Genomic DNA, 144,179 nt, shown 5'->3' with positions numbered 1-144,179 from the left:
TGCACTTGTTGCCAAAGACTCTAATCTTCTTTACCGCTATTCTCAGACATGACTGTATGCTGGTGCTGTATGAATTAGAAACGGAAGCTTACAAATATTCACCATCTAACAAGGCAAAAGCGAAGTGATGTCTCGTCCACGTATCGACTTTGTTATTACAGAGATTTTCAAATGGCAAAGGCCTAGTTCATTGACTTTTTGACTGTTGACGTAGTCGGACTTCACCAATATTAACACTTGACAGCAATCATTAGATCTCAGGAGTGAATTTGGTGGTCATATAGCTCAAAAGTGTGGAAAATTATTGAAAGAACACCATGCAGAATACTATGTCGACAGTGTTTATCAGGTGAGATACCAACATAGAACAAGTTCCAGTGGGTTTCAGGAGGTTACTTTTCCAGCCAGGGCTATAGTCTAGCTGGTAAAATTGGGTCTTTGAGGGCATCTGGCGGCTACCCCCCCCCCCCCACTTCTTAAAACGTCTGGCAACGGCCATGCATATATCCTGTACGTGTAAATAACAAGTTCCAGTGGGTTTCATTAGGTTACTTTTTCAGCTAGGCTAGCCTAGCTGGAAAAATTTGGGTCTTTAAGGGCGTCTGGCGGCTACCCCCCACCACTTAAAACGTCTGGCAATGGTCATTCATTTATCCTGTAAGTTAGTGTAACGAACAAGTTCCAGTGGGTTTCATGAGGTTAATTTTTCAGCTAGGCTAGCCTAGCTGGAAAAATTTGGGTCTTTAAGAGCGTCTGGCGGCTACCCCCCACCACTTAAAACGTCTGGCAATGGTCATTCATTTATCCTGTAAGTGTAACGAACAAGTTCCGGTGGTTTTCATGAGGTTACTTTTTCAGCTAGGCTAGCCTAGCTGGAGTTGGGCCTTTAAGAGCGTCTGGCGGCTACCCCCCACCACTTAAAACGTCTGGCAATGGTCATTCATTTATCCTGTAAGTGTAACGAATAAGTTCCAATTGTTTTCATGGGGTTACTTTTCCAGCTAGGCTAGCCTAATTTTGAGGGGTCCTTTTTTTGGCCCTCCTGGCCACACCCACCACCGATGACCAGCCAGACGTGCATTTCCATACTTAGGGGCATATGTACTAAATTGCTATATACATACAAATTGGTAACCTTTTCAGCTAGGCTGACCCCCGCTGGCTCCCGGACTAGTAGGCCTATCCCCGTCTCACGCGAGGGAGATTTTGTATTTTCAGAATTGAAATTCAGCTATCTTTGGGTGAAATAACCATATTTAGACAGTTTTCTATCAAAAAAGTAAGAAAATTTCCACATCTTGGGAGTTACGAGGAGGAGCAAAATGATATGTTTGTCGCCAATACTTTTTATGGGGGAACCATCCCCCCATCCCCATTGACGCCTCTGCATAAAGAGGGAATTTTTGTAAGTGAAAGATCTGCTGGACACTCTTTGATACAATATTATTATAGGAAATGCGTCAATCTCAAAAGTGTACAAAGTCTGTCGAAAGGGACCCAGTAGTGGAGCGTTTGTATATGTTTATGATTGCAATTCAACGATCTGGTGCATAGCTCTGGCGGTATTTGGACAATTTTCCATAAAGAAAGTTCGAGATTTGTCCTCATCTCGGGAATTGGGTACAAATGATTTGTCTGCCCCCAACATTTCCGTAGGGACGGGGCTAATGCCCCCCCCCCCCATAGAGTCGACGCCCCCGATCATCCCTGCATGTGTATGCCCATATTATTAGACCTTCATAGAATGAAACAAAATTAGCAATGACAACAAAATGGTATGGTGATCATAATCTGCAAAAAAGAAAAGATATCACCAGACGCAATCCTGTAATGACCACAATTCATATCGATGGTGCTTTCTAAACACTTAGCTTGATTCATGAAATTAGTATAATTGATAAGTATTGTAAACAAAGTGTAAAATTGGCAATTAATAGCAAGAATTAAACTAGTTTACCTGACGTAATGTTATAACTTTATTTTGGTTCTAAAGCCATTATACTGCACATTTTTTTTTTCATTTTTTTTTTTGGGGGGGGGGGGGTCCAAACACATTCAAGAACTATAATCTCTTCATCTCAAGTCATTGCATGATTTAGTGCCCAAGAGTGGAGATTCGCCATAAATGTATGGGCCCATACAAAATCTCAGAATGCGCGCTATAATTATACGCGCTGTTACGATGATTCTGTACAAAATGCTGAAACGCAAGGGCCTTTACATAATACATTCTTTTGTACGATCGCCATGATTTAGCCATTCAAATTGTCTCTCAATAGTAATTTTTGTTATTAATATTTTTACTTTTTGATTAACAAATTTGCAAAAATCCAGTTAAAGTGTGCAAAGCTAATCGTTCAATTTCACTTTTAAGAATGCAAAAGCTCTTTCGTGTGAGAGGGTGACACCCCTTCCCACACCATCCCCCTTTGGTCCACCTCCATAATAGACTTTATAGCACACACTGAAGACGCACAAGTTGAAAACGCAAATCAAGAGGTGACAGATACACTGTAACACGATTTAGCCATTCACACCGTCCCTGCAAAACGAATTTTAATTTTCAGCTTTTCTCGCCTGAAAAATGTTGGCACTATCCATCTATCAAAAGAGGGGGCTACCATTAAACCTTGACGTGCAACCCCCCCCCCCCCCCCCAATCGGGACGCAGTAATCAAAAGTACGTTTTCTTGACCTATTCATCTCCTCTGGAAAATCCTGGCTACCACGGGAAACTCAAAGAAGCCGCATTGACTCTATATTACAAGGCCGGCGGCCCCACACTTTTTGTGCACCATATATACAAAGGAATACATAAGGTGTCATCACTTTGGACCCCCACACCTTTTTGTAACCCAGAAGTACGTAAGTGGCACAAAAATAGAAATATAGAGAGATCGTGAAGTATGGCGGCGGTAAGGGTATGCTTTTTCTGAAAAACTTTTTTTGTTTTTGTTTTTTGCTTGCCAGCTGAAGAAACCCGGAAGTGGACGGGGGAGAGATGAGCTGAGGACCTCATTTTTTTTTTTTGCTTGTTAGCTCCTGAAACCCGGAAGTGGGCCCCCACACTTTTGAAAACGCTGCGCCGGCCCTGCATTAGAATTTTTCGATAGTTGGAAACTTACCTTTTTCGAGACCCTGCTTCTGGATTGTTCCGGAAAGATGTTAAAGATATAGTACCCCTATCCAAAATATAAAAATGTTTCCGAGGAAAATAAGAAAATCATCCTATTTCAACAAATTTTCGGGATTTTTTTTCGAATTGGGCCCCTAGAAATATAGGGGCATATATACCCATATCGCACCTTCCCGAAAACTCGGGGATTATTTGGGTATGGGTATATTTCCAAAAAGTTGGGATCCAATATTAGTGTGTGACATGAGGGTAAAAAATTTGTAACCTCAGAGATCACTCGAAGATCCGACTGATCCCTGAGGTCACTCCAAAATGAATGAAAATAAACATTTTCACTCAAAGTCACTCAAATTTCACTCTGAATTCACTCTTTTTCTGTTATTCACTCCATCAAGAGTGAACATTTTAACTCTTTTTTGTTTTTTGTTTTTTAAAGAGAGAGTGGGAATACTACTTTGGGATATGAGTTTGGTCGGTACATTTTTTTTTCATCTTCTTCTTTTGAAGTGAGAGCTTGGCCAAGTACTAGTGTTTTGCTTTGTGATTATGTAAGCATGATCAGGTCATGTGATCATTCTATCATTAAGATAGCCTATGTCATACGTGACACAAAAAGACGCCAGTATGGCAGTGGACATCAACAAATGAATACAATTTTACACTAACTTGCTAACTTGGAAATCATGTTCATTCCATGCTGGCAGTAACCTTCCAAATATACATTCACACGTAACACAAAATAATCATGTTCAGTTTAAGAAAAAAACACCTTGACAGATGTAATGTAATGTTTTGAAGAGGTTGAAAATTGCTCACATATTATAGTATACACTGGATCCCAACTCTATGGAAATACACACGGATGCTGAGTTGGGGGGGGGGGGGGTGACGGTATACCCTGCCTTGGCCCTGACACGCCCCTGATCTTTAGAAATTGACACTACACTGCATTCTATTGATCATTATTGATTCTAAATATTTTCAGAGCTTGAAATGTTTTGACCTTGGCTGATGGTTGAGAACCTTCTGGGCATTTTCATGTATCATTGATATCTTTTAGCACCCAAGTTTCACACAAAATAGCTCTTTGAAACAAATTATAATAATATGATCTATATCGTGACGGTCGTATCAAAATGATTTCGGTCAGATCCATGCACCCATTATGCCTCTGTCATGTCTGTGCGGAGTACTGTATAGTCAGGGCAAATCCTGGAATTCTACAAAGGGGATGCGCCCCTTTTAATATAAATTGAAGGGTGCCCCCTCCCAATTTTCTTTTTATTTCTTTTGTTGCAACAAAAAATAAAGGGTTACGCCCCCGCTGCGCTCCCCATGGATCCTGAGTATTGGTGGAGATGAGAATTGGGCTTTTAACTTTTTGCGAGATACCAGGAAAACACTTTTGAAATATTACAGAGCATACCATTTTAAAGAGGAATTCAAAGTTTTGTTGAAAATCGGGTTTGGAATGACTGAAACATCCAAAAACAAGGTAAAACAAAGTGGTATCGCAATAAAAGATGAGTCCCACACTGTCTTAATTAGAATCGCTCTTTTTTGGATATCTCAGCCATTTCAAAACCAATTTTCATCAAATAAAAGTTGAATTTCTCATGGAATTACATGCTCTTTCATATTTCATAAGAGGTTTCTCATTCTTTCATCAAAAAATTAATGTTAGAAACCTGAAATTAGGTCTCAACCAAAACTATAATGACCCGATCGCTCGATCGGTGAAGGACAAGGCAGGCGCTAGGCGTGCTCTTGCGCCATCTAGTGCCGCTAATGGATGAACCGTACTGCTCCGTGTCGATGCATCACAGAAAAGGATGCACTTTTGGTACAGCACATCAACACACGTACACATTATACATGCACTCCAGCTGTACAGTTCCGTATTGCCTATTGGCATTTACCACCAGCTGATCGGAGACGATGTGGCATGCATGCTGCACGCCATTTGCCATCTTTTAGGCGAGGACGTTTTTGTCTGCCATTTGCAACACATTTCCTTAAGCTTTTCATCGTTTGACGTAAGTGCTTCATCAGATCGACCTGGCTTCTGCACATCTAAAGAGTACGGCCAACAAGAAGGCACCGAGAAGGTAGTTCTCCGTCGAAGAAGTAGAAGGCGAGGCAGTCTGACTACAACACTTCGAAGTTCGAGTCCGAGAGCTAACCAAAACTACTTTTGTAGCTTCTAAGTTCTACTCGGAGCTCCCCAAGCTAGGTAGCAGCTGACTAGCTGACGACCAGGTTATATTCATCAAAAAGTGTGTAGGTCTAGGCCTACTACTAGTAAGTACTATGGAGGACGAAGAAGAGATAAATTTAGAAGATACTTATGACATCACGCACGAATTAGACATTTCCACGACGTCTCCGTTTGATGAAAGGCAAAATCATGGCGCGCTTGATCTGGGCTCTGATGGCTTGAAATCAGAAACTGATGAGGAGTCTCTCCAGCAAGATTCTTCAGACGTATCCTCTGAACAGCAGCGGGTGGGAGAACGCACATTTTTCCAGCATATCGGACTAGGGGTAGTCTTCATCCAGTGTTGTAAGTACTACTAGAACTTTCTACAGTAGGCCTAGAATCTATACCGGTACAAATAATGAATGTTTATGAATGCAATGCCAATGGACAGAATATTTCATGAGGTGAAAGATTAAATGATCCACTCAACGAGGCGCAGCTGACCCGAGTTGAATAGATCAAACATGTCATCTGATCTTAAACCAAATGAAATATTCTGTCCATTGCACAAATGAAAAACATTCATTATTTGTTTTATTTAATGCCTAAAATAAATGTCATTTGATGTTTTATGGATTTAAAACGAGAGAATCTGACTGAGATCGTGAAAGTGCTGAGCTTACTGAGCGCCTTACGGTTACGCTAGCGCGCTTTCGCATATAATACACACTGCAAACGCAATCGTTTTGCATGCGTAGTGTGCTGGGCTCTCAGCGAGTGTGCAATGGAGCGAATCATCCAAAATTGCATGGTAGATTAAATGGAGCCACACGTAGTGAAATGGGCCGAATGATCAATTGGTCAAACAACCAATCATTAATCAAGTGACAATGGATCTCTTCAGGCATTTATACAAAATAATGAATGTTTATGAGTGCAATGGACAGAATATTTTATGAGGTACGAAACTAAAAGATGAAATGATCCATTAAAAGAGTTGCAGCCGAGTTGAATGGGTCAAACATTTCATCTTTAGGCCCAACTGCCAACTGAATAAAATATTCTGTCCATTGCATGAATGAGAAACATTTATTATTTGTTTTACAGTATAGATGCCTAAAATAGATCCTTGCCATTTGATGTTGCAGTAATTTAGAAACGAGAGAATCTTAGACCGCGAGGGTGCTCACTGAGCGCTTTACGCTAGCGCGCTTTCGCATACACACACTCCAAACGCAATCGTTTTACACGCGCAGTGTACCGGGCTCTCAGCGAGCGTGCAATGGAGCAAATTGTAGTAATAAAAAATTGCACGGTAGATGGAACCACAATTGCATGGATGATGACATCATAGTGAAATGGGCCGAATGACCAATGTCGAAACAACCAATCAAATGACAATGGATCTCTTCAGGCGTTATATGATAGTGTATGGAAGCCTGAACAACTAAGCCTACATTAAACAATGTATTTATTCAAAGGGTCAAAGGCATGGTATATAATTACTCAATTGTATGTACAGTTGAACCTCTCGTATCCGGACAAGTCGGGACCGGGGCTCATCCGGATAAGGGATTTGGCCGGATACGGGAGACTCTATGCTTTATACATGTACATAATACACATGTACTGATGTAGCCCATTGTAGTACCACATGTAGTAATGTGTATACTGCAACCTTTTCATTGTTACATTTGGGGATGTTTCGGGATGTTGAAATGTCTGAAGGTAAGCAATTTGGAAGGAAATTTGATGCAATGTATGTTAATCATATTGGAAGTAATATGTAATTCATGTGTGTTTGGGTAGGAGTTCTCAAGGAGTTGGGAATCCCCCTTTCTTCCCGTAATTATTAAAAAAAAAATCACGGCGAGATTGCGTCCGGATAATAGAGAGATCCGGATAAAGGGAGGCCGGATAATAGAGGTTCAACTGTATTAAAATTTTTGGTTGAGGTAAAGGATTCAGCATAAAACTTTTTGTGAGATACTTCCGAGAAACCATTTTATGAAATTTTAAAGAGCATGCCATTCTAAAGGGGAATTCAAACTTTTTGATGAAACTTAATGTTAGTTTTGAAATGGCCAAGGTATCCAAAACAAAGTCGGGTCTGCAAAATACAAAACAAAGTGATCTTAGTTAGGTTAGGTGGGTAGGCCAAACCTACCACCTTGCTCTGTTTGGGATCAGCCATTGTAAGACCACTTCATCAAATATACAAGTATTTTAAAACTTTGAATTCCTTTTAGAATTTCGTTCCTATAGAATGTAGAACCTACTATAGCTCTTTCATATTTCATTACAGGTGGTGGGACACATCACCACATTTCATTGATTTGAAGCACTTGCAGGTCGCCTATCTATCCCAGTAGTACAAAAAGCCCTGTGTTCAGTCTGAAGAGTTCTGCGAAGGTCGCTTTCCACAAGTTTGATCCCAATTGCCAAAAACGAAAACTGCTACAAACTTGTGCTGTAGTTATGGGTAAACTTGGCCTAGTCTAACTAGTGGGTAAATTCGGCCGCTTGTAATGAGGGCCCTAAGTGCCCGTGGGCATAACGGGCAGTAAGTAAAGTAAGTAAAGTAATGAGGGCGTTAGGGGCCAAGGGTGCTAAACTTTGTACCTTTTCGCCTGGAATATTTGTATCTGAGTGAGAATTAAGGCCAGTAGAAAAGGAATTTTCATCGTTTTGACACTTTTACACAGCATGTAGAATTGTGTCGATCGCAGCTAGTTTGCTGTTATACGATAAATGCGTTGTTCTAGCCCGACTAGACGCCATGCGAAGCATGGCATCAGACAAGCTCCGATCCATACACCAATCTTATGAGACCCCTCGAAACACAGCTCTACAAAACTACAAAACTACAAAACTGTTGAAAATGTCTGCATTCTTGTTTCAAATTTCATGAATTACAATGTACTCACGTGAATCAAAATGCTGGGACTATAAGCATGGTGTGTACAATGTATGTAGTTTGTGTATCGTTCTTGAGGATGACCAATGACATCAGTTAGCTTGATGGGTCTGGAGGTGGCTGATGAGGCCAATCTGGGCAAGGGAGCCTCTCCCACATGTAGGGCAGAGGTGGGTAGGGGCTAAACTGTTGGTTTTGGCTGCTCTAGCTTTTCGCATCAGGCATTTGTGCTCTGCTTGCTTGACACGCTGCTCCTCTGCTCTGCAGGCCCCTACAGCAATAGCGTGGCGCCAGGAAGGGCGATCTGCAGCCAGGACTCGGTGTCGATGGAGAAGTCTTTTAAGGACTTTTTACACAATTTTGCAAATTTTTGCTTAGTCCCCCCCCCCCCCCCCCCCCTGCCCCACTGTTGGTACTGGACTTTCCTTAGCCTACTTTCTGTTTACACTTGTTTTTGCCAAAGTGGGCTAGCCCCACTGATAATCCCGTACTATCTGGCCCTGCAAAAATGCAGGGTTAGCACCGCAATTGCGGTGCTAACCCCGCAATTGCAGTGCCAAGCAAGCGAGTGTAAACAGAATAAAAAAATAATCCGGGGCTAAGAGACAGAGACGAAGTTTGACCCCCCACTGACTAATCAGAAACGAGGTAATCAAGTGCTGCCGGTGCGTGCATGTACCTGTACAGTGTACAGCATAATCATGAATATTCATGTGGTTTGGAAAGTACGGGACTAATATACAAGTATAAAAAGGTCAGTTTTCTCCTTAGCCCAGTAGAAGAGCTTAGTATGGGATTTATTGGTGAGTTTTAAAAGCTGAAAAAATTGGTACAGGACTAACAATAGTCCTGGGTCAGAGAAAGTAAGAAGTTAAGAAACACAAGTGTAAAAAGGGCTTTAAATAGAGCTTCAGGTGGTCTTTGAAGCGCTTCTTTTGTCCTCCCACCTTGCGCTTCCCATCAGTGAGTTCTTCATCCTAAAGAAGAACTTTTTTGGGATGCAGTTGTCAGACATGCGGGAGATGTGGCCTGCTCATCTCACCTGGGCCTTGCGGATGTTGGTAATGATGGTAGGGATGCCTGCCCGCTTCAGTACCTCTGTGTCCAGAACTTCATCCTCCCAGCGGATGCGAAGGAGGTTGCGGAGACATCGCATATTAATGAATATGGAAGTGGTTGATTCGCCTCTCATGTCTCCTGTACAAAGTCCAAGTTTCGCAGCCATTGAGGAGTGTGGTCAGGACAACTGCGCAGTAGACTTTCAGCTTTGTTGAAAGGCTGACCCTCTCGTCCCACAAACATTTTTCCTGAGTCTCCTGAAAGCACTGCTGGCTTTAGAGATCCTGTTGTTGAGCTCAGCATCAATTATGGCACAACTGGAGAGGGTGCTGCCCAGATAGGTGAAGGTCTTTGCTGCCTGGAGAGTCTGTCCATTCACCTGAATTTTTGGTTTGTGGTACTGGGGCTGGTGCTGATGGTAAGGCCAAAGTTGTCACAGGCAGAGGAAAATCTGTCCATCTGCAGCTGCATCTCGTGCTTACCACTGGCATTGAGTGCGCAGTCATCGGTAAACAAGAAGTCTCTTATGACGGTCTCCTTCACCTTCGTGATGGCCTTCAAGCGCCTAAGATTAAAGAGCTTTCCATCTGACCTGTACCTAATGTTGATGCCAAGTTTGCAGTCTTAGAAGGCATCTGAGAGCATTGCAGAGAACATCATGCTGAATAGTGTCTGGGCCAGGACACAACCCTGCTTGACTCCATTTGTCACTGGAAAGGCCTTGGAGGGCTCACCATTGTCTAGAACTTTGGCAGTCATCCCATCGTGAAATTGGAGGACATTTGTGATGAACTTGGGTGGGCAGCCAAACTTTCCCATAATTTTCCAGAGTCCCTCACGACTAACTGTGTTGAAGGCCTTAGTCAGATCAACAAAGGTTGTGTATACAACGTAGGTCACGATACTGCTCAATGCACTTCTGAAGCTGGCGGGCAGCAAATACTGTAAACGTGGAAATTTTCGCGGTACATTAATTTTCGCGGATTTCGCGCTACGCTCGGCTAGCGCGAATTCAAAAACGCGCGAATATATCTTCACAATTTTCTACGCACATTTTGAACGGGATGAATTGTGTGCGCTTCATCGATGATACTGCTACGTAGTACAATGTTCATGTCAGTGGTCCCTCGACCTGCACGGAAGCCGCATTGACTTTCAGGGAGATGACCCTGCTCCAGATGTTCCAGTAAGCGATTGAGGAGGACTCGGGCCAGGATCTTGCCTGCTATAGACAGGAGGGAGATGGCTCGATTGTTGTCACAGGCCTGGCGATTTTCTTTCCGTTTGTAGATGTGGACAACTGTAGCATCTCTGAACTCTTGTGGTAATTGTTCTTTGTTCCACATGGATTGGTACAGCTCGGTGAGCTTAATGAGGGTGATTGGGCCTCTCTTTTTGTACACTTCTCCAGGGATGGAATCAGAGCCTGGGGCTTTCCCACTAGACAGCTGCGTGATGGCTGTGTCGACTTCCTTCTCTGAAGGGGGGCACATCAAGCTTGTGATTTAAGGGCACATTAGGGGAGGTGATCGATGGCTTCGTTGTTGATCTGGGCTGGTCGATTTAATACGCTGTTGAAGTGTTCAGCCCATCTTTCTAGGATCAGCTTCTTCTCTGTCAGCAGCGTAGAACCATCAGCACTGAAGTGGGGATGATCCAGATGGTTTTGGTCCATAGACTGCTTTCAGGGCATCATAGAAGTTCTTCATGTCGTGCCTGTTGGCAAAGCTTTGGATCTCATCGGCCTTGGCACTAAGCCAGGAGTCTTTCATGTGGCGTAGTTTTGCTTGGACCTTGCTGCGGGCATTGGTGAATGAAGCCTTCTTTGCCATGCTGGAGGGATCATTCTGATGTACACGTAGAAGGTTGTGTTTTGTATCTAAGAGCTCCTGAATTTCTGTCGTTTTCATCAAACCAGTCTTGATGGTTCCTAGTGGCTGGGCCAAGGCATTCAAGGGCGACAGAGTGAGCAGCATCCCTAAAGGTTGCCCACTGATCCTCGATGCTAGACTGGTTTAAAGGTCTGCTAGTAGGTGGTTATGCATGTGTTCTAGGAAGTCTTGCAGCTTCTTGAGGTCTGTGAGTTTGTTGACATTCAGTTTCTTTTTTACTTTCTGGCCCTGTGGCCTTCTCTTGGGCTGGATTAGGAGGTTCATCTTTGAGATGATCAGGCGGTGATCTGTCCATCAGTCAGCACCACACATGGCCTTAGTCACTCTCACGTCCTGCCTGTCCCTTGCCCTGACGATCACATAGTCAATAAGATGCCAATGCTTCGAGCGAGGGTGCATCCATGAAGTCTTGTTCCTAGATTACTAGGTCATGAGAGGAGCAGAATCTGAGGAGGAGGTGCCCGTTGCTGTTACAGTTTCCATGCTGCCATGTTTTCCTAGTACATTGTGCCAGGCATGATGGTCGGCCCCTAGTCGAGCATTGAAATCACCAAGGATGATGAGCTTCTCAGACTTTGTAGAAGCGATGATAGAATCAAATTCCTCATAAAATTTGTCCTTGACCTCATCAGGGTTTGGGCACTAATGATGGTTGCACTTGTCTTGTTTCCAAGTGGGAGATGCATTGACATCAGACGGTCATTGAGTCCCACAGGGATGCTTGCTAGTTTCTGCACCTGGAGGGATTTGACAGCAAATCCAACACCAGCCTCTCTTCACTGCTACGCCCACTCCAGAAGAATGTGTAGCCACCACTGGTTTCAGTTAGCTGACCTTTTTCTGCTAACCGTGTTTCGCTAAGAGCAGCTATGTCAACATTGTAGCGAGCCAGTTCTCTGGCAACCAGTGCAGTGCGTCTCTCTGGCCTGTTTGCTTTTGTGTCATCAAGTAGAGTTCTCACATTCCATGATGCTAGGGTGAGCGCTTTGTTTTCTTTTTTCTTGTGTTTTGACCGCTAAGGGGGGATCCCTTCCAGCCGCGGTATGCTGGCCAGGGTGAGATGAGGCAGGCTATGTTTAGGGCACCTTTTCTAGCCCCGTCCTCTTGTTGAGGAGGCGAGCAGAGCGATCCTGAAGAGGGCTGCTCTGTCGCTCAGAAGGCTGCCGAACTCCACTGCTGCCTTGGTCCAGTGAAGAGCGACCACATGTCCTAAACTGCCTGTGTGTAGGTTTACGACTACAGCTCCCAGTGTATCCGCATCTGCTGCTTCACTGCTCCCCTATCGCCACAGGACTTGAAGGTTGCCAAGTTGGCGATGTCATGACTTGCGCTGAACTTTGATTAAAATGAAGGAGACTTGCGCAGGATCAGCCTCACTCTCTCGTCCTGAGACGCGGGGTCTAGTGGCAAGACGAAGTCGAGACGGTTGGAGGCGAGACAGGATGCAGGAGCTGCCGGAAGGTAACAAGTATGCCAGCCAACTGCCTAAGGGGCCCCACTCCATTGATTTCCCATTGAGCACTAGACAGTCACCAAGAATCAGCCCGCCATGCCCTTCAGTTGTTCTGTTCTCCAGCAGTTTGAGGGATCTTCACCCCAGCCGGAACATGACTCACAAGAACTCTAACTTTAGGACAGCTGGACATGACCCAGATGACCACCCAGCACTCGTGGGAGGGGCACAGGTATGGCGCTGGATGCCATCGCAGTATTCAAGGACAAGGTTCTTGCCTGTCGTATAAGGTATTAGTCCGTATTTAGCCTTCATGCAATGTAAACTGAGCAAAAATTGCATTTATAAACCAGAAAGCTGACCATCAGAGCACGATTCTAAATACAACTCAATACTAATACCCCAGCTTTGAATGATGCAAATGTGCACAAAGATGATGCATGTGTATGTTGCAATTTAGCCAAATTCGAAGCTGGAACCACGACAGTGCTCCGTGCGCACATGCTACTTTAGTGTCTTGCCTGCACGATCGGCGACAGCGCCACCTTTTCCTTTTCCCCGATGTTTTTGCAGTGCTGCGACAACATTTCGAATCACTGCCTTTTCCTGAATGTATACGATATTTAAATATGCGTTTTCGGTTAGTTGTGAATTCTTTATGTCAATATTGATCACAAACAAAATACAGCTAAATCAAATTTATGACTATATAGTCTGAGTAACAAATATGGTGTAATAAATTCAAACTCGCGTTGTCGCTACGGAATAAAGTGATTTGCATGGATCCATTATTTAGGTACACGTTGACGTATGTATAGCCCTGTTGCGACACTTGTGTACAGCGACAGGGCTGTGTATAGTTAGGGTTGTTCGTGTGTGTATGTGTGTGTGTTTGCTGTGCATGTGCTTTTGTGTGAGGGTGTATGGTGTGTGTGTGTGTGTGTGTGTGTGTGTGTGAGAATATGAAAGAAGATCTGAAAAATGTGGTTATAAGACAAGGGTGAAAGAATATAAAGCCTATAAGGCTAGGCAAAGGGGGAAAAGGTAATGGAAGAATATAAAAAACCTAGAAAAAATGGAACAAAAGGTTTACAAAAGAGAGAGTACACCAAAAGATAATGGAAGGAAAGAAAAAAAGAGAAACTTGCATGATAAAGGAAAGCAAAGAGGAAATGAAAAGAGGAAAGCATGTGAAGAGAAAATATAGATTGAAGGCAGAAAAGCACCAGGTAGAATAATAGAATGAGAGATGAATCAAAAGTGGATGAAAGCAAAGATGAAGAGGAAGGAAAGAAGAATTCTATGGTTGAAAAGGAGATAAAGAAAATGATTTGTTAGAAAGACACATAAAAAGATATTGGAGAGGATAGAAAGGAAAGACCCTTGTAGTTGGGAGGAAAAACAACCCGTGGAGGAAACATAGAACAATTCAGGGCCGGCGGAGCGTTTTCAAAAGTGGGGGGGGGGGGGGGGGGGGGGGGAGCCACTTCCGGGTTTGATGAGCTAACAAGCAATTAAAAAAAAAAAAGGTCCTCAGCTCCACTTCCGGGTTTCTTTAGCTGCCAAGCAAAAAAAAAAAGGGTCTTCACTGGAAAAACATAACCTTACCATGATCACACTTCAAGATCTCTATCTATTTCCTTTAAGTGTCCCTCCCTCCCTCCCTCCCCCCCCCCCCCCCCCCACGTTCCGCTGGCCATGCAATTAGGGAGAAAGTACAGTTAAATGGATTTAAATGGAAGTTAAGCAAAAGGAAAACCATAAAGAAATAATTGATAGGAAAGGGAAATTAAGCCGTAGCTTCTACCCGAAAATGAAAGAAGAAAAGACAACAACAAATTTTTGCTTTTCAACGACGCCATAGAAAGAGCCGCTGTGTGGCTACATTCAGACCAAATGTTAGACCCTAAGTGTATGCGCTGAACATATTCGTACTGTGCTTGTGTACAGAACAGCATTTCAAGCGATCAAGATTTTCCAACAATTTTTCTGACACTTGTAGATTATACTAAAAGCATTAAAAGTTAACTTCTATTCGACCAGTGTAGGAAGGAATACATTGACTTTATAAGTAAAAGGGCTCAGTATTAGCAGATCACCCAAACAAAAAGGAACTTATTGTCCAAGCACTTTTATTTTAATTCTGCTGCTCATAAGTTAGCATCAACGTGATAATGAAATGGGTCTTTATTGTCCCCGCCGAACGAGTTCGAGCAGGGGACTATGAAACGGGCTCCGTACGTGTGTGTGTCCGTGTGTCCGTCCGTCCGTCTGTCCGTCCGTGTGTCCGTGTGTCCGTGTGTCCGTGTGTGCGTCCGTGTGTGATCAAAATCTTCAATTTGCTACTTCTCTGTCATTTATGAGCCAATTTTGATTCTGTTTGCTTTATATGATAGCACTACATGGGAGCTTTGAAACTTCTACACAGAATTTCAGTCGTGACCTTTGACCTTGACCTTTGACCTATATTGTACATTTTGCTACAAAATGCTACTCCTTCGCCATTTCTAACCCGATTTCGATTCCGTTTGCTTTATGTGATGGCACTAGGTGAGGGCTTCAAAACTTCTACACAGAATTTTGACCTTTGACTTCTTTGACCTTTGACCTTGATTTTTTGACCTATATTGTACATTTTGCTACAAAATGCTACTCCTTCGCCATTTCTAACCCGATTTCGATTCCGTTTGCTTTATGTGATGGCACTAGGTGAGGGCTTCAAAACTTCTACACAGAATTTTGACCTTTGACTTCTTTGACCTTTGACCTTGATTTTTTACCTATATTGTACATTTTGCTACGAAATGCTACTCCTTCGCCATTTTTAACCCGATTTCGATTCCATTTGCTTTATATGATGGCACTAGTTGAGGGCTTCAAAACTTCTACACAGAATTTTGACCTTTGACTTCTTTGACCTTTGACCTTGATTTTTGACCTATATTGTACATTGGCTACAAAATGCTACTCCTTCGCCATTTCTAACCCAATTTCGATTCCATTTGCTTTATGTGATGGCACTAGGTGAGGGCTTCAAAACTTCTACACAGAATTTTGACCTTTGACTTCTTTGACCTTTGACCTTGATTTTTTACCTATATTGCACATTTTGTTACAAAATGCTACTTCCGGCGGGGACATATGTTACGCACCGCGTAATTTCTACTTTTCCTTGTTTGTTATGAAGAAAGCTTGGTTTAATTTAAAGTGGAGTTAAATGAGAGAGTAATTTGTTTGTTGCAGTTTAGGGCAAGTCCAAGATAATGTCCCCTCAGATGCTCAAAATTCATCTTGATTTAATCAAAAAGTTATTGATATCATGTTGTAGCCAAAGAGTTAAATTATATATTTCCAGCAAAGAAAATATTTAATTATGCAAATTTATGCAAGAAATATGGCCTTAATTTGCATAGATTAACAACAAACCTTACGTATGGGACAAATTAAAAATATTCATCTAAAATCAGTTGAATTTGTCCTTGACCTAGTTCCTTTATGGACATGACCCCTGTATGAGCTAGTATAATTTCCAATTGGTAAGACAAGGTCAGCACATTAATTATGCAAATTATGCTCTTTCCCAGAACGAAGTGTCCCATACGTAAGGATTTGAGTATGTTTTTTTCAGTTTTTTCTAAAGATTTGTAACATTGACCAATCATACTTTAGGAAGTTCTAATTTATTCATTTTAACTCCAGATTAGCAAAACTAAATGTGCAAATTTAATTAGTCCTTCATCTTATAACTAATTAAAGTTAGCTTACGTATGGGACAAATGCCTTACGTATGGGACATTACATGCAAAGTGAATGGGGAAAACCTCCTTTTGACATGGATGCTATATGTCCTTACATTTGTTTGGTTAATGGTTATCTTTCCACCTACTCTGAAGGATATGTATATAGTATCTACCTCTCCTACTTAGTTGACCTCAGGGAGAGTGTAAGAACAGCATTATTGAGTCATTCTATGATTAAAGGAAAATAAAGAATATTCATTTATACATTTGTATTTTCTTATTTTCATTACAGGCTGTGCAGCTGGTCTTCAATTAACATTCCTCCTTTTAACATTTTGATATTGGACATTTTCTTAATTCAGTTATCATTTTCAACTTTACCTCTCTACAAAATGACTTTGTCCTAGAGAATGGGATTCTCTGAGTGTCATTTTAGGTGCAGTACACTGTTCAGCATGTACTACAGGCTGTACAGCCTAAAAAGGGAAATCAAAACAATTGTGCTTGTGGCACTCATCAATGACAACAGGTCTTACTGAAAAGAAAAATCACTTGAGGTGACAGCAGGTAACTTTGTCTTAACTTGAGTTGATAGCAAAGGAAAAACCCTACAAGAATACTTTTTATTTTGATATGATGTTTAATATATTTCAACTGCACACCCTCAGAATATGTCATGACTTATCAAGGTCATGAACATGATTTCTGGAAATCCTGTAAAATGAAGACTATAGTTCACATTTGCCATGAACCACAATATCAATACTGGTTCTGTGATTGGAGTGCTAAGAACACAAATTACACAAACAAATAAGGAATTCAATTTTCTTTTCTATATTGTGTTTGAAGAGACAGATGTGCTCTGAGACACCTTCATCAACTCATACTTACTTTGTACCCCACATCTACACAATTATCAACAAGCATTGCAATCTGGTAGTGTATGATCAGATTAGGTTATTAGAATTTATCAAAATTGTAAGTTTCAGATCAGTGAGTTACTTAAGTGTTTCAAATCTAGAATTACATTTTCTCTTAAGATTTAAATGTCCAAATGATAATCTTTCCTGTATCACTACACAAGCATGTATGTACAAAGTGTAAACACAAATTTTGTCGTGTTTGGTTTCATAGACCTGAAGCCAAGCAATTTAAAAAAAAAAAGCCAGCATTGGCACATACATTCTTCTATCTCTTTGTTCTACCACGGCTTTTAAAATCTAAAAGTTTCATTAAAATTTGATTGATTTTGCAGAAGCTAAAATTCACATGGCAAAACATGATTACAGAGCAAAATTAATTACTCTTGTTTTTGTTGTGTTTTGTGCTGCATTTCAAACAATTCCAAAGCTCTATAAAAACTTAGACAACTTGCAAGGTAAGCCTAGAACTACTGAAAGTACCCACTTCAAAACTGTATTTGCAAATTACACTGTACATGACATTTTATTTTACAGTTGAAATTATCAAGACTACAAATTAGTCATGGTACATGTGCATGTATGCTACGTCAAGGTCGCAAGCTAGAATTCGCAAATTTTTTTTTTTCATTTGATAAAAAATACTGACCAGAGTATTACATAATATTGGCTAGAAATAGAGTGTCAGTATACTGTATCTGTATGTGTAGACATCATGAGGACAGTGTTAATGCATGACGGAATCCAAACTAAGACATTTATTTGTAAATTGGTAATTACTTTTATTTGTCTTATTTTAGCTTTTGTTAGGTATCTGAACCGGGAAAGTACCCACTTAGAAGTCTATTTCATTTGTTACATGTTGTAGTACGATTTGTGGAACTGAATATGACACTATGGGGAAATTTAAAGTCATTCCCATGAATACACTTGTGCACTAAAGACAAATGTCCCATACGTAAGTTGAGCCATGTCCCATACGTAAGGTGTACTTTCGTTAATTAAACCAACTTCATGAAAATATGCGCCATTCTTTTGCAGTGAAACTTTGCTGAAAGATACTTCAGTATTGTACCTTTCTTCACTTCTAAACAGAACTTGATCAGTAAAGTATTTTTAGAGAATTTTCAATTCAAACTTTATTTTGAAAAATCCAGTTTTTCTCTGGTCCCATACGTAAGTTGCCATATTTTTCTTAATAGAATAATTAACCCAAGGTAAAATGACATCAAACTTAAACACAATAGTCTTTTCAAGGCTACCAGTCCTCCTGATGATAAACAGTAAAATCCAAGTGCTCCTTCATTACTTTTCAGAGGTTTGAAATCTCTGAATGTCCCATACGTAAGGTGCGCGATATCTTGGACTTGCCCTTTATAAAATACCTGCCTTCAGGGTTTTACACATTTAAAAAAAAATGTTTATTGTGAATAAAAGCTTGATGTTTGAAATTTACAGTACATCTGCGAACTTCTCCAATTTAAACATCAGCATCTAGAATGCTGCTGGATTAAGGCTTATTTGATTTGTCCAACACTGAAATGAAAGAGTGTACATGTGTACATGTGTGCATGCTAGACAGGTGACTGCAAGAGTCTGTTCAGGGACATGTGCCACCTCCCTGGTCTGTTGGACAACTCTGTATGTTGAGCTTTTGACAACTTACAGTTAGTTTCAACTGTTTATTTTTAAGGCCCAGGAACACTTCAAACCTCTTGATGTCTTGCAGAGAATGCATAACTTGGGAATGTAATGGCAGGAGAACATAGATTTCGGCAGTCATAGGGAAAGTCGTTAAGTTTTTTTCTTTTATTGTATGTAAAATAAAAAGACTTGCCAGTTCGCACTTATTACTTTGCACATGAGGAGAAAAAGGGTCATTGTACCAACAGGCATGTTGGTTTTTTAATATACTGGGATTTTATTTAAGCATCTGTGATGTAATGATTATTCATGTACATGTAGTCCAATAAATGCTGCTTGCCAGCACATCCACCTAACAGCAAAAGTGGTGTTTGGCAATATCAATAGAATGAGATTGTTAATAGAATACATTCAATGCAAAAATATGAAAAGGACACTTTCCCAAGTGTAAGGATCATTTTTGTCATTTGGTCTATTCAAGTTTATTCTATGTACAGGATTGTTGAATCCATTTAAATTGTTATGAAGCTTATCAACGCATTACATTGTATGTCACTCTGAAAACGAGTGAAGTGCCCCTAATGGACTGAGAAAATAGGAAAGGTCATTCATACCATCGTCTTCTTGAGCTAACTCTGAAGTGGCTTATTTGATTGCTTTCATTGAAGAGATGTAAAAAATTTAATGGATATCATCTGAAATGTGAAAAATAAGATACACTACATATTCTGAGACTGCATTAAAAAAACCAAACCAAAACAAAACAAAACAAAACCCAACGTTGTCGTATGTATGCTCTAATTTAAGCATTTTTGAGACTTCAAATTATTATGATGCATAGATATGTAAGAATGTGCACTCAGGTGGCATACATGTAATATATGTACACTGAATTATATCTTTCAGTGTTCTTGTACAAATTGTATTTCCCTAAGCCTGTCAATGGCTGACATGGCTTGGAAAATTGTGTATCCTCTGTAATTCAGTTGTTGCAATGGGAAAGAGTTGGTGCTAGAATTATGCAGAGCACTATAAAAAGTGTTATTTTCACCCCGGTCCCCACTGGCTGTGTCTTCAATCGCGAGAGTCGCGGGGCAGTGTGGTGTTGCTGTCCACCTGAAGTCATATTATAATTATGCAGAACACTAAGGCTGACTCTGATCTAATAACAGCGACAGAGTGCGATTGTTGTGGGTGTTTTCGCGGTAGATGGGCACAGTACGGTGCAGCATTGAGGGTTCTAACTGCCCCCCCCCCCCCCTTTATCCTGAGGAATTATTGATCGGTGCTTTACGCCTCACAGTTGCAGCTGAACACGGTTGAATTGGGCTGGAAGAGTGAGAAGTCGTGTCTAGGCATCCAGGTAGCCAACCTACTGGCAGACAGTGTGACCCATAAAAAAGTGGACCCTACATGTATGATACATGAAACAAGTGGTGGGAAGGGGGGGTCCCTTGAAATAAGACAGCTATTAAGCACAGCCTCAAAGGTGTTGACCTGTCTTCTGCTTTATCTTTTATGATTCAATATCACATGAGACAGTTTATGTGTTGATTTAAAAGCTCTTTGTCTATAAATGTTGAAAACATTCAGGAGAGAGAGAGAGAGAGAGAGAGAGAAATCAGCTAGTGTGTTGTTAGAATGTCCAGTGTATGTTATTAAACTGAATGTAAACACATGATATTCTCATGTCTAAGAGCAATCGTGTACACGTCTTTAATTTATACAGTGCAGCGTACATTTATGTGGTAGAAGGGTGTGAAAAGATGGCACACTGAAATTAATGGAAGTGGTAATAATGTTACCATGCCATAGTGCATTATGGTGGGTATGTTTGTGGCTTTCTTTCATGGAAGAGAGTCTCTCATCTACAAATGTACTGTAAAAGTGGAATTTTCGCACATTTCAGGAGACACATTTTTGCCCCCAAATTCAAACACATGAATTGTTTACTTGTTATTACTTCAGATGTGTTAGTTTTGTGAAATCAAACTGTGTGAAATTCATATTGCCAGGCCAAGCACCTACATGATGAATGAAAATGTCAACTTTTACAGTATCTATTTTGCTCTATGAGGTTAGAATAAAAGAATGTGAATGTTATACATCTATGGAAGATGTGAAAATATTTTGATTGCACCTGATACAAGTGAACCTGTTTTCTTCAAAACTTTGTCTAGCACTCTCACTACTATTCATGTATTACACTTACCCTGGAGGAGGTGGAGACAAAATGCGACCCGCTACAACAAAAGGATCCTATCCAAGTCGCTGACGGCTGAGCCGAGAAAATCGAGTTTGAAGTCATATCATCAAAATTAGTCAAAACAACCAAATTTCTGTTTTTGGCATAATTTTGTAGTCTAATGTTTTTTCTATCATCTGCCGAAATCTGAAAGCTAAATGATCAGAGGAAAGGCAAGAAATCAATGTTTCACTGGGCCAGGATTTTCCGACTTTCAATATATGTTTGATATAACAGAAATGTGTCCGAAGATTTGGAATTAGCGCCGCAGCTAGACTCCGCCCCTAGCAATGAGAGAGTGATCTTATTGGTCAATGCGTGGCATCCTGATTACTGATTGGTGGTGCGTAGACCATTGCCGCTAAGCTTGAATGAACATCGCAGAGGTCGCTATTGTGAGCATACCTTCTATTGTCAAGCGTTGAAAACTGTCTCGCTCCCCTTGATCATGATAGCATCGGAAGGAAAACTTTGAAGCCGTTTTTCTCGAAACTATAATTTCCTCAACCACTTGACATGCACTAATATAATCATCGATATCTCTGCAACCGAGTACTTTTATGAGTTGTGCTATATATGAAATTAATGTAAAAGAGTAGGGGAATAATGTCATGTCATTTTCAGAAAATTGTCCTCCCCCGACTTTAGGATCCTTTTGTTGCACCCTATAGCGGGTCACAAATGCTTAAAGAGACATTCGAGACAATTTTCATAATTTCACATTATGTTGTACATAAATTGACAACACCATGTTATAGATTTGTGGAATTTATTGTGGTACTTGAGCAGAGAAACAATACTTTGAAAAACCTGAAACAAATTACACAGAACAATGATGATGACATAGGAGGTTTACATAATTTCAGAAATGTAGCAGTGTAATTCCATTAATACAATACCGCTTGTCTTGATTCTTTTGCTGCCCACCGGAGTACATTTGAAAGCCACAAATAGCACCATGCACAGTTAGCGAAATACATTTGGTATGTGCGTCAAATTGTACGCTCAGCTTTAATGGTTGACTTCAGTTGAGATTCATCGGTTGTGTGTGTACATATATGTAAACACAGAGATCAGTGATAAAACTTAAATACACAATTTGTTATGGGGATTCTCGAAAATATCAAAGCTAGGCCAGCCTTACCATGTCATGGTATGCCCACATTACAGGGTTTAAATACACAAGTTTTGTAGCTACATAGCGGTGATTGTTGTACGGATGGGGATATGGGATTACATGGGCAGCAAGCCTCGTTGACCTTGTATGTTTTATCCAGGACACTTAGAGAACACTTTTCAATCCAGCAAGTACTGATCCTTTTACTATTCATAGCCTTGTGTGTGGGTCTTCATGTTGATCTCTGAAAATACTTAGACAAATCTAATGGCAGATATTATGAATGTCCCTCAAAGAACTCATTTGTGTCATTTTCTTTCAGATTTTGTGACCATTGCCTGCATTCTTGGTACAGGTATTCTAGGTAAGTGTCATAGAAAACTTGTCTATCATAGAGGTAGTGGGAATTAATATTTGGCTTCAAGAACTTGTTTAATTTTAAGCTTGTTGCAGAATAGTTATTGAGATTGGATTACCTTGACTTTGAATGCAAGTGTTTATTGTATATCTCGGTATTGCCAGTACCTTGGTTCTTCGGGTAGAGCAGCAGTTTTGTTGCATTATGGGATAGCTTAGGGGACAAACTTGCCCTGGCTTTGGCTGCACATATGCGCTCAGGCCACGTTCCAACTTTATCAAGGGGTATTTTTGGTTACATCTCGTTATTCCGAAGGTTTGTTATTCCGAAGGCTCTTTAGTCCGAAGATTCGTTATTCTGAAGGTTCATTGTTCCGAATTTCATTTTCGGATTAACGAATCTTCAGAAAAACTAACCTTCGGAATAACTCCACAAATGTTCGGATTAAAGAACCCTTTTTCATTTTCGGATTAACGAACCTCTAGGTATAGGGAATTTGTGTGTTTCGGATTAACGACCCTTCGGAATAACGAACCTTCGGAATAGCGAACCTTCGGAATAACGAGCAGCACCCATATTTTTTGTTGAAGATTTTTTCGCTTTCCATCATGTGACCAGCACATTGAAGCCTTGGAGTACCGGTAGTTAACCATGACTCAAGTGACCACAAATCAGTACAATTTTTAAATGTTAAACTTTTTTAGTTGAATTCTAAGTGAAGAAAAAAGCAGTCCCTCAGTAAAAGAAAAGCAGCCAGAAATTGCATTGAGCTTAGCTCACACTTGGCCCTTACACCCACAACTGTTATGGTGCCTCTCCCCCCCCCCCCTTCTTTGGAACAACCTCCCTACTCATATTCAGTCCTCAGCTTCCATGGACAGTTTCAAAAAGAAACTTCAAACCTATTTATTTCTAGAACAGAACTGATGATTATGTATAGTTGATTATTTGTATGTTTGTTTGTTTGTTTGTTTGTTTTTGATAATTGTAAAGTACTTTGAAACATGTTAGTATTAAGTGTATATAAATATTTCATATTATTATCATTATTATTATTTTTATCATTATCATTATTATTATTATTATCATTATCATTATCATTATTATTATTATTATTATCATTATTATTATTATTATTATTATTATTATTATTATTATTATTATTATTATTATTATTATTATTATTATTATTATTATTATTATTGGATTGCATGGGAACTAAGATGCGAGCAAAACAACAGGAAGTGACAACGGCACAAAGGAATCACACAGTGCATCCGTGACATGGCTTTTAGCATACGTGCAGAAGTTTTCTACGTATTGGTGATACCAAGAATTCTCTGCAGCAGGGGGCTGCATTGATAACAAAAATCAACACATTGTGTATGTAATCCCAATTGTATGAAGCTAATCTTGATAGGTGTGTCTGTTTGCATTGTGTATGTATGTGAGGACTGAACAGACTTGGAGCAATTCAGAAAGTTGGAAAATGTTCAAACCATTTCCTGAAAATACTTATATTCCTCTGCTACAGATACAACACTGTTGCGACTGATCAATCTTTCCTGTTTTATCATTTCCTAGAAGAGTAAAGAATGAAAATTTTGTAGATTTGTAGATTTTTTATTGACTCTTTTGACCCCTCCCCCTTGGGTTATGAGGGTTCAAATATGACATACAAAATTAAGGATATACTGGGTAACAAACTTGTGAATGCAACATGCTTAGATAATGAATACCAGTTAAACATGACTTATGAGTACAGTCTATTTACAGAAACATTGTAGGTGTACAGATGTTTTCTTTCGATAAAAAATGTGAGATATGTAGGTGAAATTAAGATTCGAATGTAGTGATGCAAAATATCTGGGTAACACAGTATTTCATGGTAATAAGAAAAACACAGGAGACCACTTGCAGAAGAGATATTCAGGCTCAATGTTTGATGAATTTGTAGTCTTCATAAAGGCCTTTTTAGGGTGGCATCAGAGTTTTGAGTGGCTCTGGTGTGCCAGTTTAAGAAATATAAATACTTGGCTATTTGGTGTGCATTTTATGGAATGAAAAAGAATCATGAAGAAGAAGAGGTAAAGGGCTTTCCCCCTAATTTTTATTGCTGAAAGTGGTCAAATTAGTAGTCCTTTCAAGATATGAGATTTGAGTGCTTTGGGTTGTAGCAGCTTGTCAAATGTAGAAACACACACAAGTCATAGGTAATTTGTTTGACTTTCATGTCACAAAAGAAGAGAATAAAGGGGAGGCACAGAGAGAGAGAGAGAGAGAGAGAGAGAGGAATCATTTTTGATACAAAATCTGTCCATCATCAAGGATGGTTGAACTGGTTGACCTAACTGACAAAATCCTTCCAAATTTAAGGAAATTAAAATGGTCAATTACAGATGCCATTTAGATTCAACAAATCATGATAGAATGTGGATTCAGTGTCCCCTTCAAGTAAACAGTCATTTCTCATCACCATGGTGTGTGCAATAAATATTTGTGCTCTGGAGGGCATTGATCTGTTTTATTTCGATAACATCGCGTGTGGCAGAACCTTCTCGCTGCCTGGGAAGGCGAAAAGAATCTTATGCTTTGCGGATTTAGAGCATTCGCTGTCCACGGTTGCAGCTGCGTGAACAGCCACTTCCTGTTCACCACTGAAAGCCAGATATTCAGGGAATTCTGAGTAATTTGCATAGATGTAATCTGACCTGTCCATCTCACTGTCTCCTCACTCTGTTTGTCCTCCCTGGTGTGATAATATATTTCAAAGCCTGTGTTGACATTGCCAGTGCTGTCTGGTATCGTACTTGCTTTGCTGCTATCTTACTTTCTTCATGAGACATAAAGATAGATGTAAGTGACCAATCATGAGAAAACCAAGACAAACAGATAATGTTCATTATGTACTTTACTATCAAAATAAGCATTGTGTGAGATTGTGTTCATTGTATGATATCTATCTCTCTTTTTTGATCATGACATAAAAATCAGTGTGGGTTAATACCTTGAGATTTAGTGAGCTATGAAGGAACTATGCTTCTTTAATGATCTTGTCATGCATCAGAACTGCAGGTGACTGACCTGTTGGATTTCAGGACATTTCCATTCTAGTACCAAGGCAGTGTTACCAAGTGTGAAAAAACCTAAACAAACATGAAAATCTAATTGGGAGTGTTGATGTCTGCATTCAAAGACCAGATAAGAATTCTGGATACATGTGGAAATATGAGTTTCAGGAAGATTACATTGTGTTGACCCAACCCCCCCCCAAAAAAAAAAAACAAAAACAAACAAACAAACAAACAAACAAAAAAAAAACCCCTACAATCAGTTTCATTTGGTCTCATGCTTTTTTTTCTTCTCTCTTCTCTATTGTATAATGTTGTTCCTTCCTTCTCTCTCCTTATTCATTCACCTCTTTCTTTGCGAATGTTGCTCCACTGTCTCTTCTCATTTTTCATCTGTCTTTCTCTGTGTCTCTCCTTTGTCCATCCCTCTCCCTTTTTCTTTCTGTGGATCTGTCACTGTCTGTCTGTCTGTCTGTCTGTTTCACTCTTTATCCATCTCTTGCAATCTCTCTTTTAATTTCCTTTGCCATCCAAACAGGCCTGCCGGTCACTCTGGCCCATTCCGGCTTCACACCATTTGTGGTCTCCTTTCTCATTGGCTTTGTGGTTCAGGTAAAGAGCGTTTCCTTCATATCCAAAGGGATAGTATAGTTTTGGTTGAGATGGGATTTCAGGTTTGCATCCTTTTTTTTTGTGAGATAATGAGAACCCTCTTATGAAATAGGAAAGAGCATGTAATTCTAAGTGGAATTCAAAGTCTATGGTATCAGCTGTTATTTCGCGAGGGTTTAATTTTCGCAAATTTCGTGAATCACAGTTGGATCAGGAATTTAACAACATGCGAAAATGTTGCCATGAGCTAGAGGAATAGTACATTTACTATAGTGTTGGTATTCATTTGTGAAAACAACATCTCACAAAAATGTCTGTGACCTCCTCATTCACGAAAATATCTGTCCACAAAAATAACAGCTTATACAAATACAATATTTGATGAAAATTGGTTTTGAAATAACCGAGATATATCAAAAACAAGGTATCCTTGTAAAAGGTGGGACCCACCTTTTATTTGCATTGCTTTGCTTTACTTAGTAGATATTTCAGCCATTACAAAAGCGATTTTCATCAAATAACTTCGAATCCCTCTTAGAATTGTACGCTCTGTAACATTTCATAAGTGGTTTCTTAGTATCTCACAAAAAGTAAGAGAAGCTCAATCCACATCTCCACCAATACTCTACCATCCCTTTAACTTCCTCTCCTGGGCAAGCTTTACTCAGATATTATGCATTTGTAATTTATTGTCCGCTGTGGGGGAAGCCTTCCGTGGATGTGTTTCTGTGGGAACAACTAATCATGCCCGGTATTAGTTTACATAATGTGGTCTTTAAGTGAGATTGCTTGTCATGAAACAGCTGCAGTAGATCGAAAACGCTGTTTGTTACTTGCAAATATTAGGGTGGGAGATGGGTGGTGGGGGGGGGGGGGAGGAAAAGAAACAAAAGTCGATGCATTTTATGTGCAGGAATCCATTTCACTTTCTAAGAAAAAAAAAAATTCCAGTGGAGGTTTCATTTTGCAGTCCATCCTCAGTTTTGCAGTAATGTCTGGACTGGCACCCATCTGGATAAAAGATATGGCTGGATAAGTGACTGAAAGCTGAAGCACAACTCTTTTAAGCATATTGTGTTTGTGATAAAGGCATTGTTGATTTACTCTTTACTATGACCATGTACAACTCTGTACAGGGTAATTGCATGTTTTGTAACTGAGATAACATGTAAATGATTTCCAATACAAGTGGGAAGACACGTACCTCTTGGTTTGTATTTTTTTTTTCTAGCTACAGTGTTTCCCAGTGAAAGTGCAAAGACATGTGTCAATCCATATCTGAATAAGAGAGATCTGTAAAAATAATTGCAGGATAAACAAGGTCGGACTGTATGTTATTTAAATGTTTTCAATTTTTTTAAACATTTTTTTTTTGAGTTTGAGCAAAAAAGAAAAGAAAAGAAAATGTATCTGGTCATATCTTTTTCTTAGTTATTTTTTTTAAAGCAGATTTTGCAAATTCTGAAATACTTTCCTTCATTATTAAGGTATTGCCAAAATTCCTGCAGAATATATTTGAAGTTTATGAAATGTGTCACTGTAAGAAATTTGTTTTTTTTTTTCATGTTTCCAGGCACTTCTTATCTACTTCTTTGTTGATGTGCTCCAGCGGGTCCATGCCTACAACATAGAGAAGCACAAGGTATTTATACATTTACATCAGTTGATCAATCTACTTATTGTCATCATAGAAGATAGAGAAGCACTACGAGTATCATGATGATACTTGTAAATGAAATAACTTATTTGAGCTTAACATATGATGAATGCAATGGTCAGACGTCTTTTTTATGCCTCCACAACGAAGTGGTGCCGGAGGCATTATGTTTTCAGGTTGTCTGTCCGTCCGTCCGTAATGAATTTTGTGGACAGCGTAGCTAAAAAGCCTTTTGAGGTATCCTAATGAAACTTAAGATGTATGTGTATTAGGGGGTGAAGTTGTGCCTATCAACTTTTGGGTGCACATGCTCAAAGTCAAAGGTCAAAAGGTCAAGGTCAAATACATACATTTCACTATTTCCACCATATCTATGCAATGCCTGAAGATATTTTCTTGAAACTTAGTGTATACATGTATTACCCAATTAAGATTCTCTGGTGAAAGTTTGGGGTCATTAGGTCAAAGGTCAAAAGGTCAAGTAAAAATATCAAAACTTCACTTTTTTCTCCATACCTTGGAAATTGTTCAAGGTATCTTCATGGAACATATATATACATGTACTGACTGGCAGTGATTATCTAGACAATTTAGGGTTCATGGGGTCAAAGGTCAGGGGTCAAAGGTCAAGGGCAACACTTCAAAATTTTACTATTTCCCTCATGTTTATGCAATGCTAGCAGGATTATTTTTTTAACACTTGGTGTATGCATGTATAACCTAATAGAGATTCTCTGAAAAGTTTTTTCTTTTTTCTTTTTGCCTCAAAGGTCAAAAGGTCAAAGATCAAGTGAAAAGTGCTGAACTGACTTTTTCCTCCATATCTCAGAAGTGGCTCAAGTTATCTTGAAACGTACATATTTATGCATGTTCTGCCTGACAGTGATTATCTTATGAATTTTAGGGTCACTGGCCAGATGAAAATGGTAACAATTTGCTATTCAATACAGAAATTGCACTTTTTCTCCATACCTTGAAAATTACTCAATGCATACTATAAACATATGAATGGGTCAAAGTCAAGTTAAAGTCCTTGAATCCCCAAATACATGCTCTCCTATTCATCCAATTAACCTAGGTCAAGGAATGTGAACATTCAACACATTTGTGACAAACTTGTCATTTTAATATTTTGCCAATATTGTGAAAATGTAATCACACATTGTCCACATGTACTATCTAGACCTGTTAGGAGAATCCTGCATTATGGCGGAGGCATACCAGTCGCCATAGTGACATTTCTAGTTTTTTAAAAATCTGTCATGAGTGCAATTTTGGGGTCATGGTCTGCTGGCAAAAATGGCTATGACAATAAATGAATGAGTTATAGTAGCAGTTACTTGAAACGGTGATGCCACATTTGCTCCCGCAACGACTGCTCCGGCCTTATTTTCTCCAAAAGACTTAGGGTCAGGCTTAGGTTTATGATTGAGTGTGAGGTTTAGTTTGATGTGAAGATTAGGATTAAGGATAGGGTGATGCTTTTGGATAGGTAGGTATGTTTGACTTAGCGTGCAGGTATGGCACGCAGGTATTTCATGGGAGCAATTGTTGCAGGAGCAGATGTCATGGAACCACTTTCAACAAGGGCTTATCTTTCAATATATTCTCTTGACTCATGATAGTATATAATAAGTTTATATCAGAGTCTGTCTTTTCATGCATTATGGCTCATGTGTTTGTTTTAATTGCTTTCATGTTAGTCAAATTGTGTGTGTGTGTGTTTGGGTGTGTGTGAGTGTGGGGGTGCTTTAGAATCATCACAAACTAACAGGAAATAAAGAAAAATGAACAATATAGTACTTATACTGATGTCTCCATTTTATATGACACATTCTGGTGCAAACTGTTTTCTGGTGCTAGTGTATTACCCAATGCAGTCTGGTAAAAATAGCTCAGGTTTTACAACAGCTAGAGGACTAATAGCTAACGACCCATCAATAAATTATTCAAACCTCATTGTAACATTCCTCAGAGGTGTAGGATCTCATTTGCAAGCTCAGTGAGAAGGAAATTGAGGAGGGGCATGTCAGGGATAAGAGGAAGGGGGCAAAGAGGTGGGGAGGGGAAGGCATGTGGAGAGGAAAGGAGGGCAAGGGGCAAAGGTCAAGATGAAGGGTATGAGTGAGAACAGCTAGGAGAGAAAGTGAGGCAAGAGTGAGAGAAGAAAAGGGGAGAGTATTACCAAGAGGTAGGGCAAATAGGGGGGGGAGGGGGCAAAGGGCGAGGACGTGAGGGCTTGGGAGGGCAAGTGATGATGCAAAGAGAAGGATTAGAATCATTGTACATGTAGTGTAATCTGTTTGAAATTTGAAGCAGGTGCCCAAGGCAGAGTAACATACTGTGTACGCTATATATTTTGCGGGGGTTTTATTTTCGCGAATTTCGCGAGTCGGGAGCTATTCGCGAAATTAACAACACGCGAAAATATTACCTTCCAAAATGAATCCCTTGCCTTGATGATACGAACATTTCAGTACAAATGTACTACTATACCATGTCACGGCTTACCGAACAGACCATACTGGCTAAGCTTGTGTACGCACGTCCACGTGTACTTACGAATACTGTAGAGAGCCAATCCATTGTCGCAAGGGGACCACTCGTCAGAAATCTAGCGCGATGGACTTAACCACTTCAAAAATGTTGAATTCTAACTTACTAGTTCGCAGAGTTTGGTAAGTTTTTTTCATGCAGTGTATAACTAGACTAGTATCATTCTTATTTGCTAGTAAGTTGAAAATTCACACTTTCTTTGCCACTTCATATTTTCTCTGGTCCCCAAATCGCGAATTTAACCACTCGCGAAAATGTGTGACAGCGGCAATTCGCGAAAATTTATGTACGCGAAAATTATAGCGTATACAGTAATTTCCCAGGTGATGTCAATAATATTTATTGTAACTGTCATGTATTTTGTACCAACAGGTGGGACTTTCTTTAAGTTAAAATAGAGACAAACACACACATACATGCATATTTTGCCACCACATAAATCAGTAGTTAACCAATAAGTCTCTATGTATATTTGTGTTACAAAATGGGCATCTACCATCAAAGAAATTACTGTACAACGGGGAATTTTCATGGGCAATTTAATTTTGTGCTAGAGCAATGCATGCAAAAGTTCTTTTCGACACTATAAAGCATTGAATGTCAGTGGCTATTCACAGAAAAATTCATACAAAAAAGGCCATCGGCTCCTATGTGCGAAAATTTCATGCTACAAATTTTTCTTGCTTTACAGTGTACAATTATCGCAAACATTTTTTTTTTGGGGGGGTGGGGGGGTTGGATATTTATAGGAATAATTTATGTATCCATATATCTCAAGTGATAAGGTGATTTGTGCAGTTACACTATTTAAAAAAGGGAGTTCTATCCATGTTGAATTTATTTCTCCACTTTGATTGCTGTTTGCATAGGGCTGAGATTTGATTGATTTCCTTACTATCCACAGGGACAGTGTCCCATTAACTGCAATTGCTCTGTGGCTGTGGGAAACTCACATACAAAGTATAAGCTATTTGTTATTCTATTCCTTGATCCTTTGGGGAAAACTGCTACAAAAAATAAACAAACAAACCAACACAACAAAGCACTTATACAGTAATTTGCTTTTGACTTGTGTTTTTAGCTCACCTGAGCCAAAGGCTCAAGTGAGCTATTGTGATCGCTCTTCATCCGGTGTCCGTCATACGTCATGCGTAAACTTTTTACATTTTCATCTTCTTGAAAACCCTATGACGGATTTTCACCAAACTAGGCAGACCACAGCATCCCTAGGGGGATAGGATCTCGATTTCTTCAAATGGACGCCATGCCCCACCGGGGGTGGGGGGAGGGGGGAGTGGGGGCCAAGCCCCCCCCCCCCCCAAAAAAAAAAAAAAAATAAATAAAAATAAAAAAAAATTAAGGATTCTTAAAAAATCTTCTTCTCTAGAACCAGAAGTGATGGAGCTAAGTTATTACTATGACTAGTGAGTACCTTAATGACTGCAGTTTCAAGTTTGTTCATGGCAGAATCAGGGGTGCCCCCCTTGGGACCCTGAGGAGGGGGTGGGAGAGGTCCTAATGGGGGCCCAAGTTGTACATTTTTATCTTCTTCTTGAAAACCCCGCAATGAATTTTCATTAAAATTGGCAGGTACATGATAGCATCCCAAGGGGGATAGAATCCTCATTCCTTTAAATGGTCACCCTGTCCTCCTTGGGGCCCCAGGGGCCCCAACCCTCCAAATTAAGGAATCTTAAAGATCTTCTGCTTTAGAACCAGAAGTGATAGAGTTAAGTTAATACTATGAGTTAGTTACATTTGATGACTGTTTTGACTTTGTTCATGGCGGAATCAGGGATGCCCCCCTGGGGACCCAGGGAAGGGGGTGGGATGGATCCAAATGGGGACCTAAATTGTACATGTTTGTGTTCCTCCTGATGTGTTGAATTGTGGAATATGTGATTTTTTTTTCTCTCTTTGAGTGAATAGTCTCTCTAAATTCTATCATGATATGTGTGTGTGTGTGTGTGTGTGTGTGTGTGTGTGTGTGTGTATGTGAGCATGTGTATGTGCGTATGTATGTACCATTATATACTGTATGTGCTTTGACATACCTGTACCATTTGAGTTCTCCCTTTCATCTTTCAGGGACTGAGTTTTGAGGAGCAGCAAGTCCCGCTAACAAACCTGACAGATGATGATGAACCCATTCATAGTGGTAATCCCTTGTCTTTGGTTCAAACCCATCCAGACCGTAATGACTATAAAATTGTAAAACTGGAAATGTTTTGCTGGCATGAAACTTTTGCTAATTTTGCTAGGAGCCAAGATTTGCAAAAGTACATGTAAAATGCACACAAAACTTTTGTCTGCACAATACTGTATAATTTTTTTATAGTCAAAATTTGTGAAAGTGTAATGCATATGATTTTTTTTTTTGGTGTCTACACAGTATGGTGTGCCCATAATTTTTACATTGTCAAAAATTTGCAAAAGTTTCATGCTACGAAAAGGCCATTGGCTCCAATTTGCAAAAGTTTCATGCCGTGAATGTTTCTGGTTTTATAGTATTTTGTTATTAAGGTAGAAATATATACATGTATGATGACAAGTTTCTCATATCTCACTTACTCTGTCTGTCTCAGCCACAATGTGGTTTTCCTTGAAATGCTTCTGCCTTTGGTTTGCATTGGTATAATTTGGCTCTCAAATACAGGCAAGTTTAATGAATGACAGTGTGAAAGCATTATTGGAACTGCATTATGAGTTGACCCCAAGGTGTAGTATACTCTAGGCATTGGAGCTAATTTATGTTGGATTATCAATTGTGCATCTCCTCAGATGGTATACAGTATGTCCCAAAAAAAATTACAACGGGACCCCCAGCAATGATATCTTTAGAAATAGTGAATCAATCTAAATACAAATTCAGGGTGTGAAACTATAACTCATCGCCCACATCTTACAGAAAACCCCATTCGATTTGCTTCAGTGGTCAAAGAGAAATGAGGAATTTTGTAGAGGATGTCGGGAATCCCTTTTGTCCAAGCTCTGTCTATTATTCACGCACTAGAGCATTGAATTCCTAAAATTGGAAAGATTAGACTCATGACATGCTTTACAACAATCTACATTTCTCTGTGACTGCTTGTCCAAATTGAATGAGGTTTTCTGCAAAATAGAGCTAAGATGTTATATTTTAAGGCCCCGAAGTAGCACTTAGTCAGGTTGATCATTTTGGATGTTATCAATTCGAAAATTTGATTGTAATTTTTGAGAGACATACTGCAGTATGTCCCACAAAAATTACAATCAGATTTTTGCATTGATAACATCCAATATGATTATTTTTTTTTCAATGCTACTTCAGGGTCTTAAAACACAACATCTTAGCTCTATTTTGCAGAAATCCCCATTCGATTTGGTGAAGCGGTCACAGAGAAATGGGGATTGTAGTAAAGCATGTCATGAGTCTGATTCTTCCAAGTTTAGCACTTCGATGATTTTGTGTGTGAACAATAGACAGAACTTGGACAAAAGAGATTCCCGACATCCTCTACAAAATTCCTCATTTCTCTTTGACCACTGAAGCAAATCGAATGGGGTTTTTATGCCTCCGCCACGAAGTGGTGCCGGAGGCATTATGTTTTCGGGTTGTCCGTCCGTCCGTACGTACGTCTGTACATCCGTACGTACGTCCGTCCACTTTCATTTACGCAATAACTTGAGTAATATTTACTGGAATTTTACCAAACTTGGTCCAAGTATGAAGTATGATAGGGCAATGATTTGATAAGATTTTGGGTGAAATCGGCTAAAGGTCAAAGGTCAAAGGTCAAGGTCAAATCAAGAAATTGTATCCGTTTACGCGATAACTCAAGACTGGATGGAGCAAATTTCACCAAACTTTGTTGGAGGATAATGTATGATGGGACAATTACTTGATAAGTTTTTCAGTGAAATTGGACAGAGGTCAAAGGTCAAAGATCAAGGTCAAATCCTAAAATTTATGTGTTTACGTGATACTCAAAACTGGATGAAGCAGCTTTCACCAAACTTGGTCCAAGGATGATGTATGATGGGACAATTAGTTGAGTAGATTTTAGTGATATTGACAAGAGGTCAAAGGTCAAAAGGTCAAGGTCAAATGCTAAAAATGTTGCTATTTCCCCATATCTATGCAATGCCCGCAGTTATTTTCTTGAAACTTAGTGTAGACATGTACTACTGCGTGAAGATTCTCCAGAGAGAGTTTCATGTCATAAGGTCAAAGGTCAAAAGGTCAAAGGTTAGGTGAAAATGTTGCAATATCACTTTTCTCGCAAATGGTTCAATGTATCTTCATGGAACTTGGTACAATGTACATATGCATGTACTGACTGGCAGGGATTATCTAGGGAATTTAGGGGTCATTGGTCAATAGTCATGGGGTCAAAGGTCAAGGTCAACTCCTCAAAATGTTACTATTTCCCTCATATACTATGCAATGATTGCATTATTAGTTTTAGAATTTAATGTATGTACATGTATTACTTAATGGAGATTCTCTTGGAAATTTCCAGCCAGAAGGTCAAAGGTTAAGGGTCAAAGGTCAGGTTTAAATGGGAAAAAAAAGATATATTTTGTACTGTAATTACACTCTTTCTTCATACCTTGACAATTATACTCAATGCATAAACTTATAATAAGGTCGGTCAGAAGTCAAGTAAAAATTTTCAATTCCCCAAATATGTGTACAGTTGGTCTGCACTCTTTAATAGACAATTATAGCAAACCCAGTTTGTGGAAAGTGAACATTCAAGATATTTCTGACAAACCTGTTATTTCGATATTTTGCCAGTTATGTGAAACTGTCATCACACATTGTGAAGACATTGTACTATACACTTATTGGGAGAATCATGCATTATGGCGGAGGCATCAGTCGCCATAGCGACATTTCTAGTCTGTAAGATGTGGGCAATGAGTTATAGTTTCATACCCTGAATTTGTATTTAGATTGATGCAATGTTTTTAAAGATATCATTGCGTAGGGCCCCGTTGTAATTTTTTTTGGGACATACGGTATAGCATGACTGATGCCTCATTGGGTAAATACTTTGCCTCAATCAATATCTGATTGATTCATTGCTGATTTAATGCTGGATATTAGGTTCTGCAAATCTGTAGATAGGACTCGATTTGTGTGGAGGCAGAGATAGAGAGAGGAAGTCTCCTGTCACATTCTCTGTCTCTTTGTTTTCATTCCATCCCTCCCTTTTGCAGGTGCATCCAAGTTTGCCTCAAGGTATTCCTTGAGGAAAGTGGCGAGGAAGGTGGCCAAGCCTAACCTACACATGATGGGATCACTGTTCCTGGGAAAGGGGCTGAGGCAGGCCTTTGACGTTGTCCTTCTCCTCCAGTTGTAAGTCATGTTTTATCACTGATATATTTTCTCCTTCTTTAATTGTAAGTCACTCCCATTGGGTGATTTGGCTTTGTCGCTTTGCCTTCTTTGGTCACTATGTTCCCATCTAGAGGCAATTCCCAATAAAGTCGCTGTTAATAAACCAGTTCGCAATTCCACTTTGCGCATGAGCAGAAAAAGGTCATTTGTACAAACAGGCATTTTGGTTTGTAAATTCACTGAGATAGGCTATGCATCTGTGATGCGATGAATATTCATGTGATCCTTATCTAAACGGTGGTTGCGAGCACATCCACTTGACAGCAAGAATGGTATTTTGCAATTGATACAAAACAATGAAATGGATGTCTGCTAACTTGTCAACTGATGGAGTATTCTGATCACCTGATCTAAAACGCAAGCTCATTCTTTGTTTGAACATGAATTCATTAAATGTTACGTCGGGCAAGCTTATGCATTATGTCGCTCTGAAAATGAGTGAAGTGCCTAACCAACTGAGAAAAGAGAAAGGTCATTAGAAAATTTGTACCAGTCTGTACATGAGCTAATTACGAACTGGCTTATTTGTTGTCATTGTGTGGTTGTAAAGCACTGTTCTTGGACACTTCAACAATGTCATTTCAATATATGATGTCACACTGGATATTCTCCTTTATTGTGAAAAAAAAAGTATCTAATTTCAATTTTGATATAAACATCTTTCTTGTGGATCTCCTTTTTCTTTAGCACTGAGTTTCTCATGATGGACAATTCAATCTTTACAATACTCAATTTGCCTTCTCCTTCTCTTGTTGTAACCACTCTGTCCGGACAATCTAACTGAAATCATTTCCTTTCCACTTTGATAAAATCATGGCCTGAACTTGACTTGAAGGGAAGAGAAAGGGTATTCATAGTGTGGAGTATCAATCCTGTGGAGAGGTATTGGTCTTACAGGTGTTTTGTGAAGAAGTTAATGTTTCAGACGCTATTGTCAAAGAGATAATGTCCAATGAGATATCTTGCTCAAGAGCCAATTAGAGGTATAATTAACCTGTTGAGGACAAGTCCCGAGTATACTCGGGCAGGGGTCTATGGGAAATGCATGTTGTAGCAAGATCAGTTCGTCCTCAACGGGTTAAAAAAATTGGTTGATTTGGACCCGTCGACATTTCCAATGTCTGGTTATTGTTAGTGGGATCAGTTCCGCTTTATTTGCTCCACAAAGGATAACATCAGTGATTGTACTTGTCCTATTCTGTTGAGCAAGCATCATGAGCACAGAGAAAAGTATTTAAAATGCATCATGTTTAGCACACTTCTTGAATGCTAACATAATCAGTTTGTAGAAAGGAAGTTCCTTTGTCGTGATAAAAGTTTCAATTTTCCTATATATTTTTATGTTTCTTTTTCTGTCCATACAGTGTTTCTATTTTGATCAGCTATGCCTTGGCAGGCAGTGAGGCTTATGCTCAGTTGCTCCACGTCAAGTGAGTTTTTCATTGTACAAATTCTTAGGGAATACCTTTGCTTTCATATGATGGAATGGCTTTTTGAGTGAAATACTGTATACGCCATGTATTTGGCGAGTCTAAATTTTTGCAAATCGAGACATACCGACGATATTGCGAGTGGTCAAGTTCGCGATCATGGAGTCCTGCACTGAACAGAAATGTATATGTGTATGTCACATTCATTTTCGCGTGTCTTGATTCTTCAACATGAAATCAGTCTTTTTCATCTTACACTGGTAATACCAACATGTAGAATGAAGTTGACTGTTGAACTGAAGTTAGATCCGTGGATACTATACATTACATGCAAGCATTAGTTCCCCTTCATGACAGTTCCAGTGTACATAGTGTATGAGTATAATGTTTGTGGTAATTGCTGTGATAATCTCATTTCCAGACATTCCTCACCTACATTGTACCACTCATATTACAATATGAGGCATATGCTAGACTGTCAGGAAGTCAAGATGGTATTCTTAATCTTCCTGTGCACAGCCATTTGAATCTGGATGTTGATCATACAGAAATGCCCTGCACTCCTATAGGATTGATCTTGTGTGGAGAAAAGGGTCTAAAAAGCTAGACTAATTCTTGCAAGACCTTCGTAATCACAGTCAATTTTACCAAGTTTGATGTCCCTTATGTTGAGCACAGAGCTTAATCAAAGCTCCACAAAAAGTTCCAGGCGAGTCTGAATTCTGTGCTGGTGTTTTGCATACAAATGAAACAACCGTCAGTTGGGGTTGTACCTCTTGTGCATCCCAAAGAATTTTAATTTCAGCAAGGCGGACAATTACTCTCTCTTATCTGTCCCGACTATCTACCACGCAGACATCTCTACATCATTCCAGTCTTTGTGTGGCTGCTGTCCTTCAGCATCGTCTTTGCCCAGCGCATCATCCAACCTGTTGTCTCCCTCTTCACCTTGGCCAAGGGAGGTCTTCTCGTTGCTACGGTGAGACCACCTCTTGGGGTGTGGCTCAGGAGATGATGCTCATACTGCATGACTTACATATACCTCCCATGGCAAAGTGCATTCATCATGCATGATGAAGAACCACTGCTTAATGGTCCTTTTCTTTTGCCATGAGGCTAGAAACTTTGCTCCTTTGCTCTTGAAGAATATTTCTACATCAATGTTCAGTCATCTTGCTTGACACCTGTTAGAAATTTTTATGGATGTGATATTGTTGTGATGTCGTATAGAAGAAAGTTGCTGGCATCAATATCTTTGTTAGCACCAGATTTCATGGAATGAAAGAATGTTTGAAAAACAACAAAATAAAAAAGAATCAAAACCGCAAATCCAGCAAACTTGTTCTTTGCTGTTGTTATTGGAATCTGTATGCTTTCCAGGGAGATAAAGGGGATAAAACTGTAAGCTCTGAGTGCCAGACAGCATCAGATTTACAAATCATTGTAGATTTCAATTTATCAATTTTAGATCCTATGTAAATTTTGTCTAATTTCGTTCTTACCTAGGGATAAGTTTGTAGTCAGTGACACTTAATCAGAGACACTAATTAAAAGAATGAAAGCAACAATAACAAACAAAATTCCTTTTGAAGTTAACTCTGTAGAGTTTGTACAAAATAGAGAAATATGGAAAATGGAAAGAAAAGACTGTGGTGTGCAAAGCCTGTTTTTGATACTATTACTTTCTTCCTCCTGTGATAGGTGGTGGTGACCTTTGGTGTGGGGTCAGCAGTAGCCAACACCATCACCAATGACTTTCACTACATGGGTTCACCTTTCCTCATGGGTACAGTGGCTCTAGGTGAGGAACATCCCACAATAGTCATCTTGTTTTCACAGAGCATCCTCTACACACTCTTGCAGAACATGCAAGCATGTGTCGTGGCTGCATGTGTGAATGATGAGATTTTATTTTAGACACACCTCAACATTATGGTGTCATTGTTACAGTTTTTCTTTCGAATGCAACCCTTTCTCATTATGGTAGCTGAAAGTAGCTTTGACAATGCAAAATACTAAAATGGAAATATTGCAAATGCCTTTAGTCCTTGTTGTTACAGCCACTAAATATCATTGGAGGCAATTATTTAAAAAAAAAATGTTTGAATTATCACATTTGATGTGTGTGTAAAGTTCATTTGTATCACAAAACACCCTATAAGTACAAAAATGTTGCAGTGAAGCCATGAATATAAGGAGATATTACTAATTTTCTCAATAAACCATCACATCCCCCAACAAAAGTTTTTAATAAAAGCATTGTTCACATTTTGTAAATTTAACAATACTTAGCATTGATTATATGATTAACATTTTTCATGTTGGATATTTTCATCCCCAACTTACATTTAAGAACTGTTTTAAAGCACTAAAGCTGTTTTTTTTTTCTTTCATCCACAAGAGGCTTTATTCTAGGAGAGAGCTTTGGATGAGGCGTGGAACACATTCTTTAAACTCTCAAAAGCCATTTTGGCTGAACTCTAATGAACATTAAAGAGGATTTGCATATTTAGGGCTGCAAACTTTGAAGGAAGCCTAATCGCCCTGTCTCTTCAGTCTCATATCTCTTTTAATTCAAATATGGGTTTGGAGTATGTACAATTTGCATTCATCATCCCCTTTAATTTGTCATGCAGTGGCCATGATTCATGAAAATATTGTTCTGAGACCTAAAAGTAAATAGCAATTCAAACATGGCTACATTGTTTTTCTACTTTAAAGAAGGCAGGTATTGCTATAGACAATTTATTAAATCAATGTAATGTTGTTTTGTAGACATTACTTCTGGTAAAAAACAACAACAACAAACAAGCAAAGAAACAAACCAAGTAAAGTAATAGAGAAACAAATTAATGTGATAAATGTAACACTATTTGATGTTTTCCTTTTGTATCATATTTGGAAGTTGTATGTAGGATAAAGCTGCAGTGGTACAGCTATAAGTTATAACACTGTGTCTGCATACAACACATTACCATTACATTACCATCACATTTGTTCTCTTTTCTCCAGGTGGTGTGTGCAATGTAATGCCAATGATGTATGCCAGAATAGACTACTCAAGAAAACAGGTTAGTCCAACTTATATTTTGGCTTTGTGTGGTGAATTTTGGACTGTTTGTTACCGTAGTGGATAAGGGCAATGAACAATATATAGTGCTATTGAAAAACAAAACAAAACAGTAACAAATAGCAACATAAACTGAATAAAAAACAACAACAAATGAAAGCAACTCAAACTTGTGATTCATCTTCTTGTTCTTTTGTCCTACAGATTCAATTATTTTGGTGGACTGTATTTGCTGGTCTTACAACATGTATGGTATTAAATGTTTTGTGGTGAGTAAATTTTGTGATAGCACCTTATTTGTTTGATCATGGTCGGAAGGAATTACAAGTGATAATCTTTCAAAATAAGTGAATGTATGCAAACTTTAAGGAGTACGGTTCATGTCAAATTTATGATGTATATGGAAGTGTTTTGTCAGGGAAAAAAACAGCGCGACACTAAAAGCCAGATTGCTCCATTATGGTAAACATCAATTTAAAAGTTGTTTCAGACATCATAGTATTATTCATCAAATGGCATCTCAACAGAAGTTGTCATTCAATTCAACCAGACTATCCTTTGCAAAAGCAATTGCCATATTTTACACTTCTCTGTTAGGGAATTTAGGAATCTGAGTGGAAGAATGGATAAATAAAACTTTAAGCAACACATTATAATTTTGTAGGGTTAACCCTATTTTAACTGGGGGGGGGGGTCAAATTGACCCCCCTCGATATTTCGCGCCATGATTCCGCAACGCGCAAAGATTTTGCCGCGTCATTTCATGACTTTTTTCATGAAATTTGGTCTCCCGCATATTTTGAGACCAAAGTTACGACGTCTGGGTACACCGTTCTGAAGTTACGCAATGTTTGGCATATGCATGTCAACCTGAAAACAGCTCAAATTCATGATTTCGTGTGCAAATCCAATGCAAATTGTATTTTTTTGTTTAATTGATATAAATTAGATTATTTCAACTTTTAACCATTGAAATTAATCAATTCTGATGTAAATAAGCTTGAAAAAGTGCCTGCAACAAATGTTGGGAAAAAAACAATAGAAAACAAAAGATCGAAAAAAACATTAAAATTCATCAGAAATTAACAAAACAATGAAAAGCAAAAAAAAATGATTTTGATTGCGCTTTTTTAAAACAAAATTGTTTGATGTGTCTTGAGGAACTCTGACACAAAAATGTAGCAATCCTTCAGTCTTTTTGATGGAGTTATAGGTAAAAATATGATTTCATGCATAAATTTGCATACATAATTAATATATTAAAAAATATTGAATCAACATTTTTCTATTGTATGACCATGTAATCTTGTAGTTGACATCCGGCTCTATATTCAGGGAAAATTTTGCGGCGATCGTGTGATCGGCGGCCGAGATCTGGGGGGGGGGGGTGGTGTCAAATTGACCCCCTTCCCCAATACCAACAATGTAGAAGACATTCCTAACAGACCTAGCAAGCTTGGATTTGATCTGGTGTATAACAGACTGCTTTACTGTTCTGGTATATGACAGACTGCCTGGCAAACTTGATCTGTTCTGGTCTATCGCAAGCTGCTTAGGAAACTTAGATCTTTTCTTTTATATTATAGACTACTTAGCAGTCTGAGATCTGTTCTTGTGTATTTATGCTTAGCAAGCCTTGATTTATTATTAACTGCTTCTCAAAGCAAACATGATCTGTTATTGTGTATTACAGATTGCCTAACAAACCTGGTGAGACATTATCTTTTTTGATGTATGTCATCAGAAGGCCTATATACAGTACGTGCACACAGGTCTGATATTTTTTGTTATTGATTTGGTGGACAGGTGCTGGGCAGTACTTGATATTGTTCCTCAACTCAGTTCGTGCATAACTCACGTCACTGAGGACATTCTCATCTCAGGCAACACTACGATAGTGGAGATTTTCACCACGCCATCAGCCTCACCATGTGCAGAAGATTTGTCATTAGAAAAGTGAGTGGAATGTCATATTGCTCTCGGAGAAGATTCTGAGAATTTCTGAGACCGTGGGCAAACGTTATCACTTTAATGGAGTATTGAATGTCAATTGGCAATATAGCTTCTTAACCCGTTGAGGACGATTCCCGAGTATACTTGTGCAGGTGTCTATGGGAAATGCTTGTTGCAGCAAAATCAGTCCATCCTCAATGGTGAATAGACTGTAGCAACCATCTACTGTATAGTCTATGCTGTTGGCAGGTTATTTACTACACAGTCTTTTTGCAACAAGGTTTGTGGTATGGACAGTCTCTTTTTGATATCAAAACCTGCATGAAGAATAAAAAAATGCCATTCAAATGGTGCTTAAACTTGTAATAGTATATTAGGATGAAGTCGGATGATATGAGGTTCTCCTGTTGTCATAAGTCACTAGTGGTGTCTGATGAATTTGCCAAAAATAAATTTTTCTGAAGACTTTATTTTTTGGACAAAACCTGTGAATTACATGACATATCGTGGAGTTTTAGAGTCATGTTAATCTTCATGACGTGCATGATTTATTTTTTTTCCTCAATACATGTCTTATAATCTGCAGGTCAGCCAGGGAGGGAGAAATATCAACCATTCCACTCATAGCAGTAAGTGTGTTTGTCTCTGTGTATAATTTTGCCCAACCAATCTAGCCCAGGAGGAATTTAATCTATTTCACTGTATCCCTTAAGATTAGATGAAGCTTCTGAAAATAGTTAAATCTGCACAAAAACTACGAATTTCATTTTAAAAATTGTAATATGAGAGAAAATTAGGAACTTTGCCAATTCAAGTATCAGCTAAAGATCCAGTTATTAATATGCACTTGGACATTCCACAACTGAAGCACACAATTACAAATGGCTTAAAAAAAAAAAAAAATTGTACTCTACCCTGTGAAACATTGATAATGAATAGCAGTAATAAATTAGTGTAACACACAGTAACAGCACCAGACCACAAAAATCTTGTTTTTAGGAGCTGTGTAGATTAACGTGTTTCCATTACTATAAAACATTTATCTTTGAGACATGAGAGAACTAAATTTCATCCTCTTTGTTTCTGAGACCAAAAAATATGTTATGTGTTTGAATTTTCTACTTGTGTATATGATAAAGCTACTAGGGCTCTAAAGGGTGTGTACAGTTCTGGTCGAGGTGAGGATTTAGCTTTAACGTTTTGCCAGATATTCAGAAACCACTCTATGAGATGTCAAAGAGCATGCAGTTCTATGGGGTATCAAAAGTTTATTCAATGAAAATTGATTTTGAAATGGCTGAAGTATCCAAAAACAAGGTGAAACAAAGAGATCCTAATAAAGTTGTCAGTGGCATTTCGCCTTTTATTATTTGCACTTTTGGGATATCTCAGCCATTTGAAAACCAATTTTCATCAAATAAACGTTGAATCCTTCTTAAAATTACATGCTCTTTCAGATTTCATAAGAGGCTTTTCATTATCTCACTTAGGAATGTTCAAAACATGAATCCCTACCTCACCCAGTACTGTACAGTCCCTTTAAAAGGCTGGTTCTAACTCAAACTTGTCTTGTTTTTATGTTTCATGGAAAAATGAGCAAAGAAAATGGGATTTCATCTCGATGGAATCCCACTTTCTTTGCTTATTTTTCCACTAATTTATTCTATTCATTTCTGGTCAGTCTCCCTCTGTTTGTGTTTTTATTTTTCCTTAGATCTTGGAGCAAGACTACCCCCAGTACACCTGGGTGGCTGTTCTGGTAGAGCTCTTCATAATGATCAGTATAACTGTGTCCTATCTCACCATTGGGTCAGCATTATTACACTCATGTAAGCCATGGTATCTTTGAACCTCAAACTGTGAAGTGAATATTGATGCCAGCAGTCATGTCATCTCCAAATTCACTGTTGGCTGAGGATGATTATCATGCTAATGTAGGCTGCCTATGACAGCTGTGACTCTCACTTGAGAATACAGATATAACCATTTATGTGTCCAAGCTAGTAGATAGTAGCTAGTAGATAATTCCTCCAAACTTGACCTTACATTGTGTACTTGCAAGTTAGCTAATCCACTCAGCCATAACATTGTGCCTAGGACCAACAGAAGGCCATATGGGGATTAGGGGGATTAGGTAATCTCTATTCATGAACATTTACACATAGTTTTCAGGCATCGGTGGTGATTGGGGAATGAAGCACAGTAAGGATTGATGAGGATCAAAGGTACTCTCAAGAACCCTGGCTTCCACATGATCATTACTGCAGTGTACTCCTATTACAATGAACATGGTTATAACAAAATTCTGGTTACAACGAAGTAAAGATACAGGGCGCTATGTTTTTTACTGTTTATTTGTTTGGTTATAAGGAAATGTTGATATAATGAAAGAAATCTGCCTGTAGTAATACCCATGAATGGAGTATCTTTCAGTCTCAAACACTATTAAAATGAAATTTTATGCTACCATATCAATGCCAATATATGCTGTAATAATCTCAAGTCTCTAACAGTAAATGAAAAGTTGCTGTGAAATGATTATTAAATATCTCTGTCGTATCTCACCATTTGGTTGCTATCATCACACTCTCGAAAGTTGTAGTTTTGTTCAGTCCCAAAATGTGAAGTTTATGTAAATAGTGATCAAAGTGGCCCTTTCCAATGTCACTATTATTCCGGCATTATTACTGTAGTGTTAGCTGTGATATCCATAATTTTCGAGCAATAACTGAAAAGTTGATGATAGTCTGTACTACAGTGCAATTATGTGAAAAAAACAACAACAAACAAAGGATGTGAAATGTCTAATGTTTCCATATTTGATCTAAATGTAAGCCATTGTGCTGCACGAACAGTGTTATTTCCAGGAAGAGTCTGAATGACTAAAGCAAAACCAAACAAGAAAAACAGTAACAACTCATAGTAAAAGAAAGCATAAGATAGAAGGATGAATCAGAGAGGTGAGTAGATTATCAGAGATGTGCTGGTAGGATCCTTGGATAGTAGCTGAGAATCAAGTGTTGTCTGCATTTTAATGATGTTGAATTGTGTTTGTATTATCTCCCCTCACAAGTTCTCGGATGGCTCGATGCGTTCATGGCATGGGACAAGGTGGACAAAGGCAATACAGTACCAGCAAAGATCAAGTATTGCCCAAAGAGGTAATCTACCCAAATAATGGCATATTCAAATTAAGTTTATATGTAATATTGAAATAGCAGAAGACCACTGATGACAAATGATAATGGAATTTAGGTTTAAAAGGATGATAATTTTTACCAGGACATTAGAAGAGCACTTGACCTAGTACCTCTAGAAGGCATGGAGAAAAAGAATTGCCTTTAATAGGTATATCAGTAGATAGTTGAGGGAATATGTACTTTTCATCTGTCAGAAACAGTACTTGTGTGTAATTCTTTTCATTATTTTCAAAGTATTGTTGTATTGTGACATCACAACTTGTTTTAGTCCCGATATTATATAGGCATGGAATTAATTAACCAAAACTTGCTGTAATAACTTAAATTTATAACCTTTGAACAAGTTGTGAGAGTTTTCCAAAACTTTGACCACTTGTATCATTACCATTTCTCTACATTTAGTGAATCCACATATTTCCGTTATCAGTTTGAGGAAACATTTCCCTTTAAAGCCAAAACAAAGTTCTGGTATGCCTGCAAAAGTTGTCAAATTTCGCTCCCAAATGTGAACGTATGCCTAGGAAATTGCCAGAATAACGCTGTAATAACAAGATATTCGATGGGTAACGATGAAAATGCAAAATATTAACCAAAAAGGTTCAGTCTCAGAACTTACCCGAACAGGGTCAGGCTAAACTCTGACTCGGGGATAACTCGGCCTCGCTTTGACGGCGGGCTGAGTTGTATTGGTTGTCCCTCTGGATTGTACAGTGTTGTACTATGGGAGCGGCCTGTATAAACTACATTGTAGCGCTTCGCGTTCTGGCTACTTGCAGTAATGGTCCGAGTTGTTACAACGCGCACATCAAAAACCTCTTTGGCGCGCATGCAAAATTAGTGTGCGCCTCTCAAGCACCTGTAAAAACAATCAAAGACGCTTGATAAACAACAGCAAAAACTTCAAAGACCCGCGCATCTCAGCAACTAAGGTGATGTGCGTATAGGTTTGAGGACCGCGTGCTGTCCATTTGTTTTGTACAGGATTTGCACGCACTTTCCTGTCTGTCCAGTCAGACCTCGTTTGGTATTATACAGTAGAATATGGCAATCACGAACTGCGTGTAAATTGTCTGAAGAAATAGGGTCAAGTTTTCCCTGAGACCGAGTTAGTCTGGAGCCTTCTGGAATAAGAGTCGGTTTTCCGACTTATATTATTTTTCTGAAAATACTCCAAAACGACTCATCATTCCGGCAAACTGCGTCAGCCAGGTCAGAGTTTCTTTGTAGACTCTTGCGACATATTGCAAGCAAATATGAAATGGTTCCAGACGGGTTCTCAAACCCTTACCAGAACTTTGTTTTCACTTTAATTCCAGAATAGCTTTAGTTTCGTTATCTGACACACTTAGGTGCAAATGTACATTGAAAGGCAATTTCTCTCATGACTGCAGGAAATTGTAATCAAGGTGAATGAAGATATGACCCAGAGAGAAAAAAGAGAGAGAGAGAATTGTAGGAAAGATGGTAGTTGATGCATTGTTAATATGTATCTAATCTGCACAACTTATTTTCTGTGTGTTCTTGATTACATACTTACCCTTCGTCTTGAGTGGTGACTGTGTATCAGATATCCCTCACTTAAGGACCCTCTTCTTTTTTCTTGCTAATAATTAATTTTTCTTTGTTGAAGATGAAGATATGACCAGGAGGGGGGAAAGAGAGAAGAGAGAAATGTAGGAAAGAATGGTAGCTGATGCATTGTTAATATGTATCTGATCTGCACAACCTATTTTGGGCGTATTCTTGATTACGTACTTCCCCTTCGTCTTGAGTGGTAACTGTGTATCAGATTTTCCTTACTTCAGGACCCTCTTTTTTTCTTGATAATCATTTATTTATCTGTTTGTTTGTTTGTTTGTTTGTTTGTTTTTTTGTAAGCACTGGTTGAAAACACTGGCAGAAAGCACTACACAGTTTTAACTGGTACTGACTTCACCTTGTGAGAAATGCATGTATAATATTTTGTGTAACATGACTTGAACATGAAATGCATGTGACTCTACAGTGCTGACAGTGATTAGACCTTTTGCCGATTTCATTTTATGTCCAGGATATGTCGACCGTTGTTCAGCCTACTTGTCTTTGGCCTGGTGTTTGCTGTGGCCATGCTGGACCCAAGGGTGCGCACTCCTTACTTTTTTGTTGTTGTTTCCATCTCATTTCCTCTCTTACTTCATGCCTAAAATGCTCAGAGAGTGACAGCAGCAAATTGGCAATGTCTGGAAGATAAGATATCTTCTTGTTGCAGAACATAATTCAAATCTTTTGATATGAGAAACTCCTGTTATGGAGAAGGGTATTGTAAAAGAGTAAGTTGTTGTGGTGTGGAGATTTTCACACATTTCGATTGACCAAAAACCAGCGCGAAAATCAAAACGTCAAGATTTTTGCTTGCTGTATGTACAACTACATATGTCTTGATTGCACAGGATTAAAAACATTTTAAATTCATCTTACCTGGCAGATTGGAAAAAATTATTCGTGTGAAAATATCCACTTTTACAGAAACCTCTCCCCTAAACCTCAATACCATATAACTATTAACTGCCCAGGAATTAAGACTAGGTTCCATATCAACTGTAAACTTTTGGAGAAATCATGAATCGATGATTAGGAGCTGATGAATGTACAACTTTGTGCCCTGGTGCAGGCCAAGATAATGAGATTTCAACATTTCACACAATGGTATAGTTACTGCAATAACTTTACCACACCACATATGTGCTGCCTGTTGTACAAACATTGCTTGGCAATAGATTCTGCATGTAGTCTGGATGGAATCTACTTGTTATTACTGTGGCACTCTACACTCCATGCATATTGTCTACCCATGCATACATTTGTTATTTTGTCTGCATATTTTGGAAGGATGTGAACTTTGGAGTGACTTTGATGGCATTCTTTACATTGTTTATCTTCTGATGCAGGGCTTTGTAACGATGCTAGACAAGATAGCATCATTGCTTCTTAATCTAGAGGCGGGTCTCTTCATCTTTCTCATGATACGAAAGAGCCACTCAGCGAAATATCGGTAAGTGACAATGTTTCTTTTTGTTTTATGTTCTGGAAATATATATTCCTTTATTTGATTGAATATGTTTTTTGATATAATACTGTATACGCTGTCGCGGGGGTTTTATTTTCGCGAATTTCGCAAGTCGGGAGCTATTCGCGAAATTAACAACACGCGAAAATATTACCTTCCAAAATGAATCCCTTGCCTTGATGATACGAACATTTCAGTACTAGTAATATTAGTATACCATGTCACGGCTTACCGAACAAACCATACTGGCTAAGCTTGTTTACGCACGTCCACGTCTACTTACGAATACTGTAGAGAGCCAATCCATTATCGCAAGGGGACCACTGGTCAGAAATCTAGTGCAATGGACTTAACCACTTTAAAAATGTTGAATTCTAACTTACTAGTTCACAGAGTTTGGCAAGTCTTTTTCATGCAGTGTATAACTAGTATCATTCTTATTTGCTAGTAAGTTGAAAATTCACACTTTCCTTGCCACTTCATATTTTCTCTAGTCCCCCAATCGCGAATTTAACCACTCGCGAAAATGTGTGACAGCGTCAATTTGCGAAAATTTATGTACGCGAAAATTATAGCGTATACAGTACACATAGGCTGCTATTTTAGTTTCTTCTTGATGACATAATCTTAATGACATGTGCTGGATTTTTCATGATTTGAACATATGTTCTGAGCATAGAATATGACTAATAAGGTAGTTGAGCTGTATTTCATACAATGCTGATAGTGAAGATATGATCGTATCATTTTTTTTTTTTTTTTTGAATAGTCTTTTTATCACAAGTGAATTGTTGGAAGAGGGCCAGTTATGCCCTTTTCTCAGCTTTCTCTCTTCAGACATTAGTGTTGGCATAGTCTTGCATGTTTCACATTATTTTCCCGTCTACCCCAACAGGAGCCTCAGGGTACCGTACCCAGTGCACCGCTTTGTCTACCCCACACACTACGCCATCGCAGTCTACTTCCTGTTTGCTGTCGCCTATGACATCACTCTCACTGCCATTGAGTGGTTCTCCTGAATGTGTTGAGAAATCCCTCCTCATCTTCCTCCTTGGTTCTCAATGTGGACTTTTGGATGCTGGTATATGTGGTGAATATCGATAAGGGAGGAGAGATTGCCCCTCCCCCCTTTTTTTTTTGAAGTGTTTTTGTTGACTGCCAAAGAACAACATGGTGAAATTTGCCTTTGGTGTAAAGATTCATTCTTTTATCAACTCCATGTACTTTTAATCAGTTCCACATATTTTAATTTTTTCTTTCAACTGGAAGTGTAAATATCTGTGATAGTCTCATTATATCTTTCATAGACCATATGGCTCATTGGTTGAGACCATGGTAGTCCCACACATGCATTTATGTGTATCTCCTTAAGCCTAAGTAGATACGATGGCTCTTTGCTTCTTCGAGACAGCATTATTTATGTCTGCTTCATCCTTTTCTGCATAATGGAGAATTTGAAGTGGCATCCTGCCAATAAACATGACATCAAACCAGCATGAATTCTATCCAATACCTAGCTGAAACCCATCACATACATATGAGATATTTGGGATACAGTCAGCCTCCATAAAGTGGCTGGTTTGTGCTCATCGCATTGAAGATTAAACATACAGGGAGATGGCAACTTGTTGAATCTCACCAAGGTGCCTCGTTATTGAGGCCATTGAGCATCTTGTTGAATTATGTTGTAGGTGCATTGTGCATATAGAACGAGTGAGAAGGCATACTTGTTCAATCTTACCTACACCCCTTGTTCAGCAAAAAGAGGAAGTGGCAAGGAGACAGCTTGTTAAAACTCTAGTAGGCACCTCGTTTTGCTTAAAATGTGAAAGTTTTGAGGATTTTATTCATTTGTTCATTTGTGCAAGCTAATTTTTATTCATTTGTGATTTATTCATCTGTTCATTGATTTGCCAATCAATTTTGATGGTCTTTTTTTGTTTGTTTCCATATTGAATAATTAATGAATTAAAAAAAGTGGTAATTGTTGCATATTGTACGTTTATCAAGCAAGGAAATTCTGAATTTTATACAAGACATGTGAAACTTCACTCACATAACTTGCTATGTCTGACTTTGATTAAACTCTGACCATTCTGTTTGATTTTATCCTATTCATACCAGTCAGCTTGGACATGGAATGAAATGCACTTTGAAAGAATTGCGTACTGTGACAATAAATGTAATTTTGTAAGTCTTTGTATACATTCCAACTCAGCAGGAGTGGCTCAAAGAAGCCTGTGGCAATATTTTGCTGCATTTCTGTGATATTAGGTTTGTGTTTTTTTTTTTGTGTTTTTTTGTTAAATGACTGAACGTGTGCAGCAAAGGATTGATACTGTGTTAGAAAACAATTCATAACTGTTACCCCAGTCATGCCAACATCTTGTGAATATGTATATGTTGTGGAGACTCATGAATATTAATGACACATGGCAGGATGTAAGGAGGATTTTATGTATGTGTGGGACGGACTAACAGTGTGAAGTCAGTATACAGGTGGTTCTGGTTTGTTATCTGTGAAAAAATTTCAATTATTGCGTGGGATTCTGTAGCAATGTGTTCACTTGTTTTCAAATGATCTTATCTGAGCTCCACTCAGCCTTGACTACATTTTGTCCTTGGCCAATTAGGGAAGGGTGATGGCTGGTCTCGTGGGAATGATTTAATTATTATATCTGTCATATATTTGCATTGCCTCCCAGAAAAATTTGTATTTTTCAAAAGTAATCTGTAATGAAAAGAGTAATTAATCAGTGCAATGTTGCATGGAAAGGATGAATGATCTAGTAATGATTTATCAGTACTTGCAATATGTATAATGAAAACGGTGCGTTTTGACAAATGTACTGCCATACAATGTGTTCCAAGTACCTCAGAATTGTGCAGAATGGTGAAGCTCTGAGGAGCAGTCACTGTCAGTTATTCAGTCAATCTCTTCAAGATTGGGTTCACTGTTTGTAGAATGAAAAAGTGGCGAAAATGCAACTCTTCTTTCATGAAATTTAGTCAACATCGATCTAACCAATCTGGGGGATTGAAAAAAATAAGACACAGAAAACGAAACAGAAGAGAGTTATGACTGAAATGAAGTGAATTTTTATGTCATATAGTATAAACTTTTTGAATGATATATATATATATATCATAGTCTATTTTGTATTTGGTCTTGTTGTTACATCTTGTAGTGTTTAGACATGGAATTGGCTTATCACAGTATTTTTGTATTTTTTGATGTATTATCTTCATGGGTTTATGTTTCATTAGTTTCATAATGATTTTAGACTCAGGCTGTGTCAAAGTAGTGGTTTAGAATGTCAGCAGAATCCTTTGCCATCCTTTTTGCCAGTGCAAATATAGTTGTATATTGGGAACATGTTCCTTATCATGTATTATAGAATTCAGTCATAGAAGATATAAAAGAAAAGGAACTTGAAGTGTAATTCATAGAAATTGAGGCATATACTCTCTTGGAGCTCAACCAGGAAAAGCAAGTGTGACCATTACTATTCTTGGTAAAATTCTTCTAAATCGTTTAGTGTAGATTTGGCCAGTGGTGCTGACAGGGTACAGGGGGTTTGATAAGCACAAGGTACATGAATGCACATAATAATTTTTATGCCTCCGCCACGAAGTGGTGCCGGAGGCATTATGTTTTCGGGTTGTCCGTCCGTCCGTCCGTCCGTCCTTCCGTCCGTCCGTCCGTCCGTCCTTCCGTCCGTCCGTAATGAATTTTGTGGACAGGGTAACTACCAAAACCTTTTGAGGTATCCTAATGAAACTTGGCATGTATGTGTATTAGGGGGTGAAGTTGTGCCTATCAACTTTTGGGTGCACATGCTCAAGGTCAAAGGTCAAAAGGTCAAGGTCAAATGCTTACAATTTTACTATTTCCCCCCATATCTATGCAATGCCTGAAGATATTTTCTTGAAACTTAGTGTATACATGTACTACCCAATTAAGATTCTCTGGTGAAAGTTTGGGGTCATGAGGTCAAAAGGTCAAAGGTCAAAAGGTCAAGTAAAATGTTAAATTTTCACTTTTTTCTCTGTATCTTGGAAATTGTTCAAGGTATCTTCATGGAACATAGTATATATATGCATCTACTGACTGGCAGTGGTTATCTAGGGAATTTAGGGTTCATAGGGTCAAAGGTCAGGGGTCAAAGGTCAAGGGCAATACTTCAAAATTTTACTATTTTCCTTATATTTATGCAATGCCAGCAGGACTTTTTAAAAAAAACTTGATGTATGCATGTATAACCCAATAGAGATTCTCTGGGATTTTTTTTTTTGCCAAGAAGGTCAAAGGTCAAAAGGACAAAGATGAAGTGAAAGTGCTGAACTTTATTCTTTCTCCATATCTCGGAAGTGGCTCAAGTTATCTTGAAACTTAGAACATGCCGAATTTATGTATGTTCTGCCTGACAGTGATTCTCTTATAAATCAAAGGCTAGATGAAAATGATAACAATTTACTGTTCAATACAGAAATTGCACTTTTTCTCCATACCTTGAAAATTACTCAGTGCATAAACTTATGAAATGGTCAAAGTCAAGTTAAAGTTCTTTAATCCCCAAATACATGCTCTCCTATTCATCCAATAAACATACATGGTAGGTCAAGGAAGGTAAACATTCAATACATTTGTGACAAACATGTCATTTTAATATTTTGCCAATTTTGTGAAAATGTAATCACACATTGTCCACATGTACTATAGACCTATTAGGAGAATCATGCATTATGGCGGAGGCATACCAGTCGCCATAGCGACATTTCTAGTTATTTTTATGGGCTGAGTATGACAGTTCAGGGTTCTCTGCTTGAAGCCTGCATTTACAGAAAAATGTACTATTTTTATATTGATGCAGTGGTCTGTCACACTAATTGACTTCTTTGCAGTTTTTAATATATAATCCCTCTAAAATTGCACTTTGTAGGTATGGTAGATGTTGAATCAAAGTAAATTGACCTTGTCTAACATTACACAACACCACAGAATTTGGCCTTAGTGACATTTTTAATAGTGACTAACTTCTGAGTGACATTTTCTCCAGATTGCAGCCGCCCCCCCCCCCCCCCCCCCCCCCCCAATGCTGAAAAGTCACATCCGGCTCTGGAGGTCATGCAAAAGTGTTTTCGTCCTTAATTTGAACAAAGACAAAAATACAAACTGTAAGTGTGAGTAATTGATAGGAAGTTCGTTTGAACTTGATACTACTCAAGGTGACACAAATTTACAATTCCATTAACATTTTCTAGAGATTTGCGAGGGATTTGCTATTTAAGCAGCAATTTTTTCTATACAATGTAGTATCTGATGTGATTAATCACTTGTTGTGTAGTATAATGACAAATGTCTTTACATTCCAGAGTAGTATGTACTTGTGAAGGCTTTGTTTTTACTTGTATCATACAGGGTTTTGCTGTGCTTCCCAGGTGTTCAAACATCCCATGTGTTCTTAATGTCAATTTAGTGAAATGTTATGATAAAGTTGTATTTTGGTGAGATTTTGTCACCCCCAAGTGTATTTAAGCTCATACTGTCAGTGTTTGTGCTCATGTTGCATCTGTCAATGTTGCGACAAGTCGTCACAGTCTTGTCTAGAAGTGCTAGCTGTGTCTCTGATGTAATATGCATATCAACACTCATGCCAATACTTTTGAGGGAGAATAATGAAAACTGGAGGAAACCATGATTCAAAGTCATTTGTGCAACCATGAGGCCATGGGCGAAAAAAATGTTGAGCACTTCTGTCTACGGCTGTTGCAAAAGTCACAAAAGCAAGTCGGTGTACTGACTGAATGACAAAGTAAAATAACAACTTGCAAATACTGTTAGAGATATTAGATTTTTTACAGAAATATCTTATTTAAAACAAGGGAATTCATTGATGTTGGCTCACCTGGAAAAATCAGTCGCATAGAAGTAACCTCTTTTGCAGCATGCCATTAAGTACAGCAGATCTACGAGTGTTATATTATGAGTGCAGATATTTGTACACCTTGCCTCTGTTACTATTTATAATTTTTTTTTTTCAAAGGAAATTCTGTGATGCACATACTGAATATTGTTGATATGGTGTATCGTTTTCCAAGCCAGAGACAAAAGGCATTATTCACACATGTTCATAGCTCTAAGAGCAATTAAAAGAATTGTGGTTACTGATGTCCATCTAGCTCTGATTAATTCTATCATTCATAACCTGAAAGGTCACACGCATGCTATGAAATGGCTTATAATCGGATTTATGAAACTTTCTAAAGAAACATGATTATTTTGAGTCTTTAAGTGGATAGGTCAAATATTTGTGACTTGCCCCAAGTCTCCTGTTAAGATGTCTCCCTCCCATGTGGTATGTACAGTGAAGTATTTAGTTCCCCTTGTGTTGTGCTGCAGCTCAGGCTAAGACACTCGCTTTAAATATGATTACAAGTTTGATCAAAAAGTTCATAATTTTATTCCTTTTCCTTTTTTTTTTTTTTTTAGGATTGCCCTGGCAAAAAAACAAAAAAACAAAAAACAAAACAAACATTAATTTAATGTGCTAATTCCCTTTGTTGAACTTACATAATGCAAGTCTAGAAAAGACATTTTTCCTCCACTTTTTGTGGATCTGCTGATGCTGCATTTTCCAGGGAAATGTGTGTAACATGCAGCAAGTGTGCAGAGATGGCAATAGGTAACTAGTGCGATAAGTGATCATGATATTCAAGAAAAATCATTTCAAACCTTAAAATCTGCCTTTATTAAAGTATTTTTATGAGGTGAACTGTGACTGCATGCAAAGCAGCAGTCATGCCAAGCAGCAGAACTGGCACAGGAGGAGTAAATCTTTTTTGCATAGGGATGGCCATTACCTTGACTTTAGACACTTGAAGTCATGCCAGCTGTATGGGAAGGAGGAACAAATGTTAATGTTCAGGTATGGGCATTACTTCAGTTTAGACACCTTGTTCTTAATGTCAGAATATTGCTGTACATTATGACATTTCATTCAAATCTCTTGACTAAGCATCTGCCTTGGGGGAAGAAGTCTTGCTCCCACTGCTTAAATATAATTGCTGCAACAGTAACTAGCAATACAAATACAGCTCTACCAGTTCTTCTTGTTTTCTAAAAAAAAAAATGTGTTCGCAAAGTGTATGAAATCTGTTAAATCCTACCAAAGAGTGATACTTGTACACAAAATGCATGTTGCTTGCACCAAAGCTGTGTTATGCTTTAAGGAGCGTTTGTAAACCCCAAACAAATGAGAGTGTGCTGTCAAAGTTTGTAATGAATGTACTGTCAGTGTGCTGATGTAAGTTTGTCAGGGTTGTATTCTGAAGACAATTTTGCCGATCAACAGCAGTTGCAGAGATGTGTTTTTTTATCATATTCAGGTACTGTAATGGGCGCTGAGAATGCTTTTGAAGTACAGTAAATCATGTTTTATCAATGTTAGCCATATATTTTTGTGTCCATTAATAAATATATCAAGAGACTGTATGAGACACTTCTCTTGCCATTATCTGGTATAAGCATTTAAATCATACCAATGTCTTATTTGTCTACAATATGTGACCTGCTACAACAAAATGATCCTAAAGTCGGGCGAGGTCGATTATTTGAAAATTGCATGACACAATTCCCTAATCTTTCTGCTTTAAATTGATATATAACACATCTTATAAAAAATAATCGGCTGCGGAGATATTGATGTTTAAAAGAGAGCATGTCAACGAGTCTGGGAAATCACTATTTCGAGAAAAGCGCCCTAAAAGTTCTCCTTGCGATGCAATCACGACCAAGGGACACGCAAGTCAGTATTCACCTCCGGACAATAGAAGGTAAGCCCTCGCAACCCCCGCAATGCTCATTCAAACACAGCGTCGGCGGTCTCCTCACCGACCAATCAGTGATCAGGATTCCAGGAGAAGCGGCTGGGCATAGCGCACCCCGCCACCACACACCAGTCGACTGGGGAGTGTGCGAGCTTCACGCTTCGGTTAGCGGCAAGCAGCAAACTGACCAATGAGATCACTCTGGTCGTTGTTAGGGGCGGAGCCTATCAGTGGCGCTCAATCCAAATGTTCGAACCAGTTTCTGCTTCGTTGAAACGCCAAAAAACATGGCCCAGAAAAACGCTATTTTTTTGTCTTTCCTTTCATCATTTTGCTTCAAAATTTCGACAGATGATAGAAGACATGTCAGACTCTAATAATATGTCAAATTCAGAAAATCGTAAGTTTTGACCAATTTTGATGCTCTTGACTTCAAACTCGATTTTCACGTCTTTGACCGAGCGCGACTTTAGGACCATTTTGTTGTAGCGGGTCACATATATTCTGTCATGCAAGTGTGTGTTTGTGTTTGTGTGTGCATGCGTGTGTGTGTGTTTGTGAGCACATGCACGTTTAATGTTTCTGCGCCAATCTCATGGTATCGAAGTGAGTCTTTTCAATATTTTAGTTTTCCAATCGTTGAGTGAAACCCTTAAAGGGGAAATCCAGTCCAAATATAAGTTAGTCTGATAAGAAAGAGTAAAATATTACGAGTTCCACAGTAAAATTTTGATAGAAATCCGATGAAAAATAAAGAAGTTATGACATTTTGAAGTTTCGCTAATTTTTTAGGAAACTGTTCTTGAACAGTCGATATGAATATGCAAATGGCAAAGTGGGCATGTCATACCCTCACAACTTGCCATATAGTTTGTGCATAAAACTTTGAAATTTCCAGTTTGTCATTCAAAGGCAATCATGCCCGAGTCTCAAATCCTGATACATCTAACTGATCACTATTCTGATTAGTTATTCAATCTCAAAAATATTAAACATGTTTTAGACTTCAATGACAGAAACATTGAATTTTCATCATTTTTTTGTACGCGATCAGTGGAAAATTGTGAGGTTATGACATGGCCAGCTCACTCACATGCATATTCATATCGACTGTACAAGAACTGTTTTGCAGAAATTAGGAAAATTTCAAATTTCATAACTTCCTTATTTTTCATCCAATTTCAGTCACATTTTTTACTGTTGAACTCGTAAGGTTGAACTCTTTCTATATCAGACTAACTTATTTTTGGACTAGACTTCCCCTTTAAAAGGCTTGCTTGTTACAAGTGTATATGACTGTGTGATAATTATTTGTATATTACCGGTACAATAATAATAATCATTGCTTCACAATAATAAGCAAATAATCAACGTTGGTGAAGGTGATGGGACAAACTATCACTTCCGAGGCGATCTGGATGTAGCTATCTTTCCGAAGCGCAGCTGAGGAAAGATAGCGTAAACATTCAGATCACCGAGGAAGTGATAGTTTGTCTCATTGCCTGAAACTAAAAGTTGATTATTTGCTTTATTTTCCACATCTAGGGTCCAAGAAATTCCCACTTTATTCCACATCTGAAACCATTTTAGCTGTCTTTAGGTACCATTAGGGCTTAGGCTACATGTGCGCGCAGATGACAAAACAATGAATTTGCTGCACGCACCGTGCGGCACTGAAGTGAAAGTGCGTTGCACTGTGTACTATCAAGTGACCTAATTAAATGGTAGTCCACAGTGCAACGCACTTTTATTTTGCGCATACTCATCTCGCGTTAAGACTGTATGGACTGCCAGAGATCAGAAAAACAAACAGCTGTCTTTATAGATGACAAAACAATGAAAGGAAAGTGCGTTGCACCGTGTACTGTGTACTATCAAGTGACCTAGTTCTTCTCAGGTGATGTGATGGGCAAAACTACGCTTTATCACTTGATCAGCTCTTGACCAATCCTATAGCAAGATTCTTAGTATGTGGAATATAATAATTATTATTGTGAGGTAGAAGATGGTTAAATGATTACATGCCTCATGCTTGTTTGTTTTCTGTATGAACACGGACTTCAGTTGAATACTGTAAAACGAGGAATGTTCGCGTGCATTTTAATTTCGCGATAATTAAAATGCACGCGAGAGTTCTTATTTACACTATATGCATTGAACGCCAGTGGCAAGTCGCAAAAATTTCATGCCACGAAAAAGGCCATCGCCTCCAATTCGCTGCCACGAATATATCACGTTTTACAGTATGCCACCCAGATTGCCAGTGTATGGCACACACACCAACCAAAGTGGTAAATCAAACCGCTTTCATGTTCAGCTGTCAACCAGGCACCCATTTATTTATGCGTGGCCGAGAGGAGCACTGTGGGTAAAGGGTCTCGCTCTACGATGCAAGTGTCGTGGCAGGGTTTGAACCCAGGGCTTTCTAGTCCAAAGTGCAGGGGACAATCCACTGGACCACATCTCCACAATATGCATTAATCTATCTCTCAATGCAGACAATTACTATTCAAAACACCACACTGTGTAGTTTATTCTTTTCTTCTTCTTTTTTATATAGACATCCCACAACATGGAACAAAGTATCATTCACTATACATACCTCCAATCAGCCTGAATATGCCTCACGCTTTACTATTTCATCATAACCAGAACGAAACATGAATATTCAGATTAGAACTTTTAATATCTTGCAAGGTTAAAGACTTCTTGTCCGGCATCATTTCTAACATCAGTTTTTTTCTTTAATGATGCTTACAATATACTCTCAGTTTTACAAGTTAGTGCACACTATTTTTGGTGATTTTGCACATTTCCACAGACACACTGGGATGACCTTCCCACTGAACCATACAGTGTAAAAGGTATTTAGTATCACATAAGACTTTTCACATACAGTGTATATAGCCATTTGAAAAAAATATATATATAACGAAACTCGTGGCACATTTACTGACTTTGATTCAGCATGTTTCACAGTATCCCTTGCCTTTCACATAACATTTACTGCAAAGGCAAACTTTAGTGTCCTGAATACATGCAGCATTTTGCCATATATTGATAAAGAATTGTGTTCCAATACATGTATGAAAGTGATTTTTATCAAGTGCAAGAAGTTGTTCAGATGGTGTTAACATCTATTTCTATCAGCAAAGTGGGAAATAAAGTTGTATATAGTAGACATGTTAGTTGTTGCTATGTTGGTCAACCCTTGTGTAATTTGAGAGCAAGACATTGGATTGACAAACTTTTGCCTTGGATGTACATGTACACAGGAAAAGATGGAAACACAACAAAACTTAACAAAACAAAACAAAACAAAACACTGACACATGAACATGAACATGAATACAATGCCATTAAATGTACATGCACAACTGTACCAGTCCATTTCCAGTAGAGACTTACAAATACTGCGAAAAAAATATACGACTGATGACATATCAATCTCAACTTGCAAGGTGATTCACAGAACAGGCAGTTTCAAAGTTCTTTCTGTGAACAATGGATTCTAGGACAATAGCCTTTGTGCATAAAAGATTTCCAACATCGCTTCCTTTGAACTTTAATTATGACTACTAATATAAAGACTTATAAACTCTTTATATTCTAGGAGGGGGACGTGGTGGCTGTAATTGTAACAAAGTTACTGCCTCAGTCCAGCAACTGAATCACGCTGGTTTTATTATCTCTACCATTGTTAGCCTAGCAGTCACAACAATGGAAAATATTGCTTCCTGTCTGTGCAGTACTTTAGTTTGTTACTGAAATTTTGGTGTTTTGCTTTTATTCATTTATCTCTTTTTCTTGGGGGGGGGGGGGGAGGGAGGGCTACCATGTAATTGCAAGAAAATAATTCACATTCAAAAGTATGTACTTTACACTAATCATTACATCATATACCATATGTGCAATTATAGTGTACCATCTGGCATTTCAAAAAGTCCAAATACAAAATCATATACTTTGTTGACACTGGTAGCGCTCAGTACATTTTTTGTAATATCAAATGCATCAAAAACAAAGTCTTCGAATAACAGGTCTGGTGGTGTGTATAGAAAGATAATGATATTATTGTGCCAGAGCTACAACTTGGTAATAGTTCATCACAAACATTTCAGCCAGTTTCTGCATGAAAACAAAATAGAAAATTAAATCAGTGCAATGCATTACATCATAATACTTCCAACTCACTGTACTACAAAAGCATTACTATAAAACATAAAGGCCCGAATTCACGAAGGTGGTACAAATGAAACCATGGTTTAAACCATGGACAAAAACCATGGAGCACCAAGTGTCGCATGGAATATTTCGTTACGAAATTTGTCATTTCGTCGACAAAATGACCGTTTCGATAACGAAATTATCATTTCGTGGACGAAATGTTCATATGGTTACAAAATGTTGTCATATCGTTACAAAATAATCATTTCATAGACGAAATGACTGATTTCGTAACGAAATAATCCATGCGACACTTGGCACTCCATAGTTTCATTTGTACCACCTTCGTGAATTCGGGCCATAATGTCAGAGATAAATGTAAATGGTAAGAATAATGTGGCACTGTCTGTCAATCATTTGTGATTGTCACTATTCCCCATTCTTGGTTGCCAAGGTTACACTCTCATGGGTTACATTATTTATAACGGGTTTTCCAGGCATTGTATCTCATTGCAAGAACAGCAGACCAAGTTGAGTATATGTCACGCCATGTAAAATGCACACTGTTCCAGGGGCTGCTGACTTCATGCATCAAAATCAGGAGGTTCCACAGAGCAACTATGTGTCGCAAACATCCTAACAGGTGATATTAAAGGGATGGTACAATATTGGTGGAGATAAGAATAGGGCTTTTAACTTTTTGCGAGATAACAAGAAAACACTTATGATATAGTACAGAGCATACCATTTTAAGAGGAATTCAAAGTAAAACAAAGCGATCATAATAAAGTGAGGGTCCCACACTTCATTAGAATCGCTCTTTTTTGGATATCTCAGCCATTTCAAAACCAATTTTCATGAAATAAAAGTTGAATTCCTCATAGAATTACATGCTCTTTCAAATGTTAGAAACCTAAAATTAGGTCTCAACCAAAACTGTACGATCCCTTTAAACAAAAATCTACCAAAGTATACTTGGGACTAGTCTCCAATGGGTTAAAAGAAAATTCATTCATCAATCTACAGGTACATACATGTACTGTACATTTACTATACACAGCCCAGTCGCTGCCAAAAAAAAAAAAAGCGACTAGGGTTTGTATAGTTAACTCTATATGTACAATTCTTTCTAGTCTTTTCCAGGTATAAAAGGGTTGCTTTCCAAAGTGAGGGTTGAAAAAGACAATACATGGCAGAATACAAGGGAAGGAATCTTGTCACAGAGGAAGTAGATGCTGCAGAAGATGACACCTACCTCTATGTGTATAAATTTCATGGAAAGAAATTTGGATAAACAGGCCACTTGTTATTTGTATTTCACCATTTTGCTGGCATGTCACACCATTGCACTGAATTGCGATGACATTGTGGTCGCTGCCTGCTGAGTGCTCCGACCAAATTTTGGTTGGTAAAAATCATCCGATCACCTGTGGCACCTCTGTAATGCTACTGCCAAAATCATCTTCTCGCAACCATCCCATGCTTGAAAGAAGGTCATCCCAAACTCAAAGTGCGCCTGTTTCTGATGAGATTTTTAGCTATTACAGTACTATGGAATGTGATTGATTCACGACCAAACATAAGAATAGATGCATACATAGGACAGATTTCAGTAATTTTGCAAAAGTTATGTTATTGCTATTAATTGTTAAATGCTAATTTTTAATTGAATGATATCATTCAGGTTTATCTCTCCTCAGGTCCTGGGATGAACGCTGGGATGTTGCAGCCTCCGAACAAGGGTAACCACTCAGCAGCATCATACAAGGGGCTCATCCAAGCACACGTTCCGAGAAAGGACAACTCGGTGTGAAAACCCAACGACAACAGCCACTTCTGCTCAACACGTATGCACTACACCACAGAGATGGCAGAAAAAACTTGGAAAGAAAGAGCTTCTGTATTCAGCAGACAACAAGAACAAGATCAGAGTTGGTGAAGAAATTTTGGCCATCCACAGACGAATTGAAATCGACCATCTCTTCCCAACTAATGACTGCCCAGTCAACTTTCTCAATCCTGGATATCTGACAACTCCAGTGGGATACTTGGAGCTGGAACCGCACCAAGTACCGGTTACAAGAAAGACCATCTTGAGAGTTGGGGGAGATAAATTCAAGTAAGACACAGTATCCTCATTATTATTTCTGATGATTTTGAACATGGACTCATGACTGACATGTTGCAAAACATGCAACACAATGTGTGATTCATTTTATTTGGAACATTTACAAAACCCTATAAAGACTATTTGCTTGTGTTTTTTGAATTACTCATATACATCATTACTGTGATTAATATATCATAATGTGCATACGCCCCAATAAGCAATGAATTTTAATCGTGGTTATTTCATTTTCATTTTTATTCTACATTTTATTTTTATCTTGCTTTTACAATAAAGTCATCCTTACATCTCTCACTGAGGGGCAAGCTGGGACATCACATGCACACTGTTACAGGGCAGCAACTACACAGACTAAGAACATTTCTTCACAAGCAGGTTAGTTTTGAAATCCTTCCGTCCAGGAGCAGACATATAACCTTGTGTGTATGTCTGCTTTAGAAACGGATTTTAAAGTCTGACATTAAATCTCATCCTGGTTGCTATGAAGAATGTGATGATTTACCTGTTTGATGCTTTGTTTTCTAAACACACACTTCCCTAGCAGGATAGAGCGTTTAATTTCCAATTTAAGGTTTTATCACATAATGTGAATATGCCCTTAAAGGCACTGCATTTCATTCACAATATGGGTTAAGTTATGAGGACATTCTTGATTGGTTATGTATGTATATTATGTATGTTTTCATCTATATTCTTGATTACACAAGCAATTATTTGTTTCTTATGATATCCATATTACATGTTACAATAACTTCGCTTTCCTCTCTTCTCATTATTTTGCTCCTTCCAAAATCCTGGAAAAAGAGTAGAGCAACAGCCATCCTCCGAAGCCTCCACTCTGCAAACAACATTGCATCATACATGAGCGACATGGCATGCCCGCTGAGGATTGCCAACCTAGTTGCTAGTGGGAAGAGGGCTCTGATTTTCCTAGTGGAAGGCCACCCCGACTTCAACCCAAATCATGCGGTCAACAAGTTCTACTACACCTGCTTTTTTCAACTCATGAACTTGGACGCTATAGTCGTGACATTGTACACATCAGGTGACTCTGCTCTAAACCCAGTAGAACACCTTTGAGCCCCCATGCACTTGCACTCTAACAAGAGTCTACTTGCCAGCTAAGCTGACGGGAGAGAGATGCCCACCAAATCGCCAGAGGCCATCAGTGGAGGAGAAACTCGAAAAGGAGAACGCAATGTTTGATGCTGCAATGTCGAGAATCAGGGACAGTTATTGGAGGAATCTACAGTTTGCTGGGAAGGACATCACTGTGAGGGTAGAGCCCAGCGGAGCACCACCACACCCTAAAGACGAGGACTTTGCCACAATGGAAGACGTGATCAACGGTTCAGAAAGGAGGCTTTGACAGAGTGACACATCTCCCGAGTACTCTTGCACGAACGAAAGTACTTCAAATACTTTCCCAAACAGGGAGGTTTCAAACAATGGTACCCTTTGTCACAACACCACAGAGATATTTAAGTTTTCAGGGAGTCTCTTGCAGAATACAGAGATTTGGAAGCTCTGCTGTTCCTTGCATCACTTTGTAAGGAGACCATGGCCATGCCATCCTTATTGTAGTAAAATTTCCCTTAAAATGTGTAGATTTCTTACATGGTGGATTGTTCATGTCACGTAAATTGGACACAAAAAGAGGGCATCCATTAATTACAAAACAAACAAAAATATGAAACAGTCATCCTCGGCAAATGTCTGTATGGTTTGGTGTCAGTACTTTCATCTCTTTAAAAGCATAAGTACAGTTTGGGGCAGAGCTCAGTACTGTGACAGAAAAATCCCCCATTTCACAGTATTGCTTTGTGCTACATGTACATGTCCTTGAGATAGTGAAATCAACCAACATATATTCAGCTGAATGGGATTAACAATTACATGAGCAACAGCATTTCAGTTTAGAAAATGCTCGTGTCCAAATTCCATAGGGCTGTACCATTTTAATCTTCAAACACTTTTTTGTTTTTTACTCACACTGATTTTGTATTACATTCACAGTCAGGGCAAAAAGGCAGAGCTAGAATGGCCTGTATTCAGGCATTCAATAATTCAACTGGCCTGAAATTCTCATAATTTCATCTCCTCACAGAATACTTTCAAGTAGTCATTGATGTTCATAAAATTCTGGCTCTTACTGCCATTTCACCTTCTGCAACAGCTGAGAATGATACTGAATTCTTTGGTAATTATATGGACAAGTTTCTGATAACCACCCTCCTTTCATACAGATTTCCATAACCATCAACGGAAGCTTTTCAGTGTGTGTCTTTGCCTTCCTAAATACTATAATTCAAATACCATCACCAAATATCACAATGTATTCTTTAGTAAGAATACTTAAGCAACTCTACTCATTAACTTCCATACATTAACAAAAAAACTTAATGCCATGTGACACTGCCCATTGCCCATGTGCTGGCCCAACAAATACAACTGAAATGCATTGGCATTTAAAAGCTCAACAATGATACACCAATCTCATCCAACATAATTATCTAAAATCCTTATTCAATCTACCTCAGCAATGAAGTCATCTCAAATCGCAAACTGATCTGCCCATACCAGAACAACACCCAAAATGTCCACAAGGTCAGAGTTCCCCCAGCTCACAAAGGTGCAGTATACTTGAAACAAATTTCCTGGAACTAGACAGTGACATAATTCATGACGATTTGAATCTACCATCAAAGTGCTAACATTTCTTAATTGCAGTGTTATCATAATCTCTCCCAAGTATTATCATCTAAATCCATCCAAGTTACCTATTATCAAAAAAATGTATGTAAAGCCGTTGTCACACTGGCAAAAGATCATGATAAAATATTGTGATCTTTAAGATGTCAAAATTTTGCCAGTGTGACTGTAAACTTCCAACAAAACTTCCCACTCAAACTAGGGAAATTTCCCCAAACCCCACCAATCTTCCTGATCTTTTGGGCAGTGTGAATGCTAGCAACTGAAACATTGCAATGTTTGTCAAGTGACCAGTCCATTGTCTGTGGGTGGTGCCTTCAAAGCTCGAGGTCATTGTGGCGTACTTGTGCGCAACAATGACACCATCCCTCCTTTCAATATACATGTGAGGAAGGGTGATTTATCATTTGGTCTACTCCCACTTCGTCTAATAGCCATGTAGTCTCAACCCACATGGTCTAGTCCTGTTTCGTCTACAACCAGTTAGTCTAATGACCATTTATTCCAATTGCCACTTAGCCTCATTCCCAGTTGGTCTATTTCCAGATGGGCTATGTCCATTTCGTCTAATACCCACAGTTTATGAGACAAAATGGGAAAAAGTCCAAGGAGACAAAACTGCAATTAGACCATCTAGTCATTAGACAAAACAATAAGTAGGCAAACTGGGTATTAGACCAAGTGAGAACTAGACCAAACGGGCATTACCGGTAGATTAAATTGATAGTAGACCAAGTGAGTTTAGCCATAGTGGTATTAGACAAACTGGGAAGTAGACCATCTGATAGTAGACCAAGTGGCAATAAACCGTGAGAAAGGAACCACCATTTCATTTGGTTTAAAACATGCAAATTTTATGGCTCCAAAACTTTCCACTTTGAGTGCAATTTTGATGGAACTTCTGTGCTTCTGCTTATCTGATTCCATTCTATTCATTTCCGTCAACTTGAACAAGATGTGAAATTGCACTGAAATAGAATTGCAATGAAACAGAAGCTCAAGAAATGATCTTCATGGCCACTGGCATTCAGTCTCATGTGATGCCTTCACAGGATGCCTTTTTACAGGTGTGTGAGAAATGGAAAGCAAAGATAGGTAGAATCCATTTTTATGGTGTCCAACAAACTCTCCATACTGACCTCAAAATATATAATGAAAACTTACATCCACCAGCTATGCAAAAGTGTTGAACATAACAATTGTCAAGAGGTAGATTATATTTGGCAGAACTTGTACTACCTACTCACTGTTAGTTTTGTTTGCTTTCACAATCATCATCATAGTTTTGTTAGGCTTCTGATTTACATTGGCTTTGTGTGAGGACTCTCTTGTCTTGACATGAAGGCATCACATTGTTGTCATGACAACGGCAGACTTGACTGGATTCACATAATTTCCACGGAAAGACTCTGTTGATACTGTACTGGCAGACCAGTTAGCGCTCAGAGGGATTAGCTTTTAAACTTTTAACAATTGATTCTTCCTTCTACAGGCATAAGCCATCTTATGACAATTAACATTTACCCCCTCTTTTTGTCACAGTGTCATGTATGATGCAAGAATTTAAATTCACATCAGGATGCATGTCAGATGCAATGTGCCAAGAAATTGTGTCTTTATTCCATCTAACTTATTTGTGCCTTCAGCATATCCTAGTCATAATGGCTTGATTTCACGAAGGTGGTTCACATAATGCCCTCTAGTGAAAAGTACAAAATCATTGTACCTTGCTTCTGCCCACAGTCACTATTCGACTTTTCTTACTGTTTAGGATGAAACATACCCCAAATTTACATAACCAGTTAAACCACCTTAGTAGATTCCTGCCAATGACATGAAAGTATTATGTTGAATTTCTCATAAGCATTCATTTCACCAAATATGCCTGAAACAAAATACTGTCGTGATGTCGTCATGGCAACAGCCATCTCAGGGTTACTAAACACAACATAGTCATCATATACATCACAAATCTCCTCTTTGGTAAAATCTCTTGGATGCTTTTATTGAATGATGGACTTTATGATAACTGCCACTCCAAACGTGAAAGATGTACACTGATAGTCTGAATTCCATACACTGCACACAATACAAATATTTGGAACTTTAGGCATTTGAGTGCCTTCCATACAGGTGGTATATGTTTGAACACTTCACTTTCTTTCTTTTTTTTTTCTCAAAAGGACGAAACAGTAAAAAAAAATTTATGTATTGCTGGGTAAGATAAGTCTGTACTCACACTTCGTACATTTATTGCTCCTTGTAACACAAAACTCCAACCTTTACCGCTAATGTAGACATTAGCCTTGCTGGAAAGTATAAACACTGCCTCCAGTTTCAGGTGATGGTTAGGAAATACACTCTGGGAGAGAAGATAACCTTTGACCCTTGATGATATTGTGGGTTTTGCACATGCTCCAGTCACAATCACCACACACCGCTGCACCAAGATGATACTCCAAGGTTGGATAGAAGATGAGGAGTTACTCCCTCCACCCGGTAAGTCTTTCACGTTGGCTTACTCCAGTTCGATAATAATATCGTCCTCGGCGATACTGTCTCCCTCCACAAAGTGGATAGTCTTGACCTAGAGCAGGGAATGGACATAGAGACACGGATGACCATCACAATTTACAGACATTTAGATTATCCAAAAGAATGTCCTATAGTAGTAATGTGTAGACATTTTGTGGACTGATTTATGATTTGGCATTAGTTTGATGACCGTCCAAGTGTAAGTGATGACAATGATTGTGAGTACTTCGGCATATTTCTCTTCATTTCTCCCATTTCCAACACAAAATTTTACACAATCATAAACACAACATGATTATCTGAATGCACAGTATTTCAAATAATAACATCTGTACGTAAATTGCTGTGTGATAAAGTAGGAAAATCTAAACCAAGTCATACAGAATTAATCAATGTATCTATTATACAATGGATAATTCAAGTAAGGTTGAAAATTTGGAGGGGACCGCTAAAAAGTAGTTCCAATATTTCGCAAATATTTCAATATCTCTCAAAAATCATGTTCTTACTTTCTGAGAGTAGTGTCGCAGCATGCAAAATTCATGAAATTTTCCACATCACATAGTATTCCCTGTCATGAGTAACCAGCCCTTGGATCGACAGCATGCTTCAGTAAATTTGAAGTAATGATCCAACCAAATGGAAACATGAAAATCAAGACTTCTCAGTATGATCTCACCTTTCCATCCCTGGAGACGTAGAGACTGTTGTGCATCTTCATGGCTTCCACCACACACACCTCCTGTCCCTCACCAACCTGTAGGCAAAGGAAATTGAATTGAGATAAGACAGAGGAATAAATGGATGGATCACAGAAAGGATTGCATGCGTAAAAGATGAGGATGGAATAAGGATAGAGAAATGGAGAATGGAATGGCGGAGAAATAAAAGGACAAGGGGAAGAAGATTGATGATGGAATGGAGGGAAAGACAGGAGATTAAATGGTGGAAGAATGCAGGATGGAAAGGTGGAGAGATGGACGGTAAAATGGAGGGGAGATGGAGGATGGAATGGAAAAGTGTAGAGTTGAATGGAGAAAAGACGGGGTAGAATGAAGGAGATAGAAGATGGATAATGGGAAGGAGGAGAGGTGGAGAATGGAATGAGGAGAGATAAAAGATTAAATGGTGGAAGAATGCAGGATGGAAAAATGAGAGATGGATGGTAAAATGGAGGGGAGGTGGAGGATGGAATGGAAAAGTGTAGAGTTGAATGGAGAAGAGACGGGGTAGAATGAAGGAGATAGAAGATAGATGGATAATGGGAAGGAGGAGAGATGGAGAATGGAATGGAAAGATGGGAGGATGGAATAAGGAGTGATAGAAGATTCAATGGAGGAAGAGTGTGGGATGGAATGGTGGAGAGATGGCTGATGAAATGGAAAATAAATGGAGAGGGGGAAGGGGTAGAATGAAGGAAAAATGAAGGAGAGAATGAAGGAGAAATGGAGGAGAAAGAGAATGAGGGATAGAGGAAGGATAGAATGACAGAGAGATATATGTGATTGAATGGAGGAGAGATGTACAACTGAATAGAAGAGATATGGAGGATGGAATAAGGATGGAAGATAAAATGGAGCAGAGATAGAAGAACAAATTGTGAAGAGAGACAGAAGATGAAGACAGATAGGACATTGGGTGAAGCAGAGATGAAGGATGGAATGAAAGAGAGATGGAAATTTGAATGGAAGAGTAAAAGAGGATGGAATGAAGAGATGGATGATTGAGTGGAGGAGAGATGGATGGAAAAAATATGAATGATAGAATGAGAGACAAAGGATGGAATTGTTGATCTTCTACCGAGGTTACAGATTTCCTGGAAACCCATTACATTCGTAGATATCCCTTGGAGTGTGTGACCATCTCTGTCTCAAAATCTGATCCGAGGACATTTGACTACCGGAGTTCTTAAATGTAGAGGCTTGGTCTTAGAAATCAAATACCGGGTATAAATGGTTACTCATGATTCGTCACACCTCTGCATGGAAAGAGTGGAACTTGCAAGGCATGGGGGAGACATGCTCCCATCTGCTAAGAAACACTGTTCCATAGTAAGTTCATTGTAAATATGACCCTTGACCCAAGGCCGACACTCACCACTTGGCCCACTTCTACATGGAGTGTGTGAAGCTTGCCGGGCATAGGGGAGACAACCTCCTTGCTAACATCTGGCTTGGCTTTCTCTGGCATCAGAGCCTGAAGGTCGGCTGCTTCTTGTCGCATCACAGCTATGGAGAACTTGTGCAAGAAGACAGAGGGTGCAAAGTTATCTGTGATGTCTGCTATGTTATCACAATACATCTTACATCATATATTTTGTGGTAGTTTAATGTTTCAAAAATTTGGAGAGTCCACTGATAGGGCCTATCCCCAATAATCAGTAACGTGACAAATTACTTTCTCTTTCATCAATGTGGAGGCACATTACCATAACGTCAAAGCAGTAATGCAGTCTGAGGTGCAAAGAATTGAGATAGATGACCATATGGATATACACGAAGTCATAAACTGTATAGTAAAATCAAAAGTAAAATAGACTCTACAATTAAATTACATCCAATATATGTCAACATTATTGCATTTGAATATCCATAATTCATATGTATTAAAAGCACATCATACAATATGGCCTTAATATTCAACATAATATGTCAACATCATTATCAATTGGCATTTAAATATCCATAATTCATACACACTAAAAGCACATCACAGCCTTTCAAATCAAAATGTACATACACTATGTTAATCAATACACCATGTCACATATCAATGAAATTAAGTTGCAATTCACAAAAACAAAACAAAACAAAACAAAACAACACAAAACAAAACAAAACAAAACAATCAATGCTATAACTCACCACAGTGCCTCTGTATTGGAGTTGAATATTTCCTGTACCGTCACATGATATCACCTAAAATGAACAAATTTGCAAACGCTGTACACTGCAAAGTTTTACCGCATATGCCATATATTTAGCAAGTCTGATTTTTTTTGCGAATTGGGAATTCCTGATAATTTCGCGAGTGGTTAAAGTCACGATTGTCATTGCTTATTTTTGACCTGTCCTATGCAATCTTGTATGCACATGGGTAGGCTTTCCATAAAGTGGACCCAATAATTGAGAAGCATTAAGCACGGAACAAATTATCACTAAACTGCAAAAACACACCAAAGTCAAACTTGGAAGTCATATACCAGATAAATTCTGTCAATTTCTAATATGTTTTTGCTTCACAGAAATTATACCCATGCTTCAGATATTTCATTGGCATGTGTAGTTAAAGCAAAAAAGAGAAAAGAGAAGCACCCCCCCCCCAAAAAAAAAGATATAAAACTTTCTTAGACCAGCATTTCCCTTTTAATGCTACATCAATAAAATGGAATGAATAAATATGCAGCCTATAACCCTTTAAACCATGCATTTATTTCTACACTGCAGTGGCAAAGTAGTACAGATCTTTGAATGTAGAATAAACATCCTTTTACAAATACAGATACAAATGGAGGTGAAATTACTTCCAAAAACACAAGTTAGAATTTTTGCACGGGAGAAGGTTGTAGAAGAGAAATAAAGCTCACCTGTAAACACAGAGAAGTATCGTTGACTGTCGGTGTGATAACATCATCGGCCGTTGACCAGTCAATGTTGACGTCCAGCGATTGGTCACCCATGGTCACCTGATGAATTAGCGAGAGACAGAGAACATTGGCCAGCAGTCAGTCATGAAGGTCTCTCTTACACACAAACTGGACTAAAGGTACATGTTATGGTGCTGAGTGCTTCTTTGGCAAAGAGTTCTGTCTCTAGAAATATATTAGGGAGCTTTATATTTTCGCGACCGGGACGTTCAGAGGAAAAAAACATGTTCTGAGCATGCGCAGAAGCGTGCGTCAAGTCGATCTATTTTTAGCTCGCATCGTCTTGAGTTTTTCACTACACGTTCTTGGCTATTTTTACGTCCGCAGAATTTGCGACGTAGAGAGATACTTCATGTACTGATCATATGGGGCGCCATTTTATTTTTTATACGTTGGGTCCCAGCATAATCTAAAGCTACTTTTCAGCGCAACGCGGGGAGAGAACGTCCAGCTCAAGCGTCGTCTCAAGCATCCGTGCTGCAAATCTAGAGCTCCCTATTGTATCTGGCAGAGGTGCCACTTGAGTGAGACCAAAGGAGCATCAATGGAAGCCACATTCTGAGAATGTAACTATGCAATTATATTGACAACACTTGTGTAAAGCAGATTGATTTGTGAAATGGATCTTATGCCATGGATCTAACACCATCAGGATACACAGTCCAATTCTGTACTCTACCCTGTGACTATCATAGGGTATATTTTCAGCCCACATTTTACTTGCAATCAGAATTTAATTCTGATCTACAAAAGGCTTGTTGACTCTTTTTTTCCCCCCTGCAATGAACGGGTCTTACCTTTAACCTTCCTTCCCCCTCCATCGCCACGGTAACATCCTGTCTCTCTCCACCTATCACCAGACTCAAGTGACAATCTCCAAATGTCATTGGGGAGGTCGGCACTCTAGAAAACACAAAGAGATAGATTGTGGCATCAAAACACAAATCATACAGGGATATAGTGCAATCAGTATGAATACAGGTGCAGCAATGTTTCTCAGTCCAGTAGAAAGACCATGGTGATACAATAGGGATCAGGGGGACGAGATCATTTGTATTCCTTGACAAGAAGTTTCAAGGTAACTTGCAAACAAAGCACTCCAGCATGCTAACTGGAGCTCAAAGCACAATACCTGGGTAAGTGTTAACTCTTTATGTGCCACGTTCGCATATTCTGCTCAACAAACGAAGCCGCCAAAACCGATTGATAAATCGGCTAATCACTGCTAATCCCGTGCCACAATGAAAGCTTGTCTCGTGCTTTTGTTCCTCTCATATACGGCTTGCATTCTTTGTGGTGATTACTATCAAACTGTGTTCCCAACTACATTTGCTCGTACATTCTAAGTTACTGTCACGGTTTTATGTGCAGAAGTCATGCCTTTACAGTAATGTAGCAAGTGGTCATTCAAAAGAAAAATTGAACATAAATTTGTCAAACAATTTATATCCAAACAAAGCTTGGCATTCCTCTTTAACTTTGCTTGCTATTATGCCCATCTTAACAGAAATTTGTAGAAGTTATACAAATTGGAATAACAGAATTCTTTCTCAAAGCATGACTACCTTCCTGTCTCAGAATAACGTGGCACACAGGGGGTTTCCTCCGTGGCACATAAAGAGTTAAACAGAAAGTATGTGATGAATTAATCACAACACAATGGGGTTATCACCTACTCAGAATTTACAGATGTCTCACTGCAACATCATGTCAACAGATCAGGGCCAATTTTACACTGCATCATCTTTTTAGAATGACAGATTGCTTAGCTTAATATCTTTACACATTAATGAGAGAGGATTCTGTTATAAGCTGTTTGCAGGCTGATTTTTGCATAAAGAGATGGTGCAAAAATGAAACTTTGGTACTGATGCATGTTGAAGCCCTATATGTACCATTCACCATTCTTTCTTTGCCGTGTCCTGACAAAGACTAAGCACATTGTTTTAGGCTCAATGATTTGGACAGCTTGACAGATCTGATGCGAAGAGTAGCTTATGCTTTTGTTTTTGTTTGTTTTTCTGCTCTCTCACCTGGTCTGGTTGAGGAATTGCTGTGCCTTGAACTGACTGAGGATGTACACACAGCTGGCTACTGCCTTCAGGTTTGTTTCTTCAGCTTGGTTCAGCTTCCAGCCTGGATGAAGCAATGGGAGTGGGAGAGGCATCATTCAACTGGAAATTAATTTCAAAGGCTAGCCTTAATCAAACATACAAATGAAAAAAAGTAGAAATTATGTGGTGCGTAATGTATGTCCCCGCCAGAAGTAGCATTTTGTAGCAAAATGTACAATATAGGTCATAAATCAAGGTCAAAGGTCAAAGAAGTCAAAGGTCAAAATTCTGTGTAGAAGTTTTGAAGCCCTCACCTAGTGCCATCACATAAAGCAAACGGAATCGAAAAAATCAGGTTAGAAATAGCGAAGGAGTAGCATTTTGTAGCCAATGTACAATAAAATGTAGGTCAAAAATCAAGGTCAAAGGTCAAAGAAGTCAAAGGTCAAAATTCTGTGTACAAATTTTGAAGCCCTCACCTAGTGCCATCACATAAAGCAAACGGAATCGAAATCGGGTTAGAAATGGCGGAGTAGCATTTTGTAGCAAAATGTACAATACAGGTCAAAAATCAAGGTCAAAGGTCAAAATTCTGTGTAAAAGTTTTGAAGCCCTCACCTAGTGCCATCACATAAAGCAAACAGAATCGAAATTGGGTTAGAAATGGCGAAGGAGTAGCATTTTGTAGCAAAATGTACAATATAGGTCAAAGGTCAAGGTCAAAGGTCACAACTTAAATTCTGTGTAGAAGTTTCAAAGCTCCCATGTAGTGCTATCATATAAAGCAAACAGAATCAAAATTGGCTCATAAATGACAGAGAAGTAGCAAATTGAAGATTTTGATCACACACGGACGCACACACGGACAGATGGACAGACGGACACACGGACACACACACGTACGGAGCCCGTTTCATAGTCCCCTGCTCGAACTCGTTCGGCGGGGACAATGAAACAACAATAGCAACAACAACCACCATCACCAATGTCGGTCTAATACATCAATAATGTGCAAGATCAACCAAATCTACAGCAAGAATTGGCAGAGGACACAAAAATAGGGTAGGAAGACTTGTCTCACCTTTGCATTGTGACAGGCGTGAAAGTAAATCAATCAATCCATCCATCCATCCAACCATTTGTCTATCCACCCATTGATTTATCCATCCACCCATCCATCAGCTTTTTAAGAATACCAATCTCACAACCACACAACTTTGTAATCTGTCGATCCAATGATCAATAATTAACTTATCAATCAACCAATCAGTCTTTTGATTGATGAGAGAATCGTATCCTCGATCACACCATCCATCGTCTACTCGGTCACTTTTAATGGATCCAAGGTAAACCCACAGAGCACTGGTTTTGTAACTTTCATACACATATTTTGGTTGTGCCACAATCTCCTTATCACTGCCAGACTCCACAGGTCTGTGATGCCATGTAATGAATGGCGACTGACTGATTAGCCCCGGATCTACTTGAAGGCCATGCATCCACTCTGACTTCACCCTGGAGTAATCCAAGATGAGCTGCCTCACCTGAGAAGCCCTCTGGGTACTCCTCCTGCAGGAACTTGGTGCTGATGTCGCCTGACTGGAAGCGAGGATTGGCCAGTACGTCTTGCAGCAGTGAGATGTTGTGGGTCACTCCTGGTGGTTGGGTTGGGATGAGAGGAAATAACAAAGACCATAATAGATCCTTATCCCAGCTTAAACCCATTATGTCCTCTGAAACCACATTTATCTACTTTGGTGGCTGCATCCTTTGAATACAATTATTCATTGCTAGTGTTTCATAGGCAAAAATTGATAACAACTACTCCTACTACTACTACTACTACAACTACTTCTAATACTATTACTACTACCATCAATACTAACATTACCACTATCACAACTTCTACTAAGTCTAAAAATGATTATACCTATAGCAATACTAAAAGTTATAGTGAGAGATAAGCCTATAATTATGAATTTCAGGTCACAGATGGAAAGCTGTAATTAATACATTGAACTGTCATGTGATACTAACTTTTACAAACAAACAACTGCTACAAAAGGCATTTCATGCAAAACCATATAGTTCATATTTAAATCGTGCATTATGAGATAGATTGACTCCGTGCACATGCACAATTTCAAATAATGGGACTATGATTATTAAATTCTTACCTCTGATGACGTATGTATCCAGAGCTTTCACCATGGTGTCCATAGCCTCACTCCTGTCTTTACCATATGTCACCAACTAACAAAAAAATAGATGGTAGAATAAACCAAGTGTGCTGAAATATTCCATCAGAGATAAAAAGTGAAGACATCAATTTTTAAAGCTCTTTGTCCGAGTTTTATTCCTATTGATGACATCTTTTGTATGTTGCCCATTCGTTTCCATCGTTTCACTCTTCAAAATGTTGATGACATACCCCTTTATTCTTGGGCCGATACATTTTTGTCTCCTTTGATTCACTGGTTTCATCTAAAGTGATGTTCACTCAAGGACATTACTTCATGCAACCTATGTATGGTTACTATTAATGAAAACCACATCTCATTCTAAGTAAACTGGCTGAAATTGTAGCTCTTTCAGACAGTTTCTGAATGAACAAAGGGCTTTATGAATATAATGGGGAGAGGAATTTGTAACTGATATTGTATGATTTCTAATCACAACAACCAAATTTAACCAAAATCTCATAAAAATCAGCCTGTTGTAGAGAAAGAATTTCTGTGGCATTGCGTTGTGCGCCCTGGAGAAAGAAGCAAAGGCGCACAGGTGTGCTTTATACTTATGAACCTCCCAGCATCTGTGTCATTCTCCCAGGCATGGTTTTCTTGAATTGCATAAATTCGCGTTGTTCTCTGGTCACACAATGATAAGATGGGTCAATAATGACATACAGGAAATATCATCCTAACTCACATATGAACAGTAACCATGTCATATAAGACAACAGAAAGCTGTAATTCTCCTTCTGGTGGTTACAAGACAGAAATACAGAAGGTGACTTTGAATTCGGCCATCAGAGACCAATGGGCGTAGAAGGTCAGCAACCTACCTTAGAGATCATGGGGTCATAGTAAATACTGATCTCGCTCCCTTCCTTGATGCCACTGTCCACTCTCACTCTGTCCAGGTGGAGTGGCTCTGAGTAGCGGTGGAGACGACCAATAGACGGAAGACCAAAGGATTTGTAAGGATCCTGTCTCAACGAAACGGGAGGGATGAAGACAGCAATCATTTCAAGGGAGTTCCTTGTTTCACAAGAATCACAAATAACTCAAGTACTACATGCCCTGACAGCTTCAAAGATCCATGAAGAGAAGTCAAGTTTAATATTAAACTGAGTTTGAAAAACATGATAAAATCTTTTGACAGTATCAATAGACCCGACACTCTGTACTCTGAAAGTCAAATCATTAATATACAATAACCACCATCTAACCACTCGTGAAATCGTCGGGAAGTCCTCATTTGCAAAAATTTAGACTCATTAAATATATGGCGTATACAGTATTAGGGTAAATCCTAGCATGGTATTGTTAATGGGGGGGGGGGGGGAGGCAACTTTTGAAATAAAACCAAATGGATTCCAAACTGCAACTAGAAATGTCGCTATGGCGACTGGTATGCCTCCACCATAATGCATGATTCTCCTAATAGCTCTTAGAGTACATGTGGACAATGTGTGATTACATTTTCACAAAATTGGCCAAATATTAAAATGAAAAGTTTGTCACAAATGTGTTGAGCATATATTTGGAGATTTAAGGACTTTAACTTGACTTTGACCCATTCATAGGTTTATGCATTGGGTAATTTTCAAGGTATGGAGAAAAAGTGCAATTTCTGTATTGAATAGTAAATTGTTACCACTTTCATCTGGACGTTGACCCTAAAATTCATAAGATAATCACTGTCGGGCAGAACATGCATAAATACATATGTAAGTTTCAAGATGACTTGAGTCACTTTCGAGATATGGAGGAAAAAGTTAGTTCAGCACTTGGGCAATTCCGCAGTTAGGTGGACATGACCAGTTCCGCCTGCGATCAACATCACAGGATGAGCGCGCTCATATGCGCTCGATTACGCTCAGTGCGTGGCGATCACTTGCGCGCGCGCTCATCCTTGTTTACAAATTTGAACACGGCATTTCATCGCATAGCCACAAATCGTAAGAGCGCCAGCTGTTGGCGTACTCGCGAGTAGTAGTACATTGTTCCCTTGTTCCGTACGTGTACGAACACGTGTATTCGTCCGTCCACTGTCATTCTATAATCTTGCGTTTCAGTACACGAATGCTTTTATTTGTGTGTGTGTGTGTGTGTGTGTGTGTGTGTGTGTGTGTGTGTGTTGCGTTCAATTGGCCCCTTCTTTTCCATTTTTCTTTCGGATTTGTATTTTACTTTTGCTAACTGATGGTGGCCAATTTACACCTCATATTATTTCTGTCACCAAAAAGGAAGGTCAAATCCTCTTCCTTTTCTCGCATTAAAGTCGGCGCGAGAGTACTCACTTGTTGTTTTAAAGTTCGTGTGACTTTTACCGCTGTTATTCTCAGTGTCTGTTAATTGTACTTTCTTCGTTCTTGCACTCGCAGTACGATTGCGAGCAGATGCACACACACAATTACGCTCTTTGCAAAATCGACAAGATAATCATAATACTAGTAATATTGACAAGAAAGCGTGTCAGAAATGCAACAATAATAGATTCGGTAGCAACATTTCGAACCATCGCTCTTACCATAACCATGCAGCGCTCGACACTAACGGTGGCTAAAAACGCACATCGGGCCACCAAAATTTTGGAAATGAAGATTTTCCCCCAGAATAGTCGGATGTTTGCCTTTACATTTGGAAGTGAACAGCTGTAACAATCGGCTCCGTCAGAACCTAAAATAAATGTCAGATGTTTGCTTTTAATTTTGGAAATGAATAACGGTAATATTCGATTCCGGCCGTATGATAATAAAATAAAATTAATGTCGGATGTTTGCTTATACTTTTGAAATCGAATAATGATAAGATTCAACTCCGTACGGTGCTAAAATTAAAGTCAGATATTTGATTTTGCGTTCGGAAATGAATAAGGATAACATTCGGCTCCGGAAGATGCTGATATAAATGTCAATGTTTGCTTTGACGTTCGGAAATGATTAAAGATAATATTCAACTCCGTAAGATGATAAAATAAATGCCGGATGTTTGCTTTTACTTTCGAAAGTTAATAGCAATAACATTCGGCTTCGGAAGATGCCAAAATACATGTCAGATGATTGCTTTTACGTTCGGAAGTGAATAGCAGTAATATTCTGCTCCATACGATGTTAAAATAACTGTCAGATGTTTGCTTTAAAATTTCGAAATGAATAACGGTATAACATTCAGCTGCTTTATGTTTGATATTTGCTTTGACGTTCGGAAATGAATAACAATAATATTCAAACTCCGTATGATGATAATGTCTGATGTTTGCTTTTATGGCCGAACGTAAACAGCAATAACATTCAGCCCCGTATGAATGTCGAATTTTTGTTTTGGGCATTCGGAAATAAATAACAAAAATATTCAACTCCGTACGATGATCAAATAAATGCCGGATGTTTGATGATATGTTCGAAAGTAAATAGCAATAACATAGCTCCGGAAGATGCTGAAAATGTCAAATGATCCCTTTGACGTTCCGAAATGATAACAATAATATTCAACTCCGTACGATGATTGAATAAACGTTGCATGTTTGCTTTTTTATGATAACAATAATATTCAACTCCGTACGATGATTGAATAAACGTTGGATGTTTGCTTTTACTTTCGAAAGTATAGCAATAACATTCGGCTTTGGAAGATTCCAAAATACTTGTCAGATGATTGTTTTTGCATTCGGAAGTGAATAGTAGTAATATTCTGCTCCATACGATGCTGAGATAACTGTCAGATGTTTGCTTTAAGATTTCGAAATGAATAACAGTAACAATCAGCTGCTTTAGATGGTAAAATCAATGTTTGATGTTTGTTTTGACGTTCGGAAATAACAATAATATTCAAACTCCGTATGATGATAAAATAGATTTATATCTGATGTTTGTTTTTATGGTCGAACGTAAATAGCAGTAACATTCGGCTTCGTATATTACTAATGTCGAATTTTTGTTTTTGACATTCGGAAATAAATAACAAAAATATTCAACTCCGTACGATGATCAAATAAATGCCGATGTTTCCTTCTACTTTCGAAAGTAAAGAGCAATATCGTTCAGCTCTGGAAGATGCTAAAATAAATTTTGAACGATCCCTTTGACGTTCGGAAATGAATAGCAATACTATTCAACTCCGTACGATAACAAAATAAATGTCTGATGTTGGCTTTTGATGATATATGTTCGAAAGTAAATAGCAATAACATTAGCTCCCAAAGATGCTATAACGAAATGTCGAGTGGGTCCGTTTGACGTTCGGAAATGAATAACGATAATATTTAACTCCGTACGATGAAATGCCGGATGTTTGCTTTTATGTTCGAAAGTATAAATAGTAATAACATTAAGCTTCGGAGGATGCTAAAATAAAATGAAATAAAATAAAATATGTCGAATGCCCCTTTGACGTTCGGAAATGAATAACTTCAACTCCGTATATACGATGATAAAGTGAATGCCGGATGTTTGCTTTTATGTATTAAAGTGAATAGCAATAACATTCGGCTCCGGAAGATGCTAAAATAAGATAAGATGTCGAATGATTCCTTTGACGTTCGGAAATGACTAACTATACTCCGTATGGAACGATGATAAAATAAATGCCGGATGTTTGCTTTTAGTAAATAGCGATATCACTCAGCTCAGTTATAGATGCTAAAATAAATAGAGGATGTTTGCTTTCACGTTCGGAAATGAATAACGGCAACATTCGGCTCCGTAAAGGTGCTAAAATAGTAGAAAATGTTGGATGATTGCTTTTACAATCAGAAATGAATAACGGTAACTTTCGGCTCTTTATACAATGCTAAAACAAAATTTAAATGTCGGATGTTTACCAATGTCTGCACAGTATGTTCCCATCAATTTCTCATTTCAAAGCAAGTTTTGATCGTAAGGCATCAACTTTTATAATAATCTATAAGCCTATTTGCTAAATCTTAGAACTCAGAATAAACGGTATACGATTGAACGGTTAGACGTGGGTACCTGTATCAATTCAGGATACTTATTTTCTACAGCGTATATATTATGTTAAGTATAGGACCGATTTAGTTTTTCTTATGTTTTCGTGATTTTTTTTTTTTCGGGCCACCAGATTTTACTTTCGGGCCGCCAAAAACTTAATCAATGATTTTGGTAACCCGATCGGGCTATATCCCAACCGATGATAGTCGGGCCTACATTTTCACTCTGACACTTGTTTTCAGATTTTAATTCTAAAGTTCTTGTATTTTTCACTGTGCAAAGTACGATAGCGAGCAGAAGCACGCAAATGCGCTCTCTGATTTCTCGACAAAATAATTAGGTTTAGAAGAAAGTATACAAAGGTAATTGAACTAGAATCCGTTGCAACATTTTTAACAACAATCTGGGCTCCGTTTCATAAAACTTGTCATCAGTGACAAGTTGTCATAGATGTGACAAGCTACTGAAATCCTTGCATCTGATTGGCTGAGAGCAATTTTGTCATAGAAATGTGGCAGAATGATGTCACTGATAACAAGTTTTATGAAGCGGACCCCTGATCATTATTGAATATTATACACCTTATTTTATGACACGTAATTCTTTTTTTAGATTTGACTTCTATATAGCGTTAACGTTTCTTTCACTGCTCATGTTCTGACTACCAGTAGGCTGTTTTACTAACCCAAAGGCCTATGTGTGTGTGTGTGTGTTTTGTTTTGTTTTGTTTGTTTTGTTTTTGTTAATAGCACAGTACGGCAGCGAGAAGATGCGCGCAAGTGCGCTCTCTGCATTCAGTGGCCGACAAAATTATCAGGTTGAGAAGAGAGTATTAAAAATTAAAGAGAATCCGTAGAAACATTTTCAAAAATTGCTCTGACCATGATTGTACACCTTACACTATTTTTTGTGACACGTGTTTTCCGATTTACTTCAAGCGTTCATGTTTCTTTCACTGTTCATGTTATTTTGAATGTCTGTTTCACTTAGCCATGTTGTGTTCTTTTTTTTTCGCGCATTATACGGTAGCGAGAAGATGCGCGCATTTGCGCTCTCTGCATTTTTGACTTCCAGTAGATAATCAGCTTGAAAAGCAGACACAAAAAGCTATCAGAATAAAGCATAAAAAATGACCCACATTCTGTAGAAACATTTTGAGCTATCGTATTTACTATTACAATAGTATATTATTCTGTATGACAATTGTTTTTCATATTGCGATTTTGATGTAGCTTTCATTGGTCATGATGTTCTGCATGATGTTGTTTACTAACCCATATCGGTTCTCAGACGCGAAGCAATAAATACGATAGCGAGCAGATGGCGCGCGTTTGCGCTCTAGAGTCTGTATTCTCGACTAGGACTATCAGCTAGAGAAGGAGACGTTAAGCCTGTAACGATATTGAACAAGATTTCGTAGAAAAAAGGTATTTTAAACCATCGCTCTGACCATGTAATAGTGGTTTTTTTTAAAACTATTTGATTATGACACTCGAAGTCAGATTTTCATTTTAACGTTCGTGTTTATACTTTCATTGTCCATGGTGTTCTGAACATCCGATTCTGTTGTACTAACCGGATGTTGTTCCTTCATATTCCGAAGGATCGTTATTCCAAAAGTTAGTCAATCCGAAACACACAAAGTCCCTATGCCTAGAAATGAAAAAGGGTTCGTTAATCCGAATATTTGTGGCTTTATTCCATATGTTCGTTATTCCGAAGGTTCGTTAATCCGAAAATTAAATAGAGTCCATAACGCACCTTCGGAATAACGAGCCTTATTTTATTTTCGGATAAACAAAATTTCGAAATAACGAATCTTATTTCATTTTCAGATGAATGAACCTATACGGAATAGCAAACCTTATTTCATTATCGGATTAACGAACTTTCGGAAAAACGAACCTTCCGGAATAACGAACTGTAACCGTACTACACATTGTATACTATAGTGACCCATAACGGTTCTACGACAGCGAGCAGATGCACGCAATGGCGCTCTTTGCATTTCCGACAAAATAGTAAGATTGAGGAGAAGCTTTAAAGAAATCGAACAAGATTCCGTAGAAACAGTTTGAGCCATCACTCTTAATATATATAGCTTTATTATTTTGTATAACAGTCGTTTTCAGATTTTAATTTTATCGTTTGTGTAAATTTCACTGTTCATGGTATTCAGAATGTCATACTGCATCCGTTCTGACGTGCAGTGCAAACGCGATAGCGAGCTGATTCATCTGCATTCTCGACAAGATAATAATCAGGTATAGAAAAGAGAACATTAGGAAATTGAACAAGTATATTCCGTAGCAACTTTCTAAGCTATCGCTCTGACTATACCTGCATAATATGATAGTTGTTTTGACATTTTGATTTTAACGTTCGTGTAACTTTCACTGTTCATTGTGTTCTGAATATCTGTTGTGCTATATGCTAACCGATATCGGTTGGACGCGAAAGTACGATAGCGAGCAGATGAACGCAATTTGCGCTCTCTGCATTCTCGACAAAATGATTTGGTCAAGAAAGTACAGAAGTAATTTAACAAGAATCCCTTGCAACATTTTCAACAACGCTCTGATCATATAATTATCATGCACCTTGTTTTGTATGACACTTGATTCTTTTTAGATTTCACTCTTAGCGTTCACGTTTCTTTCACTGTTCATGTTGTTCTGACTCTGTTTTGCTATCCCATAATAGGCCAGTGTGTTTTTTTCCGCGCAGTAACGGTAGCGAGCAGATGCGCGCGTTTGCGCTCTCGCATGCATTTTGACTATACAATACTGATAATCAGCTTGAGAATACAGTAATAAGTTATCAGAAGAAAGCATTAAAGAAAATGAACAACATTCCGTAGAATTTTTTTCAGCCATCGCATTTACCATTGCAATAGTATATTACAATTGTATTTTATATGACAGTTGTTTTCATATTTTCATTTTAAAAATTCGTGTAAACTTTCACTGTTCATGATGTTCAGCGATGTTGTACTACTACCTAACCCATATCGGTTCTCAGACGCGAAGTACAGTATACGATAGCGAGCAGATGGCGCGCGTTTGCGCTCTCTGTATATTCTCAACTATTATTGTAGATAATTAGCTAGAGAAGAAGGCATTAAGCCTAAAGATATTGAATAAGATTCCGCCGTAGAAACATATTATTTGAACCATCGCTCTGCCCATAATCTAGTAACAACCTGTCTTAGCGGCCACCTGTCGATAGTGGTCACCTACTTATAGCGGCCACTAAAAAAAAAAAAATAAAATCCCCCGCACGAAATTGCTGCTATTATAGTATAGACCCACTTGGATTGGTATCCAACTCTATGAGTATAACGACCCCAAGGGCCTCTCTTATAAAGACTTGTGATAGAAATCAATCGCAAGTTTTTTGAGAGCTTCAATGCAAGTTGCGATTGATTTGGGGACTTGTGATTGATTTGAAGGCTTTATAAGACGGGGCCCAGCGTAGACCCTATTGCGGTCACCTATACACAACGCGGCCAGCGGCCACTCATTTTGCATCCCGTGGTGAATATAGGACGCGTATAGTGTATAATAGATAAATAAATAAATAAATAAATAAATAAATAAAATAACTGAACCCTTAAATCAGACAGTAATACGTTGGCTTTTACGTTAATTCATTGCGTGAATTCTACCGAGTTCTTATAGCTCAGTCACAATCACACAGCCATGATTGACAAAATTAATGCAACACTATAACCTTCGCCGTGAAATGCCGTCTTTATACCACTAACTTGACTATAACAGATTTAGGCTTTGGTATTAATATGAATAGATGCTATACACACAGGCAAAGACAGCTCCCAATAACATCGTAGAATTTGACTATAATGCCGACTATTTAAATAGGGACAATAATTGGGCACTTGTCTGGGTATTGCTTGTTGCTTACGTCGTCAGCTTCGCACAATACAATTATCAATAACCTCACACTCATTCGTGAACCCCATTCATGTACACCGGTGGTACGAATCAGTGCAGTTCCTCCGGTCTGAAATGTTATAATTATCAAAAATACTGAAAAAGAACAGAAGTAGGCAAAAACTGTGACAACAACAACAAAACCCCCTCCGAAAAAAACATCAAAAGAAGTAATTTTGAAAAAAAAATCCCCATAAAATAATATAATAGCTGCACAAGCAAACTTATTTCTTGTTTGTTTGTTTTTTTATTTTAGAATAACGTGCGGTATCTTTCATACGATTCAAGTCCTGAAATTCAAAACGGCAGCCGACCTGTCGATATCGGTCACCTGCGTTGTATAGCGTATACTAACCCATGTGTTCTCAACTATTACATTGAAAAAGGACATTAAGAAAATTTAACAAGATTCGTATAGCAACTTTCTGAACCATTGCTCTAGCCATACAATAGTACTTTTCTCCTTTTATCTTCTTTTTTTACTCTGCATATTCCTTTCACATTTTGATTTTACCGTTCTTGTAATTTTCACTGTTCATGGTGTTCTGTATATCTGTTGTATATTCATATTTGCATTGTATAACAATTCTTCTGTGATCCTATCATACGTTATCATTTTGAAAGAACTGGCCTCGAATATAGCCTGCACGCTATTGCCAGTTCTTTTTTGCTAAACTATATTTCAATTATCTATTGTGACTTTGTTCACGGTGTTTGTTTGTTTGTTTGTTTGTTAGGTGAATAAATTTCATTTAATTTCATTTCGTATCGGTACTTATAGACGCGAAGTATACGATAGCGAGCAGAAGCACGCAATTACGCTCTCTGCATTCGCGACAAGATGATTTTGTTGAGAAGAAAATATGACTAATTTAACAAGAATCCGTAGCAACATTGTACACCTTAGGTTGTATGACACTTTTTAGCGTTCCCGTTTCTAGCACTGTTTGTGTTATTCTGACTGTTTCTGGTCTGTTTCACTAACCCAGTGTATTGTGATCGTTTCGGAGGTGACAAGATTTTGGCAACACATAGGCAACCAAAGTACTCCGATGTTAACTATTTTATGACCATTGATTTGATTTTGTTTCCTCATGGCCATCAAATGCGAATTTCAGTTCTTTCAGTTTTTACCTGTCATTTTGTTTAGTTATTCATAACGGAGGGTTCATAGCTTTCTTTACATATTTGTACTAATCATAACCAGCGTTTTACAGTTCTATTGAGACAATACAGTTTGTGTTTCCCAGCTGAAGAAAGTATCATGCTTTTCTGTGAACTTGAGGGAAAAATTGCGTTTTCAAATGTTTTTGTTAAATAATTTTTCCATCAATTTCACAGAAGGTCCCGGACACAAATTGGTCTCAAATAACCTTATAAGGGACCGAAACTAGTAAGGGAATATAAGAAAGCAAATTATTTCCTTGAAATTATTATTTGAGTGTTTCCACAACTTCTGTGGTTACACATTGTGAAAAACACACCTCATCCAAAGTATACTGAGATAGAACTACAAATCTTGTTTAGTATACTGTTCCCTTACCAGTACTGGGGACTTCGTTCCTCTGTTTACTTTAGTTGTTATTGTTACATTACTACAATAATCTCAAATTATCCTACAATGTAACAAGGTTTCTTATTCCGAAGTGAATTAAGGTTCGTTATTCTGAAGGTTCGTAAACCCGAAAATGAAACAAAGCTCGTTATTCCCGGGAAGGTTCGTTGCGGACCCTACTGTATTTCATTTTCGGATCAACGAACCTTCGGAATAACGAACCCGACGTCCCTAAGGCTGCGTTCACATAGAAGTATTCGCTATTCGCTACAGTATTCGCTATTCGAGCACCGAGTACATCACCATCACCCGCACCGTCAACTCACCATCCCATGCAGTGAGGATTTCTTCCTCCTACATCCCACATCCCAGCAAATCTTATTAACAATTTCTAAACTGCATCAGAATGTCAGTCTGCATGCTTATTTTTGCTAAAGGGCAAATCCAGACCAAAATTGTCATTATTTCATAAACGAGAGACGGTATACGCTGCAAGAAAATCGAACAAGCTCGATTCCCACTTTGCTATACTATTCGCAGCTATTTGGTACTTTCGAATAGTGCCCTCTTAATATGTGAACCGGTGTGAGGAAATCCTATCGTTCGATTCAAGCTATTCGCGTGCCCTCGTAAACGAGCCCCGAATACCCGAATACTAGTAGTATACATTTGTACTTCTTATATGTGAACGCAGCCTAATAGGACCTTTAAAACTGGCGCTCTCCACTGCCTGCATCATTGCTTGCATGGTACGGTAACTCTACTACTACACATCGACCACCCTTTTTGAAACCGACCACTAGTTTTTGGCGCACAGCAGAACGCCTAGTGTGATTGAGGGTACCACCTATCGTCACCCTAAGGATCTGCAGCTTGTTTATTCCAAAAGTATAAAACAAATTCGCCTAATTTTTACCTCAAATATGCCATAAATACCGCAGTTTTGAATGTCGTGACCGTCACCTTGATTCTGAATCTCCGTAGTGAAATAACGCAATTTTAGTGCATGCGATGCATTTTCTTCGCGCGTCTAAGCTTGAAAGGGTACCTCACGATCGGCCCCCCTCTTTCCATAGGTAATACACGTGAATTTCACAGTCATATATGCGTCGTTACTGAGCGGATGTGTAATTGAAACGTGTTTAGTTTGGCTTGTAAGTTCGTTTTTATTGTTTTGTAGCTAGTGGCACTTAATGTAATGTCAATGCATTTTCTTAAAAGCTTCGTACAACACGGTGGTCAAAACAGCTAGCTAGCTCGGTTTGTGTGCATTGTCAATACAAAAATAGAGGTCGATCCAAAAAAAGGGAGCGATACCGCGGGGAGCTGATTGAAAAGAGGGTACAGTACTCGAGTTCGACGTCGGTATTTGTTTTTGCATTGAAACTACGAATTGGAAAGGGATCAACAGCATATGATAGTGCTGGATTTTGTCCATCACGTAGGTCAAGTTTTTACGTTAATTTCAGTGCTAAATATTCTTATCAGACAAATAACAATGAGACGGTAGATGAGTAGTAGGACCAACTCTACATTGCCACTTTTATGCGCATTAAACCCGAGACAACAACGAGGTGGGTGCACTGGTGGACAACGCAAAGGTTCCGTGTAGTATCTAGTATAGTACGTACACCGTACCAGTATACTAACTGTACTAGTAAGCGTCTTTATCGACAACTTAACAACGCACGTGTGTCAGACTTCCTCGAGGAGCTCTGCCTCACCCAAATCCCCTCGGTTTCTTTCACACAACAGGCATGCATGGTGGCACGTGTCCTTTCATTTCACACACACACACACACACACACACACACAGAGTCGAGCGGCGGGCGCTGGGCCGCCAAGACATCAGCAGGCGGCTAGGCTGTCTGTGCAAAGAACACGTGTGTGATACCAAATCGAAATCATTCTGTGTGAGTAGCAGCAAGGCGCGAGTAGTGTGTGTTGTGTGTGTTGCATGGAGCCGTGTATGTGAACTGCGAGCTAAGTAGTAGCTTCTTTTCTGGCCATATCCATGCGCCATACAACGGAGGAAGAAAAGAAGCGGGCCGGGTCGCGCAGACGCGCGGGCGGGCCGTCCGAACTTGAACTCGAACTGAACTCGTACAGTAGCTCGCCCAAGCAAGTTCATTCCTGGTACCATGTACCACTCTACTTGCTTACTTTGTACGTCAGGAAGTTTTACGCTTGTCAGTAATTGTGTCACAGCTCCAAACTGTACCAACTGCTTTATTACATTGTATTTGTCGAGATTTATGGTACAGTAGTTATGTAAGTAATTGTAACATAACAAAAACAATTAAAGTAAACAGAGGAACAAGTCCCCAGTACTGGTAAGGGAACATTTTACGAAACAAGATTTTGTTGTTCTCAGTATGATTTTGATGAGGTGCATTTTTCTTTTATTACAATGTGTAATCACAGAAATTGGTTAACAACACTCAAATTAATTTCAAGGAAATAATTTGCTTTCTTATATTCCCTTACTAGTTTCGGTCCCTTATAAGGTTATTTGAGACCAATTTGTGTCCGGGACCTTCTGTGAAATTGATGGAAAAATCATTTAACAAAAACACTTGAAAACGCAATTTTTCCCTCAAGTTCACAGAAAAGCATGATACTCTCTTCAGCTGGGAAACACAAACTGTATGGTCTCAATGGAACTGTAAAACGCGGTTATGATTAGTACAAAATAAAATGTAAAGAAAAGTATGAACCCTCCGTTATGAATAACTATAAATGACAGGTAAAAACTGAAAGAACAAATTCGCTTCGAAAGCGAAAAGAAAAGAACGCATGCCTATACTATAGTAAGTAAACAAACATTCAATATATTGAACAAGTACTGTGCAAGAAATATGAACACTGAAAGTAAACTCATATTGCAAAAACATATCTGGCACTTTCACCTCATCCTATATTTCTATATACGTCTATAAATCTTGATCAATGACATTTCATCTTTGACATTTTTACCTCTGATATTCTTACTTCTGACATTTTTACACTTCGTACTTGATACTTCGTGATTCATTTTCCTAGTCGTTTATCTCGAGTGATGAGGGTGATCGTGTGTCTAAGTGTAGTGATGCCTGATGATGATGAACAATGCTTGGAAAAGGCGGCTTGCTGTGAATACTGTGTATACGTGCCCTTCGTTTTATTTCAGTTTTCCCTCTTTTACTCTTCTTTCCCCTGCCAAGAATGATGAAAAAGAAAATACATACACATCAAAACAGAAAGAATCACGTGTTAGCAACCTTCGTAATGTTAAAGGACAAGTCCACCTTCATAATAAACATGTGGATTGAGTGAATGCAGCAACACATCAGTGAGAGTTTGAGGAAAATTGGACAACCAGTTGAAAAGTCATAAATTTTCAAAGTTTCTGCTCAGTCACTGCTAGATAAGAAAACTACTACAACTTGTGATGTCACATGTACAACGATGTAAAGAAAACAAAGAAAATTCAAAATTTTAAAAATTCATAACTTGTGAACGGATTGTGCGATTTTCCCAAATTTTTTTTATTGATGTGTTCTAATAATATTGCTACATTCACTCATTCCACAATGTATACATGAAGGATAACTTGTCTTCATTACCAGCAAAAACATTAAGGGGAAAACATGAATAACAGCAAAAAAAAAATATACAAGTGAAGAGATATAATGGTGTACACTCTATGACATGAGGTCTCTTTGTATCCAAGAAACTTGACACCCGGGGACAGTTTCATGAAAGTTGTCCGCAGCGCTGACAACTTGTCAGTCTCTGACAATCACCATGGTAACAGTCAGTGACAAGAGCTTCTCAGCCAATCAAAATCGAGGATTTTGCTGAACTTGATGAAACACCCCCGAGCTGCGCTCTTTGCGTGACACCCCCGCCCATCTCCACTCGTGGAAATTTCCACAGTTCATGAGCAAAGATAGTAGAAATCCACGTCTTTGGTTCTTAGCGTGCCAGACCCCGTTGCGTGCCAGACGAAAGAATGCGCGCACTGGAATAAACAGCGTGTAAATATCCTGGAAATATCGATCGAATAACTAGCTCGTGGGAATCATTGCAAAGGTATCAGGATTCATATGACCTTTCTTTTGGCGCATATGATAAGAAACATCAAACAGTAGATTTTACTGTACTTGATCTGATATTTTGTATGTTCCCTGAACAATGAAAAGGGATTACTCGATTAGAAATGCAATCACAGAAATACATGAAAGGTCTCGTATATTATGGCCAGTGCTGGTCAAATTCACTAGTTATAATGATGCACCAAAAACCCGATTAGACAGCAAAATCATGACATTAGTAATTTCACGCTCATTAAATTAAAAAAAAAAGACTTTTCAAACTTTTCGCTATAAACATTCGTGGATTTTTTTCTTGTTGTTGGTCCATGATTTTTTTTTTTCCTCCTGAAAGAGCTCATGATTGTATCGAACGAAAACTGTTTACAATAACCAAGTCATTAAAGGGATCGTATAGATTTGGTTGGGGGCGAGATAATGAGAAACCTCTTATGAATATGAAAGAGCATGTAATTCCATGAGGAATTTAACGTTTATTTGATGAAAATTGGTTTTGAAATGGCTGAGATATCCAAAAGAGCAATTCTAATAACGTGTAGCACCCACACTTTATCGCGATCGCTTTGTTTTACTTTGTGTTTGGATGTTTCAGTCATTCCAAACCCGATTTTCATCAAATAAGCTTTGAATTCCTCTTACAATGGTATGTGCTCTGTATATTTCATGTTTTCTTGGTATCTCGTACAAAAAAAAAGCCCAATTATCACCTCTTCGAATACTTTAACCATCCCTTTCTCCGCTCAGCTCTGCACTGGCGCATCCGACTCTAAAGGCGGGAGCACATGGCGCTTTCCTTCGTACTTCAGGTGACATCGGCACAGCCACACACAGTGTGGTTTAGCGATCGTCGTTACGGCAGCCTTTCCGATTCCAGTCAGGGAGAAGGAATTGGAATACTTGCTTGGAATATGATGTTTAAAATCCCATGAGATGAAAAAGCCTCAAAACAACGCATGACTATGTTTTATAGTATTGGAAAGAAAACACCCAATCCACTAAGATATTGTATTCGCTAAGACAAAAGCTCTCTTTAAAAGATGAGAAGATAAAAACATTCCCCCTCCCCTGCTAGGTAGTGGAAGTTTCCATAACCAGCCCAACAAGTTTTGGAGGTACATTCTGCATATTTATTGCGAGAATAAGTAATCAATCAACTATGCGATGAACACGGAGTATAGTTTTGATTCTTTATCGTGCTGGTGACTATGCAGCTCGGTACTTCGGCATGACGTCGTAATGTTATGTTTACAGCCAGTAAGCCTCATACATCGGCAAGTTTATTTCGAAATAATAAAAAAAGGAAGACTGAAAATACTAATTCTGATCGAAAAAAATACGATTTTTGGGGTTGCTGAGTACTAATCTCTGTTTCCAAAGGTTGCCAGATATCTTTAATGCTTTCTCTAAACCTGATTATCTCGTCAGAAATACAGAGGACACAACTGCTTGCATCTGCTCGCTACTGCTCGTCTAAGATGGTATTGCGACAGAACAACGGTTCCTTATATCAGAATGATATTAAGAGTGAAGGAAACATGCACGAACGCTAAAAATATAAGCCAAAAACAAGTCTCATATACAAAATAACTGTTGGGTGCTGTTCGTTATTCCGAAGGTTCGCTATTCCGAAGGTTTTATATAGGGTCCGTAACGAACCTCCGGAACAAAGAGCTTTGTTTCATTTTCGGATTAACGAGCCTTCGTAATAACGAACCTAATTTCATTTTCGGATTAACGAACCTTCGGAATAACGAATCTTCGGAATAACGAACCTTCGGAATAACGAGCTGTAATTAATAACATATTAGTCTATGTATGGTCAGACCGATGTCTAATTTTTTTTTTGCTCCGGAATCTTGTTCAATTTCTTATTTTGTGCCATGAAACTAAGTATCTCGTCGAAAATGCAGTGAACGCAATTGCGCGCAACTGCACGTTACACATATTCTGTGCGGAAAACAACACTTGGCTAAGTAAAATAGACATTCAGAATACCACGAACACTAAACGTAAAATCATGACACAATATTGTCATACAAAATAATGTACTATTTTTCTTTATAAGAGCGATGTATCAAAATGTTGCTACTGAATATTTTTCAATATCTTTAATGCTTATTATTCTTCTAATCCTGCCTCCTCGGGAATAGAGAGCGCAATTATTGCGTACATCTGCTCGCTATCTAATATATACTGCTCGTCTAAGAATACGTATATTAGAGAGAACAACGGTTCTTCAGAATAACATGAACAGTGAAAGAAACATCAATGTTAAAAGTAAAATACTTCCAGAAGTGTCATACAAATTGTTTTTTTTTTTAAATTTCTTTTATGCTTTCTGAAACTGACTATCTCGTCGAGAATGTAGAGAGTGCAATTGCGCGCATCTGCTCGCTATCCTAATTTATACTGCTCGCCTATAAGAACACGTAAGGGACAGACCAACGGTTCTTCACAATAACATAAACAGTGAAAGAAACATCAACGCTGAAAGTAAAATACTAACAAAAGTGGCAAACAAACTGTTTTATTTAATCTTTTTCATGCTTTCTGAAACTGATTATCTCGTCGCATGGCTAAGACATTCAGAATACCACGAACGCTTTATGTTAAGTCATTAAACAATAATTGTCATACAAAATAATGTGATAAATTTTGATAAGAGCAATGTTTCAAACTGTTTCTACGCAATCTTGTTCAGTCATATTAAATGCTTTCTTCTAAACCTGCTTATCTTGTCGGAAATGCAGAGAGCGCAATTGCGTGCATCTGCGCACTGTGTTACTAGCTGGTCTAAGAAAACGGTTCGTATTACACCAACGGTTTTTCAGAATAATGTGACATGAACAGTAATAGAAGCATCAACGCTAAAAGTAAAACACAAAAACAAGTGCAGTTACTGTACTATACTTAAGTTAGAGCAATGTTTCAAAATACTGCTAAGGAATCTTGTTCAATTTCTTTTACGCTTCATACCACGAACGCTAAATGTGAAATCATAAAACAATATTGTATTTTCTGACAAAATAATGTATTACTCGGAGTATATTTTGGATAGAGCAATGTTTAAAATTGTTGCTACGGAATGCTCTTCAGATTCTTTCTTGTAAACCTGATTATCTCGTCGGGAATGCAGAGAGCGCAATTGCGTGCATCTGCTCGCTATCCTGTACTGCTCGAATACGTATAGGAGGGAACAATCATTGTTCTTCACAATAAGCCAGTTCGGATTTCCAGTTTGAGCATGAGCAGAAAAAGGTCATTTGTACTGAGAGACAGTTTGGTTTTTAATTTCGCTGAGATAAGCATCTGTAACGCTATGATTATTTATGGAATCCTTATATAATGGTGCCTGCCAGTACATCCACCTGACAGCAAGCCTGGTACAGTATTCATCGCATAATCGGGCATCTGATAATCGGGATCCTCGCTTAAATGATATACGCTTCCCAGAAACATTTCCAACGCACGTTATTTTCACTGGATAATCGGGCGGGGACCTCTGATAAACGGGACAATTTTTCTTCAAGCGATCTTTGATTTTGTTAATATTTTACACAAAAAATCTACCAAAATACCACAACAATATTTCAAAGATTCCGTATCAGTTGTCGTTTACAACAAACTTACAAAGCAAGCTTCGGATTGGTGTGTTTTGACCTCCGTCCATCCAGTGCATGTACATGCATAGCCACGAAAGCGCCGTGTATAAGTATCCATGCCATTGCAAAGCACATGCCTTCGCGAACATTCTTCTCCCCTACATAAGCAAAGCCATGTGCTCGCTTGCAATTCCTACTCGACTCACATCCAATAAAAACATGCCTCGCTCATACAGCCCAGGCTGTGTGCGTTGTTTAATCTCAGTCATACACTCTGAGGGCAAAGTCCATTGTTATCGCGCGCCTTCGTATCTTGTTATCTACTGTCTTTGGTTTCAACTTTCAATACAGCTGTACACTGTGATCTGTGTGTACGTCACAATCTTCCTCAGTTGTGACTGGGCAAAAGTTACGTGATTGAAATGAGGGCTATGAACAGTTACGTATTCAGTGAAATGGGGGAGAGAGTGGGAGGGAGAGCGTGAAAGATGAGAAGGGTTCAATGTATGTGCGAATGCGTAACGTTTTATGAATCTAGACTATGAGCTGACATTGATTACGTGTACACGCGTGTTTGACAGAAGAATCGAACCCGGTTGCGATTACTCTACATCATTGCGAGAATGCAGGGAGAGCTGGAGGGTCGCGCCGAGGGGTAGCGTGTTGTGTATTCATGTACATGTACAGTACGTCAGTATGCATGTGTGTGTGTGTGTGTGTGTGTGTGTGCACTACATGTACATGTCGTATGCCGTTAGTGTATGGTGAGTACTCATCGCGAAATCGGGCACCTCGCTTAAAGGGGCCGTGTTTGCTACTCCCAACTTGTCCCGATTATGCGATGAATACTGTATTTGGTAATGTTAAAAGAAAAAGTTTGTTAATGTATTCAAAACAGCACAATGAAATAGATGCTTCCCAAAGTGTTGATTGACGAACGACTTTGGTCACTTCATCTACACAGGCTCATTCTTTGTTAGAATAGTTCCATAAAGAGTTCCATAAATTGCTATGTTGGGCAAGCTGCTGCATTATGTCGCTTTGAATTGAGTAAGTGCCAAACCAACTGAGAAAAATTAAAGGTCATTTGTACCCATGTGCACATGAGCTATCCCCGAACTGGCTTATAAGATGAACAGTGAAAGACACATCAACGCTAAAAGTAAGATACTAACAAAAGTATCATATACAAATTGTTTTGTTTCATTTCTTTCATGCTTTCTGAAACTGATTATCTCGTCAAGAATGCAGAGAGCGCAATTGCGCGCATCTGCACGCCATCGTATACTGTGCGGAATAGAACACGGACACTAGAAAAGACATTCAGAATACCCCGAACGCTTTATGTTTCATCATAAAACAATATTGTCATTAAAAAAATGTGATAAATTTTGGTAAGAGCAATTTTTCGAAATGTTTCTACGCCATCTTGTTCGATTATATCCAAGATAATTTCTTCTAAACCTGATTGTCTTGTCGGGAATGCAGAGAGCGCAATTGCGCGCATCTGCACGCCATCGTATACTGTGCGGAATAGAACACGGCCACTAGAAAAGACATTCAGAATACCCCGAACGCTTTATGTTTAATCATTAAACAATATTGTCATAAAAAATAATGTGATAAATTTTGGTAAGAGAAATTTTTCGAAATGTTTCTACGCCATCTTGTTCCATCATATCCAAGATGCTTTCCTTCAGAAAGTCTAAACAGATTTAAAAATTCAGCACTAAAGGATCAACCAATTTATCTTTCTTCAGTCAATAATCCAGACAAGAAGCAAGCACTCATTTCACTCTGATCTTTCCCCACTCTGGCCTCAGTCCTCCCCCCCCCCCCCCTTCAAAAAAAAGGAGAAAAAAACCGAGGGAAAAAAATACACACACACACACACACACACACACACATTGCAACACAACAAAACCCTCTCCCCTACACCATCCCGATTTCCGCGTCACTGTCAGGTGAAACGACATGTTCAAGTACAAGAATAAAACAACAGTAGATATTGATTGAAACTCGACACCCATTCATGCCAGCCAGGCTGCCATGCAACTTCAAAGCACATTCCGACAGCTGGCTGGAGAGAGGGCCTGTGAACAGCCCCTTGGTGATTAGTCTGTGAGTCTGTGAGTTATCAACAGCAGACCTTTTGAACAATTGCAAACGTCATGATACTATTTTGTCTTCCTTTTGGACTGAAAGAAAAACATCAAAAAGACGAGTTGAGTGTCACAAATTATCCACATAGATTTGCATCCTCTAAATTTGACCAATATTTCAAATGCATTAATTTAGACAATATTTCAGTAATTTATGTTAGACCGTTGATGCTGCAGTAAAAACATCAGAAATTTCATGTAAACTTGGAAGTATTAGGATGAAGAAAAAAAGAATCTCGGCAGAAAAAAAAATACAAGTCTTTTTTATTGTCACTGGTAGTCACATTTGTGGTTTACAGATTGATAAATCAATAGGTATATAGTATTGTATTACACAAAGTTACAATCTCATGAAAAATTTGACATTCTAACACCTAAATTAAGCTCATCAAATATTGCGGGAGAGTGATTTTAAGGAGCTTACATGAAAGAAATATGAAATCGTTGCATTTGTAATCCTGGGTCTTCGCCCTGCATGGGGCTTCGACTTGAGCTATGTGTACTCAGTAATTAAACATTCTTTCCCTGTTCATCTCCAACACCCCAGACAGTTCATGACCTCCAAGAATGCGCCAGTACGCGCGGTTTCTTCTGTTGATTGGTTTCTCTCTCTCCACCCCTCCCCATTCCCAGTCTGGCACCTTGGCATCGTGGGATTTTTCTTTTTTTTTTTCTGCGTGAACTTGGTGTGTGCGCTGTGCTGGTGCTCTACACACGTATAGTTACATGACGTGAAGCAGGCAGGCATAGCAAGTCACCACTCGACTCACCTGCTGGCAGCTTACCGCGAGCAGAAAACAGCAGAGTTTCTTCTGTTGCCGCTACTTTTACTGCCAAAATACTGGCTTTATCATCACACATTATTCGGCGAGACACACATTGTGTTTTGGAATATAAATGGACTTTCTTCGGTTATGGTTATGAATCGCTGATTGTTGGTGTTGGATTGAGTAAGTGTTCGACAGTAATTGAAATCGTGACATCGCTAGATCTAGACATCGCTAGACATACTCGTCATGCACGGCGAGATATGTGGGCTGCCCCCCCCCCCCCCCCCCAAAAAAAAAAAACAAAGAAAAAGAGGAAAATCACGGAAAGTTTCTCGACTGTGTATTTTCCCCCCAGAATTTCAAAATCCGCGGAGAAATCTCATGCCTGATAGAACAACGTTCTTCAGATTACAGACTACAGTCATGAACAGTGAAAGAACCATCAACGAAAGAGTTAAAATAATTGAACAAGTGACAAACAAATAATATTGTTCTTTATTTACGTTAGGGCGATGTTTTAAGATATTGCTATACCAAATCTTGTTCAATTTCTTTTACACTTTCTTGAACTGATTATCTCGTCGAGAATACAGAGAGCGCAATTGCGCGCATCTGCTCGCTATCGTAAACTGTGCGGAATAGAACCCAATGTCATGGCTAAGTGGAGAAGACATTCATACTATCACGAACGCTAAATGTAAAATCGGAGTATATCTGGTTAGAGCGATCTTCCAAATTGTTGCTACGGAATGCTGTTCAAATCATTTTTTTTTTTGTAAACCTGATTATCTCGTCGTGAATGCAGCGAGCGCAATTGCGTTCATCTGCTCGCTATCCTATTGCTCGTCTAAGAATACGTATTGGAGGGAACAACGGTTCTTCACAATAACATGAACAGTGAAAGAAACATCAACGTTAAAAGTAAAATACTAACACAAGTGTTATACAAATTATTGTGTTCTTTAATTTCTTTCATGCTTTCTGAAACTGATTATCTCGTCGAAAATACAGAGAGCGCAATTGCGCGCATATTATGCACGCTATCGTATACCGGGCGGAAAAGAACACATGGCTAAGTCAAAAAGACATTTAGAATTCCACGAACGCTTCATGTAAAATCAAAAAACAATGTTGTAATACAAAAACATGATGTACTATATTTTGGTCAGAGCAATGTTCAAAGATCTTCCTACGGAATCGGGTTCTATTTCTGTTTTCTTCTTCTTATCCTGATTATCTCGTTGGAAATGCAGAGGCGAGCGCAATTGCGGGCATGTGCTCGCTAACATAATCTATACGCCATGCTCATTAGTATAGGATAGAACAACGTTCTTCAGATTACAGTCATGAGCAGTGAAAGAACCATCAACGAAAGAGTTAAAATAATTAAACAAGTGACAAACAAATTGTACTTTATTTACGTTAGAGCGATGTTTTAAAATATTGCTATACCAAATCTTGTTCAATTTCTTTTATACTTTCTTGAACTGATTATCTCGTCGAGAATACAGAGAGCGCAATTGCGCGCATCTGCTCGCTATCGTAAACTGTGCGGAATAGAACACAATGTCATGGCTAAGTGGAAAAGGCATTCATACTATCACGAACGCAAAATGTAAAATCGTAAAACAATATTGTATTTTCTGACAAAATAATATACTACTCGGAGTATATCTGGTTAGAGCGATCTTCCAAATTGTTGCTACGGAATGCTGTTCAAATCATTTTTTTGTAAACCTGATTATCTCGTCGGGAATGCAGCGAGCGCAATTGCGTTCATCTGCTCGCTATCCTATTGCTCGTCTAAGAATACGTATTGGAGGGAACAACGGTTCTTCACAATAACATGAACAGTGAAAGAAACATCAACGTTAAAAGTAAAATACTAACACAAGTGTTATACAAATTATTGTGTTCTTTAATTTCTTTCATGCTTTCTGAAACTGATTATCTCGTCGAAAATATAGAGAGCGCAATTGCGCGCATATTATGCACGCTATCGTATACCGGGCGAAAAAGAACACATGGCTAAGTCAAAAAGACATTTAGAATTCCACGAACGCTTCATGTAAAATCAAAAAACAATGTTGTAATACACAAACATGATGTACTATATTTTGGTCAGAGCAATGTTCAAAGATCTTGCTACGGAATCGGGTTCTAATGTTTTCTTCTTCTTATCCTGATTATCTCGTTGGAAATGCAGAGGCGAGCGCAATTGCGGGCATGTGCTCGCTAACATAATATACGCCATGCTCATTAGTATAGGATAGAACAACGTTCTTCAGATTACAGTCATGAGCAGTGAAAGAACCATCAACGAAAGAGTTAAAATAATTAAACAAGTGACAAACAAATTGTTCTTTATTTACGTTAGAGCGATGTTTTAAAATATTGCTATACCAAATCGTGTTCAATTTCTTTTATACTTTCTTGAACTGATTATCTCGTCGAGAATACAGAGAGCGCAATTGCGCGCATCTGCTCGCTATCGTAAACTGTGCGGAATAGAACACAATGTCATGACTAAGTGGAAAAGACATTCAGACTATCACGAACGCTAAATGTAAAATCGTAAAACAATATTGTATTTTCTGACAAAATGATATACTACTCGGAGTATATCTGGTTAGAGCGATCTTCCAAATTGTTGCTACGGAATGCTGTTCAAATCATTTTTTTGTAAACCTGATTATCTCGTCGGGAATGCAGCGAGCGCAATTGCGTTCATCTGCTCGCTATCCTATTGCTCGTCTAAGAATACGTATTGGAGGGAACAATGGTTCTTCACAATAACATGAACAGTGAAAGAAACATCAACGTTAAAAGTAAAATACTAACACAAGTGTTATACAAATTATTGTGTTCTTTAATTTCTTTCATGCTTTCTGAAACTGATTATCTCGTCGAAAATACAGAGAGCGCAATTGCGCGCATATTATGCACGCTATCGTATACCGGGCGAAAAAGAACACAATATATGGCTAAGTCAAAAGGACATTTAGAATTCCACGAACGCTTCATGTAAAATCAAAAAACAATGTTGTAATACACAAACATGATGTACTATATTTTGGTCAGAGCAACGTTCAAAGATCTTGCTACGGAATCGGGTTCTAATGTTTTCTTCTTCTTATCCTGATTATCTCGTTGGAAATGCAGGGGAGCGCAATTGCGGGCATGTGCTCGCTAACATATACGCCATGCTCATTAGTATAGGATAGAACAACGTTCTTCAGATTACAGTCATGAGCAGTGAAAGAACCATCGACGAAAGAGTTAAAATAATTAAACAAGTGACAAACAAATTGTTCTTTATTTACGTTAGAGCGATGTTTTAAAATATTGCTATACCAAATCTTGTTCAATTTCTTTTATACTTTCTTGAACTGATTATCTCGTCGAGAATAGAGAGAGCGCAATTGCGCGCATCTGCTCGCTATCGTAAACTGTGCGGAATAGAACACAATGTCATGGCTAAGTGGAAAAGACATTCAGACTATTATGAACGCTAAATGTAAAATCGTAAAACAATATTGTATTTTCTGACAAAATGATATACTACTCGGAATATATCTGGTTGGAGCGATCTTCCAAATTGTTGCTACGGAATGCTGTTCAAATTATTATTATTATTATTTTGTAACCCTGATTATCTCGTCGGGAATGCAGGGAGCGCAATTGCGTTCATCTGCTCGCTATCCTATTGCTCGTCTATAGGAATACGTATTGGAGGGAACAACGGTTCTTCGCGATAACATGAACAGTGAAAGAAACATCAACGTTAAAAGTAAAATACTAACACAAGTGTTAACACAAGTGTTAACACAAGTGTTATACAAATATTGTGTTCTTTAATTTCTTTCATGCTTTCTGAAACTGATTATCTCGTCGAAAATACAGAGAGCGCAATTGCGCGCATATTACGCACGCTATCGTATACTGTGCGGAAAAGAACAGAGTATATGGCTAAGTAAAAAAGACATTTAGAATTCCACGAACGCTTCATGTAAAATCAAAAAACAATGTTGTAATACAAAAACATGATGTACTATGTTTTGGTCAGAGCAATGTTCAAAGATCTTGCTACGGAATCGGGATCTAATGTTTTCTTCTTCTTATCCTGATTATCTCGTTGGAAATGCAGAGGCGAGCGCAATTGCGGGCATGTGCTCGCTAACATATACGCCATGCTCATTAGTATAGGATAGAACAACGTTCTTCAGATTACAGTCATGAGCAGTGAAAGAACCATCAACGAAAGAGTTAAAATAATTAAACAAGTGACAAGCAAATTGTTCTTTATTTACGTTAGAGCGATGTTTTAAAATATTGCTATACCAAATCTTGTTCAATTTCTTTTATGCTATCTTGAACTGATTATCTCGTCGAGAATACAGAGAGCGCAATTGCGCGCATCTGCTCGCTATCGTAAACTGTGCGGAATAGAACACAATGTCATGGCTAAGTGGAAAAGACATTCAGACTATCACGAACGCTACATGTAATATCGTAAAACAATATTGTATTTTCTGACAAAATGATATACTAGGAGTATATCTGGTTAGAGCGATCTTCCAAATTAATGCTACGGAATGCTGTTCAAATTATTTTTTGTAAACCTGATTATCTCGTCGGGAATGCAGAGAGCGCAATTGCGTGCATCTGCTCGCTATCCTGTTGCTCGTCTAAGAATACGTATTGGATAGATCAACGGTTCATCAGATTAGTATGAACAGTGACAGAAATATCAACGCTAAAAGTAAAATAAGAATTAAAGTGTCAAACAAATCGATCCATATCTTAGTTAGAGCGATGTTTCAGAATATTGCTACCGAACCTTGCTCAATTTTCTTTCATGCTTTCTGAAATTGATTACATCTCGTCGAGAATGTAGAGAGCGCAATTGCGCGCACCTGCACGCTGTCGTACATGTGCGGAACAGAACCCATGGCTTAGTAGAAAAGACATTCAGAATACCACGAACCCTGGATGTAAAATCCTAAAGCAATATTGTCAGACAAAATAATTTACGATATTAATTTTTGGTTAGAGCAATGTTCCAAAATGTTGCTACGGAATCGTGTTCTAATGCTTTCTTCTAAACCTGGTTATCTAGCTATTGTGTATTGTGCGGAAAAGAATACATTGCAGGGAGATGGTTTAAGATGTTGCTCCGGAAATTTGTTAAATATCTTCTTCTGATCACGATTATGTTTTCGAAATGCAGAGAGCGCAATGTTGCGCGCATCTGCCCTGAATTACTAGTACAAAGATCGCAATTGCGCACCTCTGCTCGCTTTCGTACTGCACAAAAAAGAATGCTGATAGAAAGTACAACAGATATTCCGAATACCATGAATACTGGAAGTAACAAGAACGCTGAAAGTAAAATCTTAAAATAAGCAATTTTGGCCATAGCGATGGTTAAAATGTTGCAGCGGAATCTTGCTTTATTTCTTTGATGTTTCCTTGCTATCATTTTGTCGAGATTGCATGGATCGCAATTACGCGCCTGCGCGGGCTATCGTACTGCGCGGGAAAAAAAAAACGCTAATGGAAACTATATACAAAAGACAGTCGAAATAACCAGAAAATATTCCTTCATGAAAGTTAAAACATGAACGCTGAAAGTAAAATTTTGTGTAGTGCAGTTATGGTCCCAGCGATGGTCAAATTCTTGCAGCGGAATCTTGTTCCATCCATTTCCTTCACGCCTTTTTTTTTTTCTGTTTTACAGAGGCGCGAACATACAGACAAACACGCACAGACATACATACTCACAAACACATTTATCAAACTTTGATGTGAAAAGGGACGGCCCTTCCCTTCTGCGAGAACATGCTCAGCACACTCGGCACTGCAGTAATACATGCACCTACGACAGTACCATGCCCTTTTTTGGCCGCAGATGGCAGCAGATACATTTGCCGGCTTTCACCCGCCCGACGATGTGAGCGCAAATGAGCGAGCTCAACCGCGCTCAACTGCGCTAACTTGCGCGCGCTCATTCGCGCGCAAAATCACTGTGACGTTGATCGCAGGCGGAACTGTGACATGGATAAAAGAAATGTGCCTATTTATCTTACTCTTTAATATAGGTATCAACTAATGCCATGGATGTTCATCAATCATTAAGGTCTTTCAAATTCAGTAGATTTTATTTTTCGTATCTATTGATTTTGCGAGATCTAAAACCATCATTTAAAATGTACATGTGGGACTGGGGATGCTGAAATTCACTTAAATGCAAATTACAGTTTTTCCTCAAAGTTTTGCTAAAGGGTAAAAGATGAATACATTTAAGTACTCCAGAAGTCCTGTGACATTTTGTAAATTACAAAAGGGTGAAATGACCTGCAGAATCACTCCGGACAAATGTAACGTTACTAACCGTAACGTTACTAACCGTAACGTTACTAACCATGCTTTTGGGGGTCTAGCTAAAGAATTATCGGTCGAACTGCTAAAAAAATTTGCGTGAACATTTGTCATGATGCCATAATGGAAATCAATGCAACACTTTGTTTGAAGTAACATGAATTTTTGCACACTTTTTGTAACAAGACATTGATTTTTTTGTCATGTCCTTTTTTTCGTAACGTTACTAACCAGCCCTTTAGGTTGCCATAGCAATTCTAATATTTCTTGGATTGTTTCATTCTTTTCTCTATCATAAACCTGGGAAGGATGAACATTTTTTGACATAATTTTGACTTGAAATGAATAAATGGTAATTTAGTAGTAAAAACAAATATCTAAATTTGTTCAAATGTAACATTACCAACCGCGGAATTGCCCACTTTCACTTGATCTTTGACTTTTTGAACTTTGAGGCAAAAAAAGAAAAAAAAAAGAAACTTCCCAGATAATCTCTATTGGGTTATACACATGCATACACCAAGAAAAAAATAATCATAATAATCCTGCTGGCACTGCATAAGTATGAGGGAAATAGTAACATTTTGAAGTGTTGCCCTTGACCTTTGACCCCTGACCTTTGACCCCATGAACCCTAAATTCTCCAGATAATCACTGCCAGTCAATACATGTATACATATATACTATGTTCCATGAAGATACCATGAACAATTTCCAAGGTACGGAGAAAAAAGTGAATTTTTTATATTTTTACTTGACCTTTTGACCTTTGACCTTGACCTCATGACCCCAGACTTTCATCATAGAATCTTAATTGGGTAATACATGTATACACTAAGTTTCAAGAAAATATCTTCAGGCGATGAATAGATATGGTGGAAAAAGTGAAATTTTACGTATTTTACCTTGACCTTTTGACCTTAGACCTTGAGCATGTGCACCCAAAAGTTGATAGGCACAACTTCACCCCCTAATACATATATACATGCCAAGTTTCATTAGGATACCTCAAAAGGTTTTTTAGTTCCGCTGTCCACAAAATTCATTGCAGACGGACGGAAGGACGGACAGACAACCCGAAAACATAATGCCTCTGGCAAAACTTCGTGGCGGAGGCACAAAAATGCCTGCAGAGTGTTCCTCACCTCTGCATAGACACGACTCTCAATGGCCCAGCCATTGATGGGAATGTCCTCCTGAGAGTAGCGGAGATGGTGGCCCTTGGCAACGCGGATCATCTCCTGGACCAGGTCTACCCCAGTGATGCACTCTGTGATGGGATGCTCAACCTGGTATGAGAACCATTAAAACAGATTTAAGAATTACAATTATCAACCCATTAAGTCCCCTAAATATTTGTTTTTGTGGTCCGGGCACTGTTGCATAAAAGATGCAATCAAATTTAAGTCAGAAAAATCAAACATAAGTCAGGTGTCAGCCAATCAGACCCGAGTATTCAGAGACTTGTATTTGATCTAAACTTTGTGCAAAATGTTTGGCCTAGGTGCCATCTCTTTTTATTACAACTTTCACTTTTCCTTGTTAGCGTTTCATGAGGCAGAGTGAAAGATTATCTTTCGCTTGAACCATTCGTTGCTCAAAATATAATTGTTTGTTTTCATTGCGGAAGTTTCAAAAGCCTCTTGATGCTGAGGTCATAACTAATCTTTAAATTGGCAACACAATTTTAGAAGATTAAAGTTACTGTTTTTCTCTGATATTGGCAAATATGGGAAATATCTGTATGAAATGTAGAGTTCAAACTATTTTAATATTTTCCACCTAAACACAAACACACACACACACCCACACACATAAAAATATGATATCTACACTTGGCAGTTTGTCTGAGTGACACACAACAGGTAGGAAATTATATTAAGTAGAAAACTAGATGTATCGCTATGGCGACTGATATGCCTCCGCCATAATGCATGGTTCTCCTAATAGGTCTATAGTACAATGTCTTGACAATGTGTGATGACAGTTTCACACAATTGGCAAAATATTAAAATGACAGGTTTGACACAAATGTGCTGAATGTTCACTTTCCTAGAACTAGGTTCAATTGGATGAATGATTAAAATGTCAGAGTGCAGGTATTTGGGGAACTGATGATTTTAACTTGACTTTTGACCCTTTTATAAGTTTATGCATTGAGTAATTTTCAAGGTATTGAGAAAAAGTATAATTTCAGTATCAAATGGGAAAATAGCATTATCTAAACCTGGCCTTTGACCTTTGACCTCACAGTTCCAAAGAGAATCACAGTTAGGTTGAACATGCATAAATATGTAAGTTTCAAGATGATACCTTGAGTTACTTTAGAGATATGGAGGAAAAAGTGCAATTTAGCACTTTCACTTGACCTTTTACCTTTTGACCTTTGACCGTTTGGCAAGAAACTTCCCCCAAAATATATATTGGGTAATACATGCCATACATCAAGTAAAAAAAAAAAAAACCTTCAGGCATATTGCATTTTAAGGAAAGTAGTGATATTTTGAAGAGTTGACCTTGACCTTTGACCCCCTGACCTTTGACCCATGACCCCCAACTTCCCTAGATAATCACTGCCCATCGGTACAAGCATATATACTAAGTTCCATGAAGATACCGTGAACCATTTGCGAGATATGGAGAAAAACATGAAATTTCAATTTTTTTTCACAAAATAACCTGTGACCTTTGACCTTTGACCCTGTGACCCTAAAATCCACACAAAGTATTATCCCCCAAGGATATACCCTCATACCAAGTTTGATGTAAAACCACCACACGGCTCTCGAGATATCGACAAAAACAAAACGGGACGGACGGACGGACGGACGGACGACCCGAAAACATAATGCCTCCGGCCACTTCGTTGCGGAAGCATAACAAAAATATGTACCAGCATTTTAAAACTTTGGTACATATACCCACATGTTTGTATTTTGTACACCCAGATAAGCAGAGGGCTACAAAATGCTGATATTGCTTACGACTTATTCTACTTCGTGTACAATGAAAATACCTACTTGTAACCTTGTGTTCATCTCCAAGAAGTAGAAGTTTCGATTGGAGTCTACCAAGAATTCAACAGTACCTGTTCAGATAAGCAGAGATAAAATAATTTGGACGTAATCTTGAATATTATCAAGGAGGAAGAGCCACCAATAAGAATACATAAAAAAACATCCAGAACGTGAAATTTTCTGAGTACAGTCACGCGGATATCAATACTGAATAATGGACAGACGATCCTTAAGACAAACATATAAAGATAGACAGAGAGCAGCACAGATAGACTGACAGTTGCTAAAGTATAGCCAGTGCTGCAGGAGACGCAGTATACATGTAAATATTCGAGAAGGAAATATGTACACTGTATAAATTAATATGACTTCGCTGTGAATAGAAGAAATTTTGCGTCACATCCAGTACTGGGTAAGCTAAGTTGGATCAGGCTGCATGCAGCAGCAGGATATTTTCCATTTATGTCTCAAAAGGCAGGAACATCATGTTGGGGAGGTCCTGAGGCAAGTTTTGGGCTACTATGCTCTGGCCCATGGCAGTTGCTCTAGGTAAAAGAGAAAACACACAGACAGTGGATTGCTACCCTAGGGGACACCCCACTCAGAGCAGTATTAAAGCTACAGCTGAGGACTGGTAAAAAGGCAGATATCTAAGGAGAAGTGATGGGGATCTAATCCCATGGTGGGGGGGGGGGGGGGGGGGGGGGACACAAAAACACACACAGATATATTATAACCCAGTGAGTGTTCTAAATTATCATACATGTATGTGTTCACGTGCTACCATGTATTTTTTCACTAGCCACAGGCAAACTATTGTTCTTACACCAAAATTTCCTTACATCTGTTCCTACTGCAGATGGCAAATTAACACAAACATTCATAACAGACTTGTTGGTTGGTGAAAGATAAGGTGCTTTATCAAATGAAGCAGAGCCTAATTGAATAGAACACCACATCTTTCACCAAATGAGAAATCTTATACCACTGCACATTGACCACGTAAAGACCATTCACTATTTTTTTATACAATACTTCATAAGAATGTGGTCCACACCGATATCTGACTACAGTACAGAAAGGGCAAAACATTTCTCATGAAAGGCAAATGGTACAGTTGCATGAAGAAGTGATCAGTAATTGAGTGTGTGTCTTTCATTGATTGAGAGCACACTGCAAAAGCATGTTTACTGTGGTATCCCAGGAGTGCACAGGTTCAAACTCTAAAGTTAATCAAGACCCAACAGGGGAGTAAATGTAAAGGAATGATGTAAGACTGCGCTGTCCAAAACTGCTTGATAAAAACTGCACATTCTACAATACAGCAACAGCATGCAATGGTCCTAAGCCAATGTCACATGATGAGGATTCAACCAATTGGATAGCAAGAATCTCTACTTCTGTGGGTGTTGAATAACATGTGATATCCTCACCTGCTGATTTGTAGTCCACTGCCTTGGCCAGGGCCACTGCCTGGGCACCCATGGCTTGCCTGGTGGACTCATCTAGAAAGGTACTGTAAGGATGAAAAGAGCAACAAACAGAAGCTGAAATATGTGTCAGTCTGTTTTTGTAGCTGCTCATGTTTCTGCTCTTGTCTGCTTAAGGTGTATATTACGTTTAGCTCTTCTGGATGCCCTTGATTGAAATTACTATATATGCCATATATCTAGCAAGTGTCAATTTTTTTTGTAGATCAGGACTTCCCAACAATTTTGGGAGTGGCTAAATTTGATATCTTGGAGTACAAGGATGAACAGAGAAATGTATGTGTGCATATTACATTCATGTCGGCATCAGAGTTAATATTTTCATGCGTTTGGAAATGGCAACCTACTTGAAAAATTCGCGTAAATAAAAACCTCATAAAATATACTAGTATGGCGTATACAGTAAGTGATAATTACATACATATCACATGTCTCACAAAGTGGTCTCAGGAGACTGCTTCTAGAAAGCATCTTTAATGCCATTTTTAACATTGTTTTACTATGATCTTTTTTTTTTATTCTTCTTAGAATGGATTGACTTGTATCACATCCACGCTGGCTATAACAAAGACATCAGAAGAGCAGAGAAGGAATATACAGGTGTCTGTTCTCGTTGTGATTGATATGACTGTATCATACAAGACTTCAAGTTTGCTTTCCTCTCCTCTATCAGATACAGACAAAAAACAAATATATAAGAAAATGGAAAATGTAATATTTCATAGATGGAACATATATACTGCAGCTCAAGACAAACAAGATGAAATGGAATCATGGATTGATCTTGAAAATAGTAATGAGAAAAAAAAGTAACATGTGAACTCAGCTACCTGCTGAAATAAAAAAATTCAGATTACTTTCAAAGGGAGTAATTATTCATAATAATGACCTTACACAATAAAGATTGGTGAATATCAATTACAACAAAATCTTAGCCGCTAAGATTATGAAGCATAATTTTGGTACAATTATCTGGAACATTGCAACATAAAATAACAACAAAAATATATGACTTTATCAATTGTGATGCACAATTCCTGAAATCAACACAAAAACGGACATTTCAGTATGATGCAACACCCTTTACAATATATTTAAGACTGCTCAGGGAAAATAAAAAGAAATGAAATGTACTCAAACCTTGGTGCTTCTTCAATCACTTTTTGGTTTCTCCTCTGAATGGAACACTCCCTTTCATTGAGGTAAATTGCATTGCCATGTGAATCAGCCAGTACCTAAAATGAAAAAACGAAAAAAAAAAAAGCTCCATCAAATCCCTGATCATGTTGTAGTGAGTCGAAACTAATGTTGAGAAATTATCAAGCGACATTCTCAATCTTGAAACTTCAATGCACTTGAAGAAGAAAAGAAAACTAAATGTTGGGAACTCAGAGATGACGCAAACAAGATGAACTGAAGTCAAAGAAGTCTGGTGGTGCTCTGATTATTCTGGGGGCAACTCACCCTAAGGCTGCGTTCACATAGAAGTATACTATTCGGGTATTCGGGCTCGTTTTTCGAGGGCACGCGAATAGCTTGAATCGAACGATAGGATTTCCTCACACCGGTTCACATAGGAGGGCACTATTCGAAAGTACCGATTAGCTGCGAAAAGTATAGCAAAGTGGGAATCGAGCTTGTTCGATTTTCTTGCAGCGTATACCGTCTCTCGTTTATGAAATAATGACACATTTGGTCTGGATTTGCCCTTTAGCAAAAATAAGCACGTAGACTGACATTTTGATGCAGTTTAGAAATTGTTAATAAGATTTGCTGGGATGTAGGAGGAAGAAATCCTCACTGCATGGGATGGTGAGTTGACAGTGCGGGTGATGGTGTATTCGGTGCCCGAATAGCGAATAGCGAATAGCGAATACCGAATACTTCTATGTGAACGCAGCCTTAGCAAACTTCTGCAGGAACATAGTTTACATAGACAATATTTACATATATCAAAATTATCTACAACAACCAATAGAAATAAATAGAGTGGAGGAATTCAATAAAGTGGAGCAGTCTAATTCAATAAATCAACCAATAGGTAAAGAAGGGCATGAGATGATAGAAGTAGGAGGGAGTGATTACGTAAGAATGGGAGCTGTCTGGGCTCAGCTAAAGAATCAGGTGTGGGATGAAATGAATGGACACACCTGAATAGAGAAAGAATGAAGGTGACAAAACTGAAGAAGAGGAAAGGTATCTGAAGCAATGGGGATGAAGGTGACAACTGAATATCATTAACTTGACTGAATTAATGTCAGACTGCAAGGCAGTGCTGAAAAGCAAACTAATGCAAATTAATACAAGGTCTAGACAGGTAACAAAAGAAGAGGAAACAAGATATACAGCAAAGTAAACACCAAAATAGCAGACTTACAATATCTTTCAATTTATCACTGAAATCTTTTTGCAATTATAGAAAATCACTCTGCAGTCTACAGAGAATAAGCCAGTAGAGAGTTCCCCACTTTGGGCTTGAGCAGAATAAATGTAATTCCTACCAACAGGCATGCTGGTGTTTAAATTCACTGGGGTAAGCATCTGTGATGTAATGATTATTCATGTAATCCTTACAAATGCTGCTTGCCAGCACATTCACCTGACAGCAAAAGAGATATTTGGCAATATCAATAGAAAGAGATTGTTAATACATTCAATGCAAAATAATGCAACGGATGCTTTTCCAAGTGTTAATTGACATATCACTCTCGTCATCTGGTTTATGCAAGTTCATTCTTTATTTGAACAGGATTGATGAATCCAATAAAATGGTACATAAAGCTTCTATATGCATAATGTTGCTCTGAAAATGAATGTAGTTCCCCTAACCGACTGAGAAAAAAGAAAGATCACTCGTACCAATGTGCCCATGAGCTAACTCTGAACTGGCTTATGCGCCATATGTTAGTGATGAAGAAGTGCACCAGAAATCACTTTTCACCCTCCAAAAACTATTTTCTTCTGATATAAACTTCACATTGAATTTATTTGTCTTAACTGGACTCAATAGCCTTTTTTACATTGTGTATAATTACTTTCTTTTAAATGTCAAGTTGGGCTGGTTTCCTATTCCTAATTTTGCTGAATGTCAAAGCTTTATTTTCTTCTTTCTTTCAGTCATATTTATGATTTTCAGTTTCACCGTTTGCTTCATTACCTCCGCCAAGGGAGGAGGTTATGTTTTCGTTACCGTTGGTTTGTTCGTTAAATAGTTAGTTTGTCCGTGTGCAAAATAACTCAAAAAGTAGTTAATGGATTGGGATTAAACTTGCAGGAAAGGTTGAGAATGACACAAGTAACAAACTGTTAACTTTTGGTAGTGATCCGAGAATTTTGGGGGAATTTATGAAGGATTTTTGATATTTTGGCAGGTAGGGTCAATGAACTTCGGACTTCAGGCTAAGCGTAATTGAATTTTGCATGCGCGCTCTAAAGTGCGTGCTCTAGTTTCTGCTAGGGCGAGGCGCGCCGCGCAACTGAGGGTCTATGACGTAACAAATGCTTTTATATTGGGAAATCGGACGACTTTCAGCACAGAATGCTATAAGTACATACTGGTATGGGTGGAAATCACTGATATCACTATGGAAGAACTTGTAACATCAGTGGTGGAAATGAACTGCATGCTTGGCGGAGGTCTGCACTCTCGGAGTGCTTCTCTAGATTCTTTTAAAACAGAAAGGCTTGTTGTGGTTAGGATGAAATTGAGAATAAATGCATTTCAAACACTTTTACCTTGTTAGGTTACTGTAAAATTAGATATTTTACGCAAGTTGTTTTTATCATTTGCACTTGACCAGGTAAGACAAATTTCACACATTTCTAATTGGATGGAGCTGAGACATGTTTCATGTTCTTCTTTTCTGCCTGAGGTCAAATGAATTCCTCTGAGTAGTAACCATTAAGAGGACAAATGACATCTAAATGTGAGCAAGTATTGCACTGGCATTCATACTTACTTGAATTTCTATATGCCTTGGATTATCTATGAATTTCTCTACCAGTAGCCTGTCGTCCCCAAAGCTGGAGGCTGCCTCTTGAGACGACAGTCTGAACCCTTCTCTGTCAGATTCATGAGAAAATTACCAAAAAAAAAAAGATTAATCTCAAAAGCATTATTTAATATTTGCAGATGAAACAAAAACCCAGCTTTAGTGCTTCAAAATAGTTCTAAAATGTGAGACAGGGGGAGAAACAGCCAATGTAAAAATTTGAATCAGTGTAATCAATGTTAAGTATTGTTGAATATGCAAAACATGAACAATAGTTATGACAAGAATGTTTACCTTTAAAAAAAAAATCAGATTAAAAGACTGCACTATTTTACCTAGTTTCAGATAAAAGCTGTGTACACAAAAATATCATAATGCAAAGTAAATCATAACCACACTAAAAAATTATAAATCATGACAAAGGAAACTACCTAGAGCAACAAAGAGCAAAGAAGTACAGAAGCTGAATTTAAGGTAGACAATGCATGTACATGTTTTCAAGGTGACAAAGGTCTCATTTTACTGACATTGAGTCATGATGCTGTGACTTGTTAAACAGTCCTATGAAGATGGTTGTTTTATAAGTAGAAGCATGCATTTCTAAAGAATTAATATCAATTCTTTGTAAGTACAGTAACTCCATGAAATCCAGATTTTGGTTTGAATTTAAAAAAAAAAGTAGAAATTACGCGGTGCGTAAAATGTGTCCCCGCCGGAAGTAGCATTTAGTAGCAAAATGTACAATATCGGTAAAAAATCAAGGTCAAAGGTCAAAGAAGTCAAAGGTCAAAATTCTGTGTAGAAGTTTTGAAGCCCTCACCTAGTGCCATCACAAAAAGCAAACGGAATCGAAATCGGGAGAAGTCAAAGGTCAAAATTCTGTGTAGAAGTTTTGAAGCCCTCACCTAGTGCCATCACAAAAAGCAAACGGAATCGAAATCCGGTTAGAAATGGCAAAGGAGTAGCATTTTCTAGCCAATGTACAATATAGGTCAAAAATCAAGGTCAAAGGTCAAAGAAGTCAAAGGTCAAAATTCTGTGTAGAAGTTTTGAAGCCCTCACCTAGTGCCATCACATAAAGAAAACGGAATCGAAATCGGGTTAGAAATGGCAAAGGAGGAGCATTTTGTAGCCAATGTACAATATAGGTCAAAAATCAAGGTCAAAGGTCAAAGAAGTCAAGGGTCAAAATTCTGTGTAGAAGTTTTGAAGCCCTCACCTACAGACTGTAGTGCCATCACATAAAGCAAACGGAAATGAAATTGGGTTAGAAATGGCAAAGGAGTAGCATTTTGTAGCAAAAAGTACAATGCAGGTCAAAAATCAAGGTCAAAGGTCAAAGAAGTCAAAGGTCAAAATTCTGTGTAGAAGTTTTGAAGCCCTCACCTAGTGCCATCACATAAAGCAAACGGAATCGAAATCGGGTTAGAAATGGCGAAGGAGTAGCATTTTGTAGCCAATGTACAATATAGGTCAAAAATCAAGGTCAAAGGTCAAAGAAGTCAAAGGTCAAAATTCTGTGTAGAAGTTTTGAAGCCCTCACCTAGTGCCATCACATAAAGCAAACGGAATCGAAATCGGGTTAGAAATGGCGAAGGAGTAGTATTTTGAAGCAAAATGTACAATATAGGTCAAAGGTCAAGGTCAAAGGTCACAACTGAAATTCTGTGTAGAAGTTTCAAAGCTCCCATGTAGTGCTATCATATAAAGCAAACAGAATCAAAATTGGCTCATAAATGACAGAGAAGTAGCAAATTGAATATTTTGATCACACACGGACGCACAGACAGACAGACGGACGGACAGACGGACGGACGGACACACGGACACACATACGTACGGAGCCCGTTTCATAGTCCCCTGCTCGAACTCGTTCGGCGGGGACAAAAAAAGTCCTTGAATATATTCTATTGTAATGTTCTTCCTACCTTGCTTCCTCATCACTCCATGCTATCCTCATCCCTTTTCCTCCTCCTCCAGCAGAGGCTTTCAGCATCACAGGGTAACCTTGGAAACCGCATCAAAGGAAACTAGATAAGTACATGCATCCACTTAGTATCTATTATGCAGTACAAACAGCTGCTGCCAGGAATTTAGACTATGTTGGACTAAAAAGTTTATGAAAGAAGAGAATGATTTCAACTATAGCATACACACTGAGCAATCTTGGACTTTACTAGCAGTTTGTTGCCAATCTATTAATCAATTTCATACATTTTCAATAACGTCAAAAAGAAACACTATCATCCCCTGCAAGGAGTTCCCAGGAAATTGTCACACTAAACAAAAGGTTTAAAAAGTTTGTCATGCAGTCAATAAAGAGTTTAAAGTGGTCATACAGTTTCTGTTGAGAGGGGCTTCACTTTTCCTGCATTTTTTTAATGATATTTTTGAGATAATGAGAAACCTCTCGGAAATATGGAAGAATGTATGATTCTAGCAAAGAGGAATTAAAAGTTCATTTGATGAAAATTGGTTTTCAAATGGCTGAGATATCAAAAACAAAGCAATCCTAATAAAAAGTGGGACCCATCTTTTATTAGGATCGCTTTGTTTTACTTTGTTTTTGTATATCTCGGCCATTTCAAAACCGATTTTCGTCAAATTAACTTTGAATTTGTCTTAAAATTGTATGCTCTTAAACATTTCATAAAGAGGTGTCTAAGTATCTTGCAAAAAGTTAAAAGCTAAATCCTCACCTCATCCAATACCATACTAACCATTTAATGTATTTGATTTGCTTTGCAATGGGACATACAGATAATTAACGTAAATGTTTTGTAATGACAAAGGTCATTGGAGGGTTTTTTGTTTTGTTTTGTTTTGTTGTTGGTGGTTACAGCATGAAGGAGATAAATACACCAGAGTGTACAGTACATCTGATTGGACCTGACGTCATCACCCCGTTTTTCTGGTTGTCAATGACTATAAGCCAGTTCGGAGTTAGCTCATGGGCACATTGGTCCAAATGACCTTTCTTTTTTTCTCAGTCGGTTAGAGGGGACTTCACTCGTTTTCAGAGCGATTAATGCATAAGCTTTACGTAACAATTTATGGAATTCATCAATCCTGTTCAAACAGAGAATGAACTTGCGTATAGATCAGATGACAAGAATGACCTATCAATAAACATTTGGGAAAGCATCCATTTCATCAATTTGCATTGATTGTATCTAACAATCTCTTTCTATTGATATTGCCAAATACCACTTTTGCTGTCAGGTGGATGTGCTGGCAAGCAGCATTTATAAGAATTATAGCCATGTTCAGACGTATTTTTAGTCGGAGTAAAAATTTATGGCATGGCAATTAAAATTCAAATTAATGCATATCTTACCACGACCCTTGTGTCCACACGACGGTCGTGGGAAGAAACTCCGACCAATTTATGTGCGAGGGTCGGTGTAACTTCCGGAAGTGGTATAGCGCCGCGCTCGTCGACCATGCGATTGTTTTTTACCAGTGGCATTTGTCTTCTCCATTCTTGTTGATGGAAATTTCTGCATGAGCGCTAGCTTCTTCGTCGCCATCGACTAGGTTAGAATAATTGCACTACACGCGCACGTGTAGTCGCAAAATGTCAACATTGCGATTTGACCCAGGAAGTTTTACCTAGGTCGTAAGGCTTGTAAGTTCATAGATACTCCGAGGGCTTGTCCGCACGGGCAATTTACTCCAACCGGCTAGTCGTGGTAGCGAGATACTCCTGAGAAAACTCAGGAGTATCTCGTTTGGAGGAAGAGGTCGTGGTAAGTTCCTCCGATCGCAGGAAGTTACCACGACCTTGTTCAGATGGGCACTACTCCGACCTATCCTCCGAAGTTACTCTGACCAAGCTTCCTCCGAAGTTACTCCGACCAAAACTGCCTCCGTCTGAACACAGCTATTATGAATAATCATTACATAACAGATGCTTATCTCAATGAATTTAAAAACCAACATGCCTGTTGGTACGAATGACCTTTTTTCTGCTCATGCGCAAAGTGGAACTCCGAACTGGCTTATTGGTATCACGCTTTAGGGTTTATCATGCCAGAAGATTGATTGTCTTTGGAGGATACTCAGCTTTTCTACGAAAAGCATAGAATTCTGAACTGATTACATTACAGCAGCATCTCACAAACCCCAAACACATTCCACTGCCATGATTACCGATCTGATTTGCAATCTCCACCGCCTGCTCTTCGTCCTTCACCACCCCGTCGTATCCCGGGATGACGTTGACATTGGCTGCCTTGGCAACAAGCTTGCTTTCAATCTTGTCTCCCATCGCCTGGATGGCACGGCTGCCTGGACCAATGAAGGCAACGCCAGCATCGGCCTGAAAGAATGAGTCAAGTTCACTGTTAACTATCCATTCGAACATCATCTAAATCAAAATAGTCATCCAGAAATCAAACCACAAAAGTAAAAAAAAAAAAAATAGATAAAAAACACACAAAATATATTTCAGCCCCATTGAATAGGAGCAAAGGCAGCAGAACAGAAGTATTTGCATGGGGGAGGGGTGCAAAGATAAAAAAAGGGGGGCACTGTGATACAATGGACTCTGGTAGATATCATCAGCACATAAATTAATTAACAGTTATTGGAGGGGGACAACAATTCTTGTCTAGATTGTAAGTGTGATACTTAAGACAAAAAGCACAAATTTAATGTTTGACTGCAAGTGTACTGAGCGGGCTCTGAAAATGGTTTCTCAGAAGCCCCCCACATATGCATGAACTCCTAGGACTGCATAACATCCATATGGTGATCCCCTGAATGAAGGGGTCCTGCTATAGAAAATGTACATACAACCTATATTGCAGAGTGAAAGGGGGGATATGCTTGGCTTCTTTATGAGTTCTGAGATAAGAAGAGACATCACTTAATTTCCTCAATAAAGACATGCTTTTCTCACCTGAGGAGCAACTGAAAAAAGAAAGAAGTATGCATTGCATAGTGAAACTAAAAGAACAAGGTGCAGGTAACTATAATGTAGCATCCTTACTTTATGAAAGCAAGAGGTGAGGTGAGGTGGATACACCGTTTTTCTTTGCTTGTTCAGTCAGATCTCTTTTTAAAAGGGTAAACACTTACCAATCGCTTGGCAAATTCCATATTTTCTGACAAGAAGCCGTATCCTGGATGAACCTGCCAGAAGTCAATGCAAAGTCAAATAAGACTGAGAAATCACATATGACAAGTGTTCAAATGCTCCGAAAAAATGTTTGATAAAGTATGCTTAATGCATGACATAGCCTGGTTTACTTCATTAGCAGGATTCTCCTTTCTAATCATGGCACTTCTACACAAATGGCTTACTTGTTATCATTTCAGGTAAGTGGGTATCAGCCACATACCACACACATCACACACGTTGCAGTGGCTTTTGCAGAGAGGTGATGTAGATGGAGTGACAGCTCTTTGAAATCCATGCAAACACATGTTTGGGTCCGAAAGCATTACAATGAGACATGTAATGAACTACGCTTTGAAGTCACGCTCGGTGCGACTTTAGCTCCAAGATGAAATTAGAAGGCAAAGAAAAGTTTCACACTTCATTTAATTACAAGCTGCATTTCTATATATAATTCTGAATGAAATACCAGAATTTGTTAGGAACTGTTTAGGAAAGAATTCAAAATTATATGCATGTATTTCTGTTCTCCAAGCAATACACAAATTGATACTAAAAAATATTCATTCACTGTATTCTACAACATGGGCTTTTCCAAGCAGCGAAAGGCTGTCTAATCTTTCAACACGGAAAATTGTACAAACGTAATTTAAGGGGGGGGGGGGTAAGGTAACTATCACCAACATGTTTTACTTAAGGTATTTAACACTTTAAACAGCTCACAGAAAGCCAATGGAATTGAAGTGGTAGGGGACAAAAAGACAGAATGCACTAAAGACTATTTTGTGAAATACAGAAGCTATGAATTCACCCTAGTCCTTCAATTGATGTTTTCTTGCAGCTTTACTCACCGCCTGGGTGCCCGTTTCTTCTATCGCCTGGAGGATGCGGTCCATATTGAGATAGCTTTCTGTGGAGGCAGCTGGTCCAACACAAACTGCTTCATCAGCCATTTCCACGTGGAGCTGTCAAAGTAGAATGGAAAGACAAGCAATGATATGCTTGGGGAAACCATACCAAAGCTATAGCTTTACCTAATAATTCCTGTCCAACATCACAAGATCAGATACTGGTAGAAATGGGTTCACAGAAAGTTACACTGCCTTGAAGGAAACTTGAAGGTGGATCAGGATTACCATCAGAGATGCATTCCAAATTGAATAAACTGTTTGGAATAGGTTAAAAAAAAATGTACTTGAATTATCTTTTATCGTACCACCCTTTATATAATGCAGCTTTTCAAATAGTAATTTTCTCATCTCAACAGCTTTCACACATTTGCCTTAAAAACAGCAAGAAAATTTGGTCAGAAGCAGGGCTTGTATGGATGTCTTGAAATCAGACATATCCAATTTATGAACATTAGAAACACAATTTGTTGAGAATATTTCATCTTTAATCATGACAGACCGTGATAAAAAAAAATAACACTTCTCAATGTTTAACTGAGTTGTGTATTTTTGCCTTGTTCTTGAAATCTTTGGACACATAAACATCCCACTATACTGTCCTTTTTTCTGTAAAGCACTTGAGACTCACTTTGCCAGCCATGCTGTAGATAGCAAATGTGCTACATTACCACAATTCTGCTACAGGAAAGAACATGAGCTACATGTAAGTATGAGTCTCTCTAATCTACTCCTTTTCTGTGGTAGCTTAAATCAACCTTGAGCACTACCAAGCTGTTCAGCTTGAAGCTGTTCAGCTTGAAGCTGTTCAGCTCGTAGAAAGACAGAGCAATAGAAATACATGGGATCTAAATTGGTGTAATTAAGATTATTCATATTCAGTTTAACTAGTCTAGATTGTGTTAGAAATTTAATAACTTCCTATGTAGTAACGTATATGGGCAATTCCGTACGGGAAGGGCAAAAACAGCAAAATTCAAAGTGAAGTAAATGCTCAGAAATTTAAGTTTCCCGTACAGACGGATTGTTGCATTTACGGAAACAAAAAACCCTTTTCCAATAACTTTCCTTGTTTTTGATGTACAAACTTTTAAAGTTGGAAGACTATTTATTGTATTTATCTAAAATTTTACAATATCAAATAAAAATTCAAAATGAAACAACTTAAATATCTCTCTGCTTTAAGTATACTTCCACATCTTTCTTCCTATGCTTCAACAATCACATTTAATGAAGCATTCAGTCACTGTCATTATGACATTTTTTTGAGAAATTTTCAAAATCTACTGACAAATTGATGTAATTCCGTTACCATAAAATTGAAAAAAGTTTTCTCCTGAATAAACTAATCACTGATTTTTTCTCCCCTTGTAAATTTTTTCTCTACATGTGACTCCCTGAAAACTCGCAAAACATTTTGTGAAATATCTCCTTCAGTTCTTCTGTAATTGTGGTAACGGAATTACATGGTAACAGAATTACACACACATCTAATATGGAAGAGAATGACATAACTGACTTTTGTGCCAATATGTATGTGAACTGTTCATGAAATAGCTTCAGGGCATTATCATTGAGCTTAACAGTGTTAGTGATTGGCAGTAAAGGAGTGAAAGTTGAAATATTGTATGGTATGATACACTGACATGACTCAGCATAGCTGGATGCCTCTGACAGTGAGTCCTGACATCAGGGTACATGCTTGACAAGACCTCTTGTGCTGAAAGTCTCCTCCCTTCTTTCACCTTTTCTCATGTACAAGAACTACATGGAGACTGTGCTAACTGATAACTTTACAAGGTTTGCTACAGATACTCATTCTCAAATGTTAAAAATCATACTGAATTCTGAGATATCAATGTATAATACCTTGCTAAAAAGTATCATGGTTTCATACAAAATCTAAGTATAGTGATGAGGGACTATTGAATGGATGTGATGCAGCATAAATTGAACGAAGGTTAGAAAGAAGAGGAAGGACATACAATTTCTTTAAAAGGAAAAGAGAGCACTCCTAGTGCTACTGACAGAGAGAAATGAACAGGATAATTTTTGTGAGGAAAGATCAAGAACTTAAGAGAAGGATCATACACATTGTGATAGAACCGATTAAAAGTCATAATTTGACACGGGATGCCCACTGAATGTGACACCTTTGATCTTTTTGTATGCTAAAGGCTTTATCATCACAAAGTTGATAGTCTGACCTTTTATTGAACATGTCCTGTTTTCATCCTCAAGTCCTTTATCTTTAATGGCAAGTGTATGACTATGACCTTCTTTCATCTGTTTCTTAGATCTTTCCTCCACAGAGACCATGTATTTTCATTTTCATGCTCATTTGATACAGAGCATCTGCTACCCTTTGAAATTTGTTCTTTAATCCTTTCTTTTTAAAAGGAATAAAGACAAAAACACCATTTGTGATGAACATTTACCCAGTCAGTAATTGTGATACAGCTCTACAATATAACATTTAGGCCTATGGGATACTTTCCCATCCTAAGAAGATTTTAAATATTAAAGTCAATGGGCTTCTGCTTCTACCTTTACTCTTCATGTTACCATTTGCTGTACAATCCAGTTTCCTTTCATACAAGTGCCATTACAGTGTATTTTTTGCTGTCAGGCAGTCAAAATACAACTTACTGCAAAAGAGAAGATGCACACTTCTTGTGGGTATTAAATATATGGCAACACTCAGGATGAGAAAATAGACAAAGTCAAAGAAGAAAGACAGAGACGGGAAACTTGTAGGAAATTCATAGGCCAAGTCATGATTACAGTCGATGATCAAATCACTGTGGTGTTTCTGAAGACATCATTTGGAAATTTTTGTGTGGTCAGAAATAAATACTAACATTATTCACGGGTTGATTAATCTGACTCTAACTCAGTGAGCTGCAGATGGATAAAAGAGGTCCTCTTACCTTTCTATGAATTAACAGAATTTGGTGGACTCACTCTAATGGTTCAAAAAGATGTAGTTTGTTAAAGTTATTTTGCTGTATTCTATTTCATTTTAGTTTAGTTCATTTTAAGCAGGACTTACACTGTAACAGAATTATCAAATTATGCACTACATTATATACCAAGGGGCAACTTCAGCTATTAAAAATGTCACAAGTTTTTAGTGATTAATGTAAGCCACAACATACTTATGATAATGATTGAGCACTGGTGCAGTACCATAATCATATAAGAAAATTGTCTTTTCAATTCATGATTGAATTGTAATTTGTTATATTTGTCATTGAACCACAATTGCAACTTGCAATGATGGGGCTGCACACTGTGCTCTTGCACTGTAAATTGGCACTTTATGATTTAGATTTAAATTCAGTGTCAATCCAGACAGTTTTTTATTATTTTCTTGTGCATGTGCACATAATGTTTATGTACAATACCTGTAAGTAATTAACACAAATTATCAATTATTGGCATATTTAGGAGGAAGAAAACAGAGAAATCTGTCTTGCATGATATCAACAAAAGAAATACAAGAAAATTTGAGTATTGTTGACTGGATTTATAGAATTGTACTCGTGTAGGGCTATTCTAGCGTAATTCTGTTACCATGTGTCTTAGATGCCATTTACCTGCAGAGTGTGCAATTCTTAACTTGAAAGTAGACAAATTTTGATGGATGTGGTACTTACAAGTTACGAGATCTTGATTGACATAGCTACAACCTCAAAGCACAGTCGTTAGCATGAAAATGTTATGTTTTTTGACAATAAAAACTCATTTGGCACCTATACACTTGTAGCAGTTCAAGGTCAAAGGCTAGAGAGTAATTATTTAGTGGTTATATTATAGCTAAAGGCATAAGCAATCTTTATCAAGACATTTCAGAATACATGAGTACCAAGAATGTGTATTTTTTCCAATGTATTTCAGAAGGCGTAATTCCGTTACCATTTGTGTAATTCCGTTACCACTGACTTTACAGGGAAAAAGTCTGCTGCTGGGAAAATGTGATGAAATATTTGAAAAACAATACAACTAAATTGAAGTTGACACAATCAAAGATGACATCAAACAACAACCTATAGTGTATGTGTTATAGATTTCAGAGAAACAACTCCCAAAGTCAGAGTTGAAGTTGTGACTCAATTTTCTGGTAATTCCGTTACCATCGCACATAGACCTCCTTTGTAACCAACCAAGTGAGAACATTTAACAAATTTGTATTTGGGGTGACAGTGTGAGTACCTCTGCATCTTTTAAATGTATCAAGAGAAGGCAAAGTAATCAATCCAGTGTACAGGGTGAAAGAATATGAGCCAAAATTCTCTGATTTGTAATTCTGTTACCGCCGAATTGCCCATAGCATGATCAGCAATTACTAAGTAAACTTGCCTCAAGTGTTTGCATTTCAAATACATGCACACCTCCTGTTCACGTTTAAATAAAATGCTGTGTGTCTCACGTGACATATATAAAGTTCAGCTCAAAGTTTCTCTCTAAACAGATAAGTGTTTACTTGAGAAATTTGGAAACAAACATTTAGATACATGCCATGTGTGGACACTTAAATAGAGTCATTAAACTTGATGTACAGGAGCAATCTGTAAATGCAGAATGATTTGCATGTGGCATATGCACAACCCTATTTCAAACACATCCAGGATGTAAAACACATGACCTTTGGGACCATATAGTCAAGGTATATGGTATACATGTGTGCCCTGGTATTTGCACTTTGATATATTATGCATTTGTTCACAATTCAATATGTGCAGTTAAGATTCCTGGATAGAATATCTCAGTGTCGTGCAGAAGTTCAGGGTGCAGTACAGCCTGAAAAAATGCAGAAAAAATATATAATCATCTTCACATAGTGTTAAGTGACAGGACCTCACAATGATATTTCAATTCCAACTAAATTTGATATGGCCGAGTACATGTTACGTTCATTTTGTGTGTGTGTGTGTGTGTGTGCATTTACATTCATCAGTGCCTTATACTTAATATTTTGCAATCATATAACATAGAAAAATGATTGCACATGCTCATACCTTCAGAATTTATATTGTAACCAAAGTTAGCATTAGCTACAACTGTAGTATTTCTCAAATGCTTGATATTGTGCACTATGATAGGTATAACAAATGCAAGATGTCTTTTGTAAAAAAAGTAATATATCTTACAGCAACATCAAAATCAGTCAGCTGAACTCTATCAACACTGACAGCCATCAATGTTTGTAATCAGGGACAAAACGGTTCATACTCACTGCATTGACATCTGCTTCGCTGTAGATGGCGACAGATTTGATGCCCATGGCTCGACACGTTCTCATCACTCTGCACGCAATTTCTCCACGGTTTGCTATCATGACTTTGTCAAATGTCTGGAATCACAAGATCATCAAACTCATGAAAAACTTTATGGTTAAAATATGCATCACTATCTCATTACTGTCAGTGTCTGATGGATGGATTCCTAGGTCAAGTTTACCCTTTTCTGTGCTAGTCACTTAGCTGTGACTTGCTGTGCTCCTTCATCAGCATTCTAATAGTTCCTCAAAACATGACCTAAATGTAAGTAAGTTAGCCTGTTCAGGGCCCCGTTCCATAAAACTTATCAGTGACAAGTTGTGATAGTTGTTACAAGCCACTGAAATCCTTGCATCTGATTGGCTGAGAGCAAATTTGTCATAGAAATGTGGCAGTTGTCACTGATAACAAGTTTTATGAAACGGGGCCCAGGTGTAACATTTTGTCTCAGACCAACAGGCAGGTCATGATGACACAATAGGGATCAAGTGAATTCAGTAATCTCTATTCATTGCACATTAGATTTCACACATCCATGCCGATTGGTAAAGAAAGCACTTCAGCAGATGTGTCAATCCCCGAACAAAGCAAGGCAAGGGTCAACCATGAACTGAATTGGATGACAATCTACAAATCATTGCGAATGAGGCAAGACATACAGTGTGGCAAGATGAAAGAGCAGATAGAAAGCAATGTAATGGCTCTGCAGCAGGATACATTGTACCTACCTGGAGAGGCAAAACACATGCAACAGTATGATTAGGAGGGACCTGAACTTGGCATATATTTTTAAAGGTCTTCCTGATTATTATTATTATTATTATTATTATTTTTTTTTTTTTGGCCAACTTCTATGTTGTAAGATCACACCTCCCTGCAGGGGCCCTGGAACCATTTTCAATGCAGGGGCAACGTAAGTGTACATATGGACTCCTCCTGTAACACAGGCTATCTTGTCCCAATTGTTTCCTATGCACACACTGAGTATTTCAAGAGAAAAGAGCATACTCACTGGTTCATTTGGATCCCAAGGCGCCACAGTATAACAGCGGATGTGGTCAAGTTGGCCATTTGCTCTCTGACTTGGCTGTATGAGAGATACAGTAGGACGCAGCTGTCTAATACATGTACATGTGTGGGCATATAATACATGCATATAATATCTATTTTTGCATATCTATACGTATACAAGATTTAAGTGAATGGTTGTCTCGTGGCCTTTGGTAGCCACAATATACCTTATCTTACTAAAATTTGCATTTCACGTGGTCACTAATGAAGCAATTACATGCTCATATACATGTAAGCAAGCACTACTTGTCGGCAGTGTATACAGCCACGTGCGTCTCCGCCATCAAGCAACATGGGTGTGACTGTATCCACGGCCGGAGTCATGTACCATGTATCATGTACACGTGTATAGTATAAGTCTACTATCCATTGACCACCTATTTTTGGATCGAACACCCTCGCCCAATGGCTTTCTTATATAAAGTACGCATAGGATGGGGAACAATACACTGGCACATTCGAACATAAACACAAATCAAGAGAAATACACTTTGTAAGGAGGGTACAGGTAAATAACCTGAGGAAAAGGAGGAAAAACAATTGAAGAAAATCCTGTTAGTAATTACACATAACTTACGTTAACACATATCAGCCATTCACTAGATTTAAATGCTTTATCATTGGAGAACAGGCAGTCGATTAAAATGATGAGCTTGTATGGTGCACGGTAAAAAATGTCACTAGTGTTTGTCACTGAGAATTCTGTGCGTACAATACAAATCAACAATCTGAGCCTGCAATATGAATCTGTGTTATTTTCTGCCATGGTGAAATAATATTAAGGTGAAACTGAGGAATATTTTCTAAGATATTTTACAAGGTATTTAATCAAAAAGCGGTCGATGAGTAGTATACTGTATGGTCAACCTACTGTATGCAACGCTGCACACTGGCACTGCTCCGACGGTCCCTGACCAGTAAAAATCACTGTCGGACCAGTAACTTTTTCAGGAATAGACCAGTAAAAAATGCAAAACTGGGTACCTACTGGTCCGACATACAGGTCTGACCAGTAGAAAAAACGGCTTGGTGTGCAGCCCTGCCATATGCATGTTGGCCATTCATTGAAAGAATGCGGCAGCTAGCAGAGCTAATTGGCTACGTCCAGTAGTTGTCGATTCTTGCTTATCAGCATGGCCAGCGACACGTTTTCAAAAGTGGGGGGGAGGCGGTTTATATTTTTGGTGCGCAAGCGCAACTTTTTGATTCCACTTCCGGGTTTCTTCAGCTGACAAGCAAAAAAAAAAAAAAGGTCTTACCTGCACTCCCACATACCATTTCAGTTCAATGTTTCATCAGCTGACAAAAAAGAAAATTGCTCTGGTACAACTTGCAAGTTCAGCAAAAGCTTGGCCCAAAGTGGTTAGAACCTATGTAGATATTCCTAATGTACTTAACTAGGCCCTATTGTGAAAAAAAAAAGTAGGGGGCCGAGGGGCTCACTGCCCCCCCCCCCTTTTTCAACAAATAGATCTCGGCCCTACAACCCCTTGGTTCCGCCGCGCCGGTTGCTAGTTGGTTGAAGTGTAACCCCGGCCGGGGAGCTCCTTGTACCAGTGTGAACACGGTTATCATGGTTAGAATCCCTAGAACTATACCAAATGCTTCGCGTTCGGGCTGGTCGCAGTTGAGTTAGTTGAAGTGTAGAAACCTGAGACCGTCGTATGTACAGTGATAGGCACATAGGACTGTGTATACTATATTCTAGTTTCTACTAAATTCTAGATTCTAAAGTTACCGGTAAACAGAAACTTTAGTCTCTCTAGTCTACATGATATTACATCTAGTTTTATTTAAATTTACTAACCTAGTCTTCTAACTCAGTTCGGGAAACCCACTCACAAGGGGGGCCCCTCCTTATAAGTAACCCGTCCCCCTTATATGTAACCCCGTCCCCCTTATAAGTAACCCCCGGGGCACCCCTTATAAGGAGTCTCCACGCTTTTTTGCAATGCAACGCGAAAATGAAAGGACTGCGGCAATTCGCTTGATTATGTCCATAAAGCTTCACAAGTTTCCTAGTTACTCACGAAATTTGAGCAAAATCGGTTTGAGGCATCATATCTAAAATCATGGATTTAAATGCGATGTCAAACGACCCATGCGAATGCTGAAATGCGAGCGATTACTGGCGTGAGTGTCGCCAGGCGCGGCGGCGCGGCAATGCTTGAATGAATGAAAGTCTTGAATGAACGAAAGTCTCCGTACTCAGTCGCCACGTCTGCACTCGAGCATTGCCGCGCCGCCGCGCCTGGCGACACTCACGCCAGTAATCGCTCGCATTTCAGAATTCGCATGGGTCGTTTGACATCGCATTTAAATCCATGATTTTAGATATGATGCCTCAAACCGATTTTGCTGAAATTTCGTGAGTACCAGTAACTAGGAAACTTGTGAAGCTTTATGGACATAATCAAGCGAATTGCCGCAGTCCTTTCATTTTCGCGTTGCATTGCAAAAAAGCGTGGAGACTCCTTAAAAGGGGTGCCCCGGGGGTTACTTATAAGGGGGACGGGGTTACCTATAAGGGGGACGGGTTACTTATAAGTAGGGGCCCCCCTTGTGAGTGGGTTTCCCGAACTGAACTAGCTTTAGAGAGGTCGATCGTCGAGTATTATACTACTAGATCTACTCGTACTAACGTTAGAACCTAGGTTCTACTACTGTAGGCCTACTAGATTCTAGTAGGCCTAAAGTGTAAGACTGAACTATGTAGTGTAAAGAGCCCTAACGTTTGCCATAGACTCTAGACTCACAGAGTTGTGTTTTGAAGTGTCTCGATGTTTATTCCGGTGAAGACTAGGTAGATCTAGATCTAGCTAGATGGTCTAGAGTTCTAGTAAAAATACACTACTATTACAACGTTGGTGAAGTACACTTAATTCTGAGTAGGATATACCGACGGAACTGGAACAGAAACAGAAACTAGAGTGGTCTACTAACGTTATTTCACAGTAGTTTCTAGGCCTCTACAGTAACAATTGCCCAGTAATACATAAGGGGCCTACATGAAACACGATATGTGGGACCACAATCAACTTTTTCTAACGTGACCAAATTATTGATTCGCAAGCACTTATGATGTGAATAATATGCATACATTATGTGAGAAGAAATCAAATTTATGGATTAAAAAAAAAATACAAACCCTATGATGTAAATTCTTCAAAATCAACGTTTTTCCGCGCCTCAACGGCAATCTCGAGAGACCGACGTAGGCTGCCATCGTATTCTTGCCCAGCGTGTCCAGCAGCAGCAGGCGATCAACTGGATCGATACTTTATTATGCCGAGCTTTTGCTAGCTGATCGATACAAAGAGTAGTAGTCTTTATTTTTCAGATTTCATCATCACGTGACGAAAATAGTGTCACCACCTTGGCAAAGCCGAAGTGAACATCCTTGGCTTTCAAAAGTTTAGGTGCATACTACCTGACGTGTCACATGTACATCGATATAAAGGAATAGGACTAAAAGAATCCCCCCAAATCCATCACTTTTTTTTCTAAGAGGAAAAGGACACATACCCTCCCCTTACAAAAAAAAATTGTATGGTACATGTATGGTATGGCTCTATGGTGTATGGTAAATCTATGGTACAACTCTATGGTAGATGATTGCTCTATGGTATACCATATAGTGTAAATATATGGTGGGAATATTGCATATATGGTACATCTGTATGGTAGATGCTTGTTCTATGGTATACCATATGGTGTAGATACATGGTGAGTAGACTGCATATGGTACAACTCTATGGTAGATGCATGTTCTATGGTATACCACATGGTGCAAATTTATGGTGAATAAAGTGCTTATGGTACATCTATATGGTAGATGCTTGTTCTATGGTATACCATATGGTGTAGATACAAGGTGAGTAGACTGCATATGGTACATCTCTATGGTAGATGCATGTTCTATGGTATACCACATGGTGCAAATTTATGGTGAATAAAGTGCATATGGTACATCTGTATGGTAGATATGCGTTCTATGGTACACCATATGGTGTAGATACAAGGTGAGTAGACTGCATATGGTACATCTCTATGGTAGATGCATGTTCTATGGTATACCACATGGTGCAAATTTATGGTGAATAAAGTGCATATGGTACATCTGTATGGTAGATATGCGTTCTATGGTACACCATATGGTGTAGATACAAGGTGAGTAGACTGCATATGGTACATCTCTATGGTAGATGCATGTTCTATGGTATACCACATGGTGCAAATTTATGGTGCAGACATTCTGAAAATCTTCCTAAGTTTTTTCCTAAGTTTCTTCCTAAGTCAGAAACTTAGGAAGTGCCTAGGAAAGACAAAATTGGTATTCTGAAATTTCTTCCTAGGCACTTCTTAATGCAAATTAGGCCATCCTTATTCCCGCCCACGTCCTTTCCTAAGCCAATACGAAATGCCGTATCATAAGGAACTAACCGATGTCTGCCAATGACAATCGCATATTACTATGACGTAGGGTCAAATACACGAGGGCGCGGCATGTCCCCTTTCTCACGCTCATTTCGCGCATCAAAGTACATGTGCGCGCAATGACTGACAAGCGCGCCTATCACGATGCTTGCAGTTTGCTATTCTTAACGACGTACTTAGGACAGGGGTGGAGCTTTCCTAAATATTTTCCTAAAATTCTTTCCTAAGTGCATTCTAGAATACCAACTTCTTCCTAAGTCAGAAATTTACATATTCCCGCCCCCTTCCTAAGTTTCTTCCTAAGTCTACTTACGAAGAAACTTAGGAAGATTTTCAGAATACCACTTAGGAAAAAATCCTGACTTAGGAAGAAATTTCTTCCTAGGAAGGATTTCAGAATACCACCCCTAGAGTGTGCCACACCCAGGGGGTGGGGTGCAGACCTAGAGTGTGCCACACCCAGGGGGTGGGGTGCAGACCTAGAGTGTGCCACACCCAGGGGGTGGGGTGCAGCGTCATCGACGTCGTCTTCGTGGTAGACATCGACATCGTCATCGACGTCGTCTTCGTGGTCGACATCGACATATTGTAAATCAGCATCATCGCCGTCGTCTTCGTGGTCGACATCGTCATCGACGTCGTATTTGCGGTCGACATCGACATCTTTTGTAATCATCATCGTCATCGACGTCGTCTTCATGGTCGACATCTTTGTAAATCAGCATCATCGACATCGTCTTCGTGGTCGACATCGTCATCGACGTCGTCTTCGTGGTCGACATCGACATCTTTGTAAATCAGCATCATCGACGTCGTCTTCGTGGTCGACATCAACATCTTTTGTAATCATCATCGTCATCGACGTCGTCTTCGTGGTCGACATCTTTGTAAATCAGCATCATCGACATTGCCTTCGTGGTCGACATCGTCATCGACGTCGTCTTCGTGGTCGACATCGACATCATCTTCGTAATCATCATCATCATCAATGTTGTCTTCATCGTCTTTGTGATCTTCGCCATCGTCGTCATTGTAATCATCATCGTCATCGATGTTGTCTTCGTGGTCGACATCGACGTCGTCTTCGTGGTCGACATCGACATCATCTTCGTAATCATCATCGTCATCAATGTTGTCTTCATCGTCTTTGTGATCTTCGCCATCGTCGTCATTGTAATCATCATCGTCATCGATGTTGTCTTCGTGGTCGACATCGACGTCGTCTTCGTGGTCGACATCGACATCATCTTCATAATCATCATCGTCATCAACGTTGTCTTCATCGTCTTTGTGATCTTCGCCATCGTCGTCATTGTGATCATCATCATGGATATCATCCTCATTTGCGTCATCGTAATCATCATTGTTGAGATATGTCGCATATTTCAATGATGGGAGTATATTCTGCATTACCACTTGCCCTCAAACTGGAGAAATTGACCCAAAAGAGTCAGTTACTTCAGATACCATATTATGTAATATATTTCGATGTGCTTTCATTTTCTCAATAAATCACAAAAGTCATAGACTGGGTCCTACTAATTGACGCAAACTAATGCAAACTAATGCAAACTCAATGTAAACTCAATGCGAACTACTAATTAATGCAAACTAACGCAAACACTAATTAATGCACACTAATACAAAACGTTACCGGTGAAAATTAGGGTGAATTACAGCACCTGGGGCCTGTTTCTCTTCCTGGGCCACTTTGATAGTCGTCTCGAAACAGATATCGATCAAGTAAATCCATCCTATCGAAGAATGACTAACGTCATGTTTACTTAAGTACTTGCTACTTCAAGCTTCTCACCTCAACAGTCAGCAAAAACTCGGAAAACCATTTTATAGAAATATCATTGAATTCATATTTTTTTTGACCAAACAGATGTCGTTTACATTTTATTTTGCTTTCAAAATTCAGAAAATGTAGAACAGAATGAGGCACAAAAATACGGATTTTAATGATCGATCATTAAGGGCCGAAATACTACTAAGTAATTAATGCAAACTCAACTCAAACTCCAAGACACAACGCTATCCTATGTAAAAACCACGTATATCGATTACAAATATTGGAAAATGACACCCCTAAATATTAGGTGTTACAAAAAACATTTCCCACTTTTGATGCTTAATAGTTCAAAAACTATTTATCAGATAACGCTGACATTGATTTGAGCAATAGCTGAACAGTTTACAATTTTGTTGGAGGCAATTTCAAAATGACAGCATAATTCAGTTTCATTAAATTAAACATTAATTTTTCAGCCAGGTTTCAGATTTTGCTCTATTTTCAACCCTCTGTACAAAACTTCAACTTTGCACAGAAGTGAATTGGTGTGTATGGAAGCAAGGAGGTTCTAGAGAATGGAATCACAACCGTCTTATTTCCTTTGCTAGATGTTCGAAGCCGCCCCTCAAAAATATTTGAAGCATGTGGCAAACTGGATCTGCCGCTCAGATAGGAAGACAATTGACTCGTGTCTCATTGCATAATCACCAGCCCCTTTCAAAGGAAGATATGTCTTTGTGATGGTAATTACTTTTCGCTATCCCTTCATATAAAAGGTAGGTGGTACAGACACGAGGATGCGCGAATAGAAATTGAGCAAAAAATGCTGAAATAAAGATGAAAATTACTCGACTGGGCATACCCGGGCATTAATCTGATATATCTATCAATGAAGAATTATACTTGAAGATTATTCCACATTAGTTTCATTTGTGGAAATTAAGCGGAAAAGTGATAAAAGCAGCTTTCCAGGATGGTACGGTTTTAAACATTTTCACATGATACAGCTCTGATTTACACTTTTGCGCAAATTTCTAGACGGAATTGACTTTTGTTTTACATGCTTTATCATTACGTAAAATTTCATTTCATTTAATAAATAAATAAGCAAAATATAGCCAACATTATGATAACGTTCAAAATGAATCTTCAGATTGCTCAGCAAGACGGCGGCTTGGAACATCGATCATCAAAGGCACAAGTGCACCTGTGGAATTCTTTTGTACATCAGTAGAAATCCTGACAACTGTTTGAATAATTACAGCCAGTTGGAACTCCAATGTATTAAACCTCCTTGACGGAAGTGTGTAGTTGACACCCAGACAATCAATGGTCCTGCGGATGAACAATGACCAGGATTTGAATGCTACATTATTCATGAGAAATCCCACTATCACAGCTAGTCTTTATTCATTCTGAAATGTGGTGTATGCAAGCACATGGAAACATGTGCTTACTTTTTTCATGTGCATGCATTTCACCCTTTGCTAGGAATTTAAACTAGCAGTGCCCAGGTAATCCATCATGAATAATTAATAAAGCATTCATGTGCCTTGGAGCAGAGCTCTGAACAGGTGGTATCCAGGTCCATTGTTCAGGGTCATTGCATGTACACACTCACATCCCACACGTCATTAGTTCCTGTGTAAAGTTCAGGTTTTGTACAGAGGGTTAAAATTTGACCAAAATCTGGAACCTAACTTTGAAATTAATCATGGATTTCATAAAACTGATATAGGTTTTCATATTCAAATCACCTCCAACTAAAATTTACACTATTCAGCTATTACTCATATCAATGACAGTTGTATCTGATATATAGTTTTCGAGCTATTGAGCATCACGAGTGGGAAATGTTTTTTTTTTTTTGAAACACCTAGTACTAATTAATGCAAACCCGAAGATAAACGCTATCCTATGTGAAAATCACCTATATCGATTACAAATATCGGAAAATGACACCCGATGACCCGATGACCCGATGAAAATGACACCCGATGTACAAATGCAAACTCATAAAGTCTTCTAATGTTAAAATAACCTAAATCGATTATAAATATCGGGAAATGACACATCGAAACACTTTAGTAATGTAAATTCCAAAACAAAAAGTTTTTCTACCTGAAAACTACCTACATCAATTACAAATATCTGAAAATAACATCTCGATGTTAAAAAAACAAACAAACACGATTATATAGGACATGTAATACCATACTTTCAAAACACTATCATTTTCCTGTATCAAATTTTCACTCTTGCAGAAGCGCAAATTTAATCAGCACCAGACTGAATGACAGTTTCCAGCAAGAGTGGGGAAGTGATGTAGAGGAAATTTTAATTCCCAATGTTAGAACTCTCGAATTTTCAAGCGGGAGCTTTATTTTAAGAAATACTTCCAACACTTCAATGATTCGCAGAGAATTTTTAAAGCAAATTCCGTCGGGCATATCCCAAATTGCCGATTGTTTCTGGAAGATATAATCACATTCCTAGAAATTAAAGATTTTGTACCCATTGCAATAAGAATAAAATTGATGATTAATTTTTCATTGCAGCCTCTTAAATGAGCAGCGAAAGAAATACTTAATCAGATATCACAGGAAATACCCAAAATGAAGGTGGATCAATTATTCAATTGTGGAAAGATGGCAGTCCTTCCTAGTTAAACCAAGTTTTAAAGTTGATAAGGAAATATGTTTAGATGACTAATATTTTTTCGACCTTTTCTTAATTCCTACATAACCCTTTTTACAGCCTGTGCCTTATCTGCAACATGTATCCCACTCTCCCCTCATTCTCTTCCTTTCTCTTCTCGCTCTTGTGTCCATATTTCATGTAATTATTCGACCAAGTAAAGAATATAGGATACATATCATAAACATTTCAAACATGAAACAAAACCAGAATGAACATTACAAAGGAATGCACTGTAGGCCTACTGTATATGTCACACAAAATAAAAATGAAATAAATGGAGCCAAAATGAGGGTTAGGGGACACAGAAGTTATTTACTATTGCCCGTAGACACTGAGGTGAACCCACACATGTTGCCCCTAAGGCTGCGTTCACATAGAAGTATACTATTCGGGTATTCGGGCTCGTTTTTCGAGGGCTCGCGAATAGCTTGAATCGAACGATAGGATTTCCTCACACCGGTTCACATAAGAGGGCACTATTCGAAAGAACGAATAGCTGCGAAAAGTATAGCAAAGTGGGAATCGAGCTTGTTCGATTTTCTTGCAGCGTATACCGTCTCTCGTTTATGAAATAATGACACTTTTGGTCTGGATTTGCCCTGTAGCAAAAATAAGCATGTAGACTGACATTCTGATGCAGTTTATAAATTGTTAATAAGATTTGCTGGGATGTAGGAGGAAGAAATCCTCTATGCATGGGATGGTGAGTTGACGGTGCGGGCGGCGGTGTATTCGGTGCCCGAATACCGAATACCGAATACCGAATACCGAATACGAATACCGAATACTTCTATGTGAACGCAGCCTTAGAAACATTTAACATTCTTTATTCATCGTATGAATATATTTCTGTACGTTTTTACGTTTTTTAATTTTCTTTGTTGTTGTTGTTGTTCTTTTTTATTATTATGTTACTCATATTTCTTTCGTTAATTGTTGTGATATTTGGCTCCTAAATTGTCTCTTAAAGTAAATGATAGACTGTCGATGTGTCAAAGTTGAATATAAATTGGTTAGTATATAAATATTCTTTGTATGTGGGGTTTTGTTTAACCTGATGTTGTGAACAAACATTGATAAAAGTACTAACATACAAAGGCAACTATTAATATAGCCAATGTGATTTTGATTGTTTTGGTACAGTAATTGTCAGTAATTTGTGGGGAAACAGATTCATTTTAAGACCAACTGCGCTAAGGAGTTTGCATTTCAGAACCTGTTAATCGATAGACACTTTCCTTTCACAAGTTTGCAGTACTGTGATTAGTGGAAAGTTGAAATTTTATTTCCGTCACTATATAACCCATATTCTTGGTATCGGAGTCTAATGTAAAGTCATATTTCAATTCAATAATACAAACAGAGTTGCAAGTAACTTGAAAATATAAAAAATAAGTATATAAGTAAATCAGAGTGAATCACGATTGATGAAAAGAACCAAGAAAATGTACAGTAAAAATGTAATATAGGCATATTACAATACACGACCCCGTGAACAAACAAAAAGAAGGAAAATATGGAGAGAGAGAGAGAGGCGGTGGGAGAAAAAAATAGGGGAAGGGGAATTCCTGAGAGTGAGAAGGACCCAAACCTGATGACATGAGCACAGCTGTACAAATTTAGAATGAAAGAAATACGAGTCACGTATAGTTAAGAAAAACAAAAAGGGAAAATAAAAAACCCTAAGACGTACGGAAATATATGCATATGATAAGTGAACAAAGAATGAAGGAAAAATGGAGACGAGAGAGAGAGAGAGAGAGGAAGAAAAATGAAGAGAAAGAGTGGGAGAGTGAAAAGACACGTTACAGATAAAGAAGTCACTATCTGTAAAAAAAAAAGGCTTATTATATAGTCATCTTAACATGTGTCATCTATAACTACAAAACTTAGTTTAACTAGAAAAAACTGCCCTCTTTTCATACTTTTCATAATTAAATGATCCACCTTCGTTTTGGGTATTTTTCTGTAGATTCGCTGTTCATTCAGAGGCTGCAATGAAAAGGTAATAGAATTCATCACCACTTTTATTCACACAATCTTTGATTTTAAAGTATTTGAATATCTTCCAGAAACTGCTGGGAATTTGTGATTAGCACAACGGAATTTGCATGAAAATTTCCCTGCGAATTATTCCAGTGTTTGAGGTATTTCTTAAAATGAAGCTCCTGCTTGAAAATCGATAGTACAAACATTGGGGATTAAAAATGTCTTCTATACATCACTGCGCCACTCTTCCTTATAATTTTCATTTAATCTGGCGCTAATTAAATTTTTGCTTCTGCTAGAGTGAGATTTGATGCTTGATTGTACCAACTTTCCGTGAAACCTAGGATGTCAAATGTATAGATATTTAAAATATTTTGGGGTGTTATTTTCCGATATTTTGTAATCGAATCAGGTCGTTTTTACATAGGGTAACGTTGTGTCTTGGAGTTTGCATTAATTAGGATTTCGGGGTGTCATTTTCCGATATTTGTAATCGAATGAGGTCAGTTTCACATAGGATAACGTTGTCTCTTGGCCTCGGGGTGTCATTTTGCGATATTTAGAATCAATTTAGGTGGTTTTCAATAGGATAGCGTTGTGTCTTGGAGTTTGTGTTGAGTTTGCATTAATTGGTAATTCGGGGTGTCATTTTTCGATATTAATTGTAATAGATATTACGTGGTTTTCACATAGGATAGCGTTGTGTCTTGGGAATTTGTGTTGAGTTTGCTTTAATTAGTATTTCGACCTTCAAAGTAATCATTAATCATTCTGTTCCACATTTTCCACATTTTAAAAGCAAAATAGAACCTACGTGATATCTATTTGGTCAAAAAATATCTTAATATTTCAATACAAATGATTTTCCGCGTTTTAGTTGACTGTTGAGATGAGATGCTTGAAGAAATGAAGTAAACGTGACGTTAGTCATTCGTTGATAGAATTTTTGTTTTTCCATAATCTTTTATTGATTCCATTCTCAATACAATTTCATGATAAATCGAATCGAATCACGATAGGATGGTTTACTTGATCGATGTCTGTTTCGAGACGACTAAGTGGCCTACAAAGAGCCAGGTCCAGGTGTTGTAATTCTCCCTAATTTTCACCGCTAATGGTTTGTATTAGTTTGCATTAATTAGTAATTTGCGTTAGTTTGCATTAACTAGTAGTTTGCATTGAGTTTGCATTAGTTTGCATCAGGTTGCCTCAGTTTCCATTAGTCTGCATCAATTATAGTAGAACGGGGCATTCGGCTTTACAATGTTGTTTGCGAATATGGACAGGGAGGTGATACCTCCCTGTCCATATTGAAAAAAAACCCACACTTTTATTAGATATTTTTATTTATTTATGAAGAAACAAGTCAGATATCAATTGTGACGCAATGACAATGTCCTCGTCACATATTACTAATGTGCTTGAGACGGCCATTGCAGTTTTGGAAAATGCAATAAACTTCGATAGTCATAAGCTTTCCCTTCTTTAATTTCTGGATTCAACTTCTACCAATATCTGCTTGTTTGGCCTTACTGTTCTGCCTAACAATACCATATTATTCGTAACAGATAGTTTATAGCGATGTTAGCACTCCCGAGGGCAAGTCGCCTCACATGGTAATAGTATAGATAAATCTGACTTCAGAGCACTGTAGCTTAAATGGCAGCCGTAACTGGGGGCTTCCAAAGAAGAACAAAAGCACTTTCAATGGGTTATGAGATGAGTCAGGTGCGTTGCAATGTCAGTGCATGAATTATCTTTTGTCAGGCATACTTGAAGCCCCCGGTTAGAAATTACCAGAAAAACAGTACCCAAACCGAATTGGTCTATACGAGTGCCTCACATACTGGCAACCGAGAATTATAGTGAGCATCGATTTCGCATGATATCAAAGAATCTATTCTCCGTATAGAATCTTTTATGACATTCGACATTGCAAGGGTTTATCTGACAGGGGGTTAAACGTGCAGTTAAGGCTGAGTAATGGAAAATCTAACGGAATCGCTGATTCGTTAGCTATTTGAACGAAGCAAGTACAGTAATCAGTCACTTATATACTGTGGAACGATTTATTCCAAACCCTTATACACTGTATTTATAGTATAAATGGACGAATAGCAAATGGAAATAAATGGACGAGTAGCAAAATGGACAATTAGAAATGGTGTGTTTGATTCAAATGTTTATTGCAGACTCCTCATGTCTGGAAAAGTACCAAACATAGCATGTTTGTTAGGCATTATAGATTCAGGAATTCATGCATGTTGTTGGTATGTATATAATAAGACTGGTAGTAGCGCAGATATGTAACTGTAAAGATTGGTCGAGATGCTTGCATCGGCGGAGAGTATGAAATTTTGTTTCTAGAGGTATTTTGGGGGCGCTGATTTAAAGAAAAAAAAAATTGCCGGATCCAAGAGACATGACCACTGGATCGGCCCCCATCCTGAATTCCAATATCATGGCCGCCATGAAGAAACAATTAGGGCTTAAATTTTTTTGTCTTGGCTTCTAAATGACTTGTGGCAATAATATTTCATGCACAAGAGCTTTTGGACATGCTAACTTCAAATTCATGTGACGGATGGATTTGAAATGTCTGACAAACATATCGAAAGGCAGCCATTTTGAATTTCAGTGTGCATGCCGCCTCGACGAAAAGTTGAAAATCCCTATCTTAAGTTATATTTGACGAATGTCGCTCCGTGCAGGGAAGAATTAATGAGATCTATCGCAGGTGTTGATGATTTGCTTCGACGAAACACAGCGTTCCTGTTTAAATATGCATACAGTAATTCCTCAATCACAGCAAACCGAACGAGCAGCAGTTTGAAGCCCCTTTCAATACCTTCGGCAGCAATGTGGATAGAGAACAGGACACGTGAACAAAAATCAGTTTAAAAAATTTAGGCATACTTCGGATTGTTAACTGTAACATGATACTTAAGTATACACATAAATCGGGTCATGCTTTAGCCAATTACATTTCATAATCAGAAAGATTTCACATTCAAGTTCTAAACTTCCCAAACGAAGCCATTTTGTGCGCAAGGTAGTTGATCGATTTTTTTATGAAAAAAAAACTGAAGGGATTTGTTCCCTGCCATATTACCCCCAAGTCCCACACAGAATTTCCTCATTTCTTTTGAACGGAGGTCTCCATGATATATTCAAACTCTGTAAAAGAGCGGCTTAGAGCACAGTCAAAGACAGTGGAATGTCTGTAAGCATTCAAGAATTGTCATGCAATGAATCTACGAAAAAATTGCACAAAGTGCGAAGAGATTTCGCTCCTTCTCTAAAGGCATATCGAGATAACGAATGCCCAAACGAATTTAAAAAATGGAGATGCGTTCGGATCCGTTGCTAGTGCTTAAGAATGGTTCATAACAATAAACCAAGTTTGACGTTCTTTATTTCCAGTAGCTAGTTTCGCAGAGATAAGCTGGAGCAGTGTTGTTGTTGTTGTTGTTGTTGTTGTTGTTTGTTTGTTTGTTTTTTGTTGTTGTTGACATGTTCAAAATAAAAGTCAGCTCCGGCGTATGTCTGCGAATCCCTGTACAGCAGAGCAACAGCCCCGAGCTTTACATGCATTATTTGCATGATATTCGACGGTCGAAAGGCTTCATTTGAATAAAGAAACGTTACCCGCTTTGGCAAATTACGCATTACTTTACGAGCCGGGATTACCCGTCATTGACAGTAGCATGGGGGTGTCAGAGGAGAAGGAACGAGAATCTTTTCTTTTGCCCATGCTCCATGCCGCCGAGAAGTTATGCAATCTACCACAGGTGTTGATAAATTGCTTTCACCTATGACAGCACTTCTGTTTAAGTATGCATCATTCCTAAAATACAACATCCTAGCCAGTAGCAATGCGCTGCCCCTCCAATATTTTCAGCAGCAATTGTACAATGTGCAAAGAATATAAATCTATATAGGACACACGAAGGAATGTAGTAAAATATGTACTTCTTTGACTGTTTAGTAATGCGATTAAACAGGCAGAAACACGCAATTGCCAAATACTAAATTCGAAAGATTTGATAATTGAGTGTTAAACCCGGCAAACAATATTATGCACTAAATATACGCAAGATTGTTAAATATTACCTTTTTTTATGAGATATTAATATTCAGTCCGGAGGTATTCATAACAAGGAGATTTGAAGAAGAAAAAAAAAATTATTCCATACACGATTACCAAGTTGCATACAAGATTTCAAAATTTCCTCTGAAATACAGTTAAAAATTCCTTAAATCAAGAACCTCTTCTTTGGTCTCCATATCCAAACACTATGGAAGAGCGGCGTGGAGCATGGAACATCAAAGCCAGTGAAATGCTTAGGGTAAGCGTTAGGGTTTGTCTTGCTGTAGAACCCATATGCTATTCGCACAAATTGCGAAGAGACTCCACTCCTTCTCCAACACTTTTTTTTTTTTGGGGGGGGGGGGTGTATAGTAGTGGAGAGCATTAGCTGTTATTTTAGACGCGATCGCCATAACAGAGTGACGTTTTGATTACGAAACTGTTGTATACAGTACATAAATGTGCCTCTATTTTCTCAGCCCCCCTGACATTCACAACGCTCCCAAATTCAGGAACTACTTGATTAACAAAAGACATTGGAATGCATCTTCACAGTATAGTGGACATAACTTGGGTGTTCAACTGCAATGTCTTTTGAACATGGAAGCATGACAGTTAGGCTAGGGAAAGCTGCATTCCAATTTCTTTCATTAATCATTAGTACCTAATTGACTGACTAAGGCCACTGGTAGGATCTTGGTTTTGAAGTGGGGTGTTTTTTTTTATGGGCGTATAAGAAAAATAATAGAAGACTATCATGAAACATATGACATGTATTTAGACATGCATTTGTTCATTGCATATGCCGTCGAGGGTATCATGAATCAACGCAAAGTCCACATGCATTTGCATTATAGGCCCTATAGTTCATTTACAGGAAAATTGAGTCTTTGTTCAACATGACTTTTGATAAGTAAAATAATGACATCAACCAAACACGTTAACGATGTATGTTTTTTAAATTATGGAAAATTTGGAAATCAGGGCTTTTTTTTTTCATGATTTCCCAGCAAAGTCATAATGAACAACCTAGTCCATGGGCCAAGATCCGAAAAATGGGTTGTTGGTACCATCTAAGGTGGCACAACCTTTTTGGTGTCAGTTTGTTTGTCGGGCATAGATATGCTTATCAAGCTATGATAGCATTTCCAAATGAGTAGCTTAGTCATAACAAATGAATTTTTAACCAATTTGATCTCGTTTTTATATTCCTATACTTCTGAATCGAAACTAAACCGCTATACAAAGAAGAGCACTGCCTTCTGTATGTCCACAGGTGTTCTGTTGTAAACGCGGTGCGCCTAGTCTTTATTAAAGGCAGCGAAGGGAATATCCAAAGGGTTATGATGTCCACAGCTGTCACACGGTGCTCTTAGTTTTTATCTAGACCAATGTACCGTTATCATATCTAAAGTTCCTCATAAAAGGGATTATCTATACTGTTTTTATACTACCCTATCAACAAATACATCAGTTTTAAACAAAAATCACTCTGTTCATCTACAATATTATTCATTATAATGTATCGTAGTGTACCGGTACATTGTTTTTGCATTATCTTATATTGTTGGAGGGAAATAAAGCGACATTGGCGTGGTATTAGCGTTTTCACCGTAGCGTTTTCGCCGGAAAATGATAAATAATTGAAAAATACGGTAAAATTCACGAGGAATTGCTTTTGTTGTTGTTGTTGTTTTTAGATAAAATGATATACACTGTTTCATACGCTTTGGATATTCCCTTCGCCGTCTAGAATAAAGACTAAGCTCTGTGGACATCATAACCTTTGGATATTCCGTTCGCTGCCTTGAATAAAGACTAAGCGCACCGCGTTTACAACAGAACACCTGTGAACATACCATAGAGCTGCATTTTACAGCTCTATGGAACATACAGAAGACAGCGCTCTTCTTTGTATAGCGGTTAGTTTCGATTCAGAAGTATAGGGATATAACAACGAGACCAAATTGGTTAAAAATTCATTTATTATGACTAAGCTACTCATTTGGAAATGCTATCATAGCTTGATAAGCATATCTATGCTCGACAAACAAAATGACACCAAAAAGGTTTTGCCACCTCAGATGGTACCAATATCTGGCCTGGCCCATGGACTAACCATAGACAAATCAGATGAGATGATGAATCCGTAAAAGCTCATATTCCTCTCCTGCATAAATGTTCGCTGTTTTTATTTCTTTGTTGATATGAATAGACAAGTGATGTATTAAGATATCATGCATGCTTATGATTCACAAAAGTTGCAAAGCTTGCCGGAGGCTGGCCCTACCATGGACCTAATTTGCATGGACTGTTCACTGCAATCTTTCTTTGATGTATATGATCGTCGCCGACACCTGATTATGTGCATTTTAATGAGTACATTTTGTTTCTAGAGGTATTTTGGGGGCGCTGATTTAAAGAAAAAAAAATTGCCGGATCCAAGAGACATGACCACTGGGTCGGCCCCCATCCTGAATTCCAATGTCATGGCCGTCATGAAGAAACAATTAGGGCTTAAAGATTCTTGTCTTGGCTTCTAAATGACTTGTGGCATTAATATTTCGTACACAAGGGATTTTGGACATGCTAACTTCAAATTCATGTGACGGATGGATTTGAAATGTCTGACAAACATATCGAATGGCCGCCATTTTGAATTTCAGTATGCCGCCTCGACCAAAAAGTTGAAAATCCCTATCTTAAGTTCTAAATGACAAATGTCGCTGAAATTGGTTGCACATAAATATTATAACACGCTTGGTTAGGAAATGGAATAATGTGATCTGTCTGACGAACGGTTTGCCCGCCATTTTGAATTCCAATATGGCTGCTACGACCAGTGTTACGACTAATTACATAAAATATATGATAGGAGCTGGGGGGAGGACTGCTGATTCAATTTGCATTGGTGAAGAAAAGGATTTCGTCATGAGGGCAGGGAGTAGGTCTGCACATCTTGCTCCTTTAGTTATGTCTACAGAAGTTGGTCTCAAAGGCAACAGGCGCCGATAATTGCTTGAGTAATCATAGAATTCAATTTCTCACAGTTTGCAGGATTCATATGACAGGCCCCATGTAAAGCACCAGCTGTTTTGATTGCGTAATATAGTGTATGAAATCTGCTGAATCTCTGGTTGTTAGCACTGGAGACGACAAGGAATTTGTCTTGAAGGAAGAGGCTTGTTTGCTTGTTTTCCTCCTTTGTAATGCTCACCGTTGCTTGCCTCACATAACAACAGGCAGTCAGAGTTTGCATGCATTTGAATAAAATTCAGCTTTTGAAAGCATTCACTTAACTAGAAAATGTTATCTGCACTCAGTTTGGTGGCGCAGGCAGGTGGTTACTAGAAAAGAAGTGACATCTCTTCGCGATTTTGCAAATTTATGCGTAGGCCCTATATTGTGTAGGATGACAATTGAAAAAGTAGCATTTTTCTGGCTTTGGTGTTTCATGTTCCAAGCCACTCTATAAGGCTGCGTTCACATAGAAGTATACTATTCGGGTATTCGGGCTCGTTTTTCGAGGGCACGCGAATAGCTTGAATCGAACGATAGGATTTCCTCACACCGGTTCACATAAGAGGGCACTATTTGAAAGGTGCGAATACCTGCGAAAAGTATAGCAAAGTGGGAATCGAGCTTGTTCGATTTTCTTGCAGCGTATACCGTCTCTCGTTTATGAAATAATGACAATTTTGGTCTGGATTTGCCCGTTAGCAAAATAAGCATGTAGACTGACATTCTGATGCAGTTTAGAAATTGTTAATAAGATTTGCTGCGATGTAGGAGGAAGAAATCCTCACTACATGGGATGGTGAGTTGACGGTGCGGGTGATGGTGTATTCGGTGCTCGAATAGCGAATAGCGAATAGCGAATACCGAATACCGAATACTTCTATGTGAACACAGCCTAAGGCCTCCCTGTTTTCCTTCAGTTAGGCTGTCGGCGGTTATGATGGGATCCAAGTAGGAAAGCATGTTTAAAATATTATTGTAACGCTTTTGACAGAAACTATAATTAACGGGTGATGAATGTCCATGGTCAAAGCAATTCAGTATAAAACCTGCGATAGAGCGTGTAACATCTGAACGATACGGAGCAATCTGGGGGTATAAAAAAGAAAGGATAGATTGTTTAAATAACACCTCTTAGACGGACGTCGTGATAGGCATCTTTCAAGAACGGCCGATTTCGATCGCACCAATGAAGACACGAGGAATTGTCCATAGGGCACCCAGAGGACATCTTGTTCCTTCTGTATTGTTCATAGTGCCTTGCCTCACATAGCATCAGGTGGTGGGAGTTTGCATGCATTTAAATACGATTCAGATTTTGAAAGGAAACACTTGACTAAAAATGATAACCTCGCCCAGTTTGGATACTTGGGTGACTTTGAGAAAGTGCTGATTTCGATAGCACTAATGAAGACACGGTATTTTTTGTCATTAGGGCAGCGAGTGATCAGGTTGCCCCTTCGTACCGTCCGTAGATAGGAGCCTGCCTCACATAGCATCAGGTGGCTGGAGTTTGCATGTATTTGAATACGATTCATGTTTTGAAAGCAAGCACATTAATGTTAACCTCCTTCAGTTTGGATCCTTGTGCGACTTTTTTTTTTTTTTTTTTTTTTAGAAACTGCGTGATTTCGATAGCACCAATGAAGACACGGTATTTTGTTAATAAGGCAGGGAGTGGTCACGTTACCCCTTTTGTAATGTTAGTAGTAGCTTGCCTCACATAGCACCAGGTGGTGGGATTTTGCATGCATTTGAATACGATTCAGGTTCTGAAAGGAATCAACTGACTAAGAATGTTAAGGCTGCGTTCACATAGAAGTATACTATTCGGGTATTC

At 38.5% G+C, this 144,179-nt stretch overlaps 3 protein-coding genes and 1 long non-coding RNA gene across 4 annotated transcripts; 1 reads left to right on the top strand and 3 right to left on the bottom strand.

Moving 5' to 3' along the window:
- Positions 1–5,432: 5,432 nt before the first annotated feature.
- On the top strand, positions 5,433–50,452 carry LOC139711548 (uncharacterized). Its single transcript, XM_071623422.1, has 18 exons — positions 5,433–5,699; positions 22,646–22,687; positions 26,291–26,364; positions 27,938–28,006; positions 32,666–32,735; positions 35,783–35,921; positions 37,328–37,393; positions 38,249–38,372; positions 39,095–39,194; positions 40,406–40,464; positions 40,668–40,732; positions 42,270–42,419; positions 43,003–43,045; positions 44,131–44,245; positions 45,490–45,577; positions 47,667–47,736; positions 48,544–48,647; positions 49,558–50,452. Exons 1-18 carry the CDS (start codon positions 5,447–5,449, stop codon positions 49,679–49,681), a joined length of 1,755 nt encoding a protein of 584 aa, XP_071479523.1. The 5' UTR covers positions 5,433–5,446; the 3' UTR covers positions 49,682–50,452.
- A 17,565-nt stretch (positions 50,453–68,017) lies between these two features.
- On the bottom strand, positions 68,018–75,049 carry LOC139711550 (propionyl-CoA carboxylase alpha chain, mitochondrial-like). Its single transcript, XM_071623423.1, has 8 exons — positions 75,043–75,049; positions 73,714–73,816; positions 72,478–72,583; positions 71,621–71,719; positions 70,899–70,952; positions 70,132–70,272; positions 68,714–68,791; positions 68,018–68,086 (listed from the first exon to the last, which is right to left on the bottom strand). The coding sequence occupies exons 1-8, from the start codon at positions 75,047–75,049 to the stop codon at positions 68,018–68,020; spliced, it is 657 nt and encodes a 218-aa protein (XP_071479524.1).
- A 278-nt stretch (positions 75,050–75,327) lies between these two features.
- Positions 75,328–76,930, bottom strand: LOC139711547 (uncharacterized). The gene is made up of 3 exons (XR_011709527.1): positions 76,799–76,930; positions 75,912–75,987; positions 75,328–75,389 (listed from the first exon to the last, which is right to left on the bottom strand). It is a non-coding gene; the product is annotated as an uncharacterized lncRNA (long non-coding RNA).
- Positions 76,931–104,426: 27,496 nt separating this feature from the next.
- Positions 104,427–127,559, bottom strand: LOC139711546 (propionyl-CoA carboxylase alpha chain, mitochondrial-like). The gene is made up of 12 exons (XM_071623421.1): positions 127,459–127,559; positions 124,252–124,326; positions 123,197–123,313; positions 117,901–118,014; positions 117,010–117,063; positions 116,080–116,248; positions 113,856–113,934; positions 111,895–111,997; positions 109,076–109,170; positions 107,879–107,961; positions 106,449–106,516; positions 104,427–104,717 (listed from the first exon to the last, which is right to left on the bottom strand). Exons 1-12 carry the CDS (start codon positions 127,534–127,536, stop codon positions 104,427–104,429), a joined length of 1,326 nt encoding a protein of 441 aa, XP_071479522.1. The 5' UTR covers positions 127,537–127,559.
- Between the last annotated feature and the right edge of the window lie 16,620 nt (positions 127,560–144,179).

Source organism: Diadema antillarum, unplaced genomic scaffold (assembly GCF_040938485.1).
Source record: "Diadema antillarum isolate AM-2024a unplaced genomic scaffold, OU_Dant_1.0 seq00001668_RagTag, whole genome shotgun sequence".
NCBI lineage: Eukaryota > Metazoa > Echinodermata > Echinoidea > Diadematoida > Diadematidae > Diadema > Diadema antillarum.
This window is presented reverse-complemented; position numbering and strand designations above follow the sequence as displayed.

What these genes read in the sequence shown, in the direction of transcription:
- LOC139711548 (XM_071623422.1), top strand. Translation starts at nt 5,447, where the DNA reads ATGGAGGACGAAGAAGAGATAAATTTAGAAGATACTTATGACATCACG. An exon ending in TCATTGGCTTTGTGGTTCAG is followed by an intron (nt 26,365 to 27,937) that starts GTAAAGAGCGTT and finishes TCATGTTTCCAG; the next exon opens with GCACTTCTTATCTACTTCTT. An exon ending in GTTGTCCTTCTCCTCCAGTT is followed by an intron (nt 35,922 to 37,327) that starts GTAAGTCATGTT and finishes CTGTCCATACAG; the next exon opens with TGTTTCTATTTTGATCAGCT.
- LOC139711550 (XM_071623423.1), bottom strand. An exon ending in ATGTAGAAGTGGGCCAAGTG is followed by an intron (nt 68,792 to 70,131) that starts GTGAGTGTCGGC and finishes CTTTGCCTACAG; the next exon opens with GTTGGTGAGGGACAGGAGGT. An exon ending in ACGTCTCCAGGGATGGAAAG is followed by an intron (nt 68,087 to 68,713) that starts GTGAGATCATAC and finishes TCCCTGCTCTAG; the next exon opens with GTCAAGACTATCCACTTTGT.
- LOC139711546 (XM_071623421.1), bottom strand. Translation starts at nt 127,536, where the DNA reads ATGGCAGCCTACGTCGGTCTCTCGAGATTGCCGTTGAGGCGCGGAAAA. An exon ending in TGGAATTTGCCAAGCGATTG is followed by an intron (nt 116,249 to 117,009) that starts GTAAGTGTTTAC and finishes TCATTCTTTCAG; the next exon opens with GCCGATGCTGGCGTTGCCTT. An exon ending in GTGATTGAAGAAGCACCAAG is followed by an intron (nt 107,962 to 109,075) that starts GTTTGAGTACAT and finishes TCATCCTTACAG; the next exon opens with TACCTTTCTAGATGAGTCCA.